At 35.9% G+C, this 144179-nt stretch overlaps 1 protein-coding gene and 3 non-coding genes across 4 annotated transcripts; all 4 read left to right on the top strand.

Annotated features, from left to right (window-relative positions):
- The first annotated feature begins 19237 nt into the window (after positions 1-19237).
- Positions 19238-19364, top strand: LOC128993684 (U11 spliceosomal RNA). Its single transcript, XR_008490812.1, has one exon. It is a non-coding gene; the product is annotated as a U11 spliceosomal RNA (small nuclear RNA).
- A 16686-nt stretch (positions 19365-36050) lies between these two features.
- LOC128993683 (U11 spliceosomal RNA) lies at positions 36051-36177 on the top strand. Its single transcript, XR_008490811.1, has one exon. It is a non-coding gene; the product is annotated as a U11 spliceosomal RNA (small nuclear RNA).
- A 15731-nt stretch (positions 36178-51908) lies between these two features.
- On the top strand, positions 51909-52035 carry LOC128993687 (U11 spliceosomal RNA). Its single transcript, XR_008490815.1, has one exon. It is a non-coding gene; the product is annotated as a U11 spliceosomal RNA (small nuclear RNA).
- A 24737-nt stretch (positions 52036-76772) lies between these two features.
- On the top strand, positions 76773-140110 carry LOC128991701 (zinc finger protein 395). The gene is made up of 8 exons (XM_054414808.1): positions 76773-77387; positions 91550-91713; positions 106496-106620; positions 111491-111651; positions 133902-133999; positions 134776-134915; positions 135826-135932; positions 136530-140110. Exons 1-8 carry the CDS (start codon positions 77043-77045, stop codon positions 136710-136712), a joined length of 1323 nt encoding a protein of 440 aa, XP_054270783.1. The 5' UTR covers positions 76773-77042; the 3' UTR covers positions 136713-140110.
- The last annotated feature ends 4069 nt before the right edge of the window (positions 140111-144179 follow it).

The raw sequence follows: 144179 nt of genomic DNA, 5'->3' as shown, positions 1-144179 counted from the left end.
ATATTTCGTGGGGACCGACTCGCTTACGGACGTAAATATATAATTTATAAAGTAAAAAGCGCAAACTAGTGTTTTAATGTGGCCGTAATTATTTTTTATGTTGACCCTAGTGGTTTAATGTATTTTACGTACGGCCGTTTTTTTAAACTAGGCCTAGCCGTTTCAGTTCATTTGATAGAATTTGAAAAAAGATTCCCTTGTCAGCATTGTTTACTTACTTAACAGCATTGTTTTCTTAACAACACGGGTAACGGACCAATGACGTTTAAGGGTTGGGAGAAAAAAGGAAAATTGTAATGCTTTGAACTTCAACTAATCAGCTGTTCAGGCCAATAAGTTTGAGGCGTGGTGCAATTGGTGTTTGGTACAATGATTCGTTGCGTCAGTGGCAATGAGAGATTATGAACGAAAACATAACCTCTCTTAGAAGTTATAAGTATAGATTGTTAGTATTCATGATACAATAGTAGTTTACGCAACGATCGCGTAAAGATAGTAATGATGACACGAGTAGAAATTTAAACTTACACGAGTTGCGTAACAGTACTTTACCTGCGACAGGGTTTTAATTACTAACAATTGTTTTGTTTAACTGCACTATATCAGCATTAGCCCAAAGGACTGTCAGCTGGGCTGACAGCTTTCCTGACATAAACTACTATATTGGTATTCATCTGATGAATTAGTCAGTTAATTGTTAAATAGCCATTGTTCAAAATCGTTTGGTGAGTAAATGTACCGTTTGATTATTTGTTAAATATAGATCGATAAGCACGTAAACAATTGCTCAAAGTGTATTTATATTTTTAGCTTATGTTCCATATAGGAAATACGCTATTGCCGAATGTCTAGTGGTAAGACTGGTGCCTAGAGCCGCCTTACTTTTTCGTTTTGATCAAACCATAGGCCAAAAACGCCATCCGATCAAATATAATACATAATATTTTTGATTAATCAAATCAAAATATATTTATTCGTACAAGACAAGTACATGTAAATCTGGGGTACATATGAATAGTGTCAACATAGCTATTTAAATTAACATAATGCTTAATTATTCATATACTCTTCTATTGAATATATTACTTTGCAAACCGAGTAAGTTTTAGTTTAAATTTGGAACTGTTTATTTGAAATTTTATTTCTTTTGGTAATTTTATGAAAAAAACTTGCTCCTTTATAAGACGGCTTTTTGGTGTAAAATTCAAGTTATGGTTATGGTGAGCGGATATGATTTTATTATATTTGATTGTGTGCCTTACTCACGTTACTTATGTCTGAGTTCGTGAACCAGTAGGCCTATACACGGACTATGCGAAAATTAGGTATTCCCATTTTGACTTACAAACATGTTTCTTCTCTCCAAACCATTTTGTATTGCCAATTACATGTACAGCCATCGTGTTGAACTCATATCAGTATAACAAATCTTTGGAAGAGAGATTAGTTAAAACGCTAATGGGAGTTGACCAGGTTTGGTTATGGTATAGACAATATAATTTAATATATTAACTAGTTAGAAATATTACCTAACGTGGTATTCACCCATTATTTACCGCGTGGTCAGACTTTAGTACGAGGATACAGAACAAATTCAACTAATGTACCAGATTACAGATTCCTTGCACTAACATTTCGTAGTAAATATTTTTATGTGTAAATTTACAAGGATTGATTATATACTCGTAGTTGAGTCCTTCGCCGCTAGAGTATCTACGGTTGAGGTTCGCCGCGTCACCGCTAGATGCCACTGAAATCGACATATCATAATCCACCGTTGTTTAATAACTCACTAATATTGTTAACAAAATATACTGTATAAAATTTAGTAAGAAAATTGTCTTCAGCTAAAGAGATAATAAGCTATGCGTTTAAAATGATATTTTTTTAGATTCAAAGCCGTAATACTTCACATAGCCTCATTGTTATCCGTTGACACTCGCAGTGATTTGTAGGTAGCTCGTAATAGACTACCTCAATGCTTAATCAACTTATTCGATTCCGAAGTCCGAAGGTTGCCCAGACGATTCTATGTAATCTGACTGTAGTCGGATAACTTTCATTCTTTAAAAAGCCGAAAGTCGTGTCTCTTACCTGAGACCGATGATTGGCTTATAATAAAATGATTGATGATATACCGTACCGAGAGAATATTGGGGGTCTAAATACTAAGGTATAGTTCGGCCGCTTAGAAAACGACCTGCGCGCTAATGCTAAACCAATGCTAGAGGAGGTCGCTTTCTAAGCGGCCGAACTATAGCATTTTGTTGCTTGTTCTCGAGGGTAGAGTAGAGATGGCACATTTCATTACTAAGACCGAAAGTGGCATTTTTCGGCACGAGCTCAATTTTCATTGGTTAGGCAATGACGACCAAAGGAAAATCAAATTTTACGTGGATGGCGAAGCCGAGCATGTGAGAGTTATTTTGAAAATCAACATCTCAACTTATATTGTTTTGTGACTATAGATTTGTATAGATTACTTACATTGATTTAAAATGTTGTAATTCGCACCAGTTTTTAAACTTTCTGTATTCCTCTTCATATCTGTCTCGCGTTTTCTCTGGTGGAAGGTGATTGGTTACATCTGAAGCTGTTTTCATCAAATCGTCAGGAATGTCAGGCATATTTTCAGTAATTTCAAACACCCACTATGCTAAAACACATCAAACAAATAATGCCTGTTTCCGTATACATTTAGATTGTGCAACATTGAAATCAGCTGATTTTAATCATTAAAATAGACATTAAGTGGTATTTTCCGACGTGCGCTAAAAAAAATCACATGTGAGGCAAAACCAAGGATTTTCTCCCGACGGGTTGAACCCTGAGACCTTCAATTTATGAACTCCTTACCTTGCCTCTGAGCTATTGCTATCTGTGATTGTCGATATTTAAAGTTTTCAATCGTGAAAGAGGAGCCGACAGTTGCAATGGTTGCAATACTTGAAATATTTTTGATACTATTATTCTGTTTAGGCAACAAGTTGTAGAATTGTTTTCTGGAAGTTGGGGAGGACACCGATATCGGTATTTGAATATAGGTGAATTAATTACCATGAGTTACCACAAATATCTGTAACTTATGCATTATTAATTTACCTATTAAAGTACCCTAATTCAATATTCATAATGTAATAACTGGTACGAAATTTAAAACAATTGTAATATATTTTCCAAAAAAATTATTTATAAGAAGAATTAATTAACTACCATGCTTTACCTTTACAATAAACATAGCTTTTTAATACTTTCCAATTACTTCATTTCATTTTCAAACAAAAAATTTAAAACAGTATAAGCTGTTATTTAAACATAAATGATAAAACCTATTTAGCTAGGATATTTAAATTAAATTCAATCGATTTTAAAAACGACCATAAAAGAGATCCAACCCATTAATTTATTAAGATTAAATATCTCAAGTTTAATCAAACATAAATAATCAAACAAATTAACATTTATTTCAACATTGTTTAAACCTGTACTTTTGAGATCTACACAAACAATTGTTAAATAGTTTTAAAAACAATTTAACTATTTTTTTATACAATCGTTTTAAAATTGTTTTTAACAAAATGACAAAACTAAGAATAAGACAATTTTAAAATAGTTTTAAAACAATTAAAACTCGTATTAAAACTTATTTTTATATACTGCAAAAAACTTATTTTTAAACAATTTATTGATTGTTTCAATCTCATATTAACATTTTTGTAATATGAAGTTTAGTCCAAATGTTTTTTAATTGTTGTAAAACAATTGTAATACAGCTTGTGACTATTTTTATCAATTTTGTTATCTACGGATCCGGTTTCCTGTTAAATGTTTAAAATGTCTATAAATAATCAATTTATTTAATACTGTTATCGAAACATTTCATACAAGACGAGTACATGTAAATCTGGGGTACATCTGAATAGTGTCAACTGTCAACATAGCTATTTAAATTAACATAATGTTTAATTATTCATATACTCTTCTATTGAATATATTACTTTGCAAACCGAGTAAGTTTTAGTTTAAATTTGGAACTGTTTATTTGAAGTTTTATTTCTTTTGGTAATTTTATGAAAACAACTTGCTCCTTTGTAAGACGGCTTCTTGGTGTAAAATTCAAGTTTATGGTGAGTGGATATGATTTTATTATATTTGATTGTGTGCCTTACTCACGTAAAGCTATTTATGTCTGAGTTCGTGAACCGGTAGGCCTATACACGGACTATGGGAAAATTAGGTATTCCCATTTTGACTTACAAACATGTTTCTTCTTTCCAAACCATTTTGTATTGCCAATTACATGTACTGTACAGCCATCGCGTTGAACTCAAATCATTATATCAATTCGTTGGAAGAGAGATTAGTTAAAACGCTAATGGAAGTTGACCAGGTTCGGTTATGGTATATACAATACAGTAGAACCTTGATAAGAAGACTGTCATGGGGATCATTAAATAAGACTTGTTATCAAGGTTGACTCCTTATTGAGGTTTGCATAACATGTGATTAAGGTAAACCAAATTAAAGGGGATATGACAATGGCACTTGTTATTAAGGGTGATTTTTTATGGAGGGTCTTCTTATCGAGGTTCCACTTTATAATTTCATATATTAACTAGTTAGAATTTTACCTAACGTGGTATTCACCCATTATTTACCGCGTGGTCAGACTTTAGTACGAGGATACAGAACAAATTTAACTAATGTACCAGATTACAGATTCCTTGCACTAACATTTCGTAGTAAATATGTTTATGTGTAAATTTACAAGGATTGATTATATACTCGTAGTTGAGTCCTTCGCCGCTAGAGTATCTACGGTTGAGGTTCGCCGCGTCACCGCTAGATGCCACTGAAATCGACATATCATAATCCACCGTTGTTTAATAACTCACTAATATTGTTAACAAAATATACTGTATAATATTTAGTAAGAAAAGTTTCTTCAGCTAAAGAGATAATGAGCTATGCGTTTAAAATGATATTTTTTTAGATTCGAAGCCGTAATACTTCACATAGCCTTATTATTATCCGTTGACACTCGCAGTGATTTGTAGGTAGCTCTTAATAGACTATCTCACTTGCTTCATTAACATAGTGCTCTAGTCGGCAAGGAGATGGTTGATTCTATGTAATCTGACTGTAGTCGGATGACATTCATTCTTTTAAAAGCCGAGAGTCGTGTCTCTTACCTGAGACCGATAATTGGCTTATAATAATACCCCCACCGCAGCAAACCTGCAGACTAAGCGAATTTCCATTTGCCTGATTGGATTTACACTAAAATGTCTCCTTAAAAGTATCACATTTATTCCCTATTTAAATAACATTAGTTTAACGAGTACTTAGGTTTGCTGCAAAAGGGAGGGTAAAAAGGTGGTTTTTTTGTAAAATGTTAATAGTTTAGTATGAAATGAATGCATTTCCCAAATTTGATCAAAATATGATCATAAACAAGCAAACTACAACAGTTTACTTATTCTCCATAAGAATAACATGGGAATTTTAAATTTACAGTTTTTTGGAATTTTCTCCGTAACCATTTGGCGCATAATAACGCTTCAATATACTAAATTATTTGTTTTTTTAAGCTCTACAAAATGGTTTAAAGAGAAAATGCTAAATTTTAAGTTTTTAGGGTAAAAAATGGGAAAACCCAAATTTTGCCCCATAAAACCCCCCATAAACCCCTGTTCCCATAGTCCGATCATGCTGGTTCGCGAACTCGTTCAAATAAATGTAGGTTTACACGTTTGTACCAAATTTCATCAAAATCGGATGATTTTTGCTTGAGTTATCGCGCTAACGGACACATATATAAATATATATATATATATATATAAATATATATATAAATATATATATATATAAATATATTATGAACTTGAACGGATGGTGTTTTTGGTCTCTAGGGACCTCAAAACGAAAAAGTAAATCAGTCCCGGGTCCAGGTCTTACCATGAGTACTACGGTAATAGCTTATTCCCTATAGGGGAAATTCACTAAAATTATTAATGACATACCGTACCGAGAGAATATTGGGGGTCTCTAAATACTAAGGTAGCGTTTTATTGCTTAATCTCGAGGGTAGAGTAGAGATGGCACATTTCATTACTAAGACCGAAAGTGGCATTTTTCGGCACGAGCTCAATTTTCATTGGTTAGGCAATGACGACCAAAGGAAAATCAAATTTTACGTAGGAAGCGAAGCCGAGCATGTGAGAGTTATTTTGAAAATCAACTTCTCAACTTATATTGTTTTGTGACTATAGATTTGTATAGATTAATTACATTGATTTAAAATGTTGTAATTCGCACCAGTTTGTAAACTTTCTCTATTCCTCTTCATATATCTCTCGCGATTTCTCTGGTGGAAGGTGATTGGTTACATCTGAAGCTGTTTTCATCAAATCGTGAGAATGTCAGACATATTTTCAGTAATTTCAAACACCCACTATGCTAAAACATATCAAAAAAATAATGCTTGTTTCTGTATACATTCAGATCGTGCAGCAATGAAAGAGTTTGTTTTAATCATTAAAATAAACCGTAAGGGGTATTTTCTGACACGCGCTCAAGAAAAAAATCAAATTTTCCCCCGACGGGTCTTGAACCATGAGACCTTCAACTTCGCCTCTGACCTTACCTCTGAGCTATTGCTATCTGTGATTGTCGATATTTAAAGTTTTCAATCGTGAAAGAGGAGCCGACAGTTGCAATGGTTGCAATACTTGAAATATTTTTGATACTATTATTCTGTTTAGGCAACAAGTTGTAGAATTGTTTTCTGGGAGTTGGGGAGGACACCGATATCGGTATTTGAATATAGATGAATTAATTACCATGAGTTACCACAAATATCTGTAACTTATGCATGATTAATTTACCTATTAAAGTACTCTAATTCAATATTCATAATGTAATAACTGGTTCGAAATTATAAACAATTGTAATATATTTTCCAAAAAAATTATTTATAAGAAGAATTAATTAACTACCATTCTTTACCTTTACAATAAACATAATGTTTTATGTATTCTAATACTTTTCCAATTACTTCATTTCATTTTCAAACAAAAAATATAAAACAGTATAAGCTGTTGTTTAAACATGAATGATAAAACCTATTTAGCTAGGGTTGTGTAAATTAAATGCAAGCGATTTTAAAAACGACCAAAAAGGGATACAACCCATTAATTAAGATTAAATATCTCGTGATTAATCAAATATAGACAATCAAAAAACTAAAACATTTTCATTCGTCTAGCTGGTGGCTGGGATGTCTCTGACTGTATAGTCGGATAACTTTAATTCTTTAAAAAGCCGAGAGTCGTGACTCTTACCTGAGACCGATGATTGGCTTATAATGAAGTCACACTAGTATACCTGTTGTTGGCTCGAATTCGAGCAATTGCTAAGTAATACAGGCGTTCAGGCGTTATTTAAAAACTAATAACAGTAATAATTTCTGATTGCAAATTAAACTGATTCGACTCAAAGATTATGGAAATACTCAAGATGTGCATGACGGATCGATATAATCAACATTTCTTGTAAATATCTTATCATTTTTCAAAAGTTGATCTTGTTTTTAGTGTTTTCTAGAAATAAAAATATGGCGTCACTACTTTGTAAATAAAATGAGACGGACGTTTAAAAACCCAATTTTGTGCGATTTTTTGTAAAGTTTTCCCAATGATTATCACATATTCAACTATGAAATAACAAACTGCGTTTCGAATCAAGATTATTTCTTCTAGCTGTCGCTGATATGTTTACATTGAATGTTGTTTACAAATACCGCAACCATTTCCGATCACGTTTTGAAAGCAAATCCAAACCAAGTAAGATTAAAAACGTTTTTCCTTACACAACGGATTTAATTAATCGCAAGTGCAATAATTTGTAGGGTATCCGTAAATGAAAATAGAGATTCTTTGTGTATAAAATTGTTCTTGAGATTTGATAACCGGGAAAAATACCTTAAATCAGTGTTGGATATGGCTGGGAAACTTATTTTTTAAATGAGCGTTTTCAGTCGAGACTCGGCACACGACCGACGCGCGTCTACATGTCCATAGTAAAAATAAAAGTAGGCCTACCGTGTATTTATGTTTTATTCGTCATGTGTATAGGTGTCCAGTTCGTGTACGTGTTTCAAAAACTCCAAGACGCACCTAATGGGGAAGCTCAAGACCTTATATTTAGGACTGATGATGGCGATTTAATTTTGCCGAAATGCATCTCCTGTAATAGGATACATTAGGATCGACCGGCGTCCGGCGGACACAGGTAATTTAACCTTTTATTGATTGTCATACCGATCCGGAACAACAACAAACAACATAAAATGAAGTTATGTATAATAGTTTGGCCAGCATATCTGAAAATATGCAAACCAACTGCTGTTTTTATATACGAAGGTTTCAACTGAATACTAAAAGATCCCCGTGCGTAGAACGGGTACACAGCTAGTCATGACGAACATTTTAAGTACGGTATATGGTTTATGGAGGTGTGACTTGTATTTTTCTCAAAAGTTCAAAGGTACTTACTTTGGGATTTATATTATGGATTGCAAAAAATATAATAGTACTGCTCCCCGTTGGTAAACCTTCTAACTTTTTATTGCTATTGAATATCATAGAACCAACTTGTTTGGTCGAATCAGCTGACAAAATTATTTAATTCCTTTTAAATGTGAATATAAGTTAACATGGGAAACACAAATACCCACTTGGGCGGATCCTGAAAGGAGTTTTGAGATAAAAATAGGCCTATATGTTAATCGGGAATGTGAGCTATCTTCACCCCAAATGTCAGCCCAATCCGACCAGTATTTTTTGCGTTTACTTGTCACAAACATCCATACATTCGTACATCCAAACTTTCTCATTTATAATATTACCGCGGAGGTTCCCTAGTTCTCCCAATCACCGCTAGATGTATAACCGTCGAGGTTCCCGACAGTTCAAAAAGTCTCCGCTAGATGCTGTTGAAGTCGGCCACAACTTCATCCACCAATATTCATTAATTTACTAATAATTTAAACAGTTTAAAATAATATTTAAATCATAATTGGCTTCCAATGAAACTTATCACAACCTATACTTTCAAAATAACCCTCCATTTTTGATTTAAAGTTGTGGTATTTAGCTAAAAAAATCATTGTATCCGTTGACTCTCGCAGTGATTTTGAGGTAGCTCTTTCAAGACTACCACATTTTGGCCACGTATCGGAACCTCCAAATATATGTAATACAAAGATTGTTTTAAAAGCCGAGAGTCGTGTCTCTTACTTGAGACCGATGATTGGCTTATTATCAACAAAACTAACTATTTGTATTATTCGCTCTTTTTCTAATAGTACGTTTATAAGTGGTACGGGGTAGCGGATTTTTACCCCCTGGGCAAACGTGACGTCACAAACCAGGGGGTAAAATTCCGGCCGCGAACTTTTGAGTTTCGCGACATCAGCTCGATGGATTAAACGCGGAATTAGACATATATTTTCACGGTTGTGAATTTAATCAGAACACATCAAATTATAAAAACCTAGAGTGTACGGCCCGGATTTTTACCCCCCGGAATTTTACCCCCCGGAATTTTACCCCCGGAATTTTACCCCCGGAATTTTACCCCCCGGAATTTTACCCCCTGGCTAGATATAAAAATTAGTGAGAATGATTAATTATCTTCATTCTGTTTTAACTTAATAGTAAACATTTTATTATTAAGTAGCCTATATTAATTTCTTTGTAAGAAACAAACCGAACAGGTTTTGAATTTTAATTTTGAGATTCTAGTATTAGGATTCGATCTTTGAAGCTAACAGTTGGTTAATATGACGTATAAACAATCAACTGAATGATAATTGTTTCGAACATTTCTTTAAAAAATAAATAAATAAAGATAGGCTACTAAATAATGAAATGTTTACAATTAATTACAAACAGAAATAAGAAAACCAATCATTCAATTTCTAAAATCGGCCAGGGGGTAAAATTCCGGGGGGGTAAAATTCCGGGGGGTAAAATTCCGGGGGTAAAATTCCGGGGGGTAAAATTCCGGGGGGTAAAATTCCGGGGGGTAAAAATCCGGCCCGTACATTTCAATTGTCTAAACACTAGTTATATGGACAGGGGGTAAAATTCCGGTTTTTATCGCTAATCGAATTAATCACGCTCTGACCATTTTCATTAGACTTTGAAATCCGCGGGGGTAAAATTCCGGCCGCGAACAAACTTTTGGCCACTCAGGTTACTACGTCATAGTGACGTCAGCTTTGCCCAGGGGGTAAAATTCCAGGGGGATAAAATTCCGGCGACCCAGTGGTACTAGTACTAGTGTTATTTATTGCCTTGAATTAATAATTATTGGGCCTGGATTAAACTATATATATGAAAGCTTCATATGCCCCATAAGGAATAAGCAAAACGATTGTTTTCGTAAACATTTATTGTATTTTTATCGATACATTTAAAGTCTTGAGTTAGATTGCTGTAAAAATATTAATTCCATACCAAGCTAGTAACATTTAATTACACACCTCATTACCCTACCATGCCTGTAGTAGCATAGCTGCTACCTTAAACCTAATGTTGTTTATATAGGGAAACATCTGAATTTTGAAACAAAATATTTTTGTGTATATCCAATTAGGCGAATGGATATTCGCGTAGTGGGCAGGTTTGTTGCAGCGGGGAATTTTTCTTTTCGCAGAATCTATTAGTATAATCCATAATTAAAAGCAAGTAGAACCGAACGGGGCTAGGATTGATTGATTGGCTCTGTGTGTTATTGAACGCTTTATGGTAGTAGCATGGCCATAATAGAATGAAAACTACAAAATATTTGGTTAGTGCCTCTGATTGGATTTAATAATTCGGCAATAATTCGCTTAGAAGTACAGTAGTCACATTAGTATTGGGTGTGAGGATTTAAACATGTTTAATGTTTATTGTTAGTGTATTTCATACAATTCCAACTAAAATATATTATAATACATATACACTGTTTTACACAATAAAATATGTATGTTACAAAGGTGGAATTGTTAGACACTACTATATGGATTTTAAAGTTATTGGATCGATCACAGAAACATGCAAAAATTTATTTAAATAATTCATTAATATATCCACACAATTGGTTTTCGACAATATTAGCTGGCAACGTCAACAAATTACATGTCTACATTTAAATAAAAAATACGTTGATACAACACCTTGTTAAGAAACCCTGTTTTAATTTCCTATCTGCTTAATCAAGATATATTTGTTCTATATTCTTGCTACTATAATAAAGAATAAAGAAATAAACTCCTATGCAAGAGGGGGTCCTTACAGTAATGATGAATACAATATACAAACTAAATGTCGTATGTGTATAGTGTATACATTTATTATGTATATTGTATTCATACGATGACCAATGATTGAAAAGCCACTTTCTACTTGGTTCAGTGCAAGTAGTTCTAATGTTTTACGCAAGTTGAGCAGAAAATGATTTCTTCAACAGTGTCCTCCATAGCAAAAATGATGTGCTGAACCAATTAGAAAGTGGTTTTTCAATCATCTGTTGGTCAAATAGCCTCTAATTTACGCCGTAACCAGCTGTTACTGGAGGTCACCATTTTTATAACGATTCTAAATTGTTAAAAGAGAATCAAGGGGTCAATGGTGTCCTCCGTATCTTTATATATCCACCTACCTGACTATCACTAACAGGTATAAGATGAAACTAGTTTAAATATAGTTTATTTGTTGTTAAAAAATAATAAAATGTTGCCGACACAGCAAACCTGCAGAATAAACTACAGTAATTTCGATTTGACTGATTACATTTTTCAAATATATATTTCCGGAGATTTTTCACACATATAGACATGTTAGATTTAAATACAACATTGGGTTTATCGAGTACCTATGCTTTCTGCCTCTGGGAGGGTAATATCATAGACTAACCAACACAAGTAGACTTCTCATCCCATTGTAAATTTTGAAGCTCGTTTTTCATGTCTAGTTCATGTACGCCACACTGGGCGCTAGTGTCGACGAAATTTTGTTTCTATTATTTTAGGGTTAATTTCTTGATTTGTGCTTTACTGTTTGGTTAAATAACTAGGGGACAATTTATTGTTTATGATTAGATCGTATTATTTGGTTAAACGATGTTTTAAATGACTGTATTAATGGGAAACAAATTGTAAACAAAACACGACCTCTACATAAACCGTACAGAACTAACAATAAAATTGTCTTCAGCTGTTCCATTAGGATGACAAATCTACTAAGGGAGTATGTTTTATCTATGGTAATATCCAATGTTTTTTTTTTAGTAAATTGTATAAAATAATACTATACAATAGTAATAAATAAATTCGTTAGAATAAAATAAAAATGTGGCCAAATTTTATGAAATTATATCTTTATATAAAATACGTGAAGGAGATTTCTACGAAACACTACTCCTCCGTTAATAATGGACGGATTTTTACAAACGATGTGTCAAAATTAACTATTTTTTTGTAAACGTCCCCTTTCATCAATTTATGTAATAAAAGTCCACGGGCTTTGGCCCACAGGCCGTCAAAATCCCGATGTATTTCTTATGAAGAAAATATTTTGTTTACTTAAATAGACGAATCATTTGTTTTAATTGCATAGGCCTACCCTATGCATGTAACCTATGCTATGTATGAACAGCTGTTCATAGTAAACACATGATACACACAAGAGCGTTAGTTTTCAGTTTCGATAACTGTAGTGGAGTGATTGATTTCACATTATCTTTGAGTTGACTTTTTTAAGTCATCGGAAAATATGATTGTTATTTGTTTTAAAATAATTCCTGTAATTGTTCGAATTCGAGCAACAGGTGTAATACAACAGCAACAGGTGCAGCCAGCTATAATATTTTTATTCATCTCAACAAGAATCATAGAAAGTGTTAAATGTACACTTATTTAAATTTCTTGAGTAACTGATAAACGTACCAAAACGATTTAAAATACTAGAATTTTTAAGCTCTACAAAATAGTTTGGATATAGAATTGTAAATTTTATGTTTTAAGGTTCAAATATGAGAAACCCCAATTTCTACTCCATAAAAACGTAGGTTTGCCTGCTAGGTCCAAATTAATCAAAATTGGATAATCTGCTCGAAATAGTGCTAACTGATACATGTATAAATATATGCTATTTTAACCTCTGGGTAGATTATGAATAAACAAATAAATAAAAAAGTAAAGCGGTCCCTGGTCTAAGTCTTATCATGTGATCTACGAATTACGGAATCTAAAACCTAATTACAGTACAGTATCTTCCTACAGCTTGGACACCCCTGCACTGTTGTGAGTTGTTCAAACACCGCTAGGGTCGCTACCATCGAGGTTCACAACAGTTCGGCTATTCACCGCTAGGGTCGCTACCATCGAGGTTCGAACAGTTCGCCTATTGACCGTTAGGGGCGCTACCATCGAGGTTCACAACAGTTCGCCTATTCACCACTAGGGTCGCTACCATCGAGGTTCGAACAGTTTGCCTATTGACCGTTAGGGTCGCTACCATCGAGGTTCGAACAGTTCGCCTATTGACCGTTAGGGTCTCTACCATCAAGGTTCGCAACAGTTCGTCTATTCACCGCTAGGGTCGCTACCATCGAGGTTCGCAACAGTTCGCCTATTGACCGTTAGATGTCACCGAATGCAACATACTTAAATCTACCGTTGTTGTTTTATTTAGCAATAATTTACCAGTCTCTATGACAGACAACAAACAAATTTAGCTTCATTTTGAAAAAATGCATCAACAATGCATTTGATTTTAAGCATATTTTTACTATTAAAAGCCGTGATCGTAAACTGAGAAACCTTTTTCTTCGTTGACTCTCGCAGTGATTTTTGGGTAGCTCATACTAGACTAGCTAATTAGCAGGGTTAATGTAGCTAGGATTAGGCATGTTAGCCACATATTAAAATATTTACATTATTTGAAAAGCCGAGAGTCGAGTCTCTTACCTGAGGCCGATAATTGGCTTATTGACCATTAATGACTTGTTGAATTGCCTTAAGGTAGTTATCACAAAATTAACAATAGAATGGAGTCAAAGAAAAAGAATAATCAGATTGTAATTGGGCTATTCTACTTTTAGGATTTTCTAGCTTGTAATGGCAGTTTACGCAACGATCACGTAAATATAGCCTTTACGACACGTAGAATGGTACGATCCTTGGCGAGTAAAAAGCACTTCTACGAATGTCGTAAATGCTTATTACACGAGTCGCTCACACTACTTTGCCTCCGATTGTTAATTACGTTTCTTCCTGTTACTTTACAGGGATGGTAGGCCTACTGAGAGCAGCATTTTCGCATATACACCTATTACATATTTGTTAGCAATACTGAATGTATTATATCGGTTCTCTAAAAACATAAAAAATAAAACATACAAAATTAAGGTATCTCCTTGGTTATTCCTATTATCAGAAAAGGGTAATAAGAAGGATCTTAAAGGATTTGCACACATATTATTTTCTCATAACGTTTCTTTGATTAAGGTGGCAAACGATTATTACAAACCTTTTCAGCCCTTGCTTCTATGTCGTCTATTTCACTAAAACTATCCAAAGATTTTTAAAATCTTCCATTAATTTTCCTGCAACTGTTAGTTAGCAAATCGCTTAGTCCAATTTTTTTTAAGTGAAGAAAGTATTAGTTACCAGCTAAAGTCAGCTGATCAATAATTGAGTTCGTTATGATCAGCTGATTAGTTGGCTGCAAAAACACAAATATAACTGTGTAGTCGTGAAACTGGGCTAAGCTAGTTAGTCTCATTGTACAATTGAAATTGTGATATTTAAATTATTTTTAATCGATCTTTTTGAACTTGGTGTCGTTTGGTAGGATATATTAAATACAAAGTAAAAGTATCCTTGACAATATTTGATAAAATGAGCCAATGTCTAGCAATTAAAATAATTAAAACGGTGCAATTTTTGTACGACGGGTCTCTTCTACCTTAACATACATATGAAGTTGCATAAAGATGTGTTGAAACAATTTAAAGGTAAAAATATTAAAGTCAAATATACAAAATGGTGGACAACTAGTTAACAAAGTAATTTTGTAAAAATCATGATTTCCCCTTCATTTATCAAGCAATCACTACATAAATTATGTCCCCACTTTTTTTCAAACAACCTGCATATGTATTGGAACGGATGGTTTTTGACCTGCAGGTCCAGGAACGCCAAAAGGAAAATAAATTCTGTCCTGGGTCCAGGTCTTATCTCGAGACCTTCTTTAATATCTTCCCTAAATGGGAATTTGCTCAAAGGACATGCACTGTACGTGGTACGTAATGAGATTTAGATTTAAAAACACCTGTTATCTATTGACTAGAACAGACCACGGAAGACTTGTGGACCCAAATAAGCTGTTTCCTACTAGGAATGCTGCTGTAATGGCCAAAGCAGCTGCAGGATTGAGGATGTGTTTGCTTACGATTGCCAGAGGTATAAGGGTGTTTACAGGATACCAACAACTATATATAGCGGAAAACCCAGTGTAAAAGCCAGTCTCCAGCTAGCATGGCTTCGGTGAGTGTTTTAATATTCATTGTGTCCGATTTAAAATTAATTAAATGTTAAGGGTTTTAAATATTGTTATAAAAAATATTAGTTTGTAAAAACAGTTTGAAACCTGATTTTTGGCCTTGGTTCGTAAACGAACTACTGTAGAGAATAAAGTAGTTATTTTTGATTATTTGTAACTCTTCATCGCTCAAACAAACGCATCATTCTAATAATATTCACGTATAATTTACATAAACATTACAAGCCCTACACTTATTAGGAAAGATATAATTTCTTGTTCATTAACTTAATAGTGTATTTTGCATTTAGAGGCTGAATTGGAGAATAATTAGTTGAACAAAATATTGGTCACGTTTAGTACATAAAAATATATTTGCTGTACAACTGATCGTCCATATGTAAAGCTAAGAATCGCGAGCTTTTGAGAAAACCGTGTGGTGCACATCAACCGGGTACTTGAATCTTGGTGTGAAACTTCCACGCAAAATATTAATTTCGATAAACCTTCCCCTAAGTTAAACTTGGTAAACTTTAATCAACTGATTGTATTTAATCGCATTCAAAATCTTGAAGATGCATCAGCTGTTATTTGTTTTTATAGTATGTTTACCTTTCCCATAGATAAACTTCAATAGCTGATACCATAGATAAAACACATGTTTTATCTATTGTTACCCACGGGCTTCAGCCCGTTCGACTTCATAATTATTAATAAGTTAAGCTGAAATTAACAAAACAGAATACAGTAATACAAACAATCACACCTGATTTTAATGAGGTAATAAATTTAAAGAATAACAAACAAATATGTACAGGTGATGTATTTTTAACATTAGGTATATGGAAAGTTCCCCAAAAAGGAATTACGACCTTAAAGGGCAATTTATGAAATAATGGATAGTTTTGCGCAAGGTTTCTCGTCATGACAAACATTTTAAGTTTTATAGTTTATGAGGGTGTGACTTGTGGTTGTATTCAAAAGCTCATAGTACTTTGGAATTTATATATGGATTAGGCTACGTTTTTACTTTACAATAAAGTTATTAGTTTTGATTCTGCTACACAGTTTAATTCGAACATGAAAGAGATTTTTACTAAAATAAGCTATAAGTAAGTAAGCTATGAGTATGATTGAGATTTTGCCTGTATAATCCATGTAAGATACTGTAAGTGTGTGTAGCTATTTTCTACAGTAGATTCAGAGACCATAATTATTCTCCTAAATAATTTTGGTTTGTTGCGAAGTATAGGTAGAATAATTATTTACAATTTTAATTAAATTAAAATAAGCAACAGGTGTGATTTTTGTTATTTGGCTTCTGACTTGAGCGATTTAAAAACACATTGTTTGCTAAGCTGTTTCTTTAATGGTTTTCCCACACAAATCCAATCAATTATAATTAGCTACATTCACTGGTTAATAATTGTTATTCTTGTTGAATTGCCAAATTCTACAGTTATTCTTTCCCACAACAAGATAACTTTGTCAAAAAATATGATTATTTGTTTTAAGTTCATTGTTGGTTATAGGGAGTTATGTTTAAAGATTTATTGCTAACATTTTCCATCACAACCCTGCGATTTTTCTTTTCCTACTTATAGATTTTTGTGTGTTTTGTGATAGGTTATTTTGTATTTTGTATCATGACTTGTTTGAACTACAATTTTTCACAGTAATAAATACTCTCAGATAATTCTGAGAACGAAGAACAATTTTAAAGAGTAATCTAGCAGCATTTACTTACTAATGAGTAGTTATGTTAGTAGTGACTATGATTAATAACATTTACCAATAGAAATAAATTTCTATTCGATCTTATTACAGTAGTTTTATCTCGAAGTTACAAGGTTTTAAATTAGCAGTGGTTACGTATTTAAGTTCGTAATATCGCCACACTTCATCAAAAGCAGCACTGGCTTTGTAATCTAGTTTACCGACAGTGCCTAGAGGTTCGCAGATTCACTGCTAGATGTGTCTAAGTCTGTTTCACTCCTTGCTCTGTTAAAGTTTAAACAAAATTGCATTATAAAATAATAATAAATCAGAAAGATAATTTCTGATGAATTTATAGTTGCGAGGAATATGCTAGATACCTTATTACAAGCTGTAAGTAATATTTTTTTTAGAAAATCAGCTTTCCTTTGGATTAAATTGTTCAAAGTTCTCGCGGGGATTTTAGTTTTACGATTTACCCACACCCCTACCCTAGGAGGATTAAACAATAAGGAGAGGACACGCTGTAGTTTCGTTGAAGCCAGTGTACTGAGGAGGGGGGGAGGCAGCGCTACTCTCCCGCCCCCTCTCATTCTGCGTTGTATGGAAGATTACTGGAAGATTTGGTAACAGAAATATGATTATTTAAAAATTAGACTTCATCATGCTACGAAAATTAAAAAGTTAAATTCTAACCATAATATTAGCAACCTATTAAGAGGAAAGTCATATTTATGAACCAATAGTACGTTCAAAGGTGAGTAATTTACACAAGGATGACTTATTTTTTTGGAATTCGTTGTCCTTGTTTTTATTTTTTGCCATACTTGTATTGTGTATTATTTATAATACTCTAACCAGAGCGCGGGACTCCGGTACATGGGGTCCCGGGTTCAAATCCCACCATATCACCAATGGATTTTACTGTTTATAAATTAAAACTGAAATCATGAGTAGTACTGTATGTGTACTTGAACATTTTCTTAAAGAGAAATAAAATAAGTTTTAATCCTTTAAAAGAATGATAAACGCACTTTGGCGGTTACAAGACGCGATGATTGTTGAACATTTACACTTTTTACTCGAAGTTTCTTTAGGTAAACAGATAGTTCAATATGATATTTAAAAAATCAAGAATTTGATTGCCAAGAAATTGATTTACTTTTTATGATTGTAATTTAATTGTAACGGCTGTTGATGTAAAAAAAGTTATAGCGGCTTTGCATTTTTTCTTAACCCTGGCTATTTAAAATCACCTGCCTAGCACACAAATGACTTAAAACTAGTAAAAAATTATATTAACAAATCGAGAAAACTATATAAAGCAAATTTAAAATGTATTTCATCACCCGAATTAAAATTTTCATTTTAACCTATTATTAGTAAGATTGTTTTATAAACTGGAAAAATTTGAAAAAACTTTATAGTAATTATTTTTCTAAATACCACTTTTAAATATAGGTAAATATATATTTTTTATTTCAAGAAACTCTTAAGGAACACGAATAAATTGTTAATTTGTGTAGATACATCATATTTTTATCAAAAACGTAATTAAAGTAATCGTATGTTCAAAGTCCAGGTCAATTCTTTCAACTTTGATCTTCAATAATAAATAATAAATAATATTTTTTATAGGAATGATTGACACTGTTCGATAGGAAATTTAATTTACTTTAAGAATGCCATCGGTGAATAACACAGGTGTTTTAGTTTAGCGGCAATTTTAATTCAAAACAGCGCGCGTCGCGTTTTTCCCTATCTCTCCCATGTTATAGCCGAGGCTTTTTGCCACTCTACGGCTCCGCGTGCCCCTCTAGTGTTCTGCTAAAGCTGGCTTCCCCGCAACACGCGTATTCCTATTCGCGTGCCCTCTCCTTAATGTTTAATCCTCCTAGCCCCTACCAGACGCCAGAAGAAGGTATTAAAAGGGTGTTTGCCGCTTACATGGCATGCAGGTCCTCTGGATCTGTAGGGTATGGCTATCAAGACATACCCAACACATTATTTTTGTAACGTGGGGCTGTTGGCTGCCCAAGCACCGGCGCCCCCAATTAACCTAAATGCCGGTACGTGGCGACTTGATAAGCCCATTTAATTTAAATTACGAATAGTGTCTTATAGATACAGAAATACCAAAAGATCTCTAATGTAAGACAAATAACTGTATTAATAATATTTAAACAAACTATTAATTAATTTAACTGTGTGTCACGATAGGTATCCCTGTACACCATATCCTTTGAGTGAAACCTTTTCTTCCTTTGCCTTGGTTTTCCTTTATTAGTTTTCATTTAATTTCTTCCAGTGTTTTAAATCTGCTGAGGCAACAGATGTAATTGTTTGTGAGTAAATACTTCTTATTGTTGCTAACTGTAAACTAGGTGGCGTTTGCAGAGGCATCCACAAAATTGAGCGGAGTCATCAAGGGTTCATATTATATTGTTTTTGTCATACTGCAGTAAAAACCGTAGTTTTTAATGCATGATGCGTTGGGGGTCTAAAGTAGCATTTTTAATATTTAGTGAATAAAAATAGTTTTTAGCCTCTAAGGAGTAAAAATCAGCTGTTGTCAACTCAGTTGTAAATTTCGATTGTAAACGATTGCATGTATAGAAAATATGTATCGATTCGTGCTTCGTAATCATTTTAACATACAGTCTACAGTCTCTTCCCGTAGTATTTTAGCATTGCAGATACATTAATCCATTCCCAAACTCAACACTGCTCACCTGTACTGCTTCCTTCACCACACCCTACGTCGTGGACCTGTTTTCCTCTCTTCCCATAGCATTTTAGGATTGCAGATACATTAATGTAATTGCCAAAGACAGTTCCCACACTCTGCATTGCTAGCCTTACTACTTCCTTCACCACATCCTACGTCGTGGGGCCTGTTTCCTTCCCTTCTCATAGCATTTTAGTATTCCATTAATATAATATCTAATAATAATACATTTGCCACAGACGGATCTCGCACTATGCTGATACTCATACTTTACTACTTCCTAAGCCACTTCCTACGTCGTGGACATATATTCATCACTTTCCGTTGCATTTTAGTATTTTAGATACGTTAATCTAACTGCCACAAACCTTCCCACACTCCGTACTGCTAGCCTTTACTACTTTTTCACCATTCCCTATGTCGTGGGCATGTTTCCTTCCCTTCTCATAGCATTTCAGCATTGCAGATACATTAAAACTGCTACAAACGGTTTCCAGTTCCCACACGCCACGCTGCTCACCTTACTACTTCTTTCACCTCTTCCTACGTCGCGAATCTGTTTCCCTCTCTTCCCATAGCATTTTAAGATTGTAGATACCTACCTAAATCTAATCGTCATAAACAGACCTCACACTCCGAACAACTCGCCTTTAGTACTTCCTTCAACACTTCCTACATCGCGGACCTGTTTCCCTCACTTTCCTTAGCATTTTAGGATTGCAGATTCCTTAATCTAATCGTCATAAACAGTTCCCACACTCCGGACAGCTCGCCTAAACTACTTCCTTCATCATTTCCTACGTCGCGTACCTGTTTTCCTCCCTTCCCATAGCATTTTAGGATTGCAGGTACCTTAATCTAATCGTCACAAACAGTTCCCACAGTCCGGACGGCTTGCCTTTTCTACCTCCTTCACCACTTCCTACGTCGCAGACCTGTTTCCCTCCCTTCCCATAGCATCAAAGGATTGCAAATACCTTAATCTAATGGTCACAAACAGATCCCACACCCCAAACAGCTCGCCTTTTTCTACTTCCTTCACCACTTTTTACGTCGCGGACCTGTTTCCTTCCCTTCCAATAACATTTTAGGATTGTAGATACCTTAATCTAATCGTCATAAACAGTTCCCACACTCCGGACAGCTCGCCTTTACTACTTCCTTCACCATTTCCTACGTCGCGGACCTGTTTTCCTCCCTTACCATAGAATTTTGAAATGCAGATACCTTAATCTAATCGTCAAAAACAGTTTCTACACTCTAGACTGCTCGCCTTTACTACTTCCTTCACTACTTCCTACGTTGCGGACCTGTTTTCCTTCCTTCCCATAGAATTTTAGGAATACAGATACCTTAATCTAATCGTCAAAAACAGTATCCACACTCCAGACTGCTCGCCTTTACTACTTCCATCACCACTTCCTACGTCGCGGACCTGTTTCCCTCCCTTCCAACAGCATTTTAGGATTGCAGATACCTTAATGTAATCGTCATTAACAGTTTCCACACTCCAGACTGCTCACCTTTACTACTTCCTTCACCACTTCCTACGTCGCGGACCTGTTTTCCTCCCTTACCATAGAATTTTAGGAATGCAGATACCTTAATCTAATCGTCATAAACAGTTTCCACGCTCCAGGTTTCTCGCTTTTACCACTTCCTTCACCACTTCCTACGTCGCGGACCTGTTTCTCCCTTCCCATAGAATTTTTGGAATGCAGATACCTTAATCTAATCGTCATAAACAGTGTCCACACTCCAGACTGCTTGCCTTTACTACTTCCTTCACCACTTCCTACGTCGAGGACCTGTTTTCCTCCCTTCTCATAGAATTTTAGGAATGCAGATACCTTTATCTAATCGTCATAAACAGTTTCCACACTCCAGACTGCTCGCCTTTACTATTTCCTTCACAACTTCCTACTTCGCGGACCTGTTTTCCTCCCTTCCCATAGAATTTTAGGAATACAGATACCTTAATCTAATCGTCATAAACAGTTTCCACACTCCAGACTGCTCACCTTTACTACTTCCTTCACCACTTCCTACGTCGCGGACCTGTTTCCTTCCCTTCCAATAGCATTGTAAATCTGGGGTACATCTGAATAGTGGCAACTGTCAACATAGCTATTTAAATTAACATAATGCTACTTTGCAAACCGAGTAAGTTTTAGTTTAAATTTGGAACTGTTTATTTGAAATTTTATTTATTTTGGCAATTTTATGAAAAAAAACCTTGCGCCTTTATAAGACGGCTTTTTAGTGTAAAATTCAAGTTTATGGTGAGTGGATATGATTTTATTATATTTGATTGTGTGCCATTACGTGTGATATAACTCACATAAACAATCATCCAGTTTGATTATATTTGGTGCAAATAAACCCATGTTTATTCGAACGAGTTCACGAACCAGTATAATCAGACTATGGGAAAATTTTCCCATTTTGACCTACAAAACATGTTTTTCTTTCCAAACCATTTTGTATTGCCAATTACATGTACAGCCATCGTGTTGAACTCAAATCAGTATAACAAATCGTTGGAAGAGAGATTAGTTTAACCGCTAATGGGAGTTGAACAGGCTCGGTTATGGTATAGACAATATAATTTAATATATTAACTAGTTAGAAATATTACCTAACGTGGTATTCACCCATTATTTACCGCGTGGTCAGACTTTAGTACGAGGATACAGAACACATTCAACTAATGTACCAGGTTACAGATTCCTTGCACTAACATTTCGTAGTAAATATTTTTATGTGTAAATTTACAAGGATTGATTATATACTCGTAGTTGAGTCCTTCGCCGCTAGAGTATCTACGGTTGAGGTTCGCCGCGTCACCGCTAGATGCCACTGAAATCGACATATCATAATCCACCGTTGTTTAATAACTCACTAATATTGTTAACAAAAAATACTGTATACAATTTAGTAAGAAAATTGCCTTCAGCTAAAGAGATAATAAGCTATGCGTTTAAAATGATATTTTTTTAGATTCAAAGCCGTAATACTTCACATAGCCTCATTGTTATCCGTTAACACTCGCAGTGATTTGTAGGTAGCTCGTAATAGACTACCTCACTTGCTTAATTAACTTGTTAGTCTAAGGTGGGTCAGACGCACAGACGACTCTAACCGCAATTGGTTAATTTGCATTCTTTAAAAAGCCGAGAGTCGTGTCTCTTACCTGAGACCGATGATTGGCTTATAAAATGAATAAAGACTTACCGAGATAATATTGGGGTTAAAATTCTAAGGTAGCACTTTGTTGCTTATTCTCGAGGGTAGAGTAGAGATGGTATACAGTATTTCATTACTAAGACCGAAGTGGCATTTTCCGGCTCGAGCTCAAATTTCATTGGTTAGGCAATGACGACCAAAGGAAAATCAAATTTTACGTGGGAGGCGAAGCCCAGCATGTGAGAGTTATTTTGAAAATCAACTTATATTGTTTTGTGACTATAGATTTGTATAGATTATTTACATTGATTTAAAATGTTGTAATTCGCACCAGTTTGTAAACTTTCTGTATTCTTCTTCATATCTTCCTCGCGATTTCTCTGGTGGAAGGTGATTGGTTACATCTGAAGCAGTTTTCATCAAATCGTCAGGAATGTCAGTCATACTTTCAGTAATTTCAAACACCCACTATGTTAAAACACATAAAAAATAATGCCTGTTTCTGTATACATTTAGGTTGTGCAGCAATGAAATCAGCTGATTTTATTCATTAAAATAAACCGTAAGAGGTATTTTATGACGGGTGCTCAAGAAAAAAAAAATTACCCCCGTCGGGTCTTGAACCATGAGACCTTCAATTTCGCCTCTGACCTTATATTTGAGCTATTGCTATCTGCAATTTTCGACATTAAAGTTTTCAATCGGTGAAAGAGGAGCCGACAGTTGCAATGGTTGCAATACTTGAAATATTTTTGATACTGTGATTCTGCTTAGGCAACTAGTTGTTGAATTGTTTTCTGGGAGTTGGGGAGGACACCGATATCGGTATTTGAATATAGATGAATTAATTACCATGAGTTACCACAAATATTTGTAACTTATACATGATTAATTTACCTATTAAAGTACTCTAATTCAATAATCATAATGTAATAACTGGTTCAAAATTATAAACAATTGTAATATATTTTCCAAAAAATGATTTATAAAAAGAATTAATTAACTACCATTCTTTACCTTTACAATAAACATAATGTTTTATGTATTCTAATACTTTTCCAATTACTTCATTTCATTTTCAAACAAAAAATATAAAACAGTATAAGCTGTTGTTTAAACATGAATGATAAAACCTATTTAGCTAGGGTTGTGTAAATTAAATGCAAGCGATTTTTAAAACGACCAAAAAGGGATACAACCCATTAATTAAGAATAAATATCTCGTGATTAATCAAATATAGACAATCAAAAAAATAAAACATTTTCATTCGTCTAGCTGGTGGCTTGGATGTCTCTGACTGTAGTCGGATAACTTTAATTCTTTAAAAAGCCGAGAGTCGTGACTCTTACCTGAGACCGATGATTGGCTTTAATGAAGTAACACTAGTACACCTGTTGTTGGCTCGAATTCGATCAATTGCTAAGTAATACAGGCGTTATTTAAAAACTAATAACAGTCATAATTTCTGATTGCAAATTAAACTGATTCGACTCAAAGATTATGGAAATACTCAAGATGTGCATGATAGATCGATATAATCAACATTTCTTGTAAATATCTTAACATTTTTCAAAAGCTGATCTTGTTTTTAGTGTTTTCTAGAAATAAAAATATGGTGTCACTACTTTGTAAATAAAATGAGACGGACGTTTAAAAACCCAATTTTGTGCGATTTTTTATAAAATGTTTTCCCAATGTTTATCACATATTCAACTATGAAATAACGAACAGCATTTCGAATCAAGATTATTTCTTCTAGCTGTCGCTGATATGTTTACATTGAATGTTGTTTACAAATACCGCAACCATTTCCGATCACTTTTTGAAAGCAAATCCAAACCAAGTAAGATTAAAAACGTTTTTTCCTTACACAACGGATTTAATTAATCGCAAGTGCAATAATTTGTAAGGTATCCGTAAATGAAAATAGAGATTCTTTGTGTATAAAATTGTTCTTGAGTTTTGATAACCGGGAAAAAGACCTTAAATCAGTGTTGGATATGGCTGGGAAACTTATTTTTTAAATGAGCGTTTTCAGTCGAGACTCGGCACACGACCGACGCGCGTCTACATGTCCATAGTAAAAATAAAAGTAGGCCTACCGTGTATTTATGTGTTATTCGTCATGTGTATAGGTGTCCAGTTCGTGTATGTGTTTCAAAAACTCCAAGACGCACCTAATGGGGAAGCTCAAGACCTTATATTTAGGACTGATGATGGCGATTTAATTTTGCCGAAATGTATCTCCTGTAATAGGATACATTAGGATCGACCGGCGGACACAGGTAATTTCACCTTTTATTGATTGTCATACCGATCCGGAACAACAACAAACAACATAAAATTAAGTTATGTATAATAGTTTGGCCAGCATATCTGAAAATATGCAAACCAACTGCTTTTTTTTATATATGAAGGTTTCAACTGAATACTAAAAGATCCCCGTGCGTAGAACGGGTATACAGCTAGTCATGACGAACATTTTAAGTACGGTATATGGTTTATAGAGGTGTGACTTGTATTTTTCTCAAAAGATCAAAGGTACGTACTTTGGGATTTATATTATGGATTGCAAAAAATATAATAGTACTGCTCCCTGTTGGTAAACCTTATAGCTTTTTAATGCTAATGAATATCATAGAACCAACTTGTTTGGTCGAATCAGCCGACAAAATTATTTAATTCCTTTTAAATGTGAATATAAGTTAACATGGGAAACACAAAGACCCACTTGGGCGGAGACCGAAAGGAGTTTTGAGATGACAATAGGCCTATATGTTAATCGGGAATATGAGCTATCATCACCCCAAATGTCAGCCCAATCCGACCAGTATTTTTCGCGTTTACTTGTCACAAACATCCATACATTCGTACATCCAAACTTTCTCATTTATACTGTAATATTACCGCGGAGGTTCCCTAGTTCTCTTAATCACCGCTAGATGTATAACCGTCGAGGTTCCCGACAGTTCAAAAAGTCTCCGCTAGATGCTGTTGATGTCGGCCACAACTTCATCCACCAATTTTCATTAATTTACTAATAAATTAAACAGTTTAAAATAAGATTTAAATCATAATTGGCTTCCAATGAAACTTATCACAACCTATACTTTCAAAATAACCCTCCATTTTCGATTTAAAGTTGTGGTAGTTAGTTAAAAAAAATCATTGTATCCGTTGACTCTCGCAGTGATTTTGAGGTAGCTCTTTCAAGACTACCACATTTTGGCCACGTATCGGAATTCGGAACCTCCAAATATCTATAATACAAAGATTATTTTAAAAGCCGAGAGTCGTGTCTCTTACCTGAGACCGATGATTGGCTTATTATCAACAAAACTAACTATTTGTATTATTCGCTCTTTTTCTAATAGTACGTTTATAAGTGGTACTAGTTTTATTTATTGCCTTGAATTAATAATTATTGGGCCTGGATTAAACTATATATATGAAAGCTTCATATGCCCCATAAGGAATAAGCAAAACGATTGTTTTCGTAAACATTTATTGTATTTTTATCGATACATTTAAAGTCTTGAGTTAGATTGCTGTAAAAATATTAATTTTATACCAAGCTAGTAACATTTAATTCCACCCCTTATTACCATGCCTGTAGTAGCATAGCTGCTACCTTAAACCTAATGTTGTTTGTATAGGGAAACATCTGAATTTTGAAACAAAATATTTTTGTGTGTATCCAATCAGGCGAATGGATATTCGCGTAGTGGGCAGGTTTGTTGCAGCGGGGAATTTTTTTTCGCAGAATCCATTAGTATAATCCATAATTAAAAGCAAGTAGAACCGAACGGGGCTGGGATTGTGTATGTTATTGAACGCTTTATGGTAGTGGCATGGCCATAATAGAATGAGAACTACAAAATATTTGGTTAGTGCCTCTGATTGGATTTAATAATTTGGCAATAATTCGCTTCAGTAGTCACATTAGTATTGGGTGTGAGGATTTAAACATTTTTAATGTTTATCGTTAGTGTATTTCATACAATTCCAACTAAAATATATTATAATACATATACACTGTTATTTACACAATAAAATAGGTATGTTACAAAGGTGGAATTGTTAGACACTATGGATTTTAAAGTTATTGGATCGATCACAGAAACATGCAAAAATGTATTTAAATAATTCATTAATGTATCCACTCAATTGGCTTTCAACAATATTAGCTGGCAACGTCAACAAATCACATGTCTACATTTAAATAAAAAATACGTTGATACAACACCTTGTTAAGAAACCCTGTTTTAATTTCCTATCTGCTTAATCAAGATATATTTGTTCTATATTCTTGCTACTATAATAAAGAATAAAGAAATAAACTCCTATGCAAGAGGAGGTCCTTACAGTAATGATGAATACAATATGCATACTAAATGTCGTATGTGTATAGTGTATACATTTATTATGTATATTGTATTCATACGATGACCGATGATTGAAAAGCCACTTTCTAATTGGTTCAGTGCAAGTAGTTTTAATGTTTTACGCAAGTTGAGCAGAAAATGATTTCTTCAACAGTGTCCTCCATAGCAAAAATGATGTGCTGAACCAATTAGAAAGTGGTTTTTCAATCATCTGTTGGTCAAATAGCCTCTAATTTACGCCGTAAACAGCTGTTACTGGAGGTCGCCATTTTTATAACGATTCTAAATGGTTAAAAGAGAATCAAGGGTCAAATGATGTCCTCCGTATCTTTATATATCCACCTACCTGACTATCACTAACAGGTATAAGATGAAACTAGTTTTAATATAGTTTATTTGTTGTTAAAAATTAAGAAAATGCCGCCGACACAGCAAACCTGCAGAATAAACTACAGTAATTTCGATTTGACTGATTACATTTTTCAAATCTATATTTCCGGAGATTTTTCCCACATATCATGTTAGATTTAAATACAACATTGGGTTTATCGAGTACCTATGCTTTCTGCCTCTGGGAGGGTAATATCCAATGATTTTTTTTTTTCAGTAAATTGTATAAAATAATACTATACAGTAGTAATAAATAAATCCGTTAGAATAAAATAAAAATGTGGCCAAATTTTATGAAATTATATCCTTTTATATAATACGTGAAGGAGATAGGTCTACCCTATGCATGTAACCTATGTTATGTTTTCAGTAAATTGTATAAAATAATACTATACAGTAGTAATAAATAAATCCGTTAGAATAAAATAAAAATGTGGCCAAATTTTATGAAATTATATCCTTTTATATAATACGTGAAGGAGATAGGTCTACCCTATGCATGTAACCTATGCTACGTATGAACAGCTGTTCATAGTAAACACATGATACACACAAGAGCGTTCGTTTTCAGTTTCGATAACTGTAGTGGAGTGATTGATTACACATTATCTTTGAGTTGACTTTTTTAAGTAATCGGAAAATATGATTGTTATTTGTTTTAAAATAATTCCTGTAATTGTTCGAATTCGAGCAACAGGTGTAATACAACAGCAACAGGTGCAGCCAGCTATAATATTTTTATTCATCTCAACAAGAATCGTAGAAAGTGTTAAATTTACACTTATTTAAATTTCTTGAGTAACTGATAAACGTACCAAAACGATTTAAAATACTATAATTTTTAAGCTCTACAAAATAGTTTGGATATAGAATTGTAAATTTTATGTTTTAAGGTTCAAATATGAGAAACCCCAATTTCTACTCCATAAAAACGTATGTTTGCCTGCTTGTTCCAAATAAATCAAAATTGGAGAATCTTTGCTCGAAATAGTGCTAACTGATACATATATAAAGTATGCTATTTTTACCTCTGGGTAGATTATGAAAAAAGTAAAGCGGTCCCTGGTCTAAGTCTTACCATGTGATCTACGAATTACGGAATCTAAAACCTACACTTCAGTATCTTACACAGTACAGTAACTTCCTACAGTACTAGAAGAATGGTGACCCCTGCACTGTAGTGAGTTTTTCAAACACCGCTAGGGTCGCTACCATCGAGGTTCGAAACAGTTCAGCTATTCACCGCTAGGGTCGCTACCATCGAGGTTCGAACAGTTCGCCTATTGACCGTTAGGGGCGCTACCATCGAGGTTCGAACAGTTCGCCTATTGACCGTTAGGGGCGCTACCATCGAGGTTCGAACAGTTTGCCTATTGACCGTTAGGGTCGCTACCATCGAGGTTCGAACAGTTCGCCTATTGACCGTTAGGGTCTCTACCATCAAGGTTCGCAACAGTTCGTCTATTCACCGCTAGGGTCGCTACCATCGAGGTTCGCAACAGTTCGCCTATTGACCGTTAGATGTCACCGAATGCAACATACTTAAATCTACCGTTGTTGTTTTATTTAGCAATAATTTACCAGTCTCTATGACAGACAACAAACAAATTTAGCTTCATTTTGAAAAAATGCATCAACAATGCATTTGATTTTAAGCATATTTTTACTATTAAAAGCCGTGATCGTAAACTGAGAAACCTTTTTCTTCGTTGACTCTCGCAGTGATTTTTGGGTAGCTCATACTAGACTAGCTAATTAGCAGGGTTAATGTAGCTAGGATTAGGCATGTTAGCCACATATTAAAATATTTACATTATTTGAAAAGCCGAGAGTCGAGTCTCTTACCTGAGGCCGATAATTGGCTTATTGACCATTAATGACTTGTTGAATTGCCTTAAGGTAGTTATCACAAAATTAACAATAGAATGGAGTCAAAGAAAAAGAATAATCAGATTGTAATTGGGCTATTCTACTTTTAGGATTTTCTAGCTTGTAATGGCAGTTTACGCAACGATCACGTAAATATAGCCTTTACGACACGTAGAATGGTACGATCCTTGGCGAGTAAAAAGCACTTCTACGAATGTCGTAAATGCTTATTACACGAGTCGCTCACACTACTTTGCCTCCGATTGTTAATTACGTTTCTTCCTGTTACTTTACAGGGATGGTAGGCCTACTGAGAGCAGCATTTTCGCATATACACCTATTACATATTTGTTAGCAATACTGAATGTATTATATCGGTTCTCTAAAAACATAAAAAATAAAACATACAAAATTAAGGTATCTCCTTGGTTATTCCTATTATCAGAAAAGGGTAATAAGAAGGATCTTAAAGGATTTGCACACATATTATTTTCTGATAACGTTTCTTTGATTAAGGTGGCAAACGATTATTACAAACCTTTTCAGCCCTTGCTTCTATGTCGTCTATTTCACTAAAACTATCCAAAGATTTTTAAAATCTTCCATTAATTTTCCTACAACTGTTAGTTAGCAAATCGCTTAGTCCAATTTTTTTTAAGTGAAGAAAGTATTAGTTACCAGCTAAAGTCAGCTGATCAATAATTGAGTTCGTTATGATCAGCTGATTAGTTGGCTGCAAAAACACAAATATAACTGTGTAGTCGTGAAACTGGGCTAAGCTAGTTAGTCTCATTGTACAATTGAAATTGTGATATTTAAATTATTTTTAATCGATCTTTTTGAACTTGGTGTCGTTTGGTAGGATATATTAAATACAAAGTAAAAGTATCCTTGACAATATTTGATAAAATGAGCCAATGTCTAGCAATTAAAATAATTAAAACGGTGCAATTTTTGTACGACGGGTCTCTTCTACCTTAACATACATATGAAGTTGCATAAAGATGTGTTGAAACAATTTAAAGGTAAAAATATTAAAGTAAAATATACAAAATGGTGGACAACTAGTTAACAAAGTAATTTTGTAAAAATCATGATTTCCCCTTCATTTATCAAGCAATCACTACATAAATTATGTCCCCACTTTTTTTCAAACAACCTGCATATGTATTGGAACGGATGGTTTTTGACCTGCAGGTCCAGGAACGCCAAAAGGAAAATAAATTCTGTCCTGGGTTCAGGTCTTATCTCGAGACCTTCTTTAATATCTTCCCTTGGAAATTTGCTCAAAGGACATGCACTGTACGTGGTACGTAATGAGATTTAGATTTAAAAACACCTGTTATCTATTGACTAGAACAGACCACGGAAGACTTGTGGACCCAAATAAGCTGTTTCCTACTAGGAATGCTGCTGTAATGGCCAAAGCAGCTGCAGGATTGAGGATGTGTTTGCTTACGATTGCCAGAGGTATAAGGGTGTTTACAGGATACCAGCAACTATATATAGCGGAAAACCTAGTGTAAAAGCCAGTCTCCAGCTATCATGGCTTCGGTAAGTGTTTTTAATATTCCTTGTGCCCAGTTTAAAATTAATTAAATGTTAAAGGTTTTTAAATATTGTTATGAAAAATATTAGTTTGTAAAACAGTTTGAAAACTGATTTTTGGCATTGGCTCGTAAACGAACTATTGTAGAGAATAAAGTAGTTATTTTTGATTATTTGTAACTCTTCATCGCTCAAACGAACTCATCATTCTAATAATATTCACGTAAAATTTACATAAACGTTACACGTAGCCCTACACTTAATATGAAAGATATCATTTCTTGTTCATAAACTTAATAGTGTATTTTGCATTTTAAGGCTGAATTGGAGAATAATTAGTTGAATAAAATATTGGTCACGTTTAGTATACATAAAAATATATTTGCTGTACAGCTGATCGTCCATATGTAAAACTAAGAATCGCGAGCTTTTGAGAAACCGTGTGGTGCACATCAACCGGGTACTTGAATCTTGGTGTGGAACTTCCACGCAAAATATTAATTTCTATAAACCTTCCCCTAAGTTAAACTTGATAAACTTTAATCAACTGATTGTATTCAATCGCATTCAAAATATTGAAGATGCATCAGCTGTTATTTGTTTTTATAGTATGTTTACCTTCCCCATAGTTAAACTTCAATAGCTGATACCATAGATAAAACACATGTTTTATCTATTGTTACCCACAGGCTTCAGTTCGACTTCATAAGTATTAATAAGTTAAGCTGAAATAAACAAAACAGAATACAGTAATACAAACAAATAATCACACCTGATTTTAATGAGGTAATAAATTTAAGAATAACAAACAAATATGTACCGGTGATGTATTTTTAGCATTAGGTATATGGAAAGTTCCCTAGAAAGGAATTACGACCTTAAAGGGCAATTTATGAATTAATGGATAGTTTTGCGCAAGGTTTCTCGTCATGACAAACATTTTAAGTATATTGTTTATGAGGGTGTGACTTGTGGTTTTATTCAAAAGCTCATGGGTACTTTGGAATTTATATGTGGATTAGGCTACGTTTTTACTTTACTATGAAGTTAATAGTTTTGATTCTGCCACACAGTTTAATTCGAACATAAAAGAGATTTTTACTAAAATAAGCTATGATCATATGATCATAAGTATGATTGAGATTTTGCCTGTATAATCCATGTCAGTAACTGTAAGTGTGTGTAGCTATTTTCTACAGTAGATTCAGAGACCATAATTATTCTCCTAAATAATTTTGGTTTGTTGCGAAGTATAGGTAGAATAATTATTTACAATCTATACTTATTTAATACGCAAGCAGGTTTTTTGTGACAATTACTCCTCCGAAACTACTGAACCGATTGACATGTTTTTGGTGTCATTGGAAAGAGGGTAACGTGAAGTTGTGCAGGAAACTTTCATTTTAGGGAAATAATGAGAGATTGAGGCCCTGGAGCCCTTTAAAGTTTCGTATTTCTCCAGAAGGATAACATGGGAGATAATTTTTATTTACAGAAACATATGTTTGTTACTTGAAAATAGTCAAAGTATACTACATAATAATTTCTGTGTATTATGACTCTTAATGTATATCTACTACATTTCAATCGAGGATTGTGTGCCTTAAAGTTTACCCATAATGGATCTTACTACTTTTTTTTAATGCTGGGAATAGTAAAATTTAGTGGAGGATAAGTTACCATGATTTAGAAAACTTTACTATAATAATTTGTGTATTCAAATCACAAATCTTTGACATTATTAATTCATTTGAAACTAAACAGCTGATCGACAAATCAAACAAATCATCTACTTCATGTGAATAATGTTATTACACAAACATAGTTTTTTTTTTAACCAATATCTTGAATCTTTTTCATTTGTGGGTGTATTTTGAGTTTGCAGTTATGAAAGCACCAAGCCAAGTATTTTATCTAATTTTCTTTACAAACTAACAGTATTAATGAATTACTACATGAACTTGACAAGTCAGGTAATTAATTGTCAGTATACGAAGGGGAAGAATAGTGGGTCCTTGAAAACAGACGAAGGCGGAGACACCCATCTAGAAAATCCAACTGAGTGTTTAAATATAGAGGTCAGTGGATTGCCAAGACACAGATTAGACTTATAATACCCCCGCCGCAGCAAACCTGCCGACTAAGCGAATTTCCATTTGTCTGAATTGATTTTCAGTTAAATATATTTTAATAACATTAGGTTTAACGAGTACCTAGGTTTGCTGCTACAAGGAAACTAATAAAGTGTGTTTTTGAGTAAAATATTGATAGCTTAGTACAAAATAAATAAATTTGCCAAGTTTGATCAAAATATATTCATAAACAAGCAAACTACAACATTTTACAATATTCTCCATAAGAATAACATGGGAATTTTAAATTTACAATTTTTTTAATTTTCTCCGTTACTAATAATCGAACAAAAATACTTTTATATACTAAATTATTTGTTTTTTTAAGCTCTTTAAAAAGGTCTAAAGAGAAATTGGGAAATTTTGTGTTTTGAGGGTCAAAAGTGAGAAAAACCAATTTTTACCCCATAAAACCCCCCGTAAAGCCCCGTTCCCATGGTCCGATCGTGCTGGTTCGCTAACTCATTCAAGTTTATCCCGCTTTACACCTTTAAACCAAATTTCATCAAAATCGGACAAAAATTACTCAAGTTATCGCGTTCACGGACGTATATATATATATATATATATATATATATATATATATATATAAGTCTATATATATATATATATATATATATACAAATATAAAAATTTGAACGAATAGTGTTTTTGGCCTCTGGGGACATCAAAATGAAAAAGTAAATCGGTCCCGGGTCTAGGTCTTACTGTGCCACCTACGGTAATAGCTACTTCCCTATAGGGAAATTCGCTAAAAGGGGGCAGTGGTTTTATTGATGAGGAATATCAATACATCAAAAAGGGCCTCAATAATGGCACAAGGCTTCATGTGATCAGAATGGTTAACAACGTAATAGAATGTAAAGTCTTAACTGGAACAAGTGAGTTGGACATATTTTGATTTCGAGGATAAAAATTAACCGTCTGAAACAAACTTACCTTTTAACATGGAAAGATGCTAATTTCTGTTACCTTTGGCATTTGCAGCGCTATATTATGTGTTGTTTTAATAGGATATGCATATTCGTTACGGAAATCTCTGACCAGGGTAATCTTCCTGAAGGTAACTTTAAGGCTAAAATCGTAGTATTCATGGAAGTGCTTTTGTGATAAAAAATATAGTTTTTTAGTGTTTATTTTTAAAAGTGTGTTTTCTTCAAGCAGCATTTTTATGACCCTCAAAATATGCTACATAGGCAAATGTTAATGTTTGATATGATCAAATGTTTTGTTAAATGTGTTTTAAAATCTTTAAAAAATTACTACCCTACAACCTTGCTCGCTGCCTATAACATACTTGAACTTGAACACTTATTAATTTACTAAATATAATACATATACAGCTAGAACATGGCTGGACTGCTTCCCTTCCAAGGCTTCATTATTACTGTATTTAATTTTTGACGTCGAGTCAATATATAGGCCTAATACGATTAATTTGTTTTCTAAATTCATATTTGTTATTTTGCGGGGCATTGAGCCGCACAGGTTCACTATTTTTTAATTAAATTAAAATCAGCAACAATTGTGATTTGTTGTTATTTGGCTTCTGAGTTGAGGGATTTAAAACCGATTTGTTTACTAGTGCTGTTTCTTTAATGGTTTTCCCACACAAATCCAATCAATTATAATTTGCTGCATTCACTTGTTAATATCGTAATTGTTATTCTTGTTGAATTGCCAATTTCTACAGTTATTCTTTCCCACAACAAGATGACTTTGTCAAAAAATATGATTATTTGTTTTAAGTTCATTGTTGGTTATGGGGAGTTATGTTTAAAGATTTATTGCTAACATTTTCCATCACAACCCTGCGATTTTTCTTTTCCTACTTATAGATTTTTGTGTGTTTTGTGATAGGTTATTTTGTATTTTGTATCATGACTTGTTTGAACTACAATTTTTCACAGTAATAAATACTCTTCAGATAATTCTGTGAACGAAGAACAATTTTAAATAGTAATCTAGCAGCATTTACTTACTAATGTTATGTAAGTACTACTAGTTATGTAAGTACTTACTAGTTATGTAAGTAGTGACTATGATTAGCAACATTTACCAATAGCAATCAATTTCTATTCGATCTTATTACAGTACCGTAGTTTTATCTCGAAGTTGCAAGGTTTTAAATTAGCAGTGGTTACGTATTTTAGTTTGTAATATCGCCACACTTCACCAAAAGCAGCACAGGCTTTGTAATCTACTTTACCGACAGTGCCTAAAGGTTCGCAGATTCACTGCTAGATGTGTCTAAGTCTGTTTCACTCCTTGCTCTGTTTAAGTTTAAACAAAATTGCATTATAAAATAATAATAAATCAGAAAGATCATTCCTGATGAATTTATATTTGCGAGGAATATGCTAAATACCTTATTGCAAGCTGTAAGTAATATTTTTTTTAGAAAATAAGCTTTCCTTTGGATTAAATCATTCGAAGTTCTCGAGGGGAATTTAGTTTTACGATTTAGCCACACCTTTACCAGACGCCAGTTGAAGGTATTAAAAGGGTGTTTGCCGCTTACATGGCATGCAGGTCCATTGGATCTGTAGGGTATGGCTATCAAGACATACCCAACACGTTATTTTTGTAACGTGGGGCTGTTGGCTGCCTAAGCACCGGCGCCCCCAATTAACCTATATGCCGGTACGTGGCGACTGGATAAGCCATTTAATTTAAATTACGAATAGTGTCTTATAGGGACAGAAATACCAAATGATCTCTAATGTAAGACAAATAACTGTATTAATAATATTTAAACAAACTAATAATTAATTTAACTGTGTATCACGATAGGTATCCCTACACCTTTACCTATATCCTTTGAGTGAAACCTTTTCTTCCTTTGCCTTGGTTTTCTTTTATTAGTTTTCATTTAATTTCTTCCAGAGTTTTAAATCTGCTGATGCAACAAATGTAATTGTTTGTGAGTAAATACTTGTTATTGTTGCTAACTGTAAACAAAAATAATCATTGATTGATTTCTAAATATTTTGACACTTCCGTATCCCAGTTGCCGAAGCAAATCGCCAAAGCGAATTCCTTTTCATCGGCATTGACACGAATATTTTAGTTAGAACTTAAACGGGAACTACCTCCAGATTATACTGTTATGTATGTATGCTCCCTTTATATACTATGCATGCTATGTTATATTGTTTGAACTTTTTTCTTTGAACAATAGGTCAAAAACAAAAATAAAATCTCTCCCAAACAATACAACTTATCCATCCTGTCCTTGACAATTCCCTATGCTTTGTACCATTCCTAAATGCTCTCCTTCGTAGTCGGCCTCCCCCCATAACGGTACATTTCAACACTGCATTACCATTCTAACCCAAAAACAAAACAATAAACACCTTTTTTCTAGTTCAAAATATTTCGTGGGGACCGACTCGCTTACGGACGTAAATATATAATTTATAAAGTAAAAAGCGCAAACTAGTTTTTTAATGTGGCCGTAATTATTTTTATGTTGACCCTAGTGGTTTAATGTATTTTACGTACGGCCGTTTTTTTTAACTAGGCCTAGCCGTTTCAGTTCATTTGATAGAATTTGAAAAAAAGATTCCCTTGTCAGCATTGTTTACTTACTTAACAGCATTGTTTTCTTAACAACACGGGTAACGGACCAATGACGTTTAAGGGTTGGGAGAAAATAAGTAAAATTGTAATGCTTCGAACTTCAACTAATCAGCTGTTCAGGCCAATAGGTTTGAGGAGTGGTGCAATTGGTGTTTGGTACAATGATTAGTTGCGTCAGTGGCAAGGTGGCAATGAGAGATTATAAACGAAAACATAACCTCTCTTAGTAGTTATAAGCTTTTGTAAGTATAGATTGTTAGTATTCATGTTACAAAATAGTTTTATGACAGGAAAGCTGGAAGCCCAGCTGACAGTCCTTTGGGCTAATGCTGATATAGTGCAGTTAAACAAAACATTTGTTAGTAATTAAAACCCTGTCGCAGGTAAAGTACTGTTACGAAACTCGTGTAAGTTTAAATTTCTACTCGTGTCGTCAACACTATCTTTACGCGATCGTTGCGTAAACTACTATATTGGTATTCATCTGATGAATTAGTCAGTAAATTGTTCAATAGCCATTGTTTAAAATCGTTTAGTGAGTAAATGTACCGTTTGATTATGTGTTAAATATAGAGCGATAAACACGTACATAATTGTATAAAAATTGCTCAAAATGTATTTATTGTTTTTAGTCCAGTCAAGGAATGAGGTGTAGAGTGCGTGAGCAGTTAACTAAGCGATTCCTTCAGAAACTTGTTCAGGGGGCTTAAAGCCCCGTGTACACATGGCTAGTTTACTAGCAGCTAGTATTCGCAGCTAGCACTAGCTGGGCACACTAGCGCGAAAATTCCCATCTACACGTGGCTAGTTATTAGCGCTTATTATTAGCGCTAGTCATGTAGAAGTGAAGTGTTCATTGGTCGCAATAGTCATTTCAGTTTAGCACAAAATGTCTTCTGTTCCCTTTAAATTTTAAGAATTGGTGTACAAGAGTTGTGTTAACATGAACTTAATCTGTGTGGGTTCGAAAGTGGATTATGAGGCGAGAATTTCTTGGTGCGTCCAATACTCTTTTAAGAGAACTGGCGTTGGGAGACCAGAGTACTTTAAGTTTTTGAGAATGAATGCTTTAAAGTTTGAAGAACTGTTGGAACTAATCACTCCACTGATTAAGAAAAATGATACTGTGATCACTGGCGTATGGCGAGTGGCAATTAGCACTAGCAGAAGTGCAAATGCTCCGCTAGTACCGAGCTAGTTCGCTAGCGCTAGTGGTCACGTGACCACCCCCACCACTTATTAGCGCTAGTAATATCAAACATGTTCAAAACGACTAGCAGCGAGTAAAATGCTAGCGCGCTAGTAAATTTATACGCTAGTAGACCGTTTACACGAAGCGAATTTACTAGCGCTAATCAACTAGCTGCTAGTACTAGCCTCGTGTACACGGGGCTTTAGGGTGTTAACATACCAAAAGTCCTGACTCCTAGGTGGTGAGCCAGGGGGTGGAGGGGGAAAAAGGGGGGTAGAAAGGTACGCATTTTGGGTTTTTTTATTATATCTCGAAAACTATCAACTTTTTGTATACTATAGTAAATTATAAAATTGAAGAAGATTAAATTTTCTACAAGAAAAGTATATAATGTGTTTATTTTGGTTCAACAGATTACGAGTTATAACTTATTTAATTGATATCTTATTAAAATACTCCTTCCATAAGAAATACATGTAAATTAGTATGCGAAATGGGGCGAATCCTATCCGCCCAATGGAAATATAAATGATATTCTGGAAATCTTGACAAAATTTCCAGTAATTTGACACTTTAATCATTAAAATTGATCCAAAATTAAGGCGAGGGCGAGGTAACAAAATGTCGAGTTTTGGTGTTTTTTTATTGGAAATATAAAAAAAACCTTAAATCATCCCATTTTTAAACGCTCACCCTCGCTTTAATTTTTGACAAAATTTCATGATTTAAGTGTCAAATTACTGGAAATTTGGTCAAGATTTCCAGAATATCAGTTATATTTCCTTTGGGCGGATAGGATTCGCCCCATTTCGCATACTAATTTACATGTATTTCTTATGGAAGGAGTATTTTAATAAGATATCAATTAAATAAGTTATAACTCGTAATCTGTTGAACCAAAATAAACACATTATACACTTTTCTTGTAGAAAATTTAATCTTCTTCAATTTTATAATTTACTATAGTATACAAAAAGTTGATAGTTTTCGATATATAATCAAAAAACCCAAAATGCGTACCTTTTTCCCCCCCTTTTCCCGCCCTCCACCCCCTGGCTCACCACCTAGGAGTCAGGACTTTTGGTACCCTAAGCCCCCTGAACAAGTTTCTGAAGGAATCGCTTAGTTACCTGCTCACGCACTCTACACCTACTTTTGGATCATTCATTGACTGGACTATTTAGCTTATTTTCCATATAGGAAATACGCTATTGCCGAATGTCTAGTGGCAAGACTGGTGCCTAGAGCCGCCTTACTTTTTCGTTTTGATCCATCCAGAAGTCAGAAACGCCATCCGATCAAATATAATACATAATATTTTTGATTAATCAAATCAAAATATATTTATTCATACAAGACAAGTACATGTAAATCTGGGGTACATAGTGGCAACTGTCAACATAGCTATTTAAATAACATAATGCTTAAGTATTCATATACTCTTCTATTGAATATATTACTTTGCAAACCGAGTAAGTTTTAGTTTAAATTTGGAACTGTTTATTTGAAATTTTATTTCTTTAGGTAATTTTATGAAAAAAAACTTGCTCCTTTATAAGACCGCTTTTTGGTGTAAAATTCAAGTTTATGGTGAGTGGATATGATTTTATTATATTTGATTGTGTGCCATTACGTGTTATAACTCACATAAACAATCATCCAGTTTGATTATACTGTATTTGGTGCAAATAAACCCATGTTTATTCGAACGAGTTCACGAACCAGTATAATCAGACTATGGGAAAACTTCCCATGTTGACCTACAAAACATGTTTCTTTTTTCCAAACCATTTTGTATTGCCAATTACATGTACAGCCATCGTGTTGAACTCATATCAGTATAACGAATCGTTGGAAGAGAGATTAGTTAAAACGCTAATGGGAGTTGACCAGGTTCGGTTATGGTATAGACAATACAGTAGAACCTTGATAAGAAGACTCTCATGGGGATGATTAAATAAGACTTTGTTATCAAGGTTGACTCCTTATTGAGGTTTGCATAACATGTGATTAAGGGTAAACCAAATTAAAGGGGATATGACAATGGCACTTGTTATCAAGGGTGACTTGTTATGGAGGGTCTTCTTTACGAGGTTCCACTGTATAATTTAATATATTAACTAGTTAGAAATATTACCTAACGTGGTATTCACCCATTATTTACCGCGTGGTCAGACTTTAGTACGAGGATACAGAACAAATTCAACTAATGTACCAGGTTACAGATTCCTTGCACTAACATTTCGTAGTAAATATTTTTATGTGTAAATTTACAAGGATTGATTATATACTCGTAGTTGAGTCCTTCGCCGCTAGAGTATCTACGGTTGAGGTTCGCCGCGTCACCGCTAGATGCCACTGAAATCGACATATCATAATCCACCGTTGTTTAATAACTCACTAATATTGTTAACAAAAAATACTGTATACAATTTAGTAAGAAAATTGCCTTCAGCTAAAGAGATAATAAGCTATTCGTTTAAAATGATATTTTTTTAGATTCAAAGCCGTAATACTTCACATAGCCTCATCCGTTAACACTCGCAGTGATTTGTAGGTAGCTCGTAATAGACTACCTCACTTGCTTAATTAACTGGCTAGTCTAAGGTGGGTCAGACGCACAGACGACTCTAACCGCAGTTGGTTAATTTGCATTCTTTAAAAAGCCGAGAGTCGTGTCTCTTACCTGAGACCGATGATTGGCTTATATAATGAATAATGACTTACCGAGATAATATTGGGGTTAAAATTCTAAGGTAGCACTTTGTTGCTTATTCTCGAGGGTAGAGTAGAGATGGTATACAGTATCTCATTACTAAGACCGAAGTGGCATTTTCCGGCTCGAGCTCGATTTTCATTGGTTAGGCAATGACGACCAAAGGAAAATCAAATTTTACGTGGGAGGCGAAGCCCAGCATGTGAGAGTTATTTTGAAAATCAACTTATATTGTTTTGTGACTATAGATTTGTATAGATTATTTACATTGATTTAAAATGTTGTAATTCGCACCAGTTTGTAAACTTTCTGTATTCTTCTTCATATCTTCCTCGCGATTTCTCTGGTGGAAGGTGATTGGTTACATCTGAAGCAGTTTTCATCAAATCGTCAGGAATGTCAGTCATACTTTCAGTAATTTCAAACACCCACTATGTTAAAACACATAAAAAATAATGCCTGTTTCTGTATACATTTAGGTTGTGCAGCAATGAAATCAGCTGATTTTATTCATTAAAATAAACCGTAAGAGGTATTTTATGACGGGCGCTCAAGAAAAAAAAAATTACCCCCGTCGGGTCTTGAACCATGAGACCTTCAATTTCGCCTCTGACCTTATATTTGAGCTATTGCTATCTGCAATTTTCGACATTAAAGTTTTCAATCGGTGAAAGAGGAGCCGACAGTTGCAATGGTTGCAATACTTGAAATATTTTTGATACTGTGATTCTGCTTAGGCAACTAGTTGTTGAATTGTTTTCTGGGAGTTGGGGAGGACACCGATATCGGTATTTGAATATAGATGAATTAATTACCATGAGTTACCACAAATATTTGTAACTTATACATGATTAATTTACCTATTAAAGTACTCTAATTCAATAATCATAATGTAATAACTGGTTCAAAATTATAAACAATTGTAATATATTTTCCAAAAAATGATTTATAAAAAGAATTAATTAACTACCATTCTTTACCTTTACAATAAACATAATGTTTTATGTATTCTAATACTTTTCCAATTACTTCATTTCATTTTCAAACAAAAATTGAAAACAGTATAAGCTGTTGTTTAAACATGAATGATAAAACCTATTTAGCTAGGATATATCTAAATTAAATGCATGCGATTTTAAAAACGACCAAAAAGGGAACCAACCCATTAATTAAGATTAAATATCTCAAGTTTAAACAAACATAAATAATCAAACAAATTAAACATTTATTTCAACATTGTTGAAACCTGTACTTTTGAGATCTACACAAACAATTGTTAAATAGTTTTCAAAATAATTTAATTATTTTTTCAGACAATTGTTTTAAAATTGTTTTTAAAAAAATGACAAAACTAAGAATAAGACAATTTTAAAATAGTTTTAAAATAATTAAAACTCGTATTAAAACTGATTTTTATATACTGCAAAAAACTGATTTTTAAACAATTTATTGATTGTTTTAATGTCATATTAAAATTTTTGTAATATGAAGTTTAGTCCAAATGTTTTTTAATTGTTGTAAAACAATTGTAATACAGCTTCTGACTATTTTTATCAATTTTGTTATCTATGGATCCGGTTTCCTGTTAAATGTTCAAAATGTCTATAAATAATCAATTTATTTAATACTGTTATCGAAACATTTCATACAAGACAAGTACATGTAAACCTGGGGTACATATGAATAGTGTCAACTGTCAACATAGCTATTTAAATTAACATAATTTTTAATTATTCATATACTCTTCTATTGAATACTAGCTGTACCCGCGGGCTTTGCCCCGCTTAACTTCATAAGTATTCGCATGGCTCAATCACGTCCTGGTTGAAGTTCGTTCGCTACGCTCACTCACCTTCAGGTTGTAAATCGTTCGCTGCGCTCACTTGTTTTCAGGTTAGCTCGTTCGCTACGCTTACTCGCCTCCAGGTTGATGTTCGTTCGCTACGCTCACTCACCTTTTGGTTGCAAATTAGCTGTTGTCATACATTTAAAAAAGTCATCCCTTTTATTGTTTATAATACAGTACTTTTATAAAGGTTTATATGTTTTAATATTTAACGTTGGAGAATTTAAACGTTGTTAAGTGCACAGGTGTGCTGCGATTGGGGTTTAATACATTTGGACTTATTCAAAAGTAAAATAGTTTTCTGTGCTGCAATCTGTAGAAACACTTTGGCACTATTTCAAATCATGACTAATGCTAATACAGAATGTTGTAGTTATTCAAACGTACAAAACAGTTGGTGAAAGTAAACATCTGCTTTTAAATTATATTTTTTTGTAAACATTCTAGATCAAAAAGTCTGACATTGGCCCACTTAAAACCCTCTGGGGCAGAGCCCTTTTGACGGATCTGCACCAAACTTCACTCGAACCATCCTTGAAAGATGCTTAATAATGCCTGAAAGTTTCATTACAATCTGTCGAGCGGTTTCGGAGTCCATAACGTATATACACATATATATACATACATAGTTCCTCTTTTATAGATATAGATATTACTTTGCAAACCGAGTAAGTTTTAGTTTAAATTCGGAACTGTTTATTTGAAGTTTTATTTCTTTTGGTAATTTTGTGAAAACAACTTGCTCCTTAAGACGGCTTCTTGGTGTAAAATTCAAGTTATGGTTATGGTGAGTGGATATGATTTTATTATATTTGATTGTGTGCCTTACTCACGTAAAGCTATTTATGTCTGAGTTCGTGAACCGGTAGGCCTATACACGGACTATAGGAAAATTAGGTATTCCCATTTTGACTTACAAACATGTTTCTTCTTTCCAAACCATTTTGTATTGCCAATTACATGTACTGTACAGCCATCGCGTTGAACTCAAATCATTATATCAATTCGTTGGAAGAGAGATTAGTTAAAACGCTAATGGAAGTTGACCAGGTTCGGTTATGGTATATACAATACAGTAGAACCTTGATAAGAAGTCTGTCATGGGGATCATTAAATAAGACTTGTTATCAAGGTTGACTCCTTATTGAGGTTTGCATAACATGTGATTAAGGTAAACCAAATTAAAGGGGATATGACAATGGCACTTGTTATTAAGGGTGATTTTTTATGGAGGGTCTTCTTATCGAGGTTCCACTTTATAATTTCATATATTAACTAGTTAGAATTTTACCTAACGTGGTATTCACCCATTATTTACCGCGTGGTCAGACTTTAGTACGAGGATACAGAACAAATTCAACTAATGTACCAGATTACAGATTCCTTGCGCTAACATTTCGTAGTAAATATTTTTATGTGTAAATTTACAAGGATTGATTATATACTCGTAGTTGAGTCCTTCGCCGCTAGAGTATCTACGGTTGAGGTTCGCCGCGTCACCGCTAGATGCCACTGAAATCGACATATCATAATCCACCGTTGTTTAATAACTCACTAATATTGTTAACAAAATGTACTGTATAAGATTTAGTAAGAAAAGTGTCTTCAGCTAAAGAGATAATAAACTATGCGTTTAAAATGATATTTTTTAGATTCGAAGCCGTAATACTTCACATAGCCTCATTGTTATCCGTTGACACTCGCAGTGATTTGTGGGTAGCTCGTAATAGACTACCTCACTTGCTTAGTTAACTAGTTCGTCAATCTGATAGTTGCGATGTCTCTGAGTAATCTGACTGAAGTCGGATAACATCCATTCTTTTAAAAGCCGAGAGTCGTGTCTCTTACCTGAGACCGATGATTGGCTTATTATCAACAAAATTTATAGCCTAACATTTTATTCTGCTATAGGTGTAATATTATTCTTATATTAGGTGTATAAAGTGCTATAAGTCTTATATATTGCCTTCAATTAATAATTATTGGGCTTGGATTAAACTATATATGAAAGCTTCACTTTTTCATATGCCCCATAAGGAATAAGCAAAACGATTGTTTTCGTAAACATGTATTGAATTTTTATCGATAGGTACATTTAAAGTCTTGAGTTAGATTGCTGTAAAAATATTAATTCCATACTAAGCTAGTAACATTGAATTACACCCCTTATTACCCTACCATGCCTGTAGTAGCATAGCTGCTACCTTAAACCTAATGTTGTTTATATAGGGAAACATCTGAATTTTGAAACAAAATATTTTTGTGTATATCCAATCAGGCGAATGGATATTGGCGTAGTGGGCAGGTTTGTTGCAGCGGGGAATTTTCTTTTCGCAGAATCTATTAGTATAATCTATAATTAAAAGCAAGTAGAACCGAACAGGGCTGGGATTGTGTATGTTATTGAACGCTTTATGGTTGTGGCATGGCCATAATAGAATGAAAACTACAAAATATTTGGTTAGTGCCTCTGATTGGATTTAATAATTCGGCAATAATTCGCTTACAAGTAGTCACATTAGTATTGGGTGTGAGGATTTAAACATTTTTAATGTTTATTGTTAGTGTATTTCGTACAATTCCAACTAAAATATATTATAATACATATACACTGTTTTACACAATAAAATAGGTATGTTACAAAGGTGGAATTGTTAGACACTACTATATGGATTTTAAAGTTATTGGATCGATCACAGAAACATGCAAAAATGTATTTAAATAATTCATTAATATATCCACTCAATTGGTTTTCGACAATATTAGCTGGCAACGTCAACAAATTACATGTCTACATTTAAATAAAAAAATACGTTGATACAACACCTTGTTAAGAAACCCTGTTTTAATTTCCTATCTGCTTAATCAAGATATATTTGTTCTATATTCTTGCTACTATAATAAAGAATAAAGAAATAAACTCCTATGCAAGAGGAGGTCCTTACAGTAATGATGAATACAATATACATACTAAATGTCGTATGTGTATAGTGTATACATTTATTATGTATATTGTATTCATACGATGACCGATGATTGAAAAGCCACTTTCTACTTGGTTCAGTGCAAGTAGTTCTAATGTTTTACGCAAGTTGAGCAGAAAATGATTTCTTCAACAGTGTCCTCCATAGCAAAAATTTTGTGCTGAACCATTTATAAAGTGGATTTTCAATCATCTGTTGGTCAAATAGCCTCTAATTTACCCCGTAACCAGCTGTTACTGGAGGTCGCCATTTTTATAACGATTCTAAATGGTTAAAAGAGAATCGAGGGTCAAATGGTGACCTACGTATCTTTATATATCCACCTACCTGACTATCACTACCAGGTATAAGATGAAACTAGTTTTAATATAGTTTATTTGTTGTTAAAAATTAAGAAAATGCCACCGACACAGCAAACCTGCAGAATAAACTACAGTAATTTCCATTTGACTGATTACATTTTTCAAATATATATTTCCGGAGATTTTTCACACATATAATGTTATATTTAAATACAACATTGGGTTTATCGAGTACCTATGCTTTCTGCCTCTGGGAGGGTAATATCCAATGTTTTTTTTTTTTTTAGTAAATTGTATAAAATAATACTATACAGTAGTAATAAATAAATCCGTTAGAATAAAATAAATATGTGGCCAAATTTTATGAAATTATATCATATAATACGTGAAGGAGATTTCTACGAAACACTACTCCTCCGTTAATAATGGACGGATTTTTACAAACGATGTGTCAAAATTAACTATTTTTTTTTGTAAACGACCCCTTTCATCAATTTATGTAATAAAAGTCCTCGGGCTTTGGCCCACAGGCCGTCAAAATCCCGATGTATTTCTTATGAAGAAAATATTTTGTTTACTTAAATAGACGAATCATTTGTTTTAATTGCATAGGCCTACCCTATGCATGTAACCTATGCTATGTATGAACAGCTGTTCATAGTAAACACATGATACACACAAGAGCGTTCGTTTTCAGTTTCGATAAGTGGAGTGATTGATTACACATTATCTTTGAGTTGACTTTTTTAAGTCATCGGAAAATATGATTGTTATTTGTTTTAAAATAATTCCTGTAATTGTTCGAATTCGAGCAACAGGTGTAATACAACAGCAACAGGTGCAGCCAGCTATAATATTTTTATTCATCTCAACAAGAATCGTAGTAAGTGTTAAATTTACACTCATTTAAATTTCCTCAGTAACTGATAAACGTACCAAAACGATTTAAAATACTAGAATTTTTAAGCTCTACAAAATAGTTTGGATATAGAATTGTAAATTTTATGTTTTAAGGTTCAAATATGAGAAACCCCAATTTCTACTCCATAAAAACGTAGGTTTGCCTGCTAGGTCCAAATTCATCAAAATTGGATAATCTGCTCGAAATAGTGCTAACTGATACATGTATAAATATATGCTATTTTAACCTCTGGGTAGATTATGAATAAACAAATAAATAAAAAAGTAAAGCGGTCCCTGGTCTAAGTCTTATCATGTGATCTACGAATTACGGAATCTAAAACCTAATTACAGTACAGTATCTTCCTACAGCTTGGACACCACTGCACTGTTGTGAGTTGTTCAAACACCGCTAGGGTCGCTACCATCGAGGTTCACAACAGTTCAGCTATTCACCGCTAGGGTCGCTACCATCGAGGTTCGAACAGTTCGCCTATTGACCGTTAGGGGCGCTACCATCGAGGTTCACAACAGTTCGCCTATTCACCACTAGGGTCGCTACCATCGAGGTTCGAACAGTTTGCCTATTGACCGTTAGGGTCGCTACCATCGAGGTTCGAACAGTTCGCCTATTGACCGTTAGGGTCTCTACCATCAAGGTTCGCAACAGTTCGTCTATTCACCGCTAGGGTCGCTACCATCGAGGTTCGCAACAGTTCGCCTATTGACCGTTAGATGTCACCGAATGCAACATACTTAAATCTACCGTTGTTGTTTTATTTAGCAATAATTTACCAGTCTCTATGACAGACAACAAACAAATTTAGCTTCATTTTGAAAAAATGCATCAACAATGCATTTGATTTTAAGCATATTTTTACTATTAAAAGCCGTGATCGTAAACTGAGAAACCTTTTTCTTCGTTGACTCTCGCAGTGATTTTTGGGTAGCTCATACTAGACTAGCTAATTAGCAGGGTTTGTAGCTAGGATTAGGCATGTTAGCCACATATTAAAATATTTACATTATTTGAAAAGCCGAGAGTCGAGTCTCTTACCTGAGGCCGATAATTGGCTTATTGACCATTAATGACTTGTTGAATTGCCTTAAGGTAGTTATCACAAAATTAACAATAGAATGGAGTCAAAGAAAAAGAATAATCAGATTGTAATTGGGCTATTCTACTTTTAGGATTTTCTAGCTTGTAATGGCAGTTTACGCAACGATCACGTAAATATAGCCTTTACGACACGTAGAATGGTACGATCCTTGGCGAGTAAAAAGCACTTCTACGAATGTCGTAAATGCTTATTACACGAGTCGCTCACACTACTTTGCCTCCGATTGTTAATTACGTTTCTTCCTGTTACTTTACAGGGATGGTAGGCCTACTGAGAGCAGCATTTTCGCATATACACCTATTACATATTTGTTAGCAATACTGAATGTATTATATCGGTTCTCTAAAAACATAAAAAATAAAACATACAAAATTAAGGTATCTCCTTGGTTATTCCTATTATCAGAAAAGGGTAATAAGAAGGATCTTAAAGGATTTGCACACATATTATTTTCTCATAACGTTTCTTTGATTAAGGTGGCAAACGATTATTACAAACCTTTTCAGCCCTTGCTTCTATGTCGTCTATTTCACTAAAACTATCCAAAGATTTTTAAAATCTTCCATTAATTTTCCTGCAACTGTTAGTTAGCAAATCGCTTAGTCCAATTTTTTTTAAGTGAAGAAAGTATTAGTTACCAGCTAAAGTCAGCTGATCAATAATTGAGTTCGTTATGATCAGCTGATTAGTTGGCTGCAAAAACACAAATATAACTGTGTAGTCGTGAAACTGGGCTAAGCTAGTTAGTCTCATTGTACAATTGAAATTGTGATATTTAAATTATTTTTAATCGATCTTTTTGAACTTGGTGTCGTTTGGTAGGATATATTAAATACAAAGTAAAAGTATCCTTGACAATATTTGATAAAATGAGCCAATGTCTAGCAATTAAAATAATTAAAACGGTGCAATTTTTGTACGACGGGTCTCTTCTACCTTAACATACATATGAAGTTGCATAAAGATGTGTTGAAACAATTTAAAGGTAAAAATATTAAAGTAAAATATACAAAATGGTGGACAACTAGTTAACAAAGTAATTTTGTAAAAATCATGATTTCCCCTTCATTTATCAAGCAATCACTACATAAATTATGTCCCCACTTTTTTTCAAACAACCTGCATATGTATTGGAACGGATGGTTTTTGACCTGCAGGTCCAGGAACGCCAAAAGGAAAATAAATTCTGTCCTGGGTCCAGGTCTTATCTCGAGACCTTCTTTAATATCTTCCCTAAATGGGAATTTGCTCAAAGGACATGCACTGTACGTGGTACGTAATGAGATTTAGATTTAAAAACACCTGTTATCTATTGACTAGAACAGACCACGGAAGACTTGTGGACCCAAATAAGCTGTTTCCTACTAGGAATGCTGCTGTAATGGCCAAAGCAGCTGCAGGATTGAGGATGTGTTTGCTTACGATTGCCAGAGGTATAAGGGTGTTTACAGGATACCAACAACTATATATAGCGGAAAACCCAGTGTAAAAGCCAGTCTCCAGCTAGCATGGCTTCGGTGAGTGTTTTAATATTCATTGTGTCCGATTTAAAATTAATTAAATGTTAAGGGTTTTAAATATTGTTATAAAAAATATTAGTTTGTAAAAACAGTTTGAAACCTGATTTTTGGCCTTGGTTCGTAAACGAACTACTGTAGAGAATAAAGTAGTTATTTTTGATTATTTGTAACTCTTCATCGCTCAAACAAACGCATCATTCTAATAATATTCACGTATAATTTACATAAACATTACAAGCCCTACACTTATTAGGAAAGATATAATTTCTTGTTCATTAACTTAATAGTGTATTTTGCATTTAGAGGCTGAATTGGAGAATAATTAGTTGAACAAAATATTGGTCACGTTTAGTACATAAAAATATATTTGCTGTACAACTGATCGTCCATATGTAAAGCTAAGAATCGCGAGCTTTTGAGAAAACCGTGTGGTGCACATCAACCGGGTACTTGAATCTTGGTGTGAAACTTCCACGCAAAATATTAATTTCGATAAACCTTCCCCTAAGTTAAACTTGGTAAACTTTAATCAACTGATTGTATTTAATCGCATTCAAAATCTTGAAGATGCATCAGCTGTTATTTGTTTTTATAGTATGTTTACCTTTCCCATAGATAAACTTCAATAGCTGATACCATAGATAAAACACATGTTTTATCTATACTGTTACCCACGGGCTTCAGCCCGTTCGACTTCATAAGTATTAATAGGTTAAGCTGAAATAAACAAAACAGAATACAGAAATACAAACAAATAATCACACCTGATTTTTATGAGGCAATAAATTTAAAGAATAACAAACAAATATGTACAGGTTATGTATTTTTAACATTAGGTATATGGAAAGTTCCCTAGAAAGCAATTACGACCTTAAAGGGCAATTTATGAAATAAAGTTTAGCGCAAGGTTTCTCGTCATGACAAACATTTTAAGTATATGGTTTATGAGGGTGTGGTTTTATCCAAAAGCTCATGGGTACTTTGGAATTTATATATGGATTAGGCTACGTTTTTACTTTACTATGAAGTTAATAGTTTTTATCCTGCCACACAGTTTAATTCGAACATAAAAGAGATTTTTACTAAAATAAGCTACAAGTACGATTGAGATTTTGCCTGTATAATCCATGTAAGTAACTGTAAGTGTGTTTAGCTATTTTCTACAGTAGATTCAGAGACCATAATTATTCTCCTAAATAATTTTGGTTTGTTGCGAAGTATAGGTAGAATAATTATTTACAATTTTAATTAAATTAAAATAAGCAACAGGTGTGATTTGTTGTTATTTGGCTTCTGACTTGAGCGATTTAAAAACACATTGTTTGCTAAGCTGTTTCTTTAATGGTTTTCCCACACAAATCCAATCAATTATAATTAGCTACATTCACTGGTTAATAATTGTTATTCTTGTTGAATTGCCAAATTCTACAGTTATTCTTTCCCACAACAAGATAACTTTGTCAAAAAATATGATTATTTGTTTTAAGTTCATTGTTGGTTATAGGGAGTTATGTTTAAAGATTTATTGCTAACATTTTCCATCACAACCCTGCGATTTTTCTTTTCCTACTTATAGATTTTTGTGTGTTTTGTGATAGGTTATTTTGTATTTTGTATCATGACTTGTTTGAACTACAATTTTTCACAGTAATAAATACTCTCAGATAATTCTGAGAACGAAGAACAATTTTAAAGAGTAATCTAGCAGCATTTACTTACTAATGAGTAGTTATGTTAGTAGTGACTATGATTAATAACATTTACCAATATAAATAAATTTCTATTCGATCTTATTACAGTAGTTTTATCTCGAAAAGGTTTTAAATTAGCAGTGGTTACGTATTTAAGTTCGTAATATCGCCACACTTCACAAAAAGCAGCACTGGCTTTGTAATCTACTTTACCGACAGTGACTAGAAGTTCGCAGATTCACTGCTAGATGTGTCTAAGTCTGTTTCACTCCTTGCTCTGTTAAAGTTTAAACAAAATTGCATTATAAAATAATAATAAATCAGGAAGATCATTTCTGATGAATTTATAGTTGTGCAGAATATGCTAGATACCTTATTACAAGCTGTAAGTAATATTTTTTTTAGAAAATGAGCTTTACGTTGGATTAAATCGTTCGAAGTTCTCGCGGGGATTTTGGTTTTACGATTTAGCCACACCCCTACCAGATGCCAGTAGAAGGTATTTAAAGGGTGTTTGCCGCTTACATGGCATGCAGGTCCTTTGGATCTGTAGGGTATGGCTATCAAGACATACCCAACACATTATTTTTGTAACGTGGGGCTGTTGGCTGCCTGAGCACCGGCGCCCCCAATTAACCTATACGACGACGGTACGTGGTGACTGGATAAGCCATTTAATTTAAATTACGAATTACGAATAGTGTCTTATAGGGACAGAAAAGAAATACCAAAATATCTCTAATGTAAGACAAATAACTGTATTAATAATATTTAAACAAACTAATAATTAATTTAACTGTGTGTCTGTGTCACGATAGGTATCCCTGTACACCATATCCTTTGAGTGAAACCTTTTCTTCCTTTGCCTTGGTTTTCTTTTATTTGTTTTTCATATTTCTTCCAGAGTTTTAAATCTGCTGAGGCAACAAATGTAATTGTTTGTGAGTAAATACTTATTGTTGCTAACTGTAAACAAAAATAATCATCGATTGATTTCTAAATATTTTGACACTTCCGTTTCCCAGTTGCCGAAGCAAATCGCCAAAGCGAATTCCTTTTCATCGGCATTGACACGAATATTTTAGTTAGAACTTAAACGGGAACTACCTCCAGATTATACTGTTATGTATGTATGCTCCCTTTATTTACTATGCATGCTATGTTACATTGTTTGAACTTTTTTCTTTGAACAATAGGTCCAAAACAAACAAAAATCTCTCCCAAACAATACAACTTTTCCATCCTGTCCTTGACAATTCCCTATGCTTTGTACCATTCCTAAATTCTCTCCTTCGTAGTCGGCCTCCCCCCATCACGGTACATTTCAACACTGCATTACCATTCTAACCCAAAAACTAAACAATAAACACCTTTTTTCTAGCTCAAAATATTTCGTGGGGACCGACTCGCTTACGGACGTAAATATATAATTTATAAAGTATAAAGCACAAACTAATTTTTTAATGTGGCCGTAATTATTTTTTATGTTGACCCTAGTGGTTTAATGTATTTTACGTACGGCCTTTTTTTAACTAGGCCTAGCCATTTCAGTTCATTTTATAGAATTTGAAAAAAGATTCCCTTGTCAGCATTGTTTACTTACTTAACAGCATTGTTTTCTTAACAACACGGGTAACGGACCAATGACGTTTAAGGGTTGGGAGAAAATAAGTAAAATTGTAATGCTTCGAACTTCAACTAATCAGCTGTTCAGGCCAATAAGTTTAAGGAGTGGTGCAATTAGTCGTCAGTGGCAATGAGAGATTATAAACGAAAACATAACCTCTCTTAGAAGTTACAAGTATAGATTGTTAGTATTCATGTTACAATAGTAGTTTACGCAACGATTACGTTAAGTGAGTCTTTACGACACGAGTAGAAAATTTAAGGCACGAGCCTTGGCGAGTGCCTTAAAAACTTCTACGAGTGTCGTAAAGACTATTAACGCGAGTTGCGTACACTACTTTACCTACGACAGTTTTTTAATTACTATCAATCTGGATTTAATTACTTACAATCACTAATGATAACGTTTTAGAGAGGTTATGTTTTCGTGTATTGTCATTGCCACTGAAAGTGATGCAACGACTTGTTGTATAATCAGCTGATTTCCTGTAATTACGTGTTTGTTAAACTTCGTTAAATATTACATTGCTAGCAGCATTCTTACCATAAATAATATTGTATCAGGTACAATTTGGCAAATATTTCATTTATTTTTGGACTTCCACCAACTTAATTAAGAATACGCGAGTATCAACATGAACAAGTCGGATCAACAATTAAATTGGTCAACTGATCAGCTGATCAGCTGATTAGTTGACGTTCGAAGCATTACAATTTTAATTCTTTTCTCTCAATACTTGAACCTCATTGGTTCGTTACCTGTGTGGATATGAGAAAACTATGCGGATATGAAATGAAACTATGCGGATATGAAAGTAAACAGCTGTAAAGTGAAACTTTTCAATTCTAAGAACTGGACTGAAATGGCTACTTTAAAAAACGGTCGTAGGTAAAATAGTTTTATGACACGAAAGCTGCTAGCCCAGCTGACAGTCCTTTGGGCTAATGCTGATATAGTGCAGTTAAACAAAACAATTGTTAGTAATTAAAACCCTGTCGCAGGTAAAGTACTGTTACGCAACTCGTACAAGTTTAAATTAATTTCTACTGGTGTCGTGTCGTCAACACCATCTTTACGCGATCGTTGCGTAAACTACTATATTGGTATTCGTCTGATGAATTAGTCAGTTAATTGTTAATTAGCCATCGTTCAAAATCGTTTAGTGAGTAAATGTACCGTTTGATTATGTGTTAAATATAGAGCGATAAACACGTACATAATTGTATAAAAATTGCTCAAAGTGTATTTATATTTTTAGCTTATGTTCCATATAGGAAATACGCTATTGCCGAATGTCTAGTAGTAAGACTGGTGCCTAGAGCCGCCTTACTTTTTCGTTTTGATCCATCCAGAAGTCAAAAACGCCATCCTATCAAATATAATACATAATATTTTTGATTAATCAAATCAAAATATATTTATTCATACAAGACAAGTACATGTAAATCTGGGGTACATCTGAATAGTGGCAACTGTCAACATAGCTATTTAAATTAACATAATGCTACTTTGCAAACCGAGTAAGTTTTAGTTTAAATTTGGAACTGTTTATTTGAAATTTTATTTATTTTGGCAATTTTATGAAAAAAAACCTTGCGCCTTTATAAGACGGCTTTTTAGTGTAAAATTCAAGTTTATGGTGAGTGGATATGATTTTATTATATTTGATTGTGTGCCATTACGTGTGATATAACTCACATAAACAATCATCCAGTTTGATTATATTTGGTGCAAATAAACCCATGTTTATTCGAACGAGTTCACGAACCAGTATAATCAGACTATGGGAAAATTTTCCCATTTTGACCTACAAAACATGTTTTTCTTTCCAAACCATTTTGTATTGCCAATTACATGTACATCCATCGTGTTGAACTCAAATCAGTATAACAAATCGTTGGAAGAGAGATTAGTTTAACCGCTAATGGGAGTTGAACAGGCTCGGTTATGGTATAGACAATATAATTTAATATATTAACTAGTTAGAAATATTACCTAACGTGGTATTCACCCATTATTTACCGCGTGGTCAGACTTTAGTACGAGGATACAGAACAAATTCAACTAATGTACCAGATTACAGATTCCTTGCACTAACATTTCGTAGTAAATATTTTTATGTGTAAATTTACAAGGATTGATTATATACTCGTAGTTGAGTCCTTCGCCGCTAGAGTATCTACGGTTGAGGTTCGCCGCGTCACCGCTAGATGCCACTGAAATCGATATATCATAATTCACCGTTGTTTAATAACTCACTAATATTGTTAACAAAAAATACTGTATACAATTTAGTAAGAAAATTGCCTTCAGCTAAAGAGATAATAAGCTATGCGTTTAAAATGATATTTTTTTAGATTCAAAGCCGTAATACTTCACATAGCCTCATTGTTATCCGTTAACACCCGCAGTGATTTGTAGGTAGCTCGTAATAGACTACCTCACTTGCTTAATTAACTTGTTAATCTAAGGTGGGTCAGACGACTCTAACCGCAGTTGGTTAATTTGCATTCTTTAAAAAGCCGAGAGTCTTGTGTCTTACCTGAGACCGATGATTGGCTTATAAAATGAATAATGACTTACCGAGATAATATTGGGGTTAAAATTCTAAGGTAGCACTTTGTTGCTTATTCTCGAGGGTAGAGTAGAGATGGTATACAGTATCTCATTACTAAAACCGAAGTGGCATTTTCCGGCTCGAGCTCGATTTTCATTGGTTAGGCAATGACGACCAAAGGAAAATCAAATTTTACGTGGGAGGCGAAGCCCAGCATGTGAGAGTTATTTTGAAAATCAACTTATATTGTTTTGTGACTATAAATTTGTATAGATTATTTACATTGATTTAAAATGTTGTAATTCGCACCAGTTTGTAAACTTTCTGTATTCTTCTTCATATCTTCCTCGCGATTTCTCTGGTGGAAGGTGATTGGTTACATCTGAAGCAGTTTTCATCAAATCGTCAGGAATGTCAGTCATACTTTCAGTAATTTCAAACACCCACTATGTTAAAACACATAAAAAATAATGCCTGTTTCTGTATACATTTAGGTTGTGCAGCAATGAAATCAGCTGATTTTATTCATTAAAATAAACCGTAAGAGGTATTTTATGACGGGCGCTCAAGAAAAAAAAAATTACCCCCGTCGGGTCTTGAACCATGAGACCTTCAACTTCGCCTCTGACCTTATATTTGAGCTATTGCTATCTGCAATTTTCGACATTAAAGTTTTCAATCGGTGAAAGAGGAGCCGACAGTTGCAATGGTTGCAATACTTGAAATATTTTTGATACTGTGATTCTGCTTAGGCAACTAGTTGTTGAATTGTTTTCTGGGAGTTGGGGAGGACACCGATATCGGTATTTGAATATAGATGAATTAATTACCATGAGTTACCACAAATATTTGTAACTTATACATGATTAATTTACCTATTAAAGTACTCTAATTCAATAATCATAATGTAATAACTGGTTCAAAATTATAAACAATTGTAATATATTTTCCAAAAAATGATTTATAAAAAGAATTAATTAACTACCATTCTTTACCTTTACAATAAACATAATGTTTTATGTATTCTAATACTTTTCCAATTACTTCATTTCATTTTCAAACAAAAATTGAAAACAGTATAAGCTGTTGTTTAAACATGAATGATAAAACCTATTTAGCTAGGATATATCTAAATTAAATGCATGCGATTTTAAAAACGACCAAAAAGGGAACCAACCCATTAATTAAGATTAAATATCTCAAGTTTAAACAAACATAAATAATCAAACAAATTAAACATTTATTTCAACATTGTTGAAACCTGTACTTTTGAGATCTACACAAACAATTGTTAAATAGTTTTCAAAATAATTTAATTATTTTTTCAGACAATTGTTTTAAAATTGTTTTTAAAAAAATGACAAAACTAAGAATAAGACAATTTTAAAATAGTTTTAAAATAATTAAAACTCGTATTAAAACTGATTTTTATATACTGCAAAAAACTGATTTTTAAACAATTTATTGATTGTTTTAATGTCATATTAAAATTTTTGTAATATGAAGTTTAGTCCAAATGTTTTTTAATTGTTGTAAAACAATTGTAATACAGCTTCTGACTATTTTTATCAATTTTGTTATCTATGGATCCGGTTTCCTGTTAAATGTTCAAAATGTCTATAAATAATCAATTTATTTAATACTGTTATCGAAACATTTCATACAAGACAAGTACATGTAAATCTGGGGTACATATGAATAGTGTCAACTGTCAACATAGCTATTTAAATTAACATAATTTTTAATTATTCATATACTCTTCTATTGAATACTAGCTGTACCCGCGGGCTTTGCCCCGCTTAACTTCATAAGTATTCGCATGGCTCAATCACGTCCTGGTTGAAGTTCGTTCGCTACGCTCACTCACCTTCAGGTTGGAAATCGTTCGCTGCGCTCACTTGTTTTCAGGTTAGCTCGTTCGCTACGCTTACTCGCCTCCAGGTTGATGTTCGTTCGCTACGCTCACTCACCTTTAGGTTGCAAATTAGCTGTTGTCATACATTTAAAAAAGTCATCCCTTTTATTGTTTATAATACAGTACTTTTATAAAGGTTTATATGTTTTAATATTTAACGTTGGAGAATTTAAACTTTGTTAAGTGCACAGGTGTGCTGCGATTGGGGTTTAATACATTTGGACTTATTCAAAAGTAAAATAGTTTTCTGTGCTGCAATCTGTAGAAACACTTTGGCACTATTTCAAATCATGACTAATGCTAATACAGAATGTTGTAGTTATTCAAACGTACAAAACAGTTGGTGAAAGTAAACATCTGCTTTTAAATTATATTTTTTTGTAAACATTCTAGATCAAAAAGTCTGACATTGGCCCACTTAAAACCCTCTGGGGCAGAGCCCTTTTGACGGATCTGCACCAAACTTCACTCGAACCATCCTTGAAAGATGCTTAATAATGCCTGAAAGTTTCATTACAATCTGTCGAGCGGTTTCGGAGTCCATAACGTATATACACATATATATACATACATAGTTCCTCTTTTATAGATATAGATATTACTTTGCAAACCGAGTAAGTTTTAGTTTAAATTTGGAACTGTTAATTTGAAGTTTTATTTCTTTTGGTAATTTTGTGAAAACAACTTGCTCCTTAAGACGGCTTCTTGGTGTAAAATTCAAGTTTATGGTGAGTGGATATGATTTTATTATATTTGATTGTGTGCCTTACTCACGTAAAGCTATTTATGTCTGAGTTCGTGAACCGGTAGGCCTATACACGGACTATGGGCAAATTAGGTATTCCCATTTTGACTTACAAACATGTTTCTTCTTTCCAAACCATTTTGTATTGCCAATTACATGTACTGTACAGCCATCGCGTTGAACTCAAATCATTATATCAATTCGTTGGAAGAGAGATTAGTTAAAACGCTAATGGAAGTTGACCAGGTTCGGTTATGGTATATACAATACAGTAGAACCTTGATAAGAAGACTGTCATGGGGATCATTAAATAAGACTTGTTATCAAGGTTGACTCCTTATTGAGGTTTGCATAACATGTGATTAAGGTAAACCAAATTAAAGGGGATATGACAATGGCACTTGTTATTAAGGGTGATTTTTTATGGAGGGTCTTCTTATCGAGGTTCCACTTTATAATTTCATATATTAACTAGTTAGAATTTTACCTAACGTGGTATTCACCCATTATTTACCGCGTGGTCAGACTTTAGTACGAGGATACAGAACAAATTCAACTAATGTACCAGATTACAGATTCCTTGCACTAACATTTCGTAGTAAATATTTTTATGTGTAAATTTACAGGGATTGATTATATACTCGTAGTTGAGTCCTTCGCCGCTAGAGTATCTACGGTTGAGGTTCGCCGCGTCACCGCTAGATGCCACTGAAATCGACATATCATAATCCTCCGTTGTTTAATAATTCACTAATATTGTTAACAAAATATACTGTATAAAATTTAGTAAGAAAAGTGTCTTCAGCTAAAGAGATAATAAGCTATGCGTTTAAAATGATATTTTTTTAGATTCAAAGCCGTAATACTTCACATAGCCTCATTGTTATCCGTTAACACTCGCAGTGATTTGTAGGTAGCTCGTAATAGACTACCTCACTTGCTTAATTAACTTGTTAATCTAAGGTGGGTCAGACGACTCTAACCGCAGTTGGTTAATTTGCATTCTTTAAAAAGCCGAGAGTCTTGTGTCTTACCTGAGACCGATGATTGGCTTATAAAATGAATAATGACTTACCGAGATAATATTGGGGTTAAAATTCTAAGGTAGCACTTTGTTGCTTATTCTCGAGGGTAGAGTAGAGATGGTATACAGTATCTCATTACTAAAACCGAAGTGGCATTTTCCGGCTCGAGCTCGATTTTCATTGGTTAGGCAATGACGACCAAAGGAAAATCAAATTTTACGTGGGAGGCGAAGCCCAGCATGTGAGAGTTATTTTGAAAATCAACTTATATTGTTTTGTGACTATAAATTTGTATAGATTATTTACATTGATTTAAAATGTTGTAATTCGCACCAGTTTGTAAACTTTCTGTATTCTTCTTCATATCTTCCTCGCGATTTCTCTGGTGGAAGGTGATTGGTTACATCTGAAGCAGTTTTCATCAAATCGTCAGGAATGTCAGTCATACTTTCAGTAATTTCAAACACCCACTATGTTAAAACACATAAAAAATAATGCCTGTTTCTGTATACATTTAGGTTGTGCAGCAATGAAATCAGCTGATTTTATTCATTAAAATAAACCGTAAGAGGTATTTTATGACGGGCGCTCAAGAAAAAAAAAATTACCCCCGTCGGGTCTTGAACCATGAGACCTTCAACTTCGCCTCTGACCTTATATTTGAGCTATTGCTATCTGCAATTTTCGACATTAAAGTTTTCAATCGGTGAAAGAGGAGCCGACAGTTGCAATGGTTGCAATACTTGAAATATTTTTGATACTGTGATTCTGCTTAGGCAACTAGTTGTTGAATTGTTTTCTGGGAGTTGGGGAGGACACCGATATCGGTATTTGAATATAGATGAATTAATTACCATGAGTTACCACAAATATTTGTAACTTATACATGATTAATTTACCTATTAAAGTACTCTAATTCAATAATCATAATGTAATAACTGGTTCAAAATTATAAACAATTGTAATATATTTTCCAAAAAATGATTTATAAAAAGAATTAATTAACTACCATTCTTTACCTTTACAATAAACATAATGTTTTATGTATTCTAATACTTTTCCAATTACTTCATTTCATTTTCAAACAAAAATTGAAAACAGTATAAGCTGTTGTTTAAACATGAATGATAAAACCTATTTAGCTAGGATATATCTAAATTAAATGCATGCGATTTTAAAAACGACCAAAAAGGGAACCAACCCATTAATTAAGATTAAATATCTCAAGTTTAAACAAACATAAATAATCAAACAAATTAAACATTTATTTCAACATTGTTGAAACCTGTACTTTTGAGATCTACACAAACAATTGTTAAATAGTTTTCAAAATAATTTAATTATTTTTTCAGACAATTGTTTTAAAATTGTTTTTAAAAAAATGACAAAACTAAGAATAAGACAATTTTAAAATAGTTTTAAAATAATTAAAACTCGTATTAAAACTGATTTTTATATACTGCAAAAAACTGATTTTTAAACAATTTATTGATTGTTTTAATGTCATATTAAAATTTTTGTAATATGAAGTTTAGTCCAAATGTTTTTTAATTGTTGTAAAACAATTGTAATACAGCTTCTGACTATTTTTATCAATTTTGTTATCTATGGATCCGGTTTCCTGTTAAATGTTCAAAATGTCTATAAATAATCAATTTATTTAATACTGTTATCGAAACATTTCATACAAGACAAGTACATGTAAATCTGGGGTACATATGAATAGTGTCAACTGTCAACATAGCTATTTAAATTAACATAATTTTTAATTATTCATATACTCTTCTATTGAATACTAGCTGTACCCGCGGGCTTTGCCCCGCTTAACTTCATAAGTATTCGCATGGCTCAATCACGTCCTGGTTGAAGTTCGTTCGCTACGCTCACTCACCTTCAGGTTGGAAATCGTTCGCTGCGCTCACTTGTTTTCAGGTTAGCTCGTTCGCTACGCTTACTCGCCTCCAGGTTGATGTTCGTTCGCTACGCTCACTCACCTTTAGGTTGCAAATTAGCTGTTGTCATACATTTAAAAAAGTCATCCCTTTTATTGTTTATAATACAGTACTTTTATAAAGGTTTATATGTTTTAATATTTAACGTTGGAGAATTTAAACTTTGTTAAGTGCACAGGTGTGCTGCGATTGGGGTTTAATACATTTGGACTTATTCAAAAGTAAAATAGTTTTCTGTGCTGCAATCTGTAGAAACACTTTGGCACTATTTCAAATCATGACTAATGCTAATACAGAATGTTGTAGTTATTCAAACGTACAAAACAGTTGGTGAAAGTAAACATCTGCTTTTAAATTATATTTTTTTGTAAACATTCTAGATCAAAAAGTCTGACATTGGCCCACTTAAAACCCTCTGGGGCAGAGCCCTTTTGACGGATCTGCACCAAACTTCACTCGAACCATCCTTGAAAGATGCTTAATAATGCCTGAAAGTTTCATTACAATCTGTCGAGCGGTTTCGGAGTCCATAACGTATATACACATATATATACATACATAGTTCCTCTTTTATAGATATAGATATTACTTTGCAAACCGAGTAAGTTTTAGTTTAAATTTGGAACTGTTAATTTGAAGTTTTATTTCTTTTGGTAATTTTGTGAAAACAACTTGCTCCTTAAGACGGCTTCTTGGTGTAAAATTCAAGTTTATGGTGAGTGGATATGATTTTATTATATTTGATTGTGTGCCTTACTCACGTAAAGCTATTTATGTCTGAGTTCGTGAACCGGTAGGCCTATACACGGACTATGGGCAAATTAGGTATTCCCATTTTGACTTACAAACATGTTTCTTCTTTCCAAACCATTTTGTATTGCCAATTACATGTACTGTACAGCCATCGCGTTGAACTCAAATCATTATATCAATTCGTTGGAAGAGAGATTAGTTAAAACGCTAATGGAAGTTGACCAGGTTCGGTTATGGTATATACAATACAGTAGAACCTTGATAAGAAGACTGTCATGGGGATCATTAAATAAGACTTGTTATCAAGGTTGACTCCTTATTGAGGTTTGCATAACATGTGATTAAGGTAAACCAAATTAAAGGGGATATGACAATGGCACTTGTTATTAAGGGTGATTTTTTATGGAGGGTCTTCTTATCGAGGTTCCACTTTATAATTTCATATATTAACTAGTTAGAATTTTACCTAACGTGGTATTCACCCATTATTTACCGCGTGGTCAGACTTTAGTACGAGGATACAGAACAAATTCAACTAATGTACCAGATTACAGATTCCTTGCACTAACATTTCGTAGTAAATATTTTTATGTGTAAATTTACAGGGATTGATTATATACTCGTAGTTGAGTCCTTCGCCGCTAGAGTATCTACGGTTGAGGTTCGCCGCGTCACCGCTAGATGCCACTGAAATCGACATATCATAATCCTCCGTTGTTTAATAATTCACTAATATTGTTAACAAAATATACTGTATAAAATTTAGTAAGAAAAGTGTCTTCAGCTAAAGAGATAATAAGCTATGCGTTTAAAATGATATTTTTTTAGATTCAAAGCCGTAATACTTCACATAGCCTCATTGTTATCCGTTGACACTCGCAGTGATTTGTGGGTAGCTCGTAATAGACTACCTCACTTGCTTCGTTAACATTGTTGGCTGGTCTAGGCCTTGACTGATTCTGAGTAATCTGACAGTAGTCGGATAACATTCATTCTTTTAAAAGCCGAGCGAGAGTCGTGTCTCTTACCTGAGACCGATGATTGGCTTATAATAAAATGATTAATGACAAATCGTACCGAGAGAATATTGGGGGTCTAAATACTAAGGTAGCGTTTTATTGCTTAATCTCGAGGGTAGAGTAGAGATGGCACATTTCATTACTAAGACCGAAAGCGGCATTTTTCGGCACGAGCTCAATTTTCATTGGTTAGGCAATGACGACCAAAGGAAAATCAAATTTTACGTAGGAGGTGAAGCCGAGCATGTGAGAGTTATTTTGAAAATCAACTTCTCAACTTATATTGTTTTGTGACTATAGATTTGTATTGATTAATTACATTGATTTAAAATGTTGTAATTCGCACCAGTTTGTAAACTTTCTGTATTCTTCTTCATATCTTCCTCGCGATTTCTCTGGCGGAAGGCGATTGGTTACATCTGAAGCTGTTTTCATCGAATCGTGAGAATGTCAGACATATTTTCAGTAATTTCAAACACCCACTATGCTAAAACATATCAAAAAAATAATGCTTGTTTCTGTATACATTTAGATTGTGCAGCAATGAAAGAGTTTGTTTTAATCATTAAAATAAACCGTAAGTGGTATTTTATGACGGGCGCTCAAGAAAAAAAAATTACCCCCGTCGGGTCTTGAACCATGAGACCTTTAATTTCGCCTCTGACCTTATATTTGAGCTATTGCTATCTGCAATTTTCGACATTAAAGTTTTCAATCGGTGAAAGAGGAGCCGACAGTTGCAGTGGTTGCAATACTTGAAATATTTTTGATACTACAGTATTATTCTGTTTAGGCAACAAGTTATAGAATTGTTTTCTGGGAGTTGGTGAGGACACCGATATCGGTATTACCATGAGTTACTACAAATATCTGTAACTTATGCATTAATAATTTACCTATTAAAGTACCCTAATTCAATATTCATAATGTAATAATAACTGGTACGAAATGTTTAACAATTGTAATATATTTTCCAAAAAGTGTTTTATAAAAAGAATTAACTAACTACCATGCTTTACCTTTACAATAAACATAGTATTTGTTATGTATTTTAATACTTTTCCAATTACTTCAATTCATTTTCAAACAAAAAATTTAAAATAGTATAAGCTGTTGTTTAAACATGAATGATAAAACCTATTTAGCTAGGATATATCTAAATTAAATGCAAGCGATTTTAAAAACGACCAAAAACGGGATCCAACCAATTAATTAAGATTAAATATCTCAAGTTTAATCAAACATAAATAATCAAACAAATTAAACATTTATTTTAACGTTGTTGAAACCTGTACTTTTGATATCTACACAAACAATTGTTAAATAGTTTTCAAAACAATTTAAATATTTTTTTAGACAATTGTTTTTTAAAAAAATGACAAAACTAAGAATAAGACAATTTTAAAATAGTTTTAAAATAATTAAAACTCGTATTAAAACTTATTTTTATATACTGCAAAAAACTGATTTTTAAACAATTTATTGATTGTTTCAATCTTATATTAAAATTTTTGTAATATGAAGTTTAGTCCAAATGTTTTTAAATTGTTGTAAAACAATTGTAATACAGCTTGTGACTATTTTTAACAATTTTGTTATCTACGGATCAGGTTTCCTGTTAAATGTTCAAAATGTCTATAAATAATCAATTTATTTAATACTGGAATAACATCTGTAAACATCAGTTCGAAGTTCGAACCTTTCTTACCATAGATCACAACCAATTATTTATTTTTCACGTATTATTCTAAAATGCATAGGCCTACTCTTTGAGCTTGCGAAAAACACATGCTTATGCATATGTAAAAGGGCAGCGACAGGGACAACCATGATTATGGGACTGGGAATGGAGATAATACAGTCTGTCATCGTGGAGAATTATATCAGTCAATGATTATATTAAAGGGTTGAAACCGCTTTAACCAAAAAATCTCCACGTTGTCAGATTCTAATACTGTATATTGATATCGAACAAATCTAGCTACTGGATTACCTCGCATTAAAATATTCGTTGTGAATATTTGTATTGATTATATAGTTGATTCCATCGCCGCTAGAGTATCTACGGTCGAGGTTCGCTTCAGTTCGCCGCGTCACCGCTAGATGCCACTAATATCGACATTCCATAATCCACCGTTGTTTAATTATTCACTAATATTATTAACAATTTAAACTGCGTAAAAATGTTAAACAAAAGTTTCCTCAGCTAAAGATATAATACGCTATGCATTTAAAATTACACTTTATAGATTCAAAGCCTTGGTACTTTCACATAGATACGTTGTTATCCGTTGACACTCGCAGTGATTTGTTGGTAGCTCGTACTAGACTACATCACCTTCATTTATCAATCACATCCACATGCATTTATCACAAAAATTTCATTCTTTTAAAAGCCGAAAGTTGTGTCTCTTACCTGAGACCGATGATTGGCTTATAATAATTAACGAGGTGTTTGTGCGTACGTAGTACGTACGAGAATAGAGTATTCAGTTAAACTGCATATAATTCAGTTTAATTATACGAAATGCATTTTAAATCCGATAATTTTACAATAAAACAGCAATTGTGTTGATTTGATATAAAGTGAGATTTGTGGTCGATTCACACAATGATTATGTACAGTAGAGAGAGTAATATTCAATTGAGAAGTGTATAGTCCAAGTCAACGATACCACCTTAAATCGCAAACCATAGATTAAACATACTCCCATATTCTATTACCTGCCTCCACAATTTTATCACCACAATAATAGTTATGTTTTATTTGTGTCGATGTCACTAATACAAATTAAATCAATTATTCTTTGAAAAGCCGAGAGCCGTCTCTCGTACCTGAGACCGATGTTTGACTTTTGACAGGAATAACGAATAACAACAATCATTTGCTGTTATGGGGCGAAGCGATGTCCCAATATCACAATTCAATATTAAAATTTATAATAGCTTAGATGTTGAATGTAACCGATGTAAGGCAAAGTATACGCTTTTGACATTCCTGCAAACAGTCTTCCCATCATATTGGAGAACATGATCCTGGTTTTATTCGAGATGGCTGATGTCTAGTAACTGTTTTTGTCGTAATTTAGAATAAATTTTATGATTCTGGTATGTAATAACAAAGGACAAAATATTGTTTATGATTAACTTTGTTTGATTTTAATAACGCAAATAACTGGAACTCTGCTCCGGAACTATTTTGTTTAATTATTCACGCCACCATGAATGTTTAACGGTTGACGTGAAGGTATGTTCCTTACAATGGAGAAACCAAAAAACAACAAAACTACACTGCACAACCCTGTACAACTTCATACAATCTGAGAGAAATAATTATTTGGCAATGTCTTCAGATATAGTTTCTGTTGCAGTGGCAGGTAGGTGCGCTTCTCGTTCTAGCAGTGGTGGTATGCGGGCAATACGCGCCGCCGCCTCCAGTACCTACGTATGGACCTCCCGCCCCCTACTACGGACCGCCTCCACCACCACCGCCTCCACCCCCACCACCACCGCCGCCACCACCGCCACCACCCACTTATGGGCCACCAGCTCCTGAATACGGGCCACCACCACCACCGCCTCCAACTTATGGTCCACCACCTCCAACTTATGGACCACCCCCACCCCCACCACCTCCACCGCCACCACCACCAACTTATGGACCACCAGCTCCAGAATATGGACCTCCTCCGCCGCCACCACCGCCTCCCCCACCACCAACTTATGGACCACCAGCTCCAGAATATGGTCCACCTGCCCCTACTTATGGACCACCCTCTCCTGTGTATGGTCTTCCCACGTTCTAAATCTAAATAAGTAAGTAATGTTTTATTGAACTTAGGAATAACGCCTATAACAGGCATATCTTGTAAAGTATCTAACCAATCTTTGAATATGGTGTTTTAATACAAGTATTTTCAATCATTGAAAATAATTAAAAAATCAACTATTTACTGGAAATTGTTAAATTATTTATTTTCAGAATGTGATAGACGTCTTATTAGGGAGGCTACTGATTTTAAAACAATAATTCAACCTCGGCACTAAAGTAATAATGTAACAAATTTCACAATATATTTAAGAGTTGCTATTTTGAGATATTACGTTGTTGTGTCTTGTATTGCCAAAATAAGTGTATTGCCAGGTATTGGAATGGACATGTGTACTGTGCTGCACGCAGTGAGGTTCTTGTGCTTGTGTTGTGAACTGTTACTAGTCCTCGGTTCTCCGTACTGTGGCGCCCCTAGTGAGCAATCTCATAACTAAAACTAATTGAATGTTTGCTGATGAATGCTGCCACTAGCGGCTGGACTTTCAACTAATCAAATCCGCATTTCTAACATATCTAGAAGGTTGAGTTTGGGATGTCGAGTATCAGGGGATCAGGATTTTTAGAGTCTTTAATCTGAGAAATATCAAGTCAACCTCAAACAATGGACTTGAATTATTGTTCTTTTGCTTCCCAGTAGTTCCAAAAGTAGGTTTGGATTTGATTGATATTTCTCTATAATTTTATAAATACATAGAAAATAGGCCAAATGCAGAAGATATGTGTGAAAATTCAAGACGTACACAGTAAATTAATTGTACAGAGAAAAAGCTAAATTGTTAGTTTAAATAACTAAAACAATAGAGGATTATTAATTTCGTTGCATTTATTCACATTCCAGTCGTAATAATGTCACTTCCTTGTACCTCAGACAAGCTTGTACGATGAAATATCATGCATTATGCCAATATTGTCAATGTCAATGGATCATTTAAGGCAATTGATAGTTGTTAAAAAAATACAGGTCAATTGGTAGGCACAAATAAATCTTTAGCTTCTTTTAGACATATTCTAAATTTACAGTAACTCTTTTACAATAAAATTTTGTTTTCTAATAATCTTTAAATCTTCTTTTTTGTTCCAGGGAAGTGAAAACAAGACATTGTACATAAACGTTATTTATTGTTGTAAATATGTTATGTAAATACAGTTTTACACTGTGGCCTGTGTAAATCATTTATCCCATCCTTTGTCTTCGCGGCCTTGAAGCGGCCTGAAGGGCAACGGCCGCTGATGGGAATGACACTGATAAGGCACACATTGATAACGTGACCTTGCAAGGACGCTGCCCTGCGTGCTTCAGATAAGGGTTTGGACCGTATCTCACAATGTAAACATTGCGTGATATTGATTTCTATGATTAGGTCTTGTAGATTTTTACATGCCAACAAAGAAACGCAGAGTAGTTAGATGATTATAGTGTATTGGGAAATCAAATATTAGTCCCTAAAAAAAAACTAAAACATATATTTTAAAATATACTGGTTGAAAATTATTATAAATTTAATATTTTTAGGTGTTATTTCAAAATTACTTTTAATAAATAGTATATACATTCCATTAAATTTCTGGTATGGTATGGTCACAAATAATTAAATTAGTTATTCCAAAATAGTTGTAAATGTTTTTTATTACTATTTTTGTTTAAATAATTATTTTTGATATACGAGTTATATCAAAAATTTACCTTATAACCACGAGAATTACAACGCGGTTTCCAATAATTATGAAACTAGTTTGATTATGACAATAACATTTATCCACTATATAAAAATTGTTATACATAAATAGAATAACCATTGCATTGTCATGTAAGAAGAAAACTAAAAGGATCAATAGTGAAATTGTTTAAAGAATGAATTGTTTAGAATTGCTACAAATTGTTCAATAGTCTAAGTAACACAAACAAAAGTAAGGTTATTTTAAAAAAGATCTTAAACAAGATGAGTTATCACTGTATAGTATTTCAAGTATGTCTTCCAAGAATAAGTATTTTTCTCTTAACGGATGTGTTTTGAAGTTTTCTTTTGAAAGATATTATATTTTTAAAATAATAATAACGCACGCAAAAAGTAGACAAGTACAAAGTTTGTATTGAGTCAGATTTGCTACTATTAAAATTTAACAAGGTAATGATAAAACAACGTACTGTAACCTCAACTCATATAAAGGTGCATTACAGTGTTAATCCATTAATATTGTAACTAATTCTAAAATTTAAACCAATATCTACTGTAGGTACCATTTACACATTTTTATCTTCTAACCAACGTTTTTCAACAAACAATTTTAATTTACAATTAGTTCAAAAGGATCGTTCCTGAAGATATAAATGAACGGGAATAAACTAGTTAAAATACACGCACACATTGTTCTAATAACCATAATGGTTTTAAACTCTTTGACCACTACTACGTGTACCATAGTGCTAATTTCTTTGTTTGTTTTTATACAAATGTTCTTCAAATACGAGACCCAAGACTTGTTGACACACACTACAAACAAAATGACAATAATTATAGTCTTCTTTGGGTTAAACACAAAGAAACTTCGCTTACACAAAGCAAAAGTGACTGAAACAAAGAACACAATTAACCATCTTCTCCTGTTAACAACAATCATTCTCACCTCATTATCATATTCACTGTTGTTGGTTTTTGTTGGCAGTCCAAGAGTTTGTTATCTTGTTTCAAACTATTATATCTAAATACAGCTGTAAACTACTTCTTCATACACGTTTTAGTCTAAATTAAGCAGATCGATAGCTATCAAATACAAAAACACCGATACTATACTTTGGATAAAGTCTACTATTTTTTTATTTGTGCATTATTAATAACCATATAACTTTCTGTCATCTGGCGAGTGTACACAGTCGGTAGACCTGGTAAAACAACAATCAATAAAACTAGTACAAAACACACACGTTTGAAACAGCTGGAAACAACAATGGAAATAGAAACAGCTGATCATATATGACAAAACCACCAGACTATGGTTTTAAGAAGGCTAAAACCAATTAAAGTCTGCTGTTAGCAAACAAATATTTCTATGTTCATTTAAAAAGGTTTGTGTTACACAGGACGATTTAACAATAAACGACTTATTTTAATGAAAAATATGTATAGTTAAAACGGGGTGGTTTCCTATGCTTCATACAGATTTGCCAATGAACATGCCATTTATATGGAGAAATTGTGTTTATTCAGCTATTAAATTTGTCAAAGTACTCACATGAACTATAATGCATACACTAGATATAAAACTAAAATATTATAACTTGAAATATTATAAAACTGAGTACATTAGAACTAGAGGATTGTGGGATTGTACATGCATAATGCAATGAGCTGATTCCCCTGTGTTTAGTACCAACCTAACAAAATTACTGGTGCGATTCTATAGCAGAGTTGCCATAAGTTGTATTTTTTAGCTCAGTGGGGAAAATAGGGGTTTGGAGCCAGTGAAAAATTCATTATTTCAACCAAGGAACAAAAAATTCTCTGTATAAATTCTCTGTGTTGGAATTTAATGTGGCTGTTAATTTATTTGGTTATTACCATATGGAGGTGGGTTCAACCACACCCAATAATAACTGATTATTGTATTGGTGTAGTTAGCAACCCCAATATGGAAATATAAAACCTTGGATTTATGAAAAATCAAATCTTTCATTGCTGTTGTTTAAAATATTATACAACTTGTTTACACTTTTTGTCTGTTAATGCAGTTTCTGTTATAATATTCGTGCCTACTATTCCCTGATAGTAATCAAACTAAAGTAATCTCTATCATAATCGCTACCATCAACAAAAGTAAAGAGATTTCTGACGAGATGGAAACGATATTCCCCGTAGAAACTTGTCCAGCAATTAAATCATCAAGAAATTCCCTCAATTACTCGGCCAGTAAACTTGCTCGTGCGTAATAAAATAGTCCCAAGAACCGATTAGCTTAATCAAATAATTGCTTATCCGCAACATGGAAACGTTACATGAGGAAAGTAAGAGTGGGAATTAAATTAATTGTTCACGCTCTCTCGCGCAGGGAATGCCGGGAAACATTTCCTACACTGGAGCATGCTGGGAGTACTGCATATTGTGTTCGATGAAACAAATCTGTGAAAAATTCAATTCAATTCAATTCAATTCAATATTTCTTTATTCATTGAAGCACAAAGTACATGAATAGTGTCATTCTCTTAAATGTTTTTATATTACAATGTTATATTCTATGGATACAAAGTTCTTAAAATCTAACATAAGTTTATACAAATTACAAATGAATGCTCCTTCTAAAAAATTTAAAGTTCATCAAGGGAATACAATACCTTGTTGATGAGAAATGTTTTAAGACCCCTCTTAAATTCGACCATGCTTTTTGCCAATTTAATTTCATTTGGAATTTTGTTGTAAAATTTGGAGCCGGTATAACTTGGTTTTTTACTGTAAAGTTCTAATCTGTGGCGGTTTAGAGCAATGTTGGTTTTGTTTCTGGTATTGTAGTGGTGGTGTTCACCAGTTAACGCCAATTGAGAAAATCTGTTTTTAACATATAGAACTGTTTCATAGATGTACAATCCATATACTGTCATTATTTTTAATGATCTAAAATGCTCTTTTGAAGTTCTCGAGTCAAGGTCCAAAATAATTCTTATAGCTCGTTTTTGTAATTTTAGGATTGTTTCCAAGTTGATTGATAGATGTAGCGCCATACAGAGATATTCCAAAAGAAATAACAGAATGTATGTACGAAAAGTATATTGATTTTAATGTTACTTGATCAAGAAGATTTTTTAATCTAGTTAATGCAAATAGACCAGATACAGTTTTTTTTATTACTTTGTTTGCGTGAGAATTCCAAGTTAAATTTTTGTCAATTTCAAATCCTAAGAATCTAATATTTTCTAATTCTTCAATAGGTTTCTGATTAATTTCTAGTGAAGGATTAATTGAAAGTCTTGTCTGACGGGTCTCAAAATTTATGAACTTTGTTTTATCTGGATTCAAAAGTAACTGATTGTTTTGGAAAAAATTTGAAAGTATATCTAGATTAGCATTAGCTGTCTTTTCAATTTCCTCTTCAGAATTAGCGGTAACTGTAAGATTTACATCGTCTGCATAAAGGTAAAGTTTGCTAGATTTAGTCAGCCCTGGTAGGTTTGTAACATAGCAAATGAATAGAAGGGGACCCAAGATGGATCCCTGTGGTACACCATGTTTAATAGTTCTAATTTTTGACTTGTGAGTAATTTTCATTTGATTATTGAATTGGATAGTTTCTACAAATTGTTTTCTATTACAAATGTATGATTCTAGCCATTGAAGAGATTTATTTTTTACTCCGATGCTTGACAATTTATTTAAAAGTAGATTGTGGTTTATAGAGTCAAATGCCTTGGTTAAATCCATGAAAATGCCAAGAGCCTTTTGTTTTGCATCTAAACAATCAATAACTGACTCTAAAAACTCTGTAGCAGCTGTCACAACTGATCTACCACTTCGAAATCCATGTTGACAGTCCTCAAAAAGGTGATTACTTTCCAGGAAGCTATATAAACGGTTGTACATGGCTTTCTCAAATATTTTGGACATGGCCGGAAGCAGAGCAATTGGACGGTAGTTTGATAATTCATATCTATCTCCTTTTTTGAATAGTGGAATTAATTTAGAAATTTTTAGTTTATCAGGAAAAATGCCTGATACAAAGGAAGAATTTACTAAATGAGCTATAGGTTTTCTGAGGAGTAATTTTGCTTTTTTGATGAGCACCACAGGGACCTCATCATAGCCGGTGCTAAATGAGTTTTTAAGATGACTTATTATTTCGTCTATCTCTTTCTCATCAACAGGTATACAATGAAAACCTGGAATTATATAATCTGACTCAACTACTTTTACACTGTCCTTTATATCCCCAACAAGTGAATCCAAATTAGGAACAATGTTTGTGTCAACCAAATCTGTAAAATAATTGTTAAATGAATTACATATAACATAAGGGTCTGAACAACATTGATTGTTAATATGAACACTAGTAATGTGGTTATCTGCTTTTGCCTTACCGACTTCAGAGTTAATAATTTGCCAGCTGGTTTTATTCATGTTACTTGAGTTGTTTATTTTATTTTGATAATATAGTTTTTTTGCAGCTGTAACCTTATTTCTAAACATTTTATTCTTCTGTCTTAGTTGTTTGTACATGGTTTTGCTTTTTAACATTCTAGCATTGTTAGCAAACTCAATAATTGATTGTTTTTCAATCTTTAGCTCTTCAGTAAACCACCTGCTTCTATGTCTATATTTTCTACATAATTTCTTAGGAAAACACAACTCAAAATAATACATAAAAGTTTGGTGAAATACATCATACTTTGACTCAACTGGAGCAAAAAATACATTAAGCCAAGTTTCAAGGCTAAGAACTTCAATAAAGTGATCTATATTTGCAGTGCTAAAGTTCCTAGAATATTCAAGATATACAGCATTATCAGGACTATCATTTTTACTATTTATTACAAAGAGTTGACCATCATGGTCTGACAGCTGAGTATTGAAACCAATTACATCGAAATAGGCATTATTTATATTAGTAAAAATATTATCTATGGTGCTTTTTGTTGTTTCAGTAATTCTTGTGGGAAAATTAACAACTGACTGGAAACCATTGGCAAGAACAACATTGTTAAGTTTATTTCTATTACCATCCTCAAAATTCATCATGTTGATATTTATATCACCAATTAATACTATGTGTTGGTATTTTTGAGAAAGTATTCCCAACAAAATATTTATTTTATCAATAAATTCTACTTCAGTTTTTTTAATAGGATTTCTATATAGGCCAACTAACAAAAATTTAGATTTTTTGGGCGGTAGTATCTTTTGAAATTCTACTAAACAACATTCAAATGTTGTTTCAGATAATAGATGATTTATTTCTTCTAAAATGATTTCTTTTGATTTAATAAAAGTTTTTGATAAAATGATTACCCCCCCACCACGGCTGTTACTGCGAGCAAAATGTGCACTTAGGTTGTACCCTTTAATATTAATTCTCTCTATGGATGTTTGAGTCAGTTTGTGCTCACTCAACACGACTACATTTGGATCTATTTCAGCTAATGTTATCTCTAATGAATCAACATTTGATTTAAAACCCCTTATATTTTGGTGAAAAATACTGAATTCATTTATCTTAGTTTTATCAATATCATGTGATGGTTTATTGTGATGGTTGTCTAACTTATTATTACTAAAAAATTACTATTAATACTAGAATTTAACAGGTTGTTGATAGTAACAGGACTACTACTTCCTACACTGACATGTGATTCACTTTTGGAGCTTTTGCTTTCACTCAACACATCTGAGATCATGGAACTTTTATCATTATTGCAAGCACTCACAGACTCTTCATTTTTTTCAAGAGACAGTTGATGTTGAGATGATGGCTGAGTAGGAGGCGTTAACTGTTGTGTGAGAGTTGGGGGTTGGTCTGCAGTAGTTGGATGCTGTGATGTATCATATGGTGCCTTCAGGTTGGGTTGTGTCATACGATCTAGCTGTTTTTTTCCCAGGTACTTGAAGCTGTTTTTGTATGTTACAATAATGATTGAAGCGCCGGTATTTTGCTGGAATTTTTTAATATTTTCAGCAAAATGAGCAGGTGTAATCCGGTCCCGGAAGCAGCCCATCGGTGAACAGATGAGTGTTTTTAGCTTTTTTGTTTTAAAATCTTCTGTTAGTTGTGAAAAAGCGGCATCATACAAGCTGTTATATTGCGGAAAGTTATTTGCATTAAGGTAGTATCTGGGCTTGGTGACAAGGCTATATACTGTAGCTCCATACTGGGTTTTTTGGAATGTGAGGTTTTCATAACAGTAATCAGATTGACAGGGCTTACCAAACTCTTCTCTAAAAACGAGAGCCACACCTCTGCTCATTTGCTTATCGTCAGAGAAGTCTGACGATACACAGTGTGAAAAAGCTACACTCTCATCAGTCTGATACCTATGAATTGCATCCCTCATATTACCCTCCATTATTTGGATGTCTTCTACATTCAAATTTGTTTTTAATGTTGTTAAAAAAGCATTCCTTATGGTGTTTGAATCAGTTGCTAAAATAGAACGGCTGGGGTTTACCTTGGTTAGTTTAGCTGGTTTATTGTTTTTATGAGATGAGAGATCTGTTTGGGCTTGCCAGCTTGCAACACTACAAATAACAGTGTGGGCTAATTCATTCTTCCCAGCATTGTTGAGGTGGAGGCCATGCTTGGTAAAATGAGATTGATCTGTTAAAATTTAGTTTGAGTTACGTTTGATCTAATATTAGTCATGGAGTGGATACGAATTATATATATTATATACACAATCATTAGTATTAAACTTAAATATTTGGTCAGTCCTATAAACCAGTTTGTCTACAGTATACAGGCCTTTGGAAACCAGATAATGTATAGACAGTATAAAATATGGAAGTATTAAAAAATAAATCTTATTTTTTTAAATTAAATAACGACAGTGAGTTAAGTACTATACTATTACATGTTCTTTTTCATTGTAAATCTATTCGTACTACAGTATATTTTGTTATTTAGGCTTAACACAGAGTGACATCCTCAATCATGAGGTATTACCTGGTATTACCATGTAAAAATATGTTATATGCTAAACATCCTCATAAAACACAATAAGAGGTGAGTAATTATTCAGTTAGACCTGAGTTTAAAAATTCAGATATTTAAGAGCGAGTTAAGTGTTTCAACATTCAATGCAGAAAACAATTATTAAAATAGTTCCAAGAAACACTGTCATACATAATAGTGCATAACGTACGATTGTCGCCACCCCTGTGTGAGTGTGACCACAAAACATGCAACCATGAATCAGTAACTGAATAAAGATGTTTTACAATAAAATCATTCAATCATTATCAGGGTGTGTTTTCTGAAGATCACGACCATTTTACCATCGATCATATAAATTATGGTGAAACAACACACTGTTAAAATGAGTAGCAGTGTGAATTTAGCACGAGTGCTCAATATTTTATGTTAAAGTTGTCTACTAATCTCTGTCACAGACCACCATTCTTTGTGTCTCTGTTTTCTGCAACTATGAAGTTAAAAGTTTACCAGCTTTATAGCGTGTAAAGAGAGTATAGGCACAGCAAGTATTCAGCAATAACGTAATAACGTTGTTGTAATCACGTTTGTTAACATCCTATTAATGACTATGTAATTGTATAATATATTATATCATTTTCATATTTGCTTGATATTTTATTTTTATCCACTCCAAGAGGAGAAATAAAAACAAGAAGCGCGATGGTATTTTTTTTTTTTGAAACTAACTATACTTGATTCCTAGTGGTTTACTTGTGATTTTTGATTTCAATTTTGTACGCCTCCATTTTCAATACTATTCACACTATTTGTTGTCAAACAACTCAACACTCGTCTGAATAGCCAGAACAGAAGAACATATTTTTGATTTGAATAGCCAGAACAGAAGAACATATTTTTGATTAATTTGAGGCTAATTCTCTTACAAAATTTGCAATAAACAGCCAGTGACGTCCACTTTATTTATCGATAACATCAACTACTGGTGCAATGGCACAGTGCCAAGGGTCCACTATATAGGTCATCGCATTCCATAGGTCATCAATTTATTCCAGTTTACTATATCTATAGCAAACGCAGCACAACATTTCCCACCTTTTACCATATTATCAGTTTTGTTTACAGCGAAATTAGGCAACCTAAATATGAAATTCCGAAAGACTTACGTTCGCAGCCAAAAGTGGGACAGGGTAACGGTAGTGGGAGCTAGGCTACGGCCGGGCGCACGGTGGTGGGGGACAAGTAGGTCAGCCGCGGACCAATCAGCGTCGAGCTGGCGGTCACGTGGTTTTGTTGTGATCCAACAGCTGTGCAGGGGCCGCCAGCTGACAGTCGGTAGTCGCAGCTGATAGAGGAAACATCGCACGTCACTCGTCGTCGTCACTTCCTTTGTTTGTGCCGGTCGCGAGGATTAACATTTTATTGTTTTAATATGCATTTCGCGTTGAACCACGTCACCTACGGTTCTATCAGTGCGTTTGTGAAATTCGATTCCGCGAGTGGAACTTTTTTAAACCGTTTGTGTTTCGGTGTTCAGTAGACTTTTCGTTTAGTGTTTGTGGACTTAAGTGTGTAACGGACTGTAGAATGTCGACAGGTAAACGTCTCGCTAAAAGATCCATTATCGGGACCAGAGTGGTCGCACCTAGAGAGGACGGGCTGCTTCATTCAGCGGTCATCCACGCGGTCAAGAGTACCAAGGAGGAAGGAGAGGCCAGGTACTCGGTGCGGTTTGACGATACTCGCGCCATCGCTGTGTTGTTGGACTCGGAACTGATCGGTCCGGGGTTTCAGAGTGTTGGTTCGGTGGTGCTCAAGCCAGGACAAAGGGTGTACCTCACCTTCAACGGACGAGAGGTCACTGGGGAGGTGAAACAACACGATACGGACGTGGATGAGGTGGACGTTGTCATCTGCCCTCCTGGACACGAGGTAGGTACCATAGGGCTGACATCTTGTAGTTCTATAGTCAATGATAGTACCAATATGTCGTACCACGTCACCGGTTTGTAGATGGAAACGTGGAACTTACATTGATTTTATCACAGGGTTTCCTTCACGATTTTTGGTCTTTTGTTGATTTTCCATAGTTGTTATAGAATAAGTTGCATCGTCTTTATTTAGGTGGAATAATTTTTGTCCGCGTTTAAAACTAACGTACTGTAATTTTACTCGATTACTGTAACTTTTACATACACAAAACTTGTATGAATATATCAGTACACTGTGTTTTTGCTCAAACTTCCACACTAAAATGCGTTTACACTACGTAAACTTTGTATTTACGTATTTGATATGTAAATGTAACTTTTACAAACCCTACGCCAAAAACTCGTTTTGTCCCTAGTTGGCACAAACTAACTCAACCTTTATTCAATTCGTCTCTATTATACCTTAAGATATTTGGTTGTAAATTGTATATGTAAACCTTTTTGTCACTACTCAATAACTCTATTCAGGAGTAACTTCAAAACTATGAAAAGTTGTTATTTTCAAACAACTCCTCCACCTTCCCACCAATACTATGAATAACTCAATTCCTACAGATCGGGGAAAGTAAAATGCTTATTCACTGAAATATAAGTTCCCTCGACACAAAGTGAGTAAGTTACTGTATTTAGAGACACGCACAACAAAGAGCAAGAGAAGCCTTCTAAATCAATACTGAGCCGGCCGGCGAGTTACATAACTCAGCCTTGGACCCGGTTTAAAAATTATTTTCGCAGTTAGGTTTGCCAACCTGCTGCCGGTTAGCAACAGCAAACAGCTGTTTTCCTCACAACTACGCCACGACCTCAAACCGAACTTGTATTGAGATAAGTGGCGTTGACGTTGCGACAAAAACAAAACAGTAAACAAGAGGACGACCTTTGGTTGAACCGCGTATGACAAGTTTAGTGTAGTATCAATTATATGACGGGTTTTTAGGTTCAACGATATGTTTGTAAGGTAAGAATGTTGTAACTTATAGGGTAGTTCAACCACTTTGATGAGACGTGTACTACATACTGTACACACATTCTCCAATGCATTTCTCAATTTTAATCCATGTTTGATTTTTTCCCCTCCATCGGTGAGTTACGAAAATAAACAAAGTTATTTTACGCAGTACATTGTCAAACTAACTTGGGTCAAAGCATACAACCGAAAATTTGTATACACCTCTACAGTATAAAGTAGTTTTACTGAGTAAAGTACTGAAGTGAAGTGAAGAAGCCGAAGGATCTTCGGCAGCTATTTGGCAACAAAGAATCTTTTTGGTAGTCATTTGCCCTGACCGATTCTTCAGCTGACATCTGCACATGTCATACAGCCAGGGCGCAGTAAGTTTGCGTGGTGCGCAGCTATGTTGCCAAGGTTGTAGTATAGGTGTTTCCGCTTACGTCACGCGCATGATCGACCAAGGACTCGCGCCCACGCGCATCTCGTGCCAAGGACATGGGTGTCTTCGCAGCAGCGTTGTTACTCACCCTCAGCAACAGCAACAACTGGTCATGTCAGATAACACATCAGTAATTCAGTTTTGGGCATCGGCTAGGTAGAGCCAAAGCATCAGTAGGCTCCCTTTACGTCATCCTTTTGGATGGGTCCCGTGTTGTGACGTATACTCGGTTTTGAAACACTTTTTAACTCAGTCCTCTACCCCCTCAAACTCAAAACCCCCCTTTTAACTCAAAAACAGATCCATCTTAAAATTTTGTCATTGTCTACGAATACTCTTGATCGATGTATGTATTATTATTTAGTCTAAACTTATTTTCAAACCATGAAGGATTGTCTCAGATTTCCTTCTGGTGTTGGATTCGAACGTTTTCACACTTTATATCACCTTGGACGCGACTGAAGTGTCCGGTGCCCAATTCCATGTCATAAAGAATTCATGAATGCAAACCAAGTAGCCAGTGCGTCTATTCGCCGAATCTCAGCGCCGGCTGCTTTCTAAACAGATGTTTACCACGGATCCTGTTTAAACTGCGCATTCGTGTTTCTAGTTTCAACAATCGTTTCAACAATCCCTACGTCATATGTTATCGCGGTGTGTGGACGTATTTACGAAGCGGTTACGTAAGTTGAACACACGTGTATGGATGTAAACAAAGCGGTAACGATTTTTGTCGTTGCGAGGTTGGCAGCGCCGGCCGACCTGCGCAGTTCGCTAGTGCGCATCGACCACGATCAGCTGTTACCTTGACCCGCTGTGACGTCACGTGTTTCAGGAAGTCTCACTAATTACGTGGGCTTTCCACCTGACAAAGGTCTATCGTTTTCAGAAACCAATTTGGCCGGTTCGTCGGAATGTTTTGACCTCAAATCGGCTCGAGTAAAATTGTTCCGGTTTATTGTAGTGATTTATCGAACACACAAAGGTTAGGCTTATTTTAATGTATGTAAAAACAAAACGTATTGATGGAGTGAACCTAAAGCCGTTTCCAGTTTGTATGCCACATTAATTAAGACTTTTACAATGTATAATGTTTATGTTCGTGTTCTTGACTTACAAATAAAGAATAGTAGAGCGAGGTAGGCCTACTCACTTGACGTCCCGTATTATTTACGTCATAAAAAATACCTTGTTACAAGTAACACTTGATACGTCAACATTTGTTTACTCAGTCTATGTTTGTTTGCTATCAATATCGTCACACGACCTATCTGTTTACCAAGACTTATCTGGTTACTAACTATTGTTTGGACATAGATTAAACCGAAATTACTGTTCGACAAGAAATGTTTAACCAAAACTCCCTCGTCATTCGGTTGTAGCCTACGCAATTTTTCCTTATTTCTTGGTAACCCACGCAAACTTTCACATGATATCGACTGGGGCTCATCGCTCATCAATGTTGTGGTATCGAGAGGCACGAGCCCCCCCCCCCTCCACCCATGCACCACCCCCACCTGCTGTTTATGACGTCATGCGCTAGTGATCATTGTCATTACGAGGGTCTCTCATCTCGGCCCGGAGGAATTGATCTACGAGCTGAACGTGTAGGAATATGGAATGTTACAATCCTGCCATGGTGGTGGTGAAAATGTATGTGACAATGTTTCTACACTAGATTTGACGGTTCAATCCATGACGGTGGTAGAGACGGAATTCATGGTTGTGACGAAAAGATTCGCCAATATGGTCGTTTATCACGACCATTGAGTTCGCAAAGTTGTAATTCCACTCTATTGGGACGAGGCCTACACTAGGGGGTTTCTAGTCCAATCGAATTTGACATTGGATTTTAAAATGTACTTCAGCTTGATGAGCAGATTTACGACCAATTCAATATTTTGTCAACGCGCTGTTATATTTGAATAAATTGATGAAATTGTTTATGTCGAATACATCTAAGCTTGTACAGGTCGCTTTTCAAGTTGTACATCTCGGAAAATGGGGATAGGGAGACCTAGGTTTTTATCAAAGGAGTATCTGTGTGGAGAAAGAAGTGGGCTACCAACAATTCCAACTTCCATAAAATAATAGGTGCACCAGTTCTTGAAGAAAGTTAAAATAATCACAACGGATTAAATGGGTGGAAATTTAAAACAATATGAATGGAAAATGCACGTTTTCTTAACTTTTTGCTTAGGCTACTCAACTTCTATAAGTTTTTTTTTTTTTTTTTCTAAAAAAATTCAAACTTCCGTCCTATAAGACACTACTTAAAAATCGGATACCAGAAGCAGGCGCTTCCTTTTAAACTTGAGAACCACCAGGAATCCCAAGATACCATCAAACGCTTCCGTTTAAAAACCACCAGGAATCTGTAGAAACCAGCGAACGCTTCCCTTTAAATTTTAAATACTCCAGTGTTTGACATTCCGTTCTACAGCCTTGCCAATGCCGCCTGCCACCTAGGTTGATGCAACAGCGAGAGGTTGTCGCCTTGGCCTAGTCAGCGTCGTGACCGACTAAGGTACTCGCCCCACTGGGCCTTCGCCCTCACACATTAGCTTGGCTAACAAATCGTGACAGTAGGGGAAGGATTCTGACGTGAGTGTGGTGGTGAAAGGTTGAAAAATGAAGATTCCACCAGGCGTCAGTATTTCATGAAGTAGGTCCTGAAATAAGTGCTCTGGATTATTTCCTGTACCACCAGTTTTTATATGAAGGGTTTACATACGATCATGTCCATTTATACATTTACAGTGCGTTCAAACAGCCGTGGCAACTGGTGGCAACTAATGGCTTGGGGTCTCCTAATCCCTCAGGTGCCACGGCTGTTTGAACGCACTGTAACTGCATGGCCTCAAAGAAACACTCCTTTTATAGAAAAGGTCCTTCCAAATCCTTGAGAGGATGCAAATCTGAATTTGGCATAAGTCCAGTCCCTCACAATCCAAACAAGGAAATTCACGTTGTATAAAATCCGCAAATCCTGAACTTGCTAATCTTCAATTGAAGATTTTTTCTCATTAAATCCACTCGGGTCTAATGGAAATTCATTTGTAGCCATGTAAAAAATCGTACATAATCACTTTAAGCCGTCCCAACAGAAACGTGCATCTGATGCACCAAACAAGCCCGAGGCAAATGGTTGCACGCAAAAAGAACTATAATTTCTACCGAGACCAACATTGCCCAAGGGTTAGGAACATTTGTGGGGCGATTATAGTCAAATAACACCAATTACCGTTGTTACTTTCTTATTGGGATTCTAGTTTCTACGCGTTCAACGGTTGTTAGTTCATCTTTGTTGTTCAATGGTTGAATCCGAGCGTGAAGTCAGCTTACAATCTTTGACGTGTTGACGTGTTCCGGTTGTATGCGGATACGGATATTACATTAGTTCTACTTCCGGCTGCCACGTACCTCGAAGCGATTTGTAATTTCTTTAATCTTTTGAAATTTGCCTTGAACAAAACTAAAGACATATTTACGTTACTTTATGAAGTGCTGTTTACATCCTTGTATATTTTGACGATGTTTATTTTTGATTGTCACACTTGGGGTTTTAGTTCATGTTTGTACTTGTATGAGTGTTATAATTCGATAGCTTATTGTGATTTTTGTCTTTAGTTTGCGATTACTGCTTCCCAACACTCCCAAAACATAATTTTAACCATACTTCAATGCAAATCAAGGTTTGCAAATATTAAAATAAAGCTAAACAGCACTCTCGCCAAGTCAGACCTTCGATCTACTTTACATAAAATATTCCGTCTTATCCGGAAATTACCATAACAAAAGGTCGGATATTTATTTCCATATCGTAAAATGTATTGTTTAACATAAATATCAGATAGCTAATTTCGTTTTGGGAGAATTTATGTGTGTAAGTGAATCCAACATTTATGGCTTAATCTATGCTTTGGAAAATTCAAATTTACGCTTAGTTGTTCTAAATATTCAAAAAGTGTGCAGCCTATTGCGACCCCATTCCACCACGCCGATGCCAAGGTTATTTGGGCGTTATACAGATAGGATACACTTCGGTAAACACTTTCATTTTCCTCGGCATCAATTCAAGTCCTCCAATTTAATACACAAAACGAAACCGGGGTTTTCGTACTATTTTAAGGAACAATGCCCATTTAGGACTGTGGCAATGTTGTTTGTTGCCGTTGGAGTTCAAAAGCATTTCGGGATATTTGGGGTTTCGTTGATTTGGAATATAACGTGTTGATAATAGAATGATTGTCACTTTGCAACTGCGTCATAATTGATGGTTTGGATAAGTTTCTTGTATGAATACATACTGTATACAGTGTATATCACAGTGTATATTTCGTCAAATTGAACTACAGGTGCCTGTAGCTTTATACATATTCCCACACACACTGTGGTTCAGAGGGCACAAAACGGACATTTCCACCTGAAAAAACTAAAACTCGAAAAATTTAATGAAAACTATACATTCTCCATTTACTATGTAGAAGGGGATGGAAGTAATAATTAGTAATATTTAACCGTGTAGTTCTGATAAATCGTCTTAATGACGCCGATGGTACAAATCCCTACACGGTAGTCTTGTGGCCTTTTCTGGTGTAAGGCCAGTTCGAGCAAGTTTCCCAACTAGGGGTGGAGACGAGATCTGTTGGCTGGTGTACTATAGAGAGTGGTAGTAGTGTAGTTGGTTGTCCTACTGACACACTTCACAACAGTTGGCCAATACCAACTATGAGCCAACAGTGCATCCAAGGCCGCCCCCACCTACACTTATCATCTGTAGGATACCGTGTTGAGTGTTTAAACAACGGTTTAAAATTTGTCGGTTTTGGCAAATGGAATTTTTTTGATATTTTGTTCAATATGGTTAGATTGTCGTATTTTACCTGTCGTGTCTCGAGTTGTTTTGGAGACAAGTATTAAATTATACGTTTCATTCGGGGTGTTTGACATTTTCATGACTAAAGTGTTCCGTTGTAGTTTGTTAATATACTCTTTGTGATATAACTTGTCTCCCTACCCTCCGACTACCTGGACCTGTTCCAAGACCTCAGGTGACGGTAAGGGGGCAGGTTCCATCGTACAGACTACACTCTGGGTGGTTTATTGAACAACAGAATCCTCAGCAATTAATTAAACATTCCAGAAATACCTGGTATGAGATTTGCCTCCCCAATATAACCCATCATTGAATTCAGTAGATCCCAACAGCAAAATCGCAAAAAAATCTAACGTACTGCACCTAGAAAATTTTCTAACCGACGATGTTGTTCTAGCCGGTTCCATAAATCCACCACAGTATTCAATAGTTTTTACATTTTACAAACAGTAATAACTATATCAATGTTCACGGTAACCTCAACACGACCGCCGATTTCGGTAGCTCTGCTAGGCGTGTAACCGCGGATAAAAAATGATCTTCACTGACGCGGTAAGAATCTTCGCATCATTTTCTTCGCCGCTGCCTCCGCGTCATTTGTGTCGTGGGAAAATGAGATAACCTCAAAACTGAGACCTCAACAGTCTCCCTGACAGTTTATGGATTGAGGCATCATTGAAGTTTGTGGAAGTTTTAAAGAACTCCTCAAAACATTACATAGTGTTATTTTTCTGAAATGAGACTGGTTAAAAAATAGTAGACATTTGTGTTAACCACGTTTACCTACCCGATTAATTATTGCAATTTGAATGTTTTATAGACTCCGCCGTTAATCTAGGACAATTTACGTTTGTATTGGGTAATTTGCTGAATTCTTTGCATTTCTAAAATTGTCCACAAGCTCAGATGCCTGTATATTACACCTATAACTACTGTAATTCAACACTAGTCTGACCTTTTAACCTCTGTTGTAAAATGTAGTTCAAACAATAAGGGTAAAATCAAACATCACTTACTTTCCCAAGACAGTAAATAACTCGCCAATGACGTAAAATATACAATTCTTCAATTTACAGTTCTCAACCACGCATAAAATAGTATTGTACTTTCATAATACTCTCCAAATCAAGGTTTGTCCCCATTAGAACTTATAGGGAGTTGTGGGGAAGAAGAAATTGTGGGCCTTCTAACAGAGGACCCAATCTTTTCGGAAGACCCCACAATTTCCGTAGTGCCAATTTATTTTACACCTGTTCCATATAGATTTCATTGACCGATACACTTTTTTCCACCCCGATATCCATCTGATTGGCCACGTACTACGGGTACTACGTAGTCCTGAACACCTGATCGGTGACGGAGACGGTGGGGTAACTCAGGAAAGTTCCAATCTGGGTCGCGGCCTAGATGTCGCTTGCGTCATACCTAGATACAGATACATTTGTATCCTGCGCTGCAACACTTTCTCCACGCTGTCAAGTTTCGCCCTCTTGGCAAAATAATCCCACTGCATGTTCAGGGACGGGCGCAGAATGAAGCTGTTCGGAAGTTGACTTTGCAGCATCCATTTCTTGTCAAGAATTCTTTGATTTTCTTCCACCTTCGCTAGTCAAGGTTCAATGATGGAAGGATAGGAATTTTAGTGTCAATTTTTATTTACGATAAAAAGGTTTCCATGCTACATATCTTAACGACGTCATATTTGAAGATTTGGCCTGGTTTCTGGTCATATATCATGACATTGAAAAAAATACTATCGAACAATTCATTTCCCTAAATACTTAGTAATGCATTCGTGTAGTCTACAATTTGAGTTTAGTCTTGCCACTCGCACAAGATTTTCGCATGTATAAAATAATCCGTGACTTAAATGAATCAATCGGGGAACTTTTCAATATTGAGGCACTCTTTTTACGCGAATAAAACAAAAGACTGGACAGCGGATCGTTATGTAATCAGAACTAATCAAACCAACGTAATCCTAAGCAGGGTTTTGTAGATAGATACACCATTTCAACTAGAAAAACAGTTATCGTAATAGTGTATCGGGAAAATCTTCCAACCAGGTAGGTATCCCAAATCCACAGGTTAAAAAACATTTTCTGTCACTGGCTAGAGAGTATTTACGTTGTATTTTAAAAAGATTAATTTATTTCCCATGCTCGACTACATCAGTGATACAAGTAGATATAATATATGCAGGTATTGAGGATATGCCGAATCCCCGGGTCCACACCCACACGCTTCTGAAGGCCGCGGGTCCGAGCCCCGCCCGCGACCGTGGCAGTGTCGCAACAAGGCCCCTGACCGGTTTAAAGGGACAACCATTGCCAAATTACAACAACATTTCTCCGATTTCTCCTCCCGTTTGGGCATCCAGTGGGAAGAAGACTCCGCCGTCCAGTTGTAAACAACCAAAACCGGTTGAATGGGGATCCTTGATTTCGAATATGTGTTATTTGCCACCAGTGTCATTTGCCACCACTCTAGGATTTGTGTCATTTGCCACCACTTTATACCTGGCTCGGTGAGTCATCAGCCCCAACCCTAGTCCGTGGGTCATCACCCCTCTAGGCACCGGCCGATGGACCAAGGAATACCTATAATTCACACTATCACCCTCTCTTGCAACATTTGTATGGTAAAAATTCCAACACTCTCTCTAGGAGTAGGGAAATAAACGACGGAAACGCTCATTCCTATCTGTGGTTTTGTAGTGTTACGACATAGTTAGTGCTGTTCTCATCAAGTTTTACAAAGTGTTAGTCTAATTTATTTACTGTATTTATTAATTCGCTAAAAACGTTCATAATTATTTGCAAATCTATATAAATTAATATAAATTAAAACTATATAAATTAATATAAATTAAGGTTTCCAATGACCCACTAATTAATTAATCGGTCCAGTAGAACTCTAGATTTAGTTGTACAAAGATTTTTAAAGTTGAATTATATATAAGTAGATGCATATTGCACAAGAATGACACCACAGTTAAATGAATCTTGAAGACAAACTATATATCTAAAGCGGCTAAATAATAATGTAAACTATATAACTACGTACTCAATAAAACCACATTCAATCACTTCAATCAACAAATACATTTAGACGATAGACGGACTTGGTCAACATACATGGTTTTAGTTGCTTATTTTTAAGAAGTTATCAGGCAGAATTTTACACAACATAATACCGACATATGAAAGATTCTTTCCAAAAAACTTCAAGATAACTTATGATAACAAAACGCAGTTTTTAGATATGTTGTTTATCCCATAACTGTTACATGAACCTAACGTCTCAAAGGAATAATGTCAATATATTTTATGATCTTTTTGGAATGTAGATGTAATTTTAAAACATTTATAATTTATTCTTTGCACTTTTTCTCCAAACTTACTCGTTTAGGAGCTATATCATGCTGAATGTAACCAAAAGCTACTTTAATCTAAATTTTACACGCTGTAACTCCTTTACGTAGCTTTATAGAAAAAATTCAACAGATTTTTTAAAATTAGTCTAAAATCGTCATAAAATACAAGGTGTCCGATAAGAAATTTTTAAGTTAAATATTGAAAATATCAGGCTTTAAAGGAAGAAAATTCATTTCCCATATAATGTTTTCTCTAAATCGAATAGTTTCTGAGATTGCAAAGGTGTGGTACATTTAAGTTCTTCACCCTGTATATTCGCAGAATACTAAACACCGAAACTGCGTCTTTTCAAGTATTTTAATGGGATTTAATATCATTGATGTGCTGTATACTGTGCCAAATGTTATTTTTGTATTATTCACAGTTGTAACTGGAGTTATAAACATTTATTTAATGTCAAAAAAATATATAAGTACATCTACATGGTTATGACTCATAGGAACGGCCACGGCGGGAATTCCAGGAACTGACCCTACTGGTGGCAAATGACACTGGTGGCAAACGACACTGGTGGCAAATAGTAGGACACCCTTGATTTCAACACTGTGAAAGCTTCCCATAGTTCTCCTCTAGGCTTAGCGTGTATGCAGTGTGGGTCATAAGTTATTGAATTTATTTTCGAACTCTATTTTTGTTTGCTTTAAAAGTTTTGTTTTTATAATAATTGTTGGATTTTACTAAGTCTTTGAAAGCTAAAAATAAGTTACATTTACATCATTTTCAGTGAGGGAATTGGTGATCTTGTCAATTAAATGTGTTTTTGACATATATGTTTTTGACGGTCTTGTTGTATTCATTTGGCAGTTTTCATGTAATCTTTTCTATGCAGTAAACATTTTGGAACATAGGTAAAAAAAACATCAATATATTTTAATTTGATCAAGCTTTGTCTGAAAAAACAGGCCTGACTACAATAATATGAAAACGTAAACCATACAAAAATCTAACTTGCAAGGTTAGGTTTAATTGATTTTCGATATTTTATCAGAAATAAAATATTTTAGGCAACAAATTCTTATTTGAATGACGCGTTATCAATACACATATTCTATTCTTTTTTAATTCTACCTAAACTTTTAAATTTATTTGAGACTTTAAACACCTATCAATCTCACCCAAATCCTCTCATCATTTCCCCCATCTCACGTTAGTGTCCCAGGGAACTGTTCACTTTCATATATACACGTGTATCGATCAGTTTTTGCGGGGGAGGCAGTTGGTACCCCTGTTGCGCCACGCGCCGGCCGGCTCATATCCAGGCCACGTCAATTCGCTAACTAGGTCACCGCAGTTGCACTAACCGCCGCAGCTACGGCTAACCTGTTATTAACTGTTACAAAGTAACTCCTTTCTCTTGCCAACTTCTAATGTCGCTTGCTTGATGACAATCTTGTGTAATAGGCAATTTATTGTATTGGTCTCGATACAATTATCGCGTCCATTTATAACTCGAGGAAATTTTATATTTTAAATTTACAGGTTTATCATATATCTTTGAGAAACAATTAATTTGGTGATAATCGTTCACAGGATGTAAACTTTTTTATTTTATTTATTTTTATTGCAGTTTTGTTAAATTTTTCATAACTATGGTACAATTTGATCATTCGGAATAGTTGTGTTAAATATTCACCGCATACCAGTGGACTCAAAATTGGACTGCATAAATAATTGGTATATGAAAACGTGTAAAAATGCATCAGTCAATCAATCAACTCAATATTTATCGGTTCGAAATATTAAAGAGTATGATTTATGATGGTGTCCTATACACCGTTTTCACTTAAACCTGACATTAAAATATCGTCCTTTAGATTAATTTAAATGCATGTTTGTCAGTTAGGTCATTTCACGGACCGGTTTCATTGTCGACAAGCTACGAGGGGCGAGCCGTCGAAAGTAGGAAGCTAGATGATGTCCTTCGTCATTTAAAAATCACACGCGCTGTTTAAAAGGCGCGGGCTCGCCCACCGCACATTACGCAAGCGCGTAACACACAAGGCCGCTGCGCCGGCGCAGTATTTAGCACAGCCGGAAGTTGGCAGCGATCAGCTGTTTTGTGCTACCAAGGCTGCCAACCTGCAGAATCAGCTGTTTTGTATCGCCAAGGTTTCCAACCAAACTCTGTTTAAGGCAGTATGCATGATAACCTTATCACTCGTCCTTGGTTTCCTTCATTGTTCGCGTATGCATATTTTACTTGTTTTCCGTTTCTGATATGTTCTAAACGTAAAGTATCGGCCAATTAATGCAGAAACTATTGTGACAACGTTATTCGCTACAAAAACTTTAAATCCCTTTACCTCGTTGCTACTTTCATCCTTTCACCCTATCGTCATGTTTGGGATTTCAATCAGCCTCTTGTGCATGTTTCCTTTCCTAAAATCAAGTGAATTAACCAGGGAAGAAACCCTTCCACATGCAGCAGCATCCTTATCAGATGCTTATCAACTGTGTATCCTCTGCTCTGTTTGCCGTTGATAACGAGTTCCGCATTGTTACTCAATGTAATAATTGAAAGTGTTGGGAATACTTAGTAGGAGCTGCCATTTCAATAGAAAAGATCTGTAATCCAGCTAAACGTCTGAGGAATCTATTCAAGATTACTATAATTCAAGTACTTTGATACGTAAACCAAAGGGAGACCTTTGTTCCTAATGTGTCTTGGAGTTTGTGGTTTTCAAATCTTTGACAGCCTCCAAGGGCTGACGGAAAACATTGCAATTCAATGTAGAAAGTAGTTTACCTCTCCAGGATTCTGCAGGACCTAGGACGTGTCTTCCACCTCCAGGAGAAACTCTCGGATCCTCGGGGAAGAACGCGGAAGACGAAGAACCGAGTCAGGTGCGACTCGACTTTCTCTATTCCACTTTCACTGACTATCGTGCTGCCGGGTAGTTTATTATGCCTAGAGTTTTATGGTGTGGCCTGATTTCGTTTGTAAACAAAGGTTTTGAGAGAAGTGGTTTTCTTGACTTTCAAGTATTTCGGAATTAAAGAAATGGCAAATGGCTGGTACATTTGAGATTGTTAGAAGTGCAAATGGTTTTGATCACTCTTGTGAATTAATGGTTCACAAGTGGATGGGTAGAACACTCGTAAACATTATTCTCAGCTTATTACCCAACATGTGTATAATTGAAACGCAAGTTCCAAGTATAATTAGAATAGTGACAAAGTGAGCTCTTTACTTATACTACCAGGGAGAGTTCTTAACAGGCTTTCTCCAAGATGTATTTCAAGTTTGATAAACCACTCACATTAATGGATTTTGTAATATAAACTACGGAAGTACAGTAATATTATACTTGATCTGTGTGAATATGAAAAATACTTCGCTGTTAATTGTTAAAACAATCATGTAGAAAGCTCATTAAGAAAGTTCGCACACATCGTTGTGCATGTTTGACAAAAATGCCAGAAGCCTTGTATATTTTGTAAATGGTAATCCGAAACAGTAGCCGAAACAATAGAACTGTCTTGAATACAAAACCATCGTAGGTTACGGTACTGCCCACAACCGCAAGAAGCCCAGTACAGTCGTCTCCGCTGGAAGTGGCCCACCGCAGTACAGTCTGGTCTCTGGTATAATTGATCACACATTGTTATCTACGTACATCTTGTCGATAAATAAATTGTTGTTTCATGTTCGAGGGTATGACCATTAGCTAACTTATTGTTGTGGATCGTATGTGTTCAATTTTATTTTCATTGTTTGCAACTTTTGACATCAATCAGTCATTTCAGCCTTGCCAAGCTCCCAAGTGGCAATATTGGGCCCAATCAGCGACACGGGCGTTTTGTCCTTGAACGGGTGTGTCAGCGTTCAGTCACGGTAGCCTCGTACACGCCCGTCATATGTTAACCTCCCTGACAGTGACGTAGACAATCTTCACATCAACTGATAATGCAGCTTTAAAGCGGTTGTGTTCAGTACTTAACGTGTTATCATACACGTGTCATGTGATAAAGTTATGTATCGTAGTTTTGCCGAATGTACCAAAAGAACATTTGAGTAAATTATAGTTATGACACAATAGCTTTCATAAGACTAATTTTCTGCTAGGAGTTATCAATAGCGATAAGGCACGATTCGCGATGAATATGTTTTTCTTAAGTTTTAAACGCTGTAGTTTATGCTGAAAGCTATCCAAGACCAAATAGTCAGGACGCCGAATCAAGGGATGTTTCAATCTCCTCGTTGAAATGGGTAGTTTTTTTGATCAGGACCTTTTCATTTTCAGCAGATTGAACAAGATTCTTAGTTCCACAAGATAGTACAGTACCATGGTGGAAGTAAATACAGTACACTGAACTTAATTTGGTTCCTGGACTCTGGGGAAGAACAATAGTTCTACAGCATATTCCTAAAACTAATTTCCACCTTCTTTTCCAGGGCGGCCTAGACCTCCGCAAGCGCCTAGAGGAGGTTCGCCTCCTGGAGTCCCGCAAGTCTGCACGACTGATGGACCAAGACACAGACTTCGCCCGCCTGGCAGACATGGCTGGGGACCGCAAGAGGACATCTTCCCACGTCATCGACGTTCCCTCCGTCCACGGGTGAGTAAATCGGGAACCGGAGTTTTGCCAACGGGTGTCAGGTAGATGGGGGGATGCCTTCGGCCACCTCTTGGTGCGGAGATTTGCCAACGGTGGTGGTGGGAGAAAGAGTGTGACGGAGGGAGGGAGAGCGATTGTCAGGGTTGTCTACGCTTGGCAGTTATGCGCTTGTCGCAGTGCGTTAGGTTAGGTTAGGTTAGGTTAGGTTAGGTTAGGTTAGGTTAGGTTAGGTTAGGTAAGGTTAGGTTAGGTTAAAAATTCAATACATTTCCTTTCACAGTCAGAGGTGCATAACTCCATTACTTTGAACACAGTCAGCATCCTGCCTGATTTGTCCACCCCTAGCGGAAGCCACCCTCACGGTCACGTGTAATCTCTCTCTCTCCCCCCCTACCTCTCTCGCGCAACCCACAACCGTTGGCAAAACTCCGCAGTATGTGGAATTCATGGATGGGGACCCTTTCTACCTGATACCCGTTGGCAAAACTCCTACACTCGAGTAAATCCTCTTCTTGTAAATCTTTCTTCTATGATCGTGTGTTACCTTCTTGCAGAGTTCTTTAAGGATCATCTGATAACCACGGTTCGTATCTTTCGCCAATGATTGCGATTGCCTTGCAAAGTGCAAGGGATAACATAGCCAAAATTCTTCATTCGTAGGATTCGGGAACTTGGACTGTATGAAGGAACCAATCTCCTGGCCCTTCGTTTTCCTGGGCTTGGCTCAGGCCTTGCGTTGGCCCGTTGAGGTACCTTGGTAGACGGGTGGTTAGGAGATGGGTTCCATCATACAGAGTATAGAATCCACAGCAAGTTTCAGTGTCAACTGCATCAGTTGGAGATTGCTGTTGTTTCAACCTTAAGTTAAAGAAGCATATACTGTGGCTAAGCTGAAACGGAGACTGAGACCTTGTTGATCATTTTGCTTTAGCCACTGAAGGGGAGTGTAATCTCCAACGGGTAACACGGTTGATACCAAAAACTACTTTGGATTCTAACCAAAAAAATATCAATCGATTATACCACTACCCAACTTTCACTATATTCAATGTATTCTTCAAATTTCTGAAACAACCCTTGATAAGTCTTAAAGCTTTGTAATCATCCAAGCTCCTGCGTAGGTACGAATGGTATGATTCGAGTCACTGACTTCATACGCAATACTGCAGATTGAAGAACAATGAAGCAGAACTTCTGGTTAACACGTGACACGTGCGACTGCCTACACTGCTCTCGTTGCCTGGTTACTGCGTCGCAGGGATGCAGTGATAAGATAATGTTATCACTGACCCGTTGTAGCGGACTGTCAATCTTGCATCAGTATCACCGCGACCTTCGGCACTGATAACGGCTCGTGCAGCAACACCCGCGGAAATTTTACTTGCGGCCTTGTCCAATCATAAGGGCGAAAAGGTCATAATGTTCACACTGTGCAGGAAAGGTTTCTTCCAATACCTTCTTTTGTTTGGCAAAATGTTATGGATTTTGCGGGAGAAACGCTGAATCATAACTTCTTTGTCAAAACTACCCTAATAGACACAGATTTTAAAGGTCAACATTTTGATGTGCTTAATCAAGATTAGAATAGTAACGGAAGTTAGTGGGTCAATCCTATAGCAGTGCATCTACCCTTCAGTCACACTCTCGAGAAATAATTTTCTTGAGATAATTTTCCTTCTAATAAAATAATAACACTTGGACTAAATCAAACGCCATGCAAACCTGGTTCGTTGGTTACCGAACAAAAGCAACACTGCTCGCCCTTGAACATTTCCTTCTTGCCTAGTTTGATAGAATGCACGTGCATGCAGCTGTGCAATATCCTGATACCTGCAACCCCGATGCCCTTGGCACGCCCAGGATAACGTCCTGTTCCTGATCCTAGACCTAACATTAAGGATACTACGATACGTCTAGACTACAACTAGACTTAATTATGGCTAAGCGTTAATTAGGGATTAATTATAATTCCACTTTGTTGTTTTCCAATAAATGCATACACAACATAAATTGTTTTTCGTGTTAATAATTAGTCAACATTTTCTATAAAGTAATGAACAGGTGATTAGGATTATCAATGATGTAAAGTTTATTAGTCAGTTTACTTTGGAAGAGTAATTAGAAGAAAGCTTTCAACACAAGCTCAAATATCCCATACAAATTTTATTTGCCGTTCCTTTCACAAACGAATTCCAACAAGGAATCGATAACCACCCTCGTGTATTCAAAATTCAACAATATAATTCCTTGCTTAATAAATTCGCTTGACAAATCGCTTTCACGTCCATCAAGACAATTGTCAGATGTTTACAGCAATTGTCATTCAAATTGTGGCCTTGACAAGTCAACGCGGAGGCCGTGCAACCGTTCAATATCAATTTGAGTTTGTTTACAATCCAGCTTCATTACTGAGAGGGAAGTGTTTTTTGGTGCCAAACATCAACATCGTCAACACGTAGCAACGGAGGCCGCTGATTGGCCAATCTCGATCTCTGGTTCGCCTTGACTTTCTGACTTTGACTCCAGAACTAGTTCTCTATCTCTCCACGGACAAGGATAATGCCTTTCATAAGAGGATTCTAGAACTGTAATGTGCTAGAGTGCTTGTATGGGAACTGATTAGCATAATCATGTGTGTGACATTATCCCAAGAATAATCAAACTACTCGCGCGTTAAAAACTTAAATGTCTTGCGTAGCAATTCTTTGATACTGAAACTAGAATTTATACCGAACCACTTAAAATCTACCGTATTTACAATAGACCTACTTAAATCTTCAGTAGAATTACTTAAAACTCCAAGCTATAGCTTGAAAATATATTTGAGGAAAGTTCGCCTGAGCTTTGAACTTGATCCCGATATAGAATTCCAGAAGTACCCTTTCTACGTCCTTGCCCTGTGCCTTGGCAGCCTTTGGCATGTTCTTAGGCAACGTAACCCTGACCGCCCTTCCACGGAAGGCTTGTCGCTTTCTGTTTCCTTCACACCTTACGGTCCTTGGGTCTAGGTTATCTAGCAAGAGATATCGTTACCAATTACCGAGTTCCTTGACTACGAAAATAAACATTATTGTCCTAGCTAGGCTCTAGTGTAAAAGTTTGATGCGGAAATAGTATTCAAGGTCCTCGTTGTTTCCACTTACGACAAGGTCTTCCTCTTGGTCAAAGATGTAATCGCTAGCATTCAAAGCACTTAACGCCTCGTCAAGAACTATTTGTTCTGGGGTTTCCGAATCCGGTCTCGTAGAACTTATTTCGTCCGTCTATCGTGTAAGTGTCTCTGGTTGTTGAACCTATTCAAGTTTCGTCAAGCAATAACTATTGTGTAATTTTCAAAGTTATTTTCCGCTGTGGGTAATTCCACAAACGACGCTACTTGAGTTCACCCAACATCCCTACTGTCCTTCAGGTAATCTTATCACTTGCAAGTTCATCTTGGAATTGCCTAAGCCAATGACGACTAGCAACAAGGATGTGTATTTGCTGAGGTACGCCATTACGTGTGACCGTGTGACTCATGGTGGCCTATATTGTTTCCTTTGTGCTGACGCTCGCAGCTTGTGATTCATGTTTTGCTTTATCAGCCGGTCAGTCGTCCATTGTCGTTCGGTGTTTGAGGAGCCACAGATAAACACTGTCAACGTTGCGGCCAGTTGTGTGTAAACCGTGGTTGTGTCGAGGTCGTGTTGATATCGAGAAGATAATTGCTTTGTGGGATTTACAAACATGGGTCCTAGGTTCAAGGACGGAGTGTCGTGTTCGTGGAACAGGAGGAAAACAAGGATGAAGAGATTTGTGTGAGTAGATTGTTTGTATTGGCTTTATAAATTATAAAGGAAATCGATTAACTATCTTCTTAAACTAACGAATAAAAAACATTTAAATATTGTTTTAAAGCTATATACAATAGTGTATCAAATAAACTTATATTAAAGGGAAGTCGAGTCTGAGCGTTTCGGTAAACGACCGCAAACATTGTAAACAGTTCTTTTGATGTTTACGATCGCTTTCAACTCTGCAGAGTGCCCTGGATTTTAAACGTCTCAATCAGTCGCCATTAAAGAATCGGCTCCTTTTCCTGATCCACAATTCGACGGTCCAAGATTGTTCTAGAAGGTGTTACAGATACATAACAACGTCGTGACGTCCCCTCTCTCCCCCTTCACTAGTTTATATAAGGTCTCCGGGGGGAGGGGGCGTGCCGGTTGTGTCGTAGACGAAAGTGAGAGCGGCGAAAGGTAGCTGCCAAATTGAGGTGAAAGCCTGACTTTCCCTAGCTAATAACACTGGTCGTCCGCAAGGATACGGCGTAGGCCCCTTCTTTTTCCTCGGGATTGGAGCGCAATTGGGCAGAACTATCGGCTTTGTGTATTTCCCGGGTTGGGGTGATTTGTTCAAAATGCCGTAATGGAATTCAGGAAGAAGCTGTGTTTCGTGGTGGATAAGAGCAAATCCATCAACCAGTGTGACTTTCACATAAACACAGAGAATTTACGCGTCTCAGTAAAAAACCAACGCAGACTCCTTTCCCCCGAAATTCCCTTTTAGGGAATTTAAATTAAATTAAACAAAAATCTCTCAAAATAAATTTTCATTAAAGAAACCCGCCGGGCAGGAAAACCTTTTACAATCTAACTAAACCTCCAACTATTGCGGCATCAAATTAGTGCCGGGTAAGCCAAAGAACTATTTAACGACCGTAGACCTGGGTGCGGGGCAATTAAACAGAAAGTGCGACAAATAAAGGATACTGTCTATGACGAAATGCGTGCAAGGCGCAAGACAAGTGCGCGGCAAGTGGGCCATGAACAATCATGCGCAGTAACGGGACTGCCTTGCGCCTTGCACAACGCGCGTCCCACTTCGAACTTCTCTTTCTTCCGGCATCTTTGTGGCTTTCACTCATCGCGGAAACAATGTCGCTGCTCTCTTTGTGCCGAACGATGCCGGTTGATGACGGTAGAAGAGCTAGAGGTAATTACACGTGTCAAACGAACGCAATAGTGAATATAGCTCTTGGACTTGGCAATTGAAAGAGTCGTTGAGTTCTCTGCCAGTAAATAACTTATACGGTAATTTTCTAACATTTCATCTTCGGATTTTGTTCGCGCTTCATCATAGCTTTCTTCCATCTTCTTTAAATGGATGAGCTAATTTGATTCTTTAATTGACTTTTGTTGTTTCTGGCATCTTTGTGTGATGCTTTCTTCCCCTTGGAACTTTTGTTTCTTAATTTGTTTACGATCCCTTAATTTTGCATATATTTGCTTAAGACTCGCGTTACTTAATTCCCAGACCTGGAACACTAAAACATTTCGAGTATTCGTTCACAAAACCTATAATTTCATGCAGCAACTAATAGCTGCATTCAAAATTGGTTTATGTCTAGACCAATTATTATAATGCAAACCACGCAATCAAAGGTTGTTTCGTAATCAAAATGTCATCATCCGATGTTTTTCTGTCCACCCTTATGCCACGACCCCCATCCGGTTTTTTCCTTGCCCGTATGAAGCTCCGCCATAACTGTTACTGACGATTGTGAAGACACTGCATCGAACACCAATGAGAAGCCCCTTGTGACTTCCTTGCGTGTTCTGCACCATTATAGGCTGTAGATAAGTGTGTTTTTGTTTCCAGTTCGTTTAGTGAACGGCTTGAAAATTATCCATTTGGGAATAATATGATAATTGGTCTTTAAAACGTCTAGACTAGAATTTAATGTTGGGCTACACCAAAAGACTCGTGAGTTTGTATCCTAGTGAGGCTGGAAAGGGTGATGACGTCAAAATCTTCAATATTTATGCACAGATGTGTTCTTCTTTACATTTTTGATCTTCAACAATATGGCCTTGAGCCTGCCAATGTAAAAACAAATAGCACACTCCCTGTGTGTTGATATTAATCAAACAAGGGGTAAACTTAGCGTTCTTGAATTTTGATTTTAACTTGATGGAATGTCCCTGTATATGCTACGTTCCCAAACTACTCAAGAAGTATTTTCATAAGAATGCTAATGTCTCTATCTTTATAATCATCATCTTCAATCTATCCGCTTTCGCTGTCAATACACTACCAACGTAGAAGATTAGATTCAGTAGATAACTTTCAGGTGGAGACCCTGAATACGTGTAAAAATAACTAGAACGGTGAAACTTTTCTACCACTCGAACCGGGGTACCAAAAAATGAAAGGTCATCTTTCTCTCCGCAGAAAGTGAAGTGGAAGGGGGGGTGGGGTAGAGACAGCTGATTTGTGAGCCAGAGCCAATAAGTCTGTCACACTTCGCTGATATAATCGAGATTGCGGCATCTCTGGCCCAGTTCGATAGGCAAATATCACACGCGGTAGTTTGGAAACCTGGGGCGGAGCTGTGACGTCACACGGCCTTGCTCAAGAATGCAGGGTTGCCAACACTGCAGCTCTTCCATTGTTGCCAACTGTACTTGACGTGACATCCTAGGGTGAACGGTGAACCCTGTGGATTGTGGAGGCTAAGCGTGTTTTCTCTGTGACATTTGAAAGCAACATCAAATACAAGGATACGTGCACCATTGTGGTTGGATTACTGAAATTCGTGAACCAATTTAGATATTAGCATTTCTTTAAAAGTCGTTGTGTTTCGTTAGTGTTATATATTCTTTATCAAGTTCATTCTCAGTGATCAAACTTATGTTCCATGGGCATGGCATAGAAACAAACGAAAACTGTTGTGCTGACACCTTCGGTAAACTGGTTAATTTTGAATTAAACATCTTTCAACTAATATCCACGAAGTAATTAACTGCGGAGAAACTCAAAGCATTGCAAAGTTCAAGGCACCCCTCTCCATCGGACCTGACCTTATGACTCATGCTGTAGTCTCCCGAGATGACTCTAGATTGTAAACAAGCGATGGTATGGCAACAATTTTTGTATGGCTACGTCGTCCACCCCAGCTATAGCATGGTTTGTGTTGGAAGGCACCTGTACTCCTGTAGTATAACCCGGAGTCTATTTCCACTGTGACCCCGATATCGGTGACGCTATGGCCCGAAATACCTCCCGGCGTTGCGTACGCCGGGCACGTGGAAGATCTAGGACATGCCCGGCGCCGCGCGCCGCATCATCACTTGCTTGCTTTTGGGTCAGTTCAACTATATGCAACTAAGTTTAGATGATTTGGGAGTTTGCATCGTGAAATTCTCTATGGGACTAAAATATCATGAACATTACAGTTCTTCGGTCGATCTTTTCACCATCCGACAAATCCACCAAATCCAGGACATCTTATAGGCATCTTTTACTACTGACCTGATGTTTAGGAATAAAGATTGTGAATTTATAGTTTTTTCAAATTGCGTGCGAATAGCTTGTGTTCGTTAAATGCAGTTAGGTACCTTTCGCGAAAGTTTTCGTTATTCCAACAAACTATTTTTTCTTGTGATAAAGAATGCAAATCGAATGCGTTTTAATCGTTGGTAGTTTTACAATAGCCGTTTTGTGGTTGAGTAGTTACAAGGTTTTAAACGCCCCGGCCTTTTCGCTTGTTCTTCTCACTAGAAACCTAAAGATTTATCCTGAAAAACTACAGATTTGCTTGTCAAATATACAAAATTACCTTCTCGATCCAAAAAATTAATATATACCTTTTTAGCTATATTAATCAAGCACACAAGCAAGACCTTGATGGATGTCAAACATACATCTCAAATAATGCGTCATTTAATCTACTATTGCACCAAATCGCACGTGATCGTCCACTGTTTCTCAAGTACTTATCTCAACTACTTATCTATTAATGACGAGCGGTAAGTGTTGTATATTTAGACAGTCAATTGACGTTTGTTTACACGTTGAACGTCACTTGTAACGACTGTCGTTACATAACTCACGTTCTCTTAGGTCAATACTTGTTTAGTGATTTCTCTCTCGTGCTTGTTGTCTTGAAATAGGTCGCGGTTGCAATGTGCTACTGAGAACATTTTGGAGACGCAGCCAAAAGAGCCAATCAATATTGCTTGATGTAAATGTATTTTCAGTTTATTATATCTCCTCCTATTCATAGTACATGGTTAATGTATTGTTTTCATCAAATTTTTCGTGTTTGGGTTTTGGGTGTAATGATTTTTTTAAACTGCCATGCAGGATTGCTTTTCTGGACTATAACTTAGATTAAGATGTGGTATTTAAACTTGAATCAGAGACTGTCTGTGTTTGGATTAGAGATTTTTTAAGTGACTGATAATTCTGCAATTTCTTTTCATTGGATTTTAACGGATTGACACAGGCTTGACCATAGACGTTTATAAATACATGTTGGTCAGTGTAATTTAAAGTGCATACTTATAAAACATTAAGATCACTACTACTACTGTTTGTATTTTATAGCTAAGTTAAAAACAATTACACATTCTTAACATCCATCGCTCGATTGTCAAATATTCTCCCAGCGAACTTCTCGTATCGAGCTGAATTAAAGACCGTGTATCTTCCAACAAAAATAGACCACTTTGGGCGGAGACTTCCACAAATCATAGACAGAATCGCCGCGCTTAGTTCCAGGGACTATAAATTTTGAAATTAGGGTCGCTTGTTTCGAAACAGGCATCAGATGCAGAATGTGAATGACAGCAACTCAACAAATGGTGTTGGTGTAAATAGCCCGCAGTATTTATATCACTTAACCCAGTTCCTCGGCACCTTATAAGTGAGTCATTCTTGGGGATTCTTCCAGATGAAATAACCGGGTATAAATAAAATCTAGTTTGCCACATAGACTATGGAGTTTGCTAAACCAAGGCACTATGGAAATATTTTCAGCGTGTAGTAGAGGTGTAGTTTGTATTTTATAGTCTTATTTGAGAACAGTTTCAAGTCACGTGCACATAGTTACATCAGAGAGACGCTAGTTAGCAATGATTAACACAACGTGTCAAACAGTAGGTGTTTACTGATTCTGTCAACGCACAACTGAGAATTAGAAAACGACTGAAGGCGACTGTTGTATTTTTGACACTGTATTGCCAAGGCTCTGAGTGAAATTTCTTCGCCTGACATGGTTTCCTGTACTGTCACAAAAATTGACTATCTTTTGATTCAAGACTGGCTGGTTTTTGTTTCCAATATTCAATTTCCTGCGTTACTCCAAAAGAGTGGCCAGTTCTCTGGAGTAGAACTGTAAGCTATCGGAGAATCAAAATTTTGAAATCACGAAGAAATTGTGGTCATATCTGTAGCTGTAAAAAACCGTATATCCGTAGGCTATATCCAGTTGAGCTGAAAAATAAATTCTTAACATTGAGAAAATATAAACTCGAATCGTTCTACAACCTTATATCTTCAATACTTTACTGGACCATTATCTAACTGCAATGATCATAAGCGTTTTGCGAGCAAAGAATTACTCGCCTCTTTTTATCGCCACTCAAATCATAGTTACGCTGTCTTTTGTGCAAGGACTCTCTCGGAAGTGAAAGGACATGAGGCTACTTCAGTTGCGACATACCCCCTCACCCCCCCCCCCCCCCCCATCACCCACACGCGGAATGGGGACACCGACTACGGTAAAAGCGTGAAGGCACGCCCCCTACACTAGCACGAAACCACAATAGCATTCGTACCGTGGAATCCCAATCTCTGTCCAAATCAAATTTCTAAATCCGTTTTCTTTTTGGCGGTAGAAAACATTCTTTGTTGGACACTTTCACATGGAAGTGTGGATTTTTAAATGGTTTGAAATCCACTTGGTTGGAAAGGAAAGGATACTATGAAACAAGGCTTGAATCGATATTCATATGGTAGAATTGACTGTGTTGTTTTTCTGTGACATTATCTTTGCGGATTATTCCAGTTTACATTTGAGATCAGTATTTTAGATCTCTAACTGTCCTTAAAGAGTCCCAGAAAAGATAATTCAATGATTCAACGCCTAAAGAAAGTAAAATTCCCATTCTAATGTTCTATACCACTCACCACCTTAATTGTTGCCAATACCCAAACCCGTTTCATAAGGTCCACCAATTTCAAACCAGTAACCATCAAGGACTTCTAAATATAGCTGGACTTTTCCTTAGTCGTGGCATTTAAAAGGACCATGCAAGGTCGGCTGAAGGTATGTTAGTGGTCTTTGGTTTACCAACAGCTCCGGCATTGGCCAGGTCAGTTGCCAGATAAGGCACCGACCTCCAAAACTTGGCAGATCATCTTGTGACGCCATCTTGTCAGTGACATCTGTGGGTTGGTTGATTAATTATTCTCGTGTTGACGATAGTTTGTGGTTACCACTTATAGTGTTTGTTTAAAGGTTTGGCAACAGTATGTGTGAAATTGTATTACTAGAAAATCTTACTTGTTTCCTTATAATGTTTGCCATTTGTAGATACTGTTGGGCCAAACAATTGGAGGCTTTTCTAACGTGAAGTTGGTTTAGGAATTTTTTATTTTTGAGAAAGCAAATGAGTATGAAGCATTAATACGTTGTTCAGTAAATTCCCAGCAAATCTGAATCTTTCTTGAGTATTCAAGAGACTCAAGAACTTTATGTTTTGATATCTGTATTTCAGTTCACACTTTTTCAAACCGCACTTTTTGGAGGAAAAAGACACCTTGTTCCAATTGAAACAATTGAGTAATTATCAATGTCAATACACCCGACACCAAGGTACATCAACATCTTCACGTATGTAACAAACCAGAAGCCTTGACCTTGACTACGACAACTGAGCTGATTGGCTGTTCAATGTCGGTGTCACTAACAGCTGAGGTCGTGTGTGAATGCGAAGGCTGTGTCGCAATGCACTCCTTAGCTGCAAGGACCTTCATGCAGCTGCAAGGCCTCTCAGCTGATACTACAGCTGTTTGCTGCCCCTCGCTGATCAGCTGGTCGAACATATGGTTCCATTCATGAGTGGATTGCTCAATGGGAAAGCTGAATTTTTGCATTTTGTAGGGTGTTTTCGTAACCTGTGAAACCTTGTGAAATGTAATTGTTTGAAAAACAGGCATTTCTTGATTGTAAGTAGAAAATACTTTCTTGAACGCTGTGGAAGACCTAAGGGAATTCCAGTCAAATAAAATAGAAACAATGTCGTTCATAAAATATTGCAAAAGTGAATGGTATTGACGAAAAGTGGTATCATATCCTTAAAATGTCTATGGGTATTTCTGGTAATCGAAGTAATATATCCCGAATCCCGTCCCCTCTCGATCGGACGTCCGAGACGCAAATCACTTGGCTAGCAACAACAACTTTTCACGAGTAGATTTAACCTTTCTGATAACAAAATCTAGTTTCTTCGTAGGTAAAAAGGTTGTGTATCACAACACCAAATTCCTAAGCGAATGTGTAACTCATAAAACAACACAGAATCATCCTTGCGCCCTTTACGACCTCTTTCTCTAGCCTTGTGCCGGATAGCACATCAGCACGTAGTTGCTCTCCCATCTTCGCGGTGATCTTTAGCGCAGATCGGTCATTACCAGCCTCCGTTGCCGAGGTTTCACCTGTTTGGCCAGCAGTTGCGATGTTAACGAGCACAGATGAAGGTGATAGGTTATGTTCGATGTATCGATATATCGGAAGTGGTGATCGCAACTTCGTGAACTAGCTGTTCGGAGAATCTCCGATATGTGGGTAATCTGTTGAGCTACGGTGTGTATGTTAATGGATTAATTGTTACAGACTGTATAATTGAACATGTCTTCATACCCTCTGTCTTCCTGGAACTGGCCCGGGCTTTAAACCATTGGCTAGTCCCCCAGGTAGACGAAAGTACAGGAGACAGGTTCCATCATACAGACTATAGAGGGGTTGACTGAAAATAAATCACTCCCAAGGCTTGGAACGTTTTTGAAATTGGTTTACTGTATTGTACATGAATATATTACCATTTCGATGGCAATCGTAATAGGAAACACTTTCCTCAGACTACAAGGTGATTCAATTTCTTTCCTCGTGGTGCGCCATTGGACGATGAAATTTACGTCGTTGCAGTCATGACGCAGACAATACCATAGTTTCATTAAGTTCCTCGTGAATTAGAAATTATCACGGATAAAATCCCTAATAAGTGCGGTAACCAAAAAGTACAGGTTTTGCCCTCGAATCCAAAAATAAATCAATTTTAGTCCCCCACACATGTTTTTTTCCCTCTTGTAATATTGATAGTTGGCGCACAATGCACAATGTAATCCCATTGTTCTGTGGGATATTCAAAGTATAGGAGTCATGTACCGTACGTCGGCGATTCGTTGAGAACCTACACACGTACACAACGTACGTACGCACACACACGTACGTATACGTACAGGATGTCCGCACAGCTACGGTTTGGCGATTGAGGTGCAACCGTTAATTGTACTCCTATCACTAGATCTTGTACCACGCTAATGCTAATGCTCAGTAACAGCACGCCATTTCCGTTGGTTCACATCGCTTTCCATTATCCGTAATCGACCAGGAAAAGTTGCCTGTACAAATCCTAATGGTTTTATTGCCTACTGGATGTGTTTGCCAGCTTTGTTTTGGTTTTCAAAGTTTTTGTGGTAACCAACCTCGACAACACGCTTTATCTGTTTGAACAACTAACACGGGCAGATAACACAGCCTTGGTCGTGACTATTCGAATCGTTAGATAACATTGTGTCGATTGTCATCTTTTGGGAACAAATACTATACAGTAGAAGTCTTTCTTCTAGAGTATATCTACAAGACTACAAGGCTTCGCGATATAGATAGATTATGACACGTGAAACAATGACTTTCATTTAGTTTTTTGGTGTTTTTTAGAGATAGAATTCTAGATAATAATTTTCGCAATTGACTTTCAAACGACACAAAGAGTATGTATGCCAGATCGTACAACGCGCGTGTGGTTATGTATGTGACAACGATCAGCTGACAAACAGCTGTTTGCTGACGTCACACAGGTGTCGCTGTTCCAATTATGACGCAAATGCTTGTTTGTCCGATTAATAAGTTGTAGCCTACGTGTAGTTTGCAATTCGATTAGGAATGTGTTCTGAATTAAAAGTAACTCAGGTGTTGATGTATCTGTAGTTTTACATGTAATCTCTTTGACATTTTGTTACATAAACTTGTGTAACCTCAAAATCGTGATTTTCTTTTGTCCTTCCATAAATTTGTCTTATTAGGGTAAGTCACTCTTGGGCTTTTATTTAGTTTAGATGTATCCATTCTTAATACGAATATTGAACGAATAATGAGGAGGGAACTTTTCTAGTAGTAGAGCTCAAGCCTTCGGTCCTGAGGTACCGGGTTCAAATCTGGGCAATCACGAATGGATTTTATTATGTGATAAGGCCTAGCCTGCATTAATGTAAAAACAATTCCAGGCATGAGCTTAGTTAAAAAGGTAAATTATGCAGAATGAAAGAAATTACCACGAAATTAACTGTGTTGGCAAGGTTGTGCTGTATACATCTCGATACATTCTCCAATATGTTTCCATTGCAACAACTGCTATGGACAAGTCTGACGTAAAGTTACTTGTCATTTCAAGATGCGCAAACCAGTTGATTACACACCACAAGAGAATCAATGGAAAGTCGTGGAAGATCCCATAGCACGTAACTGACGACATTCCTGGACAAGTGTGTCGCTTTCCCCGGTAAGGTGCCGGGAGCCCGTGGGCCGGTGGGGCGAGGTCTAGAGGTCTGGGACGACGAGGGTCAGGGGTCTGTTGGTTAGGTGCATATTCATGCTGACAGATGGACGATACATACACTTCCGGTCCAGCGTCACAGAGCTTACTTCCGTGTACAACCACGGCAGCGAATGCTAAGTATGGGGTGGGAGTATGGGAGAGCAGGTGGAATATAACAGGTTATCATACCTCCATCACAATGTTACTACCCTAGTGTATTGGTACAAAAAAGTAATAGTTTCGCCAGTAACTAGTACGCGGCAGGAACTAGGGCCAGGACCCGTGACGCGGACCGGACGTCGAAATACCAACAAAACTGTGTCATCAGCCTCCCGTTATCAAGGGCCACCAACCTCTTCAAACGACGACGCCCTCTGGATGTCACAGTGCCTTTGCTACAATAATGATCATGACTTGTCATTTCACAAGACAAATTGTTTCCGTGTTGAGAATTGCTTTTGAATTAATGTATAAACTCATTAATGTGTAAACTAATTTCACAACCAAATCGGTTTCGTTTTTAAGGTCTGTATATTTAATGTACAAAACTAATTTAACGTAAGGATCTAGCAATCTTTTAAGAAATTAATAATTGAATTTTCTCTTACAAGTTCTTGGAGGACAAACTAATCATTGTTTGGCATATCTCATTCTTGTTTCTAAACACACGCATTTCCTGTGCAGCGTTCTATAGAAACTACCCCGTACCGAGAACAGTAAGTGTTTCCGTGCATCGTGTGATATTTTTTAATTGTAGTCTGTGTGGTGGAACCTGTCTCCTTACCCTCTGTCTGCCTGATGCCATTGGCCAGTTAAGTTATGCGGAGAGTCAGGGAATAGGTTGCAAGATACAGAGTATAGTATACCGTCCCAAGCTATTCATTACTCTGTTGGCACCATTGAATAGAATTACTAGAACCATTTGACTTCTGAATATTGGCGTAGACTACTATCTATATGGGCCAACTGTACCCATATTTCAACTCAGTAAATTACATCAGCGTGAGCGTCTTCCTTATCTTATGATTCCCAAGTTCACTTCTACAACTGGCTACAGCTCATGGAATGGAATGTATACTTCTCTCGACATAGCTAGAACGTAATCCATGATGATCTGACCGATATCTTTGTTTCAGATCTCGCAAGAGAAGGCCCAGCTACAGTCAAGATGACAGTAAAGATGGAGACCTCATGAACGAGTGTACAGCAGCCTTGGTATTGATGCGGCTCTCCTGTAGCCCTCACTCGCCCAGCTTTAACGGTAAGGACACAAGACTTTGGCATATAAAGATTGAAGTCCATTGATCAAGGTTTGATAGGAATCAGTAACATTCACGGTTTTGACTGCACAGTGTGTTGGGGAATTGTACATCTGAAAAGTAGCACAAATGTAGAAGTAAATGTGTAGAGCATGCTAAAGCAAGAAGTGAATATATCGTCCTGGAAATTTGTAGAATACATAATTTAATCTGTTTGTAAGGTGGAGAAATTGTAGGATCTCTAGCAAGTGGAATCTGAACGCCATCAGCTCAAAAATAATTTTCACGAGGCTTGACAGTAATCCGATGAAAATTTGATGAAATACGCATCAGGATAAGACAAACTTACAACTTGCAGTACAATTTTGGATTAATTTATTGATGAGCTATTTGATTTCTTGCCACTGCTTTAGAGTAGTTTCAAATCTTCCATGGGATTCCAAAAAAAAAAAAAACGTAATTTATTTTCATATCAAAGCAGGAAATAATATATTGTGGTACTAAACAGGCGATATTTTACATGTTTTCGTAATATTGAGCAGCAAATGGGCCGTGCAGCGAGATGGTAAAACCCCTGCGGATGAGGTCGTAAACACCATTTTACGCTTAGAAAACAAACAAGCTTGATACTTTCAGCCTGGAATAATCTTAAACCTACTTTTATAATCTCAACTTGCGGTTTTATTAGTCCTCCCTCTTTAAAAGGACACCTTATTAGTTCAAGTTGTTTACTGAATACGATAGATTTCTGTGCAAATTCAAGAAATAACTTTTCAACTCCAAATTTCCCGTTGGGAAACAGCGGATTTGAAATATCACGGAGAAAGGTAACTGTAATTCTCGACTCCTGACATTTCTTTCAACGACTTTCTTTGTCGAGTACAATTAACATCGGAATAAAGAGTAGAATGACAAAGCCAGTTTAGGTGTGGGTGGGAGATTGTTGTCCAGACCGTCACATCATCTGCATAAGTCTTGGCGCGGTGAAAATTGTACATCTTCACCATTGTGTTGCCAGGCGATATTTTCGTACCAACTTGGAGGAATGCTGAACGCGGTTTGTTAACATTCCGACGCCTTTAATGACGTCTTGGCGGAAACAAAACAGGACATCGCTGAATGAAATCGCGAGTTTCCTTCGTGAAATTACTCATCTTGAGTTTTTCGACAATTTAGATGGCATTACCATCGATGTGAAGAGTAATTATAGATCGATGGGCATTATTCGTGTTGAAAGTTTCATGAGTAATACAAGAGATATAGGTACTTTTTCCGCTCTAAACCAAATTACCGTCGCTTAAAAACTTAGCTACATATTTTAATCGACGTGAAATGATTACATTTAAATTCCTGTTCAATGGATCTCCAAGTTTTGCTTTTAGATGTCAATCGTTCGAATAAGAAAGAGCCACGAGGAACTTTACCAATATTTTTAATTTAACGTCACTCAAATTTCAGGATTTTAATTTCATACTCAGAATGCAGTTTGTTGTGTACTGTTTGCGAGTAAACTAGCTTCTTTGTAGATACGCGCAATTTCTTGACCCATAAACTATTCCAAAACAAGTCTTACGTCAGCATTACACAGAAAACAGTGCCATACCAAGTCAGACCAATCATTTCTAATCTTTCCCGACCCAATCTCTTCAAGCACATAGTAATCCGTTTCAAGCCGATGACGTCAGGGATTCCCACATTGACGCTGTACGTGATGCACGTCCACTCCACCTCCGTCTTATCATCTGATTCCTCATTTCACGTAGCCATGACGTCACCATGTCGTCATAGGAAGTATCTGACGTCATCAATGACTCGGCGACCCCCGGCAACTTGTGACCATTGGCAAGGTCTGACCGGCCTCCGTTCTGACTTTGGACTCGATCTCTCGACCCTGGCCGTATTGGGATCCGGGAGTCCATTTAAACTTTAAATGCCCGAAGTCGAGTCCTTTTAAACTACGTCATTGTGGTGGCTAATAATAGACTCAATAGTACGTATGCTATTACACCATACGATAGATTTTGATCTTAGCTACGATGAACCTTGTAAGACTCAACATCTCTAACCTGGCTGTATTGGGATGTGGGAGTAGCCATTTAAACTTTAAATTGCCGTAGGGTTTGAACTAGTCTTTTTAAGGCTGTAAAATATAATTACTACATGCTTTGTACCCTTCCTCTCGTAAATTTTGTTCTCTGCTGCGATAAAACTCACAAAGTGTGCTCAACAAGTCGTCTACGATTTTCTTAGGAAATGATTCTATATGGTGTTTTTTTTTATATAAATATAAACTTTTCAGAATTGCTAATTCATCAATGGGTAGTTTCAAATGGATTCAGTTGAGTACTATATTTCTGCTTCCATCATGAACCGATTTCATACAAATAATATCATCTTAAGGCCCCGTTTATGCACCAAGTGCGGTAGCGGTAGCGACAGCGGGAGCGATTTCTAACACCATTGAGTTAAATGGGGCTGTTTATGCACCAAGAGCGATAGCGATAGCGGTTGACCTCCCGCTGCGATTTCTAATTCGCCCGCTGTGTAGTTAGGAATCGCAGCGGTTGCTTGGGCTGAAGCCAGGGTTGCCAACTTGACCCACGCGCACGTGCACTTAGGACAAATAGTTGTGTGAATTATTTGGCAGAGTTTGAGTTGGCAAGACTGTGTCCCCCTTCCATTCTCCTTTAACCAACCGCTACCGCTATCGCTCTTCGTGCATAAACAGACTCATTTACAGCGGGAGCGGGCCCGCTATCGCACCGCTCCCGCACTTGGTGCATAAACGGGGCCTAACAGTTCCAAGTTCCATTTGCAGCTATTGCCTACTTTCGTGCAGTTTCTTTATGATTCTATGCCAATATTTTATTGATCCATAATTTGTCATTTTAAATAATTTAAACTTTACTTGCGTCTCATCAGCCACTCAGTTGAGGAGAATTCTATACTTCCATCATAATCATCTTCACTCCCACGCAGTCATCATGCCAATCTTGCATACAATTTCTCTAAACCCTAGAAAATCAAGGGTAGCAACTAGGCTAACCATTATCCTGGAAACACTTTGCGAAAACATGAGTAAGGAGTGGCTGGTTGTAATGATACAGCTGTAGGGTCGTCGACTCCTGTAATGCAGGATCAGCTGCTAGAGCTGTGGCAAATAACAGAGCAGAAGCACCAACCCAACACATCCAGATTGAAACTTTCCATCCGCGATAACGGAATCCTCCTGCCTCCCTCCCCGACCATCGGCTCTCGGCTGTTTCCATTTTTCTCGTTGGCTATTCTTCCCGTACGCGATTTCTAATGGTTCTATTCAGCTTTCAGTTTTGATGGACGGAAAAACTTCGAGGAAATTGTCCAATTCACTGAATTAAACGCTAGAGGCATTATTTGTGTTTGAGAAGTAGCAGTCATTTCTGTTGGTGGAATAAAATGATAATGGCCATCAAATTACTGAATATATTATTGACCTTGTTCAGACTAGAATGTATCTTTAGATCAAATTCATTATTTTGGATTTTGCTCTATGATTGGTTTTAATATATTGGATTTAATTGAGATACAATCTACTGCTAAATGCCTATGGTTTACCAGCATTGGTTTGGTCAGCAATCGGCAACAATCTGAAACTGTCTTGGTTCTTTTGGCAAAAAGATTGGTAGAATAACAGCAAAAGAACACACTACAGTTTCGGTGAAGAGTTTGACAAAGATTTTTTCTCAAAAGTATATTTGGAAAACTCATAAAAAATGACTTGCAATACCGATAAGCCAATGTATTGAGCATTTGTATTGACTAAACATTGAGTTTAGTATGTTTATTTTGTGCCTGACAGTTATATTGCGCAATTAAATGAATTTGAATCAACAAACCTGAATGTCAACACAGATGAACTCATTATCTCATTCTTGCAATTGTTTTGATCCAATTAACTAATGCCTAGATAACGGCGCAATAGATAAACATAGGTTGCGTCAGATGTAAACAAATCAGGGTTAGAGTGCGCTGGTTACATGCCAAATTGATAACGAATTAGAACAAAGAACATCATGTTTGCAGTTATGCGTGATTTATTTGTTAAAATACCTACACGTAAAACATGTGAGAATTTCGTAACCTTCCTATCGTCACGTCCTGTTTCATGTAATGAGACCATCAACCTCAAGAAACGTTTAACAGCCTTCGCGGTCGTTAAATCAGCTGTTGTTGACGTCACAGTCAGCTGCAGCGCAATGCAGCCAACCTACAACAACGAATTCCCCGATCGTTTGTGGTTGTATATCAAGAGTAATGAACCACGTATCTTATCGCTTACGTAATTTTGCTGGTAGTGATTACGCTGTACATTCTTCAAGTAATTCAAGTGGAACAAACATAATTTAAATCTTTAGTAATATGGCAAGAAAAGTGTTAATTAGTGAAAAAATATGCTGTGGTTGTATCATTATATCAAATTTATTACCCAATTTAGTTTGATCCCTGGCGGATTTCAACAATTCAGTCCACCATGGCTGTTTCTGTTTGTTGGGTAATTGAGCAGCAATTCCAGTAATTACCAGTCATAATACATGTCTAGGATTTTTTAAATCGCTGTAGTTCGACCACCCTCCCGCGTTTTGACCAAAAATACCTTTAAAGTTATTTAACAGATTAATTCGGACATTCTCTGTAATTACTACTTAGAATCTATTTTCATGACATTGCAAGGTCCTGACTTTGATCCCGTCCTTGGTTGAGAGAGTCCTCAAAATCGAAAACCATACAAGCTTCGCTGACGTCTCTTCTAACCTAAGCAAGAATCCATATTGCCCTAAAATCTCTTTTGGAAGCTTAAGGCGTCTCCTCTTAACCCTACAATCTCTATTGCAGGTGTTGCGTGGCCGGAGCCTGCGTCGCCTAGTCCTTCCCTGACAGACTCCTGGAGAAGCAACACCCCCTCCCCTCCCCTCAGTGAAGGAGGATACGCGCCATCTTGTGTTGACGAAGGCTTCATCGACGAGGAGTTCGAAGACATCCCAAAGAAGAAAAAGGTGAGTTTTCTTTTAAAGTTAAATTGCCGTGTTTTTTTATCCCTCTCTCCTTGTGTCCCCTTTTTGCATCTTGGATCCCGCTACCATAAAACGACTTTTCCTAACACGATCTACCGCATACACATATCAAATAGTCAGTATAATCCAAAGTGGATGAATTTCCTTTTAGATTTAGCTTCTCATCTGATTATTCTGCTGTTTTTCTCAGCTCAGTATAAGCTGTTTATGTTGATGCCAAACCAGAGGAGGGCGTCCCTCCGACGTGTTTGCTGAAGTGTGCCAAAGGGATGGGCAATTCCAATTCCGGTGCGGAGATGGTAGGCTGATAGCATCAGAAACCGGTTCGCCGTTTGTAAACAACCTGAGTCGCCACAACTGACCGTTTCTCTCTGCTTTATTCGCCTCTTCCTTCATTATCATGCACCAAGAGTCCAGGATGTTCCTTGTTCAGTGATTCAATTGTTTTCTCTATGGCGATTAAGACAATGAAGAATATCTCATGAAAGAGTCTTTGAGACTTTCTGTTTTAAGATCGTCCCCATGTAATAATGGTTGATCTTTTGGTGTTAGGTACGACCTTCAAATTCAACAACAGTGTCTACCCAAGACGAACCCAAGAGAAAATACTCAAGATGAGGAAAATCACGTGAATTTGACTTGACTTGCTTTTCACCGGTCTGTTCCCAACGGAACATGTCTTTATTAGCCAGCGTTTTTCTGATACATATAAGTTTTTCAGAACAACCTTTGTCATTAAACTTACTCATTTCATGCTGTAGATCGGCTTGATTCTACCGTGGAAACCTTTCCGTCAAGTAGCATGCTTTCGATTCTCCAAAGCCCCAGTCCAACTGGCTTGATTCCGGGTTTGGGGTCAGACTGCAATTAATTGAATCGACATCGGGAGGCGGGAATTGGTGTAATGAGTAGTATAAAATCAGAGAGCGGAGCCGATGGAAGTGGTTATTTGAGGGGAGTTGTAATTCCACAAAGTGCCTTGACAAAAAAGTGAGATATTCTTTTTGATTTTCTTTTCGTCTGTAATTCTGACTTAACTTTGAAAGTTTATTTGTAGCACTTGGAACAACTTTGACTTGCTTTTCACCGGTCTGTTCCCAACGGAACGCCAGCGTTTTTCTGATATATATAAGTTTTTCAGAACAACCTTTGTCATTAAACTTACTCATTTCATGCTGTAGATTGGCTTGATTCTACCGTGGAAACCTTGCCGTCAAGTAGCATGCTTTCGATTCTCCAAAGCCCCAGTCCAACTGGCTTGATTCCGGGTTTGGGGTCAGGCTGCAATTAATTGAATCGACATCGGGAGGCGGGAATTGGTGTAATGAGTAGTATAAAATCAGAGAGCGGAGCCGATGGAAGTGGTTATTTGAGGGGAGTTGTAATTCCACCAAGTGCCTTGACAAAAAAGTGAGATATTCTTTTTGATTTTATTTTCGTCTGTAATTCTGACTTAACTTTGAAAGTTTATTTGTAGCGCTTGGAACAACTGAAGGGTCCATGATGTCACAGTACTGACTGGACTGGCAATTCTTGTATGTTTTTTGGGTGGTCGACTGTAACAATTTCAGGACGTTAATGTCCGACTCGGCGATTCCTATGTAAATAAGCTTTAGAACATGGATTCATCACAAAACATTTACAAAATTCGAAATACTCTATTCTATGTAGGGTAAGGAAAGAGAATACGTAGCTTTCAAATTTGTTAAATTTGACAACTGTAATAAATTTCCAAACTACGAGTAATGTTTCTACTCGATGAGAATGATTCACAAGTTTCAAGTCCACTCAAGCTATTTACTGCCGCATTACTTAACGTACCTACGATGACATAATTGCCTTTGGTGACACGACTCTATTTCCACCAATGCCGTCCCTTCCCTACCCTGAGTCAGCCTCAGCTCGCTTGTAGAGTCCAGTTGAAATTTATTTTGGAAGCTTCGTCTCTGTTAATTCGACACCGGCCGGCGTTCTAGCGCTGCCAACATGGCGAAATAACACGAAACAAGGCTACCAACACAACAAGCACGCAGATGCTAAACATAGCGACCAATTGAGAGCTGTTAACTCCCAAGGTTGGCAATGATGACATTGGAGTACTACGCACTATAACTCGTGGGTTTGAACAGCTCTGCCAACTGTCAAAAATACTACTAAAATCCTCAATTATCAAAATTTTTCCTTTTGTGTTCATGAAATCATACTCTACAGAATTGTATTCAGTTATGATTTTTCTTACGCTACAACATTGACTTTTGAAGGTTCCAGTATTTACTGGGGGAATACCGTATATTTGTTGCGTCAGTGGATTGTTACTTTTCCCCGCGCACGTTTGAAAGGAACTCTCCCCTATCTTGATTCCGTTTCCCATCAACCCCAGTCAATGCTCGACCCCAGTCCTGACTCTCAGTTTATTTCTTGCCTCTTTCAACCCCTGTCACTTAAATTACATCGTTCGCTCTTTTGTTTTGAACAAAGAAAACCCGAATTTACCTCAGAAGTTGAGTGTTAGTGCCTTGAGTGACAGAGTTTTAGTCTTGCGAAGGTGTATTCATAAGTCCAAATGGTTCATCAAATTGCTAGCACGGGAATTTAATTTCGTAGTGTGAGAGAATCTCTGTTGTCTTGTCACACAATAATCTAGTTGATATCCTTAACCAGATATCAAGTCCAGAAGTAGTAAAAATATCAGTTTTGAGAGGAAATTGAGGTGAATCCTCTTCGTATTTTTGGAATTGTATTTGTAGATACGTTCTGCCCCACTTCCTTTAGACAACCACATTCAGAGATAAGTAGCGACCACGACAATAGATCAAAGATATTTTTATAAACTAAACCAAATCTGTGAAAATTATAAATTCCTGAAGTCAAATTGAGATAGTTACTAGATTATTAACATCAGGCAAGAAAGCAGGACCATCATTCAATAGCAGATCTGAATTTCTGAAACAACATCCGTTATCTGTGAACCATGTTCACCAGAGGACCCCTCGCTCCAGTGCTGCCAACCCAGAGATTTCCCCATCCCCGAGCACCTGTCGCCGCATGGGGGAGTTTTTGTCAGGTCTAGGTAGGGGTTGGGCCTTGTCTGGCCATTGACCTTGGATAGTTCTAAAGGTGTCCTCCAGGAACCCCCGGCCCTAGGCGATGTTGATGGTCCATTAATGTCTGCTATCTGTCTGGATTTATATTTGTGTCGATAACTGTCGCCCCGCGGCTATTGTTCGAATAACAATCTGTTTTTATCTGGACGATTTCACTTTTGGATCCTGCAACGGTTGGATACGAATGTGAAGGTTCGGATCCGTCTTTGTGGTTTGGAAAACGTCAGTGGTGACGTTTATGCAGCAAAAAACTGTAGTATACGTTTATGCATTGGCGTAGCCTTATAGAAAGATGGGGACATGACGGTTTCGAAATAGGGGTGGTGATCAAGGAAGGCTATTGCTAAAATTCTCTGAAGGGTTTTGGGGCGTTTATATTAACACTATTACGCCAAATAATTACACTTTCAATCTAAAAAATAACTCGTTTTGCGCATCTTTCTACAATCCATCATTTTTACAACCTTTCACTTAATCTTCTCATGAGTTGTGAAAATATGCAAAATTAATTACTCCTTGTCTTGATGTTGCGTCAACGTGGAAGACAAACGGTGGGAGAAATTCTGATAGAATTCCCGAAAAAGTGAAAGCAACAAGTGGTTGCTCCCGGACAAGCGGAGATTTTGTTGAAGCCTATTTGTGAAGAAGCTCATTATAAGCGGCAAACACAGGGTCATTAACTTTCTTGGACAGGCCATTATGAGATAATAATTAATACGTACTATTATAATACTGAACACAACAATATGAATGGCTAGGAATACTAAGCCCACTAATATGTATTTATAAATGTGTTAGTAAATAAATAGCTTTTGAAATAATCAATTAATTGTAATAGTAAAGAACAAAGCGTTCTGAGTGGTTAGTAATTCTAAACGCTTATCTATTATATTATACTACAGCCACAAGCACTGAGTTTATCTTATCATTGAAGGTTTCAGGTATTTATTGTTGTGTTGTGCTAGTTCCACAAAGGGTTTCATAGTACTAATAGGGTTCTACAACTAATTTGATTTCCTAAACCTTTGTCCACATAAATTTCCTAGAAATGTTTAATTAAGGATCCTATAGTGTAAATTTAACTGCGAGATTTAACTTAAAAAGTTTTAATAGCGGAAGGATAGACTATCAAATAACCGAACAAGCTTAATTTTTTTGTAAATCACATACTTTTAACAATACAAAAAATAATTACTGTAATTCGCGTAATTACCTACTTAATTATCTTATTACATTATCTTGCAGAACTTTATCTACTTACTTCATTGATATTAAATATATTCTAAAGCTGTCTGTCATTTTATAAAAAATCCTCTTAGTTTTTTTTTTCATACATTATTAATGCAACCTATTTGAGGTGTTATCAGGTAGGTTTTATTTCCTGTTGTTATCAGTATTCTTATCACCTCTGACCTCAATGTGGATATCGCTGATCAAATAGCGAATCGTCTTCACTATAACGTAACAGTGAACAAATATTCGCGAAATACACCGTATATGGCACAATATCTGACGTTAGCAATAGCAATACAGTACATTGTAGTAGAGCAATTATATGTATGTAGTGATGGGGATATGAGACAGCGACCACAGAATTAAAATAATTTTAATTCTGTGGTCGCTGGTATGAGGTGTGTTTCGAATTTCCCATATTCGGAAGAAGCTACTGCCGTATATCTTACGGTAAAACATACACTCGGTACCGACTTTTCGTTTTTATGTCTTCAGAGGCCAAAAACACCATCCGTTCAAACTGTGTGTGCGTGTGTGTTTGATAACTAGAGTGAAAACCATCCGGTTTCGATGAAATTTGGTACACAAGTGTAAACCTACGTGCATGATCGGACTATGGGAAAGGGCTTTTATGGGGTAAACTTAAATAATTTCTTTCTTAACCATTTTCTAGAGCTAGAGATTGAGAAAAAAATAATTTAGTTTCATGAAGCGTTGTGCCTAATAGTCGAGGAAAAAATTGAAAAACTGTAAATTTTGAATCTTTATAAACTAAAAACTTAAACTCAAAATTGTGTTATTTTTTGTAAATACTAAACAGTTGTAGTTTGCTTGTATAGTAATACCCATATTGATCAAATTTGACAAGTTTGTTTTATACCAAGCGATTAACATTTTAATGAGTCACTCTTTACTTAAGTATTTATTGAAATTAATACGATTGTGAACTATTGTAAATCTTGAATTGCTTAGAACAATGCTTTGACCATTTTCACCACTGTACTGCATCTTACATTTTCTCGGTTAATAAACCCGCTACAATACTGGCAATCGTCGCTTTTTCAAATATATTTGCCACTTAACTACCCTAGGTACTAGAGCACTATTTCTAGTGCAGCAAGTGTTATGAAATTTATCTCAGTGCAGTTAGCAGTTAGGCCGGTTTTATGCACCGCGACAGTCGCGTGTCGCGTGTCGCGGCGCGACTCAAGTTCTATTGAGTTAAATGGGAGCATTTATGCACCGCGACAGCGACAAACTGCCGCGGAGCGACTCTAAATACCCGCGACAGGTTTTAGAATCGCAGCTTCAAAAAATGTGTCGCGCGCGGTTCAAGTTCTATTGGATCAAATGGGCACGTTTATGCACCGCGACCGTCGCGGCGCGACAGTAGTATTTTTCATACTCCACGTGGTATATTCTCCATACATTTATATTGATTAATGTTAATAATTAGTATATAAATGAATTCTTTACTCTTTATTTGTAATATAAATTACATCATTATATTGTGTAATGACATTTTTAAGAGGGTTGACCCAATTCCAACTGTAAATTGTATGTGTTGTTTAAATAACTGGGGTTTTGTCATTAACGTGTACAACACTACAGGGTCTATATTTAAACAACTTAATAATCACTTCTACATCAAAACACAACACACAACATTGGATTGAGAACAGACTGATTTCTTTAATTCCCCCCCCACTGGATGTGAGTTTACGCGACAAAAAAGTGTCGCTGTCGCGTGACATTTTTGTCAGCCGCAAGACGTGGCGCGACTCGCGACTCGCGACTGTCGCGGTGCCTAAAACCAGCCTTAGCTCGAGAGCCAAAACTAAACCAGAGCTGGGCTGCGGCCGGCGAGCTGGGCGATTTGCCGGTATGCCGGGTGCCAGCTGGTCTTGTGTTGTGTAGGCATCAGCTGTGTGCCACGCGCCTTGCCGCTCAAGGTCGCAGGCCTGCCAACCCACGGGCCGGGAAATAAAAATCCCCTCCCCCTCCCCGCCACTTGCCGGCCGGCATAGTAACAGCGGCCATGTTTTTTACGCCATAGTTTCCATCAGTTCAGATTGTTTGGATAATATGTGTATTTTGGTAAATGATATATTCATTTATACGAATTTCTTCTTTGTAATTTCTTCAATATCTCTATATTTTGCCGTGACATGTTAATATTTGATTTAATTTATTTAGTAATATTTGTAGATAATGTATACACAATAGCTATTATTTTGTATGGCCTGTCACCTATGCGAGTGTGTATATTGTTGGCTCTTTATTAGCACAGAATAAGGAGTTGTGTTGTAAAACTTTTTTCATGATTTTAAAGTTGAGACGATCGGTATTGCGTCATTCCTTTGTTCTCCTTTGTTTGCGGACAACAACATATGAACTGAATCCGATATGCCTTATGCCTCATGGAATTGTTTATTAAAAGTCAATGTTGTTCAGTGTCTTAAAAATTATTCAACTATTCAATTATTAAATTATTAAGTTATTCAAGTAGTATTTAAATTATTGATCGATAAATAACTGCAGTTAACTTATCGTCTGATTTTTTCAATCAAGATTCAGTTACAAATCAGCAAACTCATGTAAAACACGTTTTTTGACTAATTGCACTATGATTTATATTGTTCCTAGATTTCACGAGTTCAATTCTTGAGACCCCATGAAGGCTCGTTGAAACTGAAATTGCTGGTAGCCAAGTCTGCTCGCCTTCAAGCCTGAAGGTTGACGGTTCAATCCAAAGCGGAGTCGATTTTGTCGTGCTATTTATTTTTGGACTGTTAATTAGTTACACTAGATCAACGTTATATCAACTAGACCAGAATTTACACCTTTACCCAAAAAACCTAAATTTTTCCAAAAGCTTAGGAAACACGTAATAAATTATGATTGTAAAACCTAGCCCAACTCTTGAGCAACAAACACTAAAAATACGTTCTGCCACCCCCAGTTAAACGCACGCCACGGCTGCCAACGTTAATTTAGCATAAACCTCAGGTGTGCCAAAATTCACACGGCTCTTTCCTAGAAAACTAGCCGTGATAGATGTCCTTCGTGTGGACAATGGTCTGTGGTAATAGTTGCAGTGTGCAGTAGCCAACTGTTAGCCAACACTGCACATTACTGCATAGCGCTTAGTACACGTGCGGTCGGTTGCATCACAGCTGTGGGCTGATCTTATAGTTGGCCAATAGACACTGCCACGGATGTTTATGGGGTTTGTCGTTATACATGTCCGTGAAAATGTTGATTGAAGTAATTTTGGTTAAGTTTTGATTGAATTTGCCAATATGTAGAGCTGGATAAACTCGATTGAGTTCGCGAACCAGATTGAGTTGCATCGGGTTGTAATGTACAGTAGTTTGAAATCGTGTAAAACTTAAACTATTTTGTATATTGGAGCTTTGGTACGATCAGAGGTTACAGAGCAGATTAAAAAAGTGCATACAAATAATTGTCGTGTTATTCTTATGGAGAAAAATAAAACTGTTGTATGCTTGTTTATGTATATTTTGATCAAATTTATTTAATTCGTCTTATACTTTTAACATTTGATTAAAACATGTCCCTTTTCTGTAACAGCAAACCTGAATACTCCTTAAATCTGAAAACATTTTAGTAAAGTTCAACCGGACAGTATATTGAAATTTGCTTAGTGAGCAGGTTTGCTGCGGCGGGGGTATTATTTATGGTCGTGAAAGCTTGGCAAAACACAATTTTGTCATCAATGCTACAAACTAGAACCAAACTTAAGATCGATAGCGGTAAGCACAATTATAATTCAACAACGTTGTTGAAGACAAAATGTTGTTTGGAAAAAAGATTCGTTGCAATTTTCTGTGTATTGCAAGAGCTAAATGTTTTGATAACTTACTAAAATTTTTTGCTATTAAGCTCAAGACACAACTTCCTGTTGACAGAGTTTGAAATTTTAATCCAAACGCGATTTCAAACAATTAGAATTTAACATACTTGAAAGAACGATATAAATTGTGGCGAAAACTATGTTTTTCCATGGGCCGGTAATTTGGAAGAGTTCACTAAAGTGTACCTTATTCAATGCAAAAATGTATAGATTTGAGACTTAAATTGGAAAAACTGATTGATTTATATTTGATAATTTAACAATTTGTTGTGGTTTCATTTACCTCTAAAACGTTCAAATTTTAAGATCCCGTTTTTCACCTTCATTTTTGAAAATTACACTGTTAAATTTTTTATTAACAAGTCGACAAAATATCCTTTGAAGACTAGACTATGTAGTAGATGTTTTGTAAGCCAGTTTACTATTTCCACTAGAAACCTTAGCCGGATCGCTAGAGGGAAGGCCATGGTGACCCCAGCAAGGTCAGGTGTCGGGTAACGGAGGTACTATTCCCTCTCACTCCTTATGTAGGAAATGTTGGTTAAAATATTTACCATCTTGTAAAAGTTGAAAATTATAGCTCAGATTTTACCATTTTACTTGTAGGTGTTGTGTGTCTGTGGTTGTGTTGAGCTACGGACCGCATAAATGGTCAGTTTTCGATGTATTTTGGTACAACTAATCCATGGTATCTCCAGGGGTTTTTAATTTTTTGTGTGTGATAAAAAAAAACTGCTTGAACGAATTTGATCAAAATTTGGTATTTTATAGTAAGACTCTAAACTGTGAAACCCCCATTGCTAACATTCCTGTTAAAAGCTATTGCAACTTTTGTGAATTCCCCCATAAAGTATCACAGTTACACCACCAAGGGTAGACAAGCTGATGGGAGAAAATATGAGTCAGATTGCTGATCGGCTTTATTTATATGTCCACTCATATTAAAATGGTCACGAATCACACAGCCAAGAAGCCAGCGAGCCCAGTGAAGCGAGCGAAGGGATCCTGAAGGTGATTACATCTATGTCCTGGGAGGGGTGAAAGGGAATAACCCCCTCAAAAACTCCCAACCCCCCTGTAAGACAAGAAGGACCCTGTCACGCTCTAAGGGTTTCTTTTGTGGGTTGGCTTTGCTGGATCTCGCCACGTGTATTTTTTATATTACTTAATATAAAAACTCATATTTTTGTCATATTGTTTTAAAGAATGTCATCAATGAAAGGGGTGTCCTTCAAGGTGTATTTTGGACTGGATGCGGCATTTAGGTTGAAAATGGTACTAAAGCGAAGTTTGATTGTAACGATTGTCACAATATGACAAGATATTACTGTTGGTTGCATATATAACCATTTACACTTTTCAACAATGAAACAGTTCGAAGCATCACCATATTATAAGTAAAGTTTTCATCTCCAGGTTTCCGTAACGAACGTATTTGAAGTTAAAGAAAAACACAGGACTAATTTACATGGAGATACAGTACTAAGTTTTTCAGAACATAATTTTACTAGGCTGTCCACAAATAATGCAATACAGTAAAACGAAATTTTCTGATGTTTTGTACCGTTCTATAACGCGTCAGAATAAATTATTTAATTGAATACAATAGTCCACATCTAGACGTCGTGAACTTAATATGAATCAATTGTTTCAGTTCATCTTTAATTCAGTAAATTATGGAATTGATTTGAACGTGTTTGTCACATGATGCAAACAAATCTTCACTGGCCTTACCGATATGTAACTCGATTTAGACGAGATTTCCATAGTTGTAATCATCCCAGTTCCGTAATTTCGTCAGTTTGGGGATTGTTGGTCGTTGGCTATTAGGAAATCCCGAGATAGGGTAATAGAGGCACTTTAGATAAGTGATTGCTTCGATGATGAAGATGCATCGAGGGCAACGGCACGCGGCACTGACCGGGAAATACCTGAACTCCAACGTGTAATTTCAACTAGTTGGTGTATATGTTTTTCAGGGGTAAAAGAAGAGGACGCGTTTAGTAGATTCTCAATCTATATAATCTTCTTGTCTGTTAACTTCGGTTCTGTTTTTTAACGTCTTAAGGGATATAATCCGCTAAGCTTCATGTTGAATACACTTTTTTGTTAGATTTTTCACTATTTTATTCATGTGGTAAAATGACAGAACTTAACGATTTTCTTCCCTATCAGAGCATCTTCATGACGTATGCGAAATTTTGAAAACACTGCTCAACGTTAAATAAAAAACTTGTATTAATTTTTCAAAAAGTACCCCATACATACATACACGAATAGTGAATTGGCGTTTCCCTCACAAAAAACAAAGAGCTTTTGTTCCAATATCTCAAGACCTTGTTTCAATTTCAAGATTGTCGAGAGATGAAGCAATATTGAACGTTAACGGTTCTTTTGTTTAAAACGTCAAAGAGGACGTACTTCTTCTTTGTGGATTGTCGTAACGTTTCAGAGCTGATGATTTCTAAAATTGTCGTCTTTAGGTGAATTTTCTTTTCCACTCTGCATCAGTTCAAACGGTTTGAAATTCGAGAAGGCTCTCCAACTTCACGCTTTCCCAGTCGTCGCCTCCAAGACTTGCCGAGAGTTCCTACACCTTGCTCCTGATGCGCAGTTAGTTTCTGTAGCCGGCTGACCACGCTCTCATGACGCAATCTATGGATGCGATCGCAGCGGCCATCGCCATCGCCTCTCCGCGGCCAACGAACTCCGTCTACGAATGTTTTGTCGCGCTCTCTCTCCCTCCGATGTAAACACTGGAGTGCGCCTGCGCGCAAAGGTCAACGACCTGTGTGACTCACCGGGCTGCATTGTTGTCCTTTTAACGTATTTACAGCCGGCAACATCTTTAATATCTAGGAAATCACAACGTCCAATCAGCTGATCGGGTCGATGGCCTTGCAGCCGGCTAAGACAATGCTGTCCATTGTTGGTGACAAAGAGATCAGCTGTCGTCTTTGTTTACCTGGTGTGATTCGTCAACATTCGCTGCCGAGGATTGCATCTTGTACCAATGTGAAAGAAAAGTTGTCTCTGGCATGCCAACACAAACATATTATTTGTTCGGTTCGTTCTTTGTCTATCTAACTGTTTGCTGCTTCGTTTTCAAATTTTCCTATTTACAAAGACCGATTCTCAAATCTGCAATGTAACTTTTTTCAATGTCACTGTATTAGTAACTATTATCTTTCAAGTTGTGAGAAAAGCTTGTACCAGTCTGTTAAGAAGCTAGAACTACTTGGTCAAGATGATTCTTACATTTTGTGTTTTATATTGTTGGACATTTTGATCAAGAATGCGTTCAACGAGTGGCATTCTTTTTTTTAAGTTTATACCTGCCAAGTATGGCCAGACTGGATTCGAGCACATCTCGTAACAAATAGTTTGTGTAATTCGTCTGCCAAGTATATAATCACCATCATAGTCCATCTAAACAGCAATCCACCCACTGCACGTCTGTAACAACCTCATCTACGAATAATTGTCCCCGCAGCAAACAAGATGGTATCAAAACTGAGGCCATTTCACCGGCAATTCCCGGTCAACAAAACAAAGAGTAATCTCACTGCCCTGACATTGCTCTGTGGCGTGCCTGTCGGTAAACGACCTCTGTGTATGATGCGTTGCGCAAATTATAGGTTAGGATAATGAGAGGTTGGGTTTCCGTTGCTCCAAATACTCGGGTGGACTCGGCAATGTTCGGCCGAGTTCGGGTTCAAGGCCGAACCTCGGTCATACACCTCGACCCTGCATGCTTACATCATTTATACAATCGATGTCTTTTGTCCGTCAAACCGCTGCTTGATTGATTGTGAGCGGTGTGACGGATTCGTGTTTCAATTGTGTTTGTAGGTTTTAATTGTTTAATTTTTTTACACGATTCAGACTACAGTAGGAGTTTAGCTAGGCCTACAGTTTTTTAGTGGAGTAGGCTATTTAAATTAAAATAGTTATTGCAATAAGGCCTCACTTCAGTTTTGTAACTTATAAATCAAATTGTGTTTTACTTTTCATATTATTTATTTTATTTTAAAAATTCTTAATTTTGTGTCAGGCTACTTTTTTTGTCCCTATCGGGGATATCTTACTTTATAAAGTTCGAAACAAATATTTAACGTATTTGGCTCTATATAAAAGCATAAAACTGTATACATGTTAGCGAAAACACGCTTTTGATATTGTATCAATCGTTATTAGAAAATAATGGAATTGACGTAATAATTAGTTCAAGAGCTAAAAAATAACGCTCAAGGGAATTTCGTGAGTGGCATATTGTTCCTCTGTGGTTCGCCTCTCTCGCCAAACCACGGGATTTACCGTATTCACCGCGTTGTAACGGCGGTTGGTGGGAGAAAGTGCAAGTGACAGCGGTTCAGCGCAACCACTCTCGCTTTCACATGCGCGCTGCCGCCCGGGCGTTACTGCGCATGCGCGCTGTCCGAGCATGCGCGCCGCTAACTTCGTCTCTGAATGCTCGTCCTAGCGCTCTCTAAAACTACATTTCGGATCTGATATTTTTATGCTTGATATGTTGCTATGTTCAGAATATTTTTGGACCCTGATTGAGGTAGCCTATGTTATAAAAGTGACTGGGGTTTCGGGGAAATTTACTGTAAAACTGAGCGTGTGTTGTGTATATAGCTTTGAATGTAATTCCGGGCCGAGAATTAATTTGCCTTTACTCACAAGTGGTTTGTTTACGTAATAGCCCGTGTTTTCTAGCTAATCATTTGGTACAAAAGCAATGCAACTATGGACGTTTGGCAAAAGTTCACGTGAATAAGCAAAATGTTAAGCTGTCACGGATAAAAAACGCAAACATATTGTTTCTTAACTTCTACAATATAAATTGAGCACTCCAAACTGTTGAACCTGATCAAATTGATAACCATACGTTTGACGCAAACAACACACTCGTGTTGCCGCCATTGTGCAACATTCTCCCGCCAATTTTCCACCCTTAGTCGTTATGCCACGTGCGGTCGCCATCTTGTGTTGTGCTAGGTTATGTCAGGCACGTGGCACTGTATCGTCAGCTGATAGCTGACAACAGCTGTTGCTGAGTTTACCCAGCGGCGTTGGCGGGAGAAGTCACGTGACCAAGGCCGCGGGGTCGGTGACCTTTAACGGACACCTGATCGGTGGACAGGACGTTGGCTTCCATTTTTTTCTCGGTGTGAAAATCGGAAGTCGCGGCCATAATGGATCAATTACTTGACGTGATCGTGATTCGTGCTTAGAAATTAAAGGCTATTATAAGTTAACAAAATGTTTGATCTATGGTTATACTGATAGTTCACTTTACACGTTTTTCCTACCAAATAGTAATGATTCCATACTGCAATTGAATGATAAGGATAACGTAGCCAATGTAAAACCTTACATACTTAAAATATAACCCATTTCACAGGTTTCGACGTGTAAGTGGAATATCGAAAAAAGAATGTTGAAAATGTAATTTGTCTTAGGTTAAAACAGAAACTAACTTAAAATAGAAATTCAAAGCACGCGCATTTTGTTTTCAAATAACAAATGAAAAATACGTTAACGAATTACGAGGCATACAAGAGGTGTTTTACTATGGACGCTGTGACAATGAAGTTCATTGGCAAGCTATATAGCGCTAATGCTATTTGTAATGTTGCTGTGTTCCTCGTGGATTACACCCATCGAAGTATATAACACAAAATTACACCGCGTTTATCGGATTACCCTCGTAATCTCTATGATGTTCATTCGATCCAATTCATTCATGAAGATTAGTTACTCTTAAAACACAACAAAGTTATAAAATAATTTCCCACCCAGTGAAATGCGATGAGCACATATCAACTAGGCTACTATAGTTGAAATCAAAGCCGTAGTTACAATACTGATCTAATAATTTCCATACTTACAAATATTTGTTATTGTTTAGAGATAATAAAATTATTATTTTTTCCATATAAGCCATAAACAAAAACACATTATTTTCTTAAATCGCTTTAACTCAGACCAAATATCGACATTTTGACGATGTATACAATCTACAAACGTCAATAAATATATTTGTTTCTATATATTAAATACATTGTTCAAATTAACTTGCAACAATGACGTTGAGTTTGAAGGTGTACAATTGCACAATCTGCAGTTAAAAGTTTAAAGACAGACATAATGCAAAACAAGTAAAGTCCAAATTCGAGTAAAAATTTGTTAAGTATACTAGCAATTCGCCGAACCCTACCATTCTATACAGTACTTGAGTATAAGTTAATTCAACATCGTCATATTTCTTTGAGCCACAATACCAAAATCGGATTTCTATTCCAACAAGAGTAAAATTAAAAGTATAAACTCCCCTCCACTTCTAATCCCAATTAAATATCGCTATAAACACGTTCATGATCACCTTTCCCCTGAAATCCATAAACAAACAATAGGTTGGTAACAGTGGGTGGTGCAGGTGAACGAGTCCCACCGCTGGAGTCGTTCCTCGGAACTGTTCCCTTTGTCTGTTGTACCGTATTGATCTGTTGCCCACGTGCCACTATCAGCTGTTCGCGGTGGGTGAAGGGTGGGGGTGGGTTTAAGGGTTGTAGGAGGTATATAGGTCGCACGTGCACTTTGCTGCACCGATGGCCTACTTTCAAGGCTGCTACAACTATTCCCGGGTCCTGGTTTTACTCCCCCTATCGCTTTTCCCTTCCGGGTTTCTGTCTTGCAAAGGTCATAAATCGGATTTGTTGTACAAGTTTCATAAGCAAGGACTTGTATAGTATTACCTACCTGCTGAGTTTTTATGAAATAAAATTACAGAATTTGGAATAGTAAAGTTATTCAAACGATTGCAGTTTAAAATATTTTGTGGCTATTTATACTTCAGGGGGAAATAAGAAACTATTTTAATCATGGTTTACGTAATTTAATTACCGTCTCCTTATAAACGAAATTTTGATTAGTTTTTCCATTGGCGATTTATTATAACAAGACTAAAAAATGAAAATTACCCCTCCCTTACAACTCATAAAAATTAAATTATGAATAAGCTCCATATAAGCATTGACTTAAAGTAAATTATTTGACAAGTCGTATTGTGAACAATTGCTATTACCTATGATTATTAGTTTTATTGTCCCGACTACAAAATTCAGATGAGGTAGAAGATTAAATTTTACTATACAGTAACTGGATTTTGATTGCATACTTAGTAAATCAATCAAGATGAAATTTAATAAAACGAAACCAACGCCAGAAAACAAACAGTTTGCTACATGCATGTCAAGTGTGTACTGCGGGAATTGCATAGTACTCATTGCAGGCGCTAACCCTCTCACTGACATAAAGTAAAACCTCAGAGTAATAAAACAGTTTTAGTTTTATTACTCTGAGGTAAAACAAAGCAGAAATTCATATTGACGATCAAAATGTATCAGCACTTACAAAAAAGGAAGTTTACATTTTATTTTATAAAAAAAATAAGGTTTGTAGTGGTAATTATGAAGGTTACTGTCTGGTTTTAAGGTATATAAATTATAATATTGTGATATCAGCTTTTCTATTGCATGTATGTCCCTGTACGTATACAGTACTGTGGATAATCAATTTAATATTGTTGCTTGTAGATTTTTAGTAGTGTTTTACTTTGTCGTTTCACAAAGTAACTCTTCACAAAAAAAAACCATGAAACTAAAAGAAAATTCTTAAACCCTTTTTCATTTTGGACTCTGTAAAGCTGAGTTCAACAAACTATGTGCTGTACGAGTTTAACAAGCAGAAGTACAATAATTGTTTGGAATCGTGGAAAAGTAAGCTTTTTTTAATATATTATACAGAAGATTTTATTGAGTAAATCTCCTACTAGAAGCAGATACTAGTATTATCTAGTCTAAAGTAGAACTATTTAACACCAAAGCTCATCAAAACATGTAAATGTGGTAGCATATAAGTTAAATGTAGCAAAACATCGAAAATCTTTAAAACACGTCAAATCTAAGATAATAGTTCTAAAAGCATCCAATATGTCCGTTGGTACGCTATGTTGGGTCTATTATTAGCCACGTGGGGTTGGGGTTAGTGGGTTGCCGGGTCTAGGGCTGGCTTGGGGAAGGACTGGGTATCGATCCTGGGTATGTAGGGCATCCATGCGCTGCCCCAACGTGCGTGGATGACCCGGCAACGGAAGTTACTAGGAAATGTTAACTATACCCGGGATAAGGTTTCAAAATGTCGAATAAAATGTTTTCCTCTGTTGTGAAACAGTTTGGGAATACGTCCTATGCTTTTGGTAGCTAAAGTACTAGTTTGAATCTTATTCCCATTGGTTGTGGCTGCTCGAAGGTTAGCTCGTTAAAGTTTATATAATGTTCTAGTTATGCTTGGAATAGATTTTCAAAAGCAAATATATCTTGTGTGCGTTAAATGATTTTAAGGTCCTTGATAAGTTGGTGCAGGTTCGAATGCCAATCTCTTGGTTGTGTTGTACGGCAAATTAAGAAATTTTGTCTACGATGATTATCTGGAATGGTTTAAGGACAAAAGTTTCAAAAGCAAATATGATTATTTAATCTGTAGGGTGGAACATTTTATACTCTAGCTTAGGTGGGTTTGAACCTTGTAGATATTTTTCGACCGTAAAATTGTTTCACAATTGTTCCCTCCACCTCTCCTCCTCTCCAAATTAATCCTTCGTTCGTCACGTATGGAACAGAATAAACGGTAGAAAAAATTGAGTTTTTCGTAAAATATTAAGTAAGTTTTTTATTCGCACATTAGGATTGTGTTATTGGTAGACCCTACATAACATTGATGCTAAACTATGCGTTTGTACATTGACCCATTCCACTTAAATTCGCTCTGCATACGAGTTAGAAACTTTGTTATTTTAAGTCAAATTGATCTAAGCTACATTGGTGGTACGAAATAATTGTTTTCCGTTGTTTAAAAAACAAGTTTCTTTACCCGTGCTTTGCAACGGGAAGAAAATGTGATCTTGACAGCAATTAAAGTGGTGCTGGTGTGTGTTTTAAAATACAGCAACTCTATGATTTAATTTGTTACTAAAAGAATCTTACTACTTAGTTTCAAACCCATACTTTTGATGTTTATAGAGCCAAAAGAATATGACAACATACCTTAGTGTAGCAATAGCATCGATTGCTTCATATTGATGCTTCATGTATGAGATGTTTTACCACAATACTTCAATTTTAGTCAAGCCACTTTACACAACTTATACAACCTTTCTTTAAAACCAAACATAACCCTCTTACTAATAGTCCGGTGGCTTAGGGCTTTAATTTACGAATACCGTTACCTGGTGGATAAAAGCACCAAATGTGGCATGAAGGTACCTTAGGGTATACTAATAAATTTTAGCCTAGGAGCCCTTTTGAAATTTTAAATATTTCCACACACGGCAACAAAATTCAAAATGGCCGACAAATACGACAAAAACTACCTTTAAAACAATCCATTCTCCTGTTAACTCTAAAATATAACTTAAATCCAACTAAGACTCTACAATACAAACCGGAGACCTACTAAATTATATGAAAGAAATCTTATGTGTGTCTGTGTGTGAGTGGGTCTGGGTATGTGTGTGAGTATTTATGTAACGAAACCTGTACTGGACATTGCGCAAAAATGGGCAAACCAATTTACAGCAAATTTGGTGTGGGCTTTGTTAGTATCATATGTCAACATTTGGATCTGTTTCCTTTTATTTATCTATTTTTATAATTTTATTTTGTTCATTTTTACAATTTTTATCTATTTTTTTAGATCTACAGGGTTAGGCAAAAGTATGGAACTCCCCAGTTAACTTTTTAACGCGTTGCAGTAGGATAACCAAACTCGGCATATATTTACAAAATAAAAATTGCAATTTTTATCAAAGTTACAACTTTGCCTCAGCCTCCAAAATGGGGTATTTTGGGGGCAGCCCCAAATTTTCAAACTTAAAAACCTATCATGTGACCGCTCATTTTAAAGGGTATATCAAGATAAATTTAATGGTGAAAACCAGAGGTCGATATAGCACCCTTAATCAAAATGGCAGCCATTTTAATTTAAGATGAGCAAGCAAAAGATAAAGTCTGGGCACCTCCAGTTAACTTTATAACGTGTGGCAGGGGGAAAACCAAACTTGGCACATGTTCACAAGATTAAAAAAAATTCACTTTTTCATTACAGTTAGAACTTGTACCCGGCTCCCAAAATGGGGTATTTTGGGGCAGTCCCAAATTTTCAAATGTAAACACCTATCATGTGACCCCTCATTTTAAAGGGTTTCTCAAGTCAAATTAAATAGCGCAAAATAGAAGTCAATATGGCCCCCCTAATACTACTTACTTACTTTCCGTGCCCGGAAATCAGACTTCGCATTTCCAAAAATTAGCTACCGATATGGCTTTGTCATTCGCATGTAAAAGATCATCAAATGTGCAAGACTGGTCTAGGCGTGGGCAGATCAGCAGATGGCCAGGATCCTGGACAGCACCACACGCGCACAAGATGTTTTCTTTGTCTGGTAAGAGACCCCATTTCTGCATGTTTGTCCTGCATTTTGGCACCTTGGCCCTAATTCGATTTAGGGTCTTCCACACCGTATAATGAAGGCCTCCACCAGGAGCCAGTTCCTCCCTGGCTGGTAAGGAAGGGTTAGTCAACGTGGCCTCCCACCTTACCACCCGATTGATTGAGAGTGATCCATCCAGGACTTGTGTCCGTGATAAAAAGCTCTTTCTGGACCGAAGCCGTCGCTCTGCAGGTTGGTCGGTTGGTGGCCGTGTAATGGGTGACGAGGGTCTGTCTCTTGCTTAGTCCTTTCTGCGTCGGAAGCGACATCACGTCGGATTGATGGAGGGGTGATCCCTATGATAGGATAGTTTGTGTACTGGGGTTGGTTTCAAAGACCCAGTTACAATCCGAGCCATGTCACTGACTGCTATGTCAACCTTTTTTGCATGTGACGATGCATTCCATACTGGTGCAGCGTACTCTGCAGCCGACACACTGAGCGCTAAAGCTGAGGTTCTGAGGACATCAGGGTTAGCACCCCAGCATCTGCTGGTGAAGGAATGATTCAGGAAGATGATATTATTCCTCGCTGAGTCTTTACTTCTTGTCGCAATACAATGCGCCTTAAATGTCAGTGTGCGGTCCAGTATGACACCAAGATATTCCCCCCTAATCAAAATGGCAGTCATTTTGAAATATACCTTATTAACTTTGTAACAGGTTGTAGCTGGAACACTAAACTCTACATACCTTTATAAAAAAAGATAATTCACCTTTTGGCCAGTATTAAAATATGAAATTTTGTCATGAAATTTTGAAGTATGACACCAAGATATTCCCCCCTAATCAAAATGGCAGTCATTTTTAAATATATCTTATTAACTTTGTAATAGGTTATAGCTGGAACACTAAACTCTACATACCTTTATAAAAAAGATAATTCACCTTTTGGCCAGTATTAAAATATTAAATTTTTAAAGTTAACTGGGATTATCAAGACTTTATCTTTTGCTTGCTCATCTTAAATAATTAAAATGGTTGCCATTTCGATTTGGAGTGGGATATTGACCTCTTGTTTGCACCATTCAACTTCTCTTGATAAACCCTTTAAAATGAGTGGTCACATGATAGGTGTTTAATTTTGAAAATTTGGGGCTGCCCCCAAAATACCCCATTCTGGGGGCTGGGGCAAAGTTGTAAATTTGATGAAAAAGTGCAATTTTTTATTTTGTAAATATATGCCAAGTTTGGTTTTCCTACTGCAACGCGTTAAAAAGTTAACTGGGGGGTTTCCATACTTTTGCCTAACTCTGTAGATCTAAAAAAAAGAAAAATAGATGAAAATTGTAAAAATAAACAAAATAAAATTATAAAAATGTATAAATAAAAGGAAACAGGTCCAAATGTTGACATATGATACTAACAAAGCCCACACCAAATTTGCAGTAAATTGGTTTGACCATTTTTGCGCAATGTCCAGTACAGATTTCGTTACATAAATACTCACACACATACCCCTACCCACTCACACACAGACAAACATAAGATTTCTTTCATATAATTTAGTATGTCTCCGGTTTGTATTGTAGAGTCTTGGTTGGATTTAAGTTATATTTTAGAGTTAACAGGAGAATGGATTGTTTTAAAGGTAGTTTTTGTTGTATTTGTCGGCCATTTTGGATTTTGGTGCCGTGTGTGGAAATATTTAAAATTTCAAAAGGGCTCCTAGGCTAAAATTTATTAGTATACCTTAAGGTACCTTCATGCCACATTTGGTGCTTTTATCCGCCATGTAACGGTAATTACACTAAGCCACCGGACTATAAATAATGCATATTATTTCCTCAATCTACATAAAGCATCACAAACATCTTTTTCGAGGAAATAAACAAACACCAGTTTTTGCATTGACCAGCTGTTTCAAATAAATTTAATCATTTAAACTTTGGAAGCATGTCAGGCGTAGCCCTTTGGAAATCGGCCTGTGGGGCTGAGCGCATAAGAAATTTGTTCATACCAATAATTTTCGGCAAATCTACACACTCTAAGCTTCATTTTGATGTGCCATGCCTATACTTTTATTTGGTAAATGGCCTTAACAGTTTACATAAAATTTGATTGTAGCACTTAAAGAATATAATACGTAGATGGATTACATAATTTTACAAAATAAAACTTAATGCATTTTCTCAGGTTTAATAACAATCAATTTATCCTCATTGTCCATCTCTTTTTCAAATGATGTTTAAATATTATCTTTTCATTGATTTGTCAAGTATATCGTCCCTTGAAAAGTCAATCATCATAAATATAAACAAGAGAGAAAATATATAAACATTTATCGAACTAAAAAATAATAAAAAAATGTCATGATGATGTGTTATTGATCGTTGCAACGTATAGGCTACCGTACTTGTAAATCGAAATTAATCATTTTGTAAAATCTTAAATTCGATACAAAATTAGATAATACTATCCCTGATAAACTCAATACTTACCAACATAAACCAATGTTCAACTAGAAAGTTTTACAAATATGATTTTTAACACATGTAAGTAAGTTTGGACAAAACTTGAAATTTAAAAACTGTATTTTGAGTAGTTAGTTTCTCTCTGGATGGGTTTGTCGTATTTCCAATTTACCCCTGACTCCATATCCGTGCTAAGCCCCATATATTACCACCGCTCGTGCAGTGTTTTGTAACATTTCCTCATGTTGTCACGGGTGGTGGGTGTTGTTGGGGTGAGTTGCGCGCGCTCTTCCCTTTGTCCACCCACCAACTCCCACAACCATCTGAGATAATTTCTGCCCGGTATCGAACCCAAAGCTACAACGTAGGGTTTTTTTATATTTACACCGGCGAAACAGAATGATGTTGAACATTAACATAATATTGTTTACTAAAACGTGAGATGTAACAATAAACTGGGTATAATTAATCATGGGAAAAGGTTTTTCAATGACATTATTTTTGTGTCCATGTACATCAATGATTGTATAACCATAGACTACATGTTTCATGTATGGTACAACTGTGGTACAATCTGTAATTTGTTCTACGACTAAGCAATAGTTAGGATCTTGAGAACTTTATGAGTGGAAACAAACTAGCTTTATGAAATAGGGAAATGTTTTGTTTGGTGATCAATTACCTAAGTTATATCTCTGAATTTGGTAAAATATTACAATAAAGGCATCATTTATCGCCTTATCCATTTAATTTTTATTATCTCGACCAACATATCACTATGGCACAACAGCTGACATGAATATTCAGCTATATTATACCTTTTTCCTCATTGTTGTGTTCAAAAATGTTTTATCATTTTGATTTGATTTAAATATTTTATCCAAATATTAGTCGTAATTTTGAGCACATTTTGTATTATTATTGGTTTATTTATTTTATTCTTTGTAATAACTGTAATTTAATTGCATCCCATCGCCTCTTGTATCCAGTTTCCATTGTTGTTTGTGTTTTTTGAAGTTTTCACATATTTATTTGTTGTTGTTGCAGGCAAACCGCATAGTGTTCCAGTGTACGTGGCCGGGCTGTCTTGTCATTACTACAACCTGTGCTGCCATCGAGGCCCATGTGCGCGCCACTCACCTCGGGTATGTACCATACTAACACAGAGACCAATTATGTGTGCTCGTCCGGTTCGGTTCCGAGAAAAGGCAGTAGCTTTTTGATTGAAACTAGCCCCATCTGTCCTTTGGGCTTTTGGTAAATGTCCTGGCTACATAAACAGCTGATTCTAGTCAGTAAAAGCTACACAAGGCACCCCACTTCATTCAATACTTCTGTCCTCATGTAAATTTGATAACTATGATGATAAAGTTAATCAGATTCATCAAGATTACACATAAAAACATACTCTATGTACACAGTGCCAAACTAGAACTAGGGGCGTCACTGGTTAAATGCAGGTCCTTGTGCTACAGGCTCAAATCCACTAAAGACAAATTACTAAAGACAAAGAGGTTAGGAAACTCTCTTAAGATGAAAGTGTTCTTTGTTAGAAAACAAAACCAATAGAAGACCTGGTGTAAAAAAATGTTGTAGAGCACTAAAATAAACTGAAAAGAATTGAATTCCAGTAAATACAATATTAACACCCAACCAATGCCATGTATTAGTTGTAGGCTTAATGGCTCGTCCATACATCATTCAAGTTAAACTTGAAGTACTTTAAATCAACTTTTGTAGGGGCTTTTTAAAATTGAACAAATTTCACTCTATTTACCTCTCTGCTTGTAGACTGTAACAAACAAAACTATTGTAGAGTATACAACAGTAGTGTTAACTGTAAATATATCAAGAACATAAAATATTCTTATCCCATATGTGTTTAAGCTTATTGTTTTTAATTTCTTGTCGAACATTTCAGGCCCAAAGACAGAGATGAAGGCAGTGAGATGGAAGACGATCATGAGGAAGAGTTCTACTACACGGAGGTTGAACTGGGACTGCATACCTCCAGTCCTCCTACCCTTTCTCATAGAGATATGGCACGGCCACCACACGAAGGTATGTATGCGCAGAGGGCGGAGAGTGAGAAATTTTGGTTAGGACTAAAAAACATAATGTGTGATCTGTTTCCCTTCAAAACCAGTCTACACTATGGTGTAGAAGTGCAAACAACTTTCTACTCTTAAACCTACAGCTTTATCTACGGGTAGGCCTACGTTATGTGATTATTTCAAGGAAAAACTTGTGACTAGCTGATTTGAAAATATTTGTCCATATTGTGGATCGATGAGTTGAACACTCTGATACCTGGAAAATATAATCATGAATAATAAATAAATGCAAAAAAACTGAAAATTACCTATTAGGCTACCACAGAGAAGTAAGGTACAAAGGAAACATTCAATACAGTAGACTCCCTCTTATCCGGACACCTTTTAACCAGACATTGGTTTAACCGGACCACACTCGGGAGAAGTGACATCTCTTTATACGGATAATTTTTATCAGCACATCGGTTTAACCGGACTAGATCGGCAGGAAGTGGGCGGTACAGTGATTACGTGTCTAAATACAATGTTCTCCTAATTTTAAGTCAAATACTGTATAGACTATGCATTTAAACGGTCCGTTTTAATTAGATTTTGGGGATGTCGGTTTAACCGGAAAAACCACTATCCGGACTGTGGAAAACACTATAACGCTCACAGTGGAGGAAGCTCCGAGTCCTGTGCGATAGGATTGCGAACTGCTCACCACTCGGGCTCCTCCTTACTCGTCACAAGTATATTTTCTTCAAAACATACTAGAGCTTCCTTTGTACTTTAATTCTATGTGTTGTTACCAAAGTTCTCACTTTTATAAATTGTAAAACCAATACATTCTAACATTAATGTAGCTCTGCCATATATGTTTTTGGTTGAGGTTCAGCTTTGTTAGACCAGTAGAATTTATTAATTTGATGTTTCAGATCCTGAGTACCAACGCAGCCTCAGCCAACATAACTATGCTTCAAGTCGAGCCATCAACATCCCCCACCACTCCACCCACTGGGCCATGTCAGCCGCTACCTCACCTGTGAGTCAACATTACACATTACATTTCCTGTCAAGTCTCTAGCCTCATTACCAATTTCATTCTAACAGTATTTACGTTTCAGCATAAGTCGTCGATTTTGAACTAAATTTTGCTTTGAGAACAAGGAATCAGCCCTGCTTGAGAGTTTAAGTGAAAAGCACACTTAGAAGAAGGATCTATTAACACAAAAAAATATTAAGAGTTAAACACTGGTCCTAAACTGTTAAGTGTGCTGGATTTAGGCTACTTGCGGCCTTAGTCCAAATCAACCCGAGAGGCTACCTCAACCCTAGTAGGTACCTGGAAGTTCTTGCTTGCGGCAAAATTGTGAACATCTCCCACAATCACTGGGGCATCATCATCGTTAACCAGAATCTTAAAAATTAATTAATTTTAGAAAATAGAAAATAAAGTTTTGTTGAAATAAAATGTTTGTTTTCAAAACACTATGGCCCTCTTTTGCTTGCGATGTAGTGGGCCTAGTGGTAAATCCAGCACTGAAAGTTTTTGTCGATAAGTAATCCTGCCAGAAGGTTTACAAATTAATTTACTGTTATTGTGGTGTGTGTGTAGTGATGTTGGATTGTGTTGTTCCAGAACTCGCCCCAGAAGCACATGAAGCTGAGTGTGTCTGCGCCAAGTGGCAAGCTGCCAGGCAGTCCCACACGCAAGGTACGCGGAGAGACCAAGAAGTGCCGCAAAGTCTACGGCATGGAGCACCGCGAGCTGTGGTGCACTCAGTGCAAATGGAAGAAGGCGTGCAGTCGGTTTGGCGACTAGACGGCGCGCAACGGTCACACGACCGTGAACAAACGATAACAGAGATCAGGACCGAAGAATGAGACGACCAAATTTATTTGTGGAAATTGAGGATTCGATTGGCAGTATTTATCATGATTGCTGGTGCCTGCTCGAGCGTAGACTTAGATAGTCTCGGTGAAGAGTCGAGAGTCACGTACGAAATTCTTCCTGATCTCAGAATGGCTGTGGTCACGGTCGTTTATTGAATGAATCAGGCCTAATGTGGATCATTGGAAATTATTGAATGATTTAAATTTGACAAAGTTTACAAAATTGTCAAACGTTTCAAACGAGAAAGCAACAAATGTAGTGTTGATATATCTATACGAGTAAGATTACGTGTAAGTAGTGTTATTTACTGAAGGTATGCTATTTATCTGCATTGATGTAAATAAATGTGAAGATTTGGAAATATAAGTGGGCCCAGTTTATAAAGCGAAAAAATTAAAGTAATTTACATGGTATTTTTGATTGGATAGGAATTGAAAATTGAAAGTTAAACACAAGATTTGTCTGTTTGGATTCAATCCACCAACGTAAATCATTCCAAATATTTTCCCCTTAGATCCACAATTTTGGACTTGAAAGCTAGTAGACAAACGGGCTGACATTGGTTGGTTGAAAAAATGTGATAAATGTGAAGTTCTGTTGACAATCTTAACTTGATTGTAAATCAGACAGGTTTTGTAAAGACATTACTCTTGGAGGAGGTAAAAAGTGAGATACATTCCAAATGATAAACTGGACCCACACGCCATAACACAATCCAACAAGGTTTTGAGTTACCTGATGAACTGCTTGCTTTGGCTCTCATGGTTCGGACCACCATTCAACAGACTTTTAATTTTTTAGTCAATAAATTGTCTCCTGTTTTACCAGCCAAACTTAATAAATTCTTTCTGAGTTTTGGAATCCAACCTCTTCGAATTATTGTTCTACATTTTTCTAAGAACCATGAGGAGTGAACAAGCAAGGCTCTCTGAAAACGAAAGAAATAAAACTATTGTTTGTTTAGTTTTAAGTCAAGTAGGTTTAGACGTATTTTAAGTCTGCTCAGAAGAAATCCTGCATGGTATTGCTGTATCTGTTTTCCAATCGTTTGCAGAGTATGATTATAGTTTTGTGTTGGCAACATTGGTTTGCAGAGCATGATTATAGTTTGTGTTGGCAACATTGATCTCAACATTACCTGGTTCTGCTCACCACTACAAGTATTAGCTTTAGACTTTGTGTTTGGGTCTGTAGGTCTGTAAACGAATCTTGCCTTAAAACAAACCAGTGATTAGACGACAAACAGATGAAAATTACTAAGTCATAGTGTTCTAAGTTTGTACGCTGATTTGTTAAAATTGTGATTATCACAAAAATGATATTTGTCCAAATACTGAATTTATATTGAAAATTTAATGCGAATACTGTCGTGTAGTAAGTTTGTCTTTTTTTGTTCAAAGATCTATTTTAGTGAAATATTTGTTTAGTATTAAAATGCGTCTGATATTCCAGTCATTTAAACTCTTCCTCCTTATCTTCCACCTGCATACTCGGACTACATCTACCAACAGATTGGCAACACGATCTCATCATAATATATTTTTGTATATAGTAAAGTTTATATTATATTTATATGTAGATAGCGCCAGAGATTTTATTTTATTAAGAGAGTAAGGTTGTTTTGCGAAGAGATCAAATCTCAGTGGGGTTCACGTTAAACCGGTTATCACTTTTTTTGTCTAAAACGATATTTTCATAATCGATGTATTTTATACAGAACAAAAAGAGCCAGAAACTGGCATTAAATGTTTACAAGCCTTCTAGTTTTGTAGAATGCTATATTCAAATAAGGTTAATTCTATTTTGCCGCATATTTTATTTTCCGACCCTACATTTGTAATTAGACCCCGAAACTTTATCAATCACTAGGCTAGCTCTTATAGCAATACGAAAAGTATTTTACAAATAATAATTTAAGTCGCATATTTGGATTGTGTTTTCGTGTTAGTCTCTGTAGTATTTATGTAGGTTAACACCTGATTATTCCTTAAGTAGACCTAAGTTATTCTTTATTTAGTGAAATCCAGTTGTTGAATTTAGCAATAAGATGAAAAGAATCAGTTTAATTATTTTTAACATTTAACTGTGTCGATATTTGTTGGCAACTGCTTCGCTACATTGTACCGTGAATATGAATAGTAACCAAAGATTTACTTTCTAATTTAACTCGATGGTACTTACCCAAAACAGAATCTTAAAGATAATTTTACGAGTTTGAATTTTATATACTCTGAGTGAAACTGATCTAGATTGCCTTTTATCAACTTAAAACACTGATTAACTTATACATAATACCTGTTACTGTATTCTGTTCTTGACAAGTTTTAACATTTTATTTCCTTATCTCTTGGCTACTTTAAGGCTGTTTCTGCTTATTATTAGTGATGTATTTAACAATTTATTTATTTTTCTTTCTTAACAATTAATTTAGTTTGTAGAGCTTATTTATAAAAGGAATATATTATATTGTACACTTGGAAAGTGCACTGAAATAATTCACTAATGAACTTGGTTATCGACTCCATGTTAAAGCTCGTAAAGTTAGTCGCTGTGATCCCAATCTTGTTCAACACTGAATTTTACTTTGTTTACGATAATTTATAAGTCTTTATCCAAATATACCGTAATTTTAGAGTTTACTGTTTTAAGATATTACTATATATATTTGCTATAATATTTATCGTAGTTTAATATAGATTAAGTTGAAAACATATATCATCAAAATAATATATTTATATCAGTAGAGTTTTTATAATTTCACTTTATATCATATATATGGGGTCTTTCAGCCAGCGTGTTTGCGCACGCATCTCGCTCGGCTGCTTGGTTGTGGCTTCTGTCGCGTCCTGTCGCAAAGTGTTGTTTATCTATTGTTTGTTTGTCATTAGACGTTATTGTAACAAAGAGAAACAGCTGTGAAAAATTCTATTGTTGATGTTTGACCGAGTTATGTTATTTACGTTATTTGTTATTCTTACTCAGATCTTATTGTTCTTGTTGTTTCCGAGTGGTAACGTTGGAGCCTGGACGTAAGTTTTTGTGTGAGACCGAAGGTGACGAACCCGTAACGCTAGTGATGCATAGCGCTGTTTCTCTTTGGCTGAAAACATTTTTATCCATTTATAAATGTTGTGCGTATTGTCGATGTTTTAGCCCAGTGACTAAGCAATAGTTATCAGCACATAGACTACTCTGTCACTTTAATTTACCAGACAATATTTGTAACATTTATTTTTTACAGAAAATATGAGAAAAATAAAAAAATTTTACAAATTTTCTAGTATTTAGGTTCATTTTAAAATAAAACTTACCATGTCTTTCTTAAATTGTGTCAAATTTGTATTCCCTCAGTGTTTATACAAGAAGGCAAGAATAGTCGTTAATAACGCCTCAATGGAAGTAAGTGTTCAGTGGTGTATCAAATAAAATAAAATCAAATAAATTGATTAAGAACTATATGAATGAATCAATTTACTAAAAACTCAGTTGAATTGTTACTAACTTGAGGCTAAATACTATTGAAATGTTTATCAATCAAGGTCTGAACATATGAAACTTAAAAATGAAAATGAAAAGTAAATAATTAATTTGATGAAAAAAGGCTTGAAATAAAGTTTCAAGGTGTGATTCCAGTACCTAATAAATAAACTATTCGTGGAATTGCCAAAATTTAAGGAAACTGGATCCGTAGAAAGAAATGTACTTGAGTTGAGCTTGTGAAAAACTATGTTGAGTCCAATAAATTACCAATACCATTTTCGAAATCATTATCGAAGAGCGGAGCATTATCCACTTGGTAAACTATTCTCTGATGCACATAACCAGTGGGACGTCTTCAAGCCTTGGTAAAGTATCAGAAAGGAATTAAGGCACTGACAAAAAATAAACAAATTTTTTTTTTCATTCCAACGGACAGCTCCATTTTTATATTTAGTACAGTTCAGTGCATTAACAAACAACTAGTGAACCTGTGCGGCTCAATGCCCCGCAAAATAACATATGAATTTAGAAAACAAATTCATCGTATTATATAAGTGTTCAAGTTCAAGTTTGTTATAGGCAGCGAGCAAGGTTATAGGGTAGTTATTTTTTAAAGATTTTTAAAACACATTTAACAAAACATTTTATTATATGAATTTAATAGTTCTATGTAGCATATTTTGAAGGTCATAAAAATGCTGCTTGAAGAAAACACACTTTTAAAAATAAACACTAAAAAACAATATTTTTATCACAAAAGCACTTCCATGAATACAACGATTTTAGCCTTAAAGTTACCTTCAGGAAGATTACCCTGGTCAGAGTTTTCCGTAACGAATATGCGTATCCTATTAAAAGATGTAGCCTTACTTAAAACAACATATAATATAGTTGCTCATGACTGAAATTGGTCTGGGTAAGAACAGCGCTGCAAATGCCAAAGGTAACAGAAATTAGCATCTTTCCATTTTAAAAGGTAAGTTTGTTTCAGACGGGTAAATTTTTATCCTCGAAATCAAAATACGTCCCTACTCACTCTTGTTCCAGTTAAGACTTTACATTCTATTAAGTTGTTGACCATTCTGATCACGTGAAGCCTTGTGCCATTTATGAGGCCCTTTTTTATGTATTAATATTCCTCATCAATAAGACCACTGCCCCCTTTTATAAGTCTAATCTGTGTCTTGGCAATCCACTGACCTCTATATTTACTAGGTGTACAATGCAGTTGTCTGCTTGCATTATTGAGCGGAGCTACCATATTAATCCAATACTTTTCTAAAGTCAACAGCACATCTGTTTCTCGTAAATGAGATTAAATACTTGCAGTATCCAATGTCAATAATCTATTTGATTTACATAAATGGAATGACTATTCAAATCCAATTATAAGTCTGGTTCACGTAAATGAATTGTCTACTTACAGGAACCAAAGTCTATGTTTCATCTGGTTCTCATATATTAAATGTCTACTTGCAGTATCCAATGTCAATGATACATTTGGTTCACATAAATAAAATGCCTATTTGCAGCATCCAAAGTCAATGGTACCGGTACGCGTGGTTCACTTAAGCCGGGTTTACACGCTCCAATAAAACATAACGACTTGTCTGCAACGACTAATCTTTACTTAGGAAAAGGTAAACGATGGCTTTTTCCTAACATACAGATATCACAAATAGTTTCTGGCTTACTACCAGAAATGTTGATATCATCAGTCAAACCATTAATTAATCTTGTAAGGCTATCAAAATTCAAATGTCCCATACGCTGATGCCACAGTGTTAAGTCATTGCTTTGCATGGATAATGCAGATGTGTTTTTAGGCATATCCAGCTGAAACAGATTGTTTATTAAACTAAGCAGAAGCAATGAGCTGACCTGTTGAATTGAAAACTTTGGCTTCATCACTACAGTATTGAATACCACAGAGTTTCCCTTATTTACAATTTGACTCACTGATAAAAGATAGGCACATAATGTACATTACTTGCATTCGCTTCTTAGAACTCACCAGAAATACATATTGGAAGCTCCAAATCACCGACGGTATCAGTCACCATTGTCTCATTATTTGCTGTGGTGATCGTTAGTGCTTGGCCTTTTCTTGCATTCAGAAGCATGTTAACGTCAACACATAAATGACAAGATGCACCGCTGTCTAAAAAGAACTCATTGGTAACGCCCGATTGCATTGAAAATGCAGCAAAAAGTGTCATATTAGATTTGCCAGAGTTTACGTTATTTTTGCTCACTAACTCTTGTAGATGTACCTACTGAGGAGGATGCAGAGGATAGAGCAAGATGGAGAGGCTTTGTTGGTGCGGCCAAATATCTTCTTAGATATGCATGGCCCTGAGAGTAAGAGTAGATTTTTACACTGAATATGATGCTGCAATCCGTTTTTAAAAATATTGATCCATTCTAAAGTTATGAGAACTTTTTATAACTTTATTTTTAGCCCATTATAACATGGTGCATTTACAAACTAAGGCCATAATCTCAAAATAGTGCTAGATAAAGATAAGTGGACACCACCTTTCATATTTGACCTATTTTCACTTGGTTATGACGGATGTATTTTTTTCAGCCGCCATCTTGGATCCGCCATTTTGAAATGTGATAAATTATTTTAAATATGAAGGTGGTGTTGTGACCCATCATTTTGAACTACTTTTTTATGCTGAATTCAATGCCGCAATCCATTTTTCATTGTCATATTTGGTTTTTGAAATATTGACATTTTAAATAAAATAATTGAAATATTTTATCAAGAAAGCTTGATAACAAAAAACGGATCGCGGCAATAAGTTCAGCATTAAGTTTAGCGAACGAGCTAACCTAAAGGCAAGTGAGCGCAGCGAACGAGCTCCAACCTAAAGGTAATTGAGCGTAGCAAACGAACTGCAACCAGGACGTGATTGAGCCATGCGAACGAGCTCATCTTGAAAATGAACGAGCATTGTCATAAAACCACATTAGGACAGGACGACGTCTGTTGGGCCAGCTAGTATATTATAAGCAAATATAGGATAAATACCTTGCTTTTGTTGTTGATGTTGTATTTTATATATTTGGGTTGTTTTTTTTATATCTTGTGTGTATTTCAGTTTTACTGTAGTTTATTTTGACATGGCTAACACTAATTATGACTTATTGTTGAAATATGATTTGTGAGAATAGTTCATTTTGGTATCACATGTGTATAAGTTAGTTGTCATGGATACCAGATGTTGTTTTGTGGAAAGCTATGTTGTGGTTTTGTATTAAGTAAAACTTATACCTAAAACACCTTTTGTCTTTATCATTTTCTACACAATTTAAGTCCGTTTACAACAGGTTATGGGCCCAGGATATTTTATTCAGTGCTTCATTTAAGGAATACCGACTTCATAAGTTTGTAACAGCAATATGACTCAAAATTCATTACCAATTGAAACTTGAAAGGCTTAAAGGTCGTGAGAATTTTGATACATGGAAGTTTGCAGTACAAGCTTACCTGGAAGATTTGGATTTGTGGGACTGTGTATCTGGTGTAGAACAGGATAAGAAAAAGGACATTAAATGTCGGTCAAAGCTGATCTTATTGGTTGATCCGGTGAATTATGTACATATTTAAAACACAACCACCGCAAAGGCAGCTTGGGACAATTTAACAAAGGCTTTCCAAGATGATGGATAGCAGGAGCAGGAGAGTTGGACTTCTCCGTATTCTAATAACTACAAAGCTGGAAGATTGTAGTTCTGTTGAGGAATACGTGAACCGCGCATAGACACAACTGCTCACAAGCTTACAACTGTGGGTCTGAAGGGGATGAATGGGTTGGAACAATCTTACTAGCTGGTTTACCCATCCGGTATGAACCAATGATAACGGCTGAGATAAAAACAAAGTTATTCCAGAATGTGTCTCCA

The sequence above is a fragment of the Macrosteles quadrilineatus genome, unplaced genomic scaffold (assembly GCF_028750875.1).
Source record: "Macrosteles quadrilineatus isolate MER2022 unplaced genomic scaffold, UCM_ALF_1.0 Scaffold_4__1_contigs__length_99947679, whole genome shotgun sequence".
Taxonomy (NCBI): Eukaryota; Metazoa; Arthropoda; class Insecta; order Hemiptera; family Cicadellidae; genus Macrosteles; species Macrosteles quadrilineatus.
Note: the sequence above shows the minus strand (reverse complement) of the source record. Positions and strands in the feature narration are given on the sequence as shown.

Bases quoted from the DNA above. Each gene is read 5' to 3' on its own strand.
- LOC128991701 (XM_054414808.1), top strand. From the start codon at position 77,043: ATGTCGACAGGTAAACGTCTCGCTAAAAGATCCATTATCGGGACCAGA. The intron at 91,714-106,495 runs GTGAGTAAATCG...TCTTTGTTTCAG, and splicing joins GACGTTCCCTCCGTCCACGG to ATCTCGCAAGAGAAGGCCCA. The intron at 106,621-111,490 runs GTAAGGACACAA...TCTCTATTGCAG, and splicing joins TCACTCGCCCAGCTTTAACG to GTGTTGCGTGGCCGGAGCCT.